This window comes from Prunus avium, chromosome 1 (assembly GCF_965620075.1).
Source record: "Prunus avium chromosome 1, drPruAviu1.hap1.1, whole genome shotgun sequence".
NCBI classification, from domain to species: Eukaryota; Viridiplantae; Streptophyta; class Magnoliopsida; order Rosales; family Rosaceae; genus Prunus; species Prunus avium.
Genome location: NC_142284.1, coordinates 39,362,555 through 39,487,057, shown reverse-complemented (window position 1 = coordinate 39,487,057; position 124,503 = coordinate 39,362,555). Strand labels below are relative to the sequence as shown.

The following is a 124,503-nucleotide window of genomic DNA, read 5'->3' as shown; positions in this document are numbered from 1 at the left end:
TTTTACTTTTTCTTTTTATCTGACTTTAATTTGTCAGCCAGGCTTTAACTCTTTCTTCGGTAAATTTAATCATGACTGCAACCAGATGCGACCAGCCCATATAAAGAATGCTATTGTCGTTTCGACACCCTTAAATGGCAATTTCAAGTTGGCACAGCTTCCATCACCGATTTTCTACCTAACTTTTTTAATTTTATGACCTACCTTTGTCATACAAGTTTGAAGGAGAGACAAACACTACACTGTAAATACTGTTTGTGCAAATTTCTCATCTTAAGGGCCCGCTAGGAATGCTTTTCAAAACGCTTTTTGACAACTAAAAACTCTTTTAACAGCATTTAACATAAAAGTTTAGAAGCACTTCTATTTTTTAACAAAATTTCAATGACTTTATAATAAAAGCATTTTTTGCTAGAAGCCCTTATATAAGTGCTTCCTAAAAAAAGCATTACCAAACGAGTTATTTTACAACCACTTCAAATTCCCTACCTAATCGCAGCCATGCATTAATGAATGATTGATCATGGTCCATATTTAATTTTTCTTTTTTGATGCACCCAAATTTTCAACCTATTTTGGGCATACGAAAACAGAAATGAAAACCAATTTAATCCTTCATTTTCAGGCCCATCAATGCTTTTTCCTGTTTTGTGTTTTGCAGCACATGGTTTAAGAAGAAATGGCCAGCATATATATATGTGGCAGTCAATTGTTTGGGCATGCATGGGTTTTGAAATCTGATTTCAGACCCTTTGTTAGAATAGCTTAGGACCAACTTTAATCCATTTTACATATTTGGATTTCTGGTGTGACTTGTACTCTCTCTCTATGTATATATATACACTTCTGCATAATTTAATATGACTTTTGTTTGCATACGTACCAGATGCTACATCTATGCCCCATTTCGTTTCCAATTATTTATGTTCCTGTTTTTTGTTGCTTTTCTTTTTGTAGACACCATTTCCTCTGCAGATTAATTACTTCATGATTTTATCTTATATATAATATATACATATATAAGTTCAAAGCTTGAAACCAACTAATATGATAAAATATTATTAACAGATAATATATATTATCTTCATTTGTTAATTATCTGTTAATTAGAGACACACATTCTCTCTCTCTCTCTCTCTCGATCTCTCTCTCATGCCTGGCTCCCTCTTATCTCGTTGTTCTGAATATAGCTAGTTTGAAAGTGAGAGAAAGGAGGAGCCTTTAATATTCTTGCATTCACATTGCCAAATAATAATCATATTATGAATATGACTTTTTTTTTTCTTTTGGAAAATGCTAGCTGAATGCTTTTGCATTGAATCACTGGTGGCCGCATTATTTTTCTCTGTCACTTCTGTAAACCATGTTTGGGAAAACAAGAGAAGTACAGTATTTCTGTAGCTGTGTTTTGATAAGTCCAAAGCCAGAGTGGCCGCAGAACCTAGAGGTCAGAAAAATACATAAAGATTGGGGCAGAAACATGTTCTGCTCAAATCCCAGAGCAGAAAATTATTATACATTTTTTAAAGCAAAATAATTACTTCTTCTTAATCTCCTACATTTATACTTGTTGTCTACTTTGATCTACAATGTCCTTTTTAAATTGAAGTGGTTGACCTCTGTTTCTGTTCAAGTGATGATAACTAATTATATATAAATTACTACGCAGGTTTTGGTCTCACCAATCTGCTCAAGTTGCTCTTGCTGCATAATATATAAACTGAGAAGGAAGAAGATATACATCTCTCTCACTCTATAAGAAGATGCTTAATGTTTATTTTGCCATGTTTTCTCGATTTGGATCTCAAATAAACTCAAAGTCTTAAACCTGATGTGATCATCATGTGCTCCCACATGGACAGTCATTTTCAGCAGAGAAAAAACACCAACTCATTGTAATGGGGTTTTTAAAGTCAAATTGGTAGTCATTTTTAGTAAGACTGTACCAACTACTTCAATACCTTTTCCCCACATACATAATCATCATATTGTTTTTTTTTAAGCAGAGTATCTCAGTAAGCAGCTGTTCTGCTTTTCTATTAAAAAAACTAAAGCTACATATTCAAAAAGACAATCACTTTCTTTTTCTTTTGTCTTTTTTTCTTCTTTGACTGTCAACAAAAAGCATCCTCGCAAATGTCAAGCTTAAGCAAGGCTTATGCATCCAATCCACTAACAGACTGATCGTCAAAGCAAAAATGTCAGAAAAGTCCACTCAGAAATATCCTCAAGCAATACATGCATGTGCTCAAATCATGCAAATCTCAGAATTTTATATGTAGGCATGTGGCATGGATCATGAATTTCCATAACTTGCATCAATTTGGAGTGAGCATGAAAAAAATAAAGGCATGTTTATGGAGTTTGCATGCATGGAGGATGGAGCCTTTATCTCTCTTGTTGATCTGATTCCACAAATGCAGTGATATCAGAAGCGGAGCCAACTTTTTCTCCTCATAAAGAAAACAAATTGACAGCTCTTTGTATGGAATGCTTACAAGCATAAGGAGAGAGAGAGGGTAGGCGAAATTTCACATCACAGTGCCCCAAAACTAAATCTGCATCATTAGAAAGAAAAAAAAATGACACAATAATGATGCAAAATATAGATAGATATATAATATAGCTTTTCCTTTGTGGGTGAACAAGCGAGCGTTATGAACCTTGTTTCTAACATGAATATGCAAATGGGGTAAGAAAGAAGTTTTTAGCAATTAAAATGAGACTTGTTTTTGCATGAACTTCGGGTTATGCTAAAGACCAGAACGACTTCTTCTGAGAGTGACTTTGTTTCTTTTTAACGTCTTCAACAACAATGATGATTTTAAGAAAGATCCATAAACGACAAAAGAGATCTCTGTGGGCTCAAAATGCCAAGTGGAGTGATCTTGATTCCGTCGAGAAATTAAAAGCCCACTTATATCCATGATTTTGATCTGAAGTATTTATATGAACATGGGCGCACTAGCCACCACCACATAACCAGTAGGAAGTGAATTTTATATATATTCGATCCAAAAGCACTCACAATAGGAATGCAAAATCCAATATAAAAAAATGCACTAGTTAGCACAACTCAAATTCTCAAGAAATACAATTTATTATCGGAAAAATAACAATCTTTTCATATAATATCTAATATGTTATATTGTCAGATTATAAGAAGAAAATGCACCCGTACACATAAACACATAACAAGACGATTTAATCAGAATCTATAGTGAGAATAGCAAAGAAATTAGACAACAAATGGACAGATCTTCTACACATCATCAGTATCAAACAGTTCTTGGATTGAAATTCAGTCCCATCTTTAGAACTCAAACATATTTGCATGTGACGTCAGTCAATCGTAATGCCATACACTCTCTAATTTATATTTATATTTGTTTTCCCTTTGGTGCTTTTGATTTTCATTTTAAAGGACACGTGAGTGGTCCTTTCACTAGTTTGAAGGGCACTAGAAAACGTATGTCCTATGGAGCCAAAGTTCCACTGAGCCAAAAGACAAAGATGGGTGTAGGTTACATGTGAGTAGGACATATATACTCCCAAGTTGGGCAACACATTTCCACTTATTTCTAATCCAAAATCCTGTTTGTGTATAACTAAACCACTGGCTCTGCAGGGGCAGGTACACCTGCGCAATTAGAATATGGATAAGCTATCTCTGGTTTCTTCCATTTGGAACTATTGCTTCATTTTGTCGTCCAATGGATGCATTAAGAACCTTTATAGCTCTTATTCTGAGAACCTTAAACAAACTTATGTTAAGCTAATGACAAGTTTAATGCATGATCCACCTGCTTCCGATTGCATAATCTTCGAGATAATATTTGTTTAGTTTAATGCTAAACATGTGCTGTTGGCCTCACTGGCGTCCCTCCCCAAACACAGAGTTCTAAGAGAGCAAGTGATTTTAAGTGCAGTTAATCTTCTGCATGATTCTTCCTGTAAATAGGTAGGGAAGAATTGTGGTTAGCAACCAACACTTTTATGGACATGGAACATGTTTTAAGCTCACTTTTATGGACATGGAACATGTTTTAAGCTATGTTTTCTCTCATTGTTGCAAGAAATATCAATTTGCCCATCACCACTTCCTTGATCTCTGTTCAACTTGTCCACAAAATACCGATGTCTTGAAGAACTTTCTCGAAAATACCAAAGCATTTCCAGATACAAATATTTAGACTTATCAGTTGACATCAAACGAAAATTAACATGGAAGAAATAACGTAGGAAACTCATACTGAGTTAGAAAAAGTATTAGACATATTTCATAACATGAATCCCATATGTACTTTCCAAAAACAAGTAGATAGTAAACTGAGAAAGCCAGTTCCCTCATCTTCATAAACTTACAGCCATCACCATCTATTTGGCAGTCCAACCAAAGCTCCATCAAGATTGGCTGCAAAGTTAAGAGAAGACTTAGGTAGTACTGGCTTCAAGATTTCTTCTTCATAAATGTGGAACTTTCAAGAACATTTTGGAGATTAGATGCCCCATATAACAACAGAACTTCTTCGATTTTGTTTTTATTTTTTTGGGTTCAGACAGGTAGGCAACTGAACTCTGTCCAGAAAAGTCACTCTTCAACATTGACAAGTTCATATTCAATGAGTGAGAGGTTGTTATCTTCTTTCACTGTAAAACTAGCAGGTTCAGCAACTTCAACACGGCCCCACCTGTCCACAGCAAGTCTCATCGATCCTTTGAACATGTCGATTTTGGCATTACGCAGGGTTAGGGTAGAGCCCTCTTTCACCAAATCCACTACACAACCATCATATCAAAACAATTAGTAAAAGGAAACTTACATAACAGACAATGCAGTGGTCTTCCAAAACAATGATGCAAACCGGTAAAAATAAAACGAAGTGTCAAAATATACAACCAAAATTAGGATATAGATTTTCAGACATAGGCTGAAAAAGAATTTAAAAAAAAAGGCCCAAACAGTTGGTGTGGATCCCCTTTTGCAGAAATACTGGTTAATATGGGTGCTAAAATCTGAAAAACTGAAATTATCAGTTGGTTGGCAGACTGAGAACCTTGAAAAAAAGTGGCACAAACGGATCCAGTCTCATTTAATTAAATGTTATTTAACACCCATGAACACTCATAGAGACTTCACTCCCAATTCATTAAGCTCACATATCTTTGGCATATCTGCAGTTCTTCCCTCCCTCTTATCTTAAGCATATAACTATCAGATGAGAGTCCATATTCCTGGGCTTGTTATGGCATTCAACAAATCTCTGATTTCAGCTACTGGACATCTAAAGTTTCACTAGATATCATCTTGTTTGACTAATTAATGTATTCTAGCATTGCCTCACCTGTCAATTTCAGCTACAGGACATCTAAATTTTTTTATGACATCATTAAAACATCAATTGCGAATGGAAATCAGACCCATGTAAGCAGTGGCTGGGAAATCTAATCACCAGGAACCGAGCTGAGACCTTAAAAACTAATGAATATCTAGACTCAAGGTTTAGAATCCCCAAAAAAAAAAATTAAAAACAGCATCGACCAGCTACCACCAAGGCCCTAGCAATATCTAATCAAGAGTAAGTACCAGAAAAGAATTGACCAGCATTGACCAGCTCCCACGAGGGAAAATTTGAATATTCATGTTTTAGACATATACGAGGCTCAACAATACATAAGTAATTATGTTTTACACAACCATGCACGCATACACATATCATTCAATGTCATGCTCTCCGACTCACCCATAACCACAAAAAATTCAAGCCTACCAACCATTAAATGAAAATCCAACCATTGAAATCATTCAGAAAAGAAGATTACTTTATCGAGATTTGATTATCAGTCACTGGATTTTGATCCAGCAATTGCTAAGCATAGATCGTGTTCACCAGTGAGAGTACGAAGTAAACTGAAATACACACCTTGATCATTTCTAGCTGTAAAGATAATCAATCCGGTTTCATCACCAACCAAGCATTCAGCAATTCGCATTTGGCGTACTTGAGGGGCATCAGCACGACCCTTCTGTAAGACCATCTTAGTATTAACAACCTTTACCGTGAGAGTGTGCCCTGAGGTGCTTGGGCGGAGCTGGGCAACCTTGGTGAATACAGGTTTCCTCAATCCAGGTTTTGATTCGGCCATTTCAGCTAAACCTTTGCGAAATTCACACCCACGAACAGTCAATCATTAAAACTACACATACTGAGTTCAACAAACATAGTTGTGCACATGCAATTATATTCTTTTCTCAACGTGGTCCATACGAATTGTAACATAGAGTCTTAAAGCTTTGGTTTTTTCTTCTTCATGATTTCAGAGAACTCGAACAAGACATTAACAAAACCTACTTCAATCGATTGGGAATTTCCTTAAATGGGTTGAGCAGAGCTTTTCCTTTGCCGAAAAATTAGAACAAAGATTCCAAATTTATGTTAATTATGGTGATAAAAAGACGAGCTTCGCTTAAATCCTAATTTTCTTCTATTTTCGCCAAGATGTAACAGAATGTAAGTAAAATTTTCCAACATAAACTAATCGTACATTGTAAACCGCTATATTGATCATAAATTTTCAACGTAACTTTCCGATTTACAAAGCATATCAGAGAGAAAATCGATGTTAAACAACGGATCGGAACCCTAATTACTCCACAATATATAAAAAGTCGACACTGATAAAATTTATTATAAAAAAAGAACAAATTTGCATCGAAATCTATCAAAAGAGAAACAAGGATCTTGTAAATTAGAGTGAGAAATCACCTTTGAGGAAGCGCAAAGACAATCTACGATTGAGAGAGGAAAGAGTGAAGATCTGACTAAGGAAGAAAACCGAGGTCGTCACAACTCTCAGTCGGCTCTACAAACACAATGTGAAAAGGGTTAAAGCTATCACTAATAACTTACCGACCGTCGATCTCCAATCCTGTCAGGAGTAATCCGCCCGTCCACGTGTCTACCATTTTCCTTAAAATCGCTTTTTCGAGTCGCGTTTTCCGTACTTTCTTGTTCTTACGTGTGAGGATACTATTGGTTGAAAAACAGTTAAAAAAAACAAGCGCCATATGAAGGAGCAGGGAAAGAGATAAGCTGTTTAAGGTTCAGTTGGGAACAATGCTAGCAACCACTTCCACTCTCAGCTCCACTGCTTCTCAACTCACACCCTTAAGCTCTCTATCCCCAAACCCATTTTCTGTCAAATTTTCCTTCGCTTTCCGAGAAAATAAGAACAGAATCGCAGTACCCACAAGCTTGAAATCCCAAAGATGCCAGCTTTCTGCTCCTCCTGCTCTGAGAGTGTCTGCTAGTTCCCAATCTGCCCCTACTTCCGTTGAGGCGTCAAAGGTCTCGGCTTTGCCTTCGGAGATGAAGGCGTGGGTATATGGGGAATATGGGGGTGTTGATGTTTTGAAATTTGATACCAAAGTTGCGGTGCCTGAGTTGCTGGAGGACCAGGTTTTGGTAAAGGTTGTGGCTGCTGCTCTTAACCCAGTTGATTTCAAGAGAAGGCAGGGCAAGTTCCAGAACACTGACTCTCCTCTTCCGGTAATTTCTCTTTATTCTTTTGGATTTTCGTTCATTTGGGTTTGTCTTGGCTGCTGAGAAAATGTAGAGAAAGAAGCTTAATTTGAGTTTGGATTTTAAGTTTGGAAAACAAGTGAACACGTTGAAAAAGAATTACAGTAGAGATTGTGATGTAGAGTTGTGAATTTTCGTTGTTATGTGTTCGGATATCTGGAGTTTGTGTTGGGATTAGAATCTGTGTTGTAATTATTGTAATTTTCTTGGATGAAATTGGCAAATTGAATGCTGAGAAAGAGTGACTAGAATTGTGGTTGTACTTTTGGATTGGGTATTATAATAATTATGTTTTAATTTCTAAAGGAATTGAGAATAAATTCATTGCTAGCAAAATTCTAGTTTTAATGTAAAATTGAAGTGGATAAAGAGGAAAATACAGTAAACTTTTCCCTTTCCTATATGATATTGGTCGTGCCTGCTTCATTTGAATGGCACTATTATTAACTCAAGGGTTCTTTCACTTTGTCTCCCTGTAGACTGTTCCGGGATATGATGTTGCCGGTGTGGTGGTAAAAGTTGGCAGTAAAGTTAAGGACTTTAAAGAGGGGGATGAAGTGTACGGAGACATAAATGAGAAAGCTTTGGAGGGGCCTAAACAATCTGGCTCTCTTGCTGAGTACACTGCAGTTGAAGAGAGGTTATTGGCATTGAAGCCTAAGAATCTGGATTTTGTTCAGGCTGCTGCGCTTCCTCTTGCAATCGAGACTGCTTACGAGGGTCTCGAAAGGACTGGGTTTTCTGCTGGTAAATCTTTGCTTGTTTTGAATGGTGCTGGTGGAGTTGGAAGCCTGGTGATTCAGGTACCTTAATTTCTAGAAATACGTTCTCTTCCCATGACTGCATATGTGTTCATACTCTGTTTTTTTCCTTGGTTGAAACAGCTAGCAAAACATGTATTTGGAGCTTCAAGAGTGGCGGCCACTTCGAGCACCGGAAAATTGGAGTTGTTGAAGAGCTTGGGAGCTGATCTAGCCATTGACTACACGAAAGAGAATTTTGAAGAATTGACAGAGAAATTTGATGTTGTATATGATGCAATTGGTAAGATTTTGTACAACTACAACTACAAGATGTTTTTCATTAGTATAAGGATAAAACTTAGCAATTGCAAGTCATAGTAGTTAGAATGGACCTGCAAATGCAAAGCCTAAAAGTAATGTTTCGCATGAACCACCATGATATAAATCTAGAGCAAACAGATAGCTGGGTGAAAGTATGTGGTTTTAAGTCAAGCTGAAAATCCTTGGTCTGCTGGATACTGCTGCATAATTAACAGCTTTTATGTCAAATGAACATGCTTTTTTTGAACATTTTCGTTTTCCATTTGTAATGGCAGGTCAATGTGATAAAGCAGTGAAAGTGGTGAAGGAAGGGGGCAGTGTAGTGGCCCTAACAGGCGCAGTAACACCTCCAGGCTTCAGATTTGTAGTGACTTCTAATGGAGCTGTTTTGAAGAAACTAAATCCATATTTAGAGAGTGGGAAGGTGAAGGCAGTGATAGATCCCAAAGGGCCCTTCCCTTTCTCTAAGCTTGTTGAGGCCTTCTCTTACCTTGAAACCAATCGGGCCACTGGAAAGGTCGTTATACATCCAATTCAATAAGAAGGAAAAAAAGAAAAAAGCTGGGCCAACTTTTGCTGTGTATATGATGTTGCTGCCCCCTTTGTAATATGAATGGTAGGCCACTTGAATGTATTGTGTTAACTCAATTGTGACATGTATAAATATTGGCAAATAAATAGATGCTCTTTCTTTTTGGGTGATGTTAAAGCTCTAAAATTAACTGAGTACATTATACTATCAAATTATTTATTTAATTACTAATTAATCTTAATATAAAATGTCCAAAAAAAATATAACAAATCCTACTCATCATATTCAACTCTAATCAAACATAAACGAGCAATGACAATGTATGGTTAGTATAATGCGAAGAGGTGTTGGAGGCATCGAAAGGAAAATGTGGTCCATAATTGATAACTAAGACGTACAAGTAACTACTTTGTGTTTGTATCTTGTCCATAATGTCCCATTTTATGATTTTCACATTGGAGATCAAAACTGCTGATCACCAAATACATGCTATGATTTTCAATTAACCGAATATTATTGAGAGGAATTGCAATGGGTGAATAGGGATCTGGGAATTCAACTACCCAATATATTGGAAGATGAAGCAGCTTCTTATCGCACTGCTTCACTATGATTTTCAGTCTCAGGACTCTTAATCATACATTATTGATACGAATGCAATGGGTGACATAAGTCCTTCTAACTAGCATCCTTGGATAAATGATTGAGGGATTCGACTTTCCGGGCATTGCAGAGTTCGTCAGTGTGGTCATTCCTTTTCTAAAACAACTGCAGTTAGCTTTCGAATGGGTTTGGTATTGTGCGATAGAGTGTATTAGGAAAAAAAAAGGTGGTGTGTATGTTCAGCAATTTAACGGGTCTGAACCCAAGCCATTAAACTTTTGGGCCCTAGATAGGTCTGGAACACAAGCCCAGTTCAAACGGCCTAAGTTTTTTTTTTTTTGAAACTCTGGGCCAGGTTAATTGGGTTGCTTATCCTATTACTGGCCCAGAGAAAGGGCAAAGAAGTTGATCATTGGCTTAAATTTTGTGATTTATGGAGGAGGGGAGAGTTCGAGACAATTTTAGTCAGGGATGGCAAGGTCTAAGATTTTTTAAGCTCTTGTGATAGGCTTTCATCTTACGATGTCAATGTCGGATAGAGCCTGGAATGTAAAACGGAATGTTCTCAATCATTTGAGCTTTACTCTTTTGTTTTCTCTTTAACATTAAGAAAGGGTAAAATTTATAAGCCAAACGAGTAAAATGATACGCGTTTTAGCCTTGAAGGCATGTTGTACCACGAGCATTCATTCAAGGGGATACAAAAATCAAACTAGATATTGAAAGCCTCTGAAACAGTTATAAATTATTCCACACACAGCTACACAGTAGTTTGGTTTGTAGTATAATATCCCTGAAAAGAAACCCTCAAAAACCAAAGCTGCTGTCCTCCCAATTTACCAGATTATAAATTTACTTTTCCTTTTTCAAAAGCCTCAGTCACTCACTGCATCATGCATGTTTTACAGCTATTCCATCTTGAGGACATCAGAGCGTAAATATTGTACAGTGAATATGAAGGGGGTAGGGTAGGGATATATTGCACCTACTTGTTATAGCAACATTTACTCTACGTGTACAACATTTAGGTATAATATTTAATTCCCTGACCATGACTTCACACACACTCTCCTCCTCCTACGTATCTCCAGTCGATTTCCAAGGAAAGAAACTTGGCTCTGATTGTTACCAAACGAGATGTGGTAAGCTAAATGTGTGCTGATTGAGCTATGACTCTGACATTTTTGGCCTAGCTAGGGCTCTCCTCTCTTTCCAGGTTGAGTTAATAAAGCTTAGCATGGATGGTAGACTGTTAAACACGTGAGTCTCGGAAGGAAAAAGATTGATTGATACCGATAATAATTTTGTAATTTGTCTTTAACAAAGATTGACAATATTTAATAATATCGACAATGAAAAGAAGGCAATGGAATGTATGAAAAATAATGCCGGGTGAAATATGTAATTGCCTTAGAAGATTGACAGGCAGGGGTTAGTACAATCATGGAATTGTCGTAAGAAGTGGAGAAGGAACTCAATAATTAAGCCTTTGTCCATGGAAAACATGCCACAGTAACCAAGAGATAAGAAGAAGCTATCAATCAGACATTATTGGTGGATCTTTTTACGGTGACCAGAAAAAGAAGATGTGCAATGCATGCATGGGAAATTATTATAGGTCAAAAGAGTCTCATCTCATCTGATTACCGTTGGGAGAAAGTAACAGGAGCTGCGCTCTGTGGGGAAATGGCATGTGGTGGGGACTTTTTACTAAAAATCTCTTATTGGGGCACAGATTTCACAATAACTCTATCTAGTACCATTTCACTATGAGTCTATGACTATGGGTAGCTACCTTCTTCCACTACTGTTGCATGCAAACTGTCCTGCCTGCTTCTTGTCCTAAGTGCCAGCTCCTTGTCCTAATTGCCACCTCCTTTTAATTAAGCTCCGAAGTAGATGGCGATTTGAGATGAAAGACTCGGTTGGGAGTGATTCAGAATAAGTCAATAATAAAATTCAAGGTTATATATATTTTTTTTTTTACTGGCTTAGAAAATCCAAGCAAATATGATTTCAATATCATTAAGGCCCCGTTTGGTTCATGAGAAAGGAAACTTGGGGATGAGAAATCGTTGCCTGGTACATGGGAAAGTAGGGGGGAAAGTGAAGCCATCCTCCATCCTTGGCTTTACTTTCCCTTCTCATGGGAAAGTAAGGTTAGCATTAAATACAACTTTTTTCTGACTAATTTGTCCTTACTAATAATTTATAATTACAGTTTTATCCAACAATTATTGGTATTCCTTTTTTATTTTTTAATTCATAACATATTTTTAATATGGGTAAAATTGGGAAACTAAACAAAATTAACTTTCCATTCCTACTCAAAACAAACATGGGAAAGGAAATAAAGTAATATTTCCAGGTTATTTTCCCGGCATTACCAAACATGGGAAAAAAATCACAATTTTCCATCCCTTGGGAAATGACATGGGAAATGATTTCCCATCAAATCCGTTCCGTGAATCAAACGGGGCCTAAAAGGTCAACAAGAACATGATGTGGTGCGGGTGAAGTTAGAAAATTGGAAGAAGAAGCAGCACCACATTGGTGTTTGTACATAAACCTTCTAACTGGGTCTTTATTGGTCCCTGGGATGTAACATAATTATAACATGCATGGGTCACTCACTGAGTCACCGCAAATAGGCTATATATTAATTAATTAAATAATAAAAAAATCCATGAAAATGAATGGTCTCTCCGGTTACGTTGCCGACAAACAAAATTAATTAAAGATATACAATACAAGTCCAAGCACAGCAAAGAAAGAGCTGCTCTTGAACTTTTCACACCCATATATACAGCTGAGCTACTGTATATATTATATTGACAAATATATATATACACCACAAGGTTTTCCCCTCTTAGCTATAAGCCGCCGTCGTCCTCCCTTTGTGTGTAGAGGGGGAGGCAAAAATGGAAGCAGAAAATGAGTACAAGAAAGGGCTGTGGACAAAGGAGGAGGATAGGGTTCTGCTAGACTACGTAACCGTACATGGAAGTGGCCGCTGGAATCGCATTCCTAAGCTCAGCGGTAAGACTTTATCTACATTATGCACTTGTCTGATTTGTTTCATCTTCATTATATATATATATGTAGGTTTAAAGAGGAATGGAAAGAGCTGCAGATTGAGGTGGCTCAACTATCTGAACCCAAATGTGAAACGCGGAGATTTTTCTGAGGAAGAAGAGGACCTCATCATCAGACTTCATAATCTCCTTGGCAACAGGTTTTCTGAAATTTATCTCCATCTTTCACTTTTCATATTTTTTTTCTTGTGGGGGGAGGGAGGATTAATTTCTTTGAGATGCTCATTTGGATGTTTTGGAGTGTTGTTAATTAAGACTTAATTTAAAAAAAATTGGGTAGATCCGTGATAGTAATGTGTGCAGGGTGACTTTGATCCCCATGTCTTACTATTTCTATTGGTACTTGGAAATGGAATCACATTATATTTATGTATATAAAAATAATCAACGTGTTTGTTAATGTATATGGATGCTGCTGATAATTAAATCGGATTATTAATCACTGATCAAAACTTAAGTAACTTTGTATGAACATGTACAGGTGGTCTCTGATTGCGGGGCGTGTACCAGGAAGAACTGACAACCAAGTCAAGAACTACTGGAACAGTCATTTGTGCAAGAAGCTTGGCTTCAAAAAGCAAACTCCAAAAGCTCTTTCTTCCTCCTCTGAAACTCCAAAAGCCCCGGACTCAAATTCTAAGCAATCTTGCAGCTGCGGCACCAGCAACAGTGTCAAAGACATGGAAGCTCTGCAAAATGACCAAAACCCATTGTTGGATGATATTGTTGCAGCTGAGAATTCAAATTCAAATGAAGAAATACAATGGATGACCGAGCATTGCGCAGACTCGCTTTCTTGTTCTAATGGTCATAATTTGATTAGCTGGGGCATGGTGGAATTTCTACAAGGGTACCCTCTTGACCTTTTGTATCAAAATTTTGAGTCGAGTTAATAAATTTTCGTTTATGGTCACTAATAATTGTTTATAAACTCATAAATTATATAATATATAATATATAGTTCAATTTTAGAGAGATATATCAGCGGTCCACTACTAGTAATACCGATATTATTCCAAACTTAATCACATATATAGCCCAATAAATATAAAATTTTATCATAAAAAATCTCGAAGATATTAATATCATAACCATTCTTTATAATATAGAAAAACACTAGTGGCGCTTAGTCTTGAAAACTCACTAACTGTCCTCAAAATCTGGTACTACTTCAAGAATAGAATATAGGATTTATATGTTATTTGGTGTGGATTTTGGTTTTTTGAACAGTGAGCCACTGACCCAAACGTAAAGGTCCTGCTTGGACTGGTTTTGCCAGCTCCTTCCTTCTAGGCGGTCCACACAACACACCCACATGTCATCATGTTTGCTTCCAACTTTTAATGTGCCTTCCTTGGCAGAGTTCAAAATTTTCATGTGCCCTACAAGTTTGAAAACGACATTGTCACCTTTGGACGACTTGTAGCTTGACCCGCATCTACTAGTTTTTTGGGCCTCTGGCCACCACAAAAATACGCAAAACAAACCCCAACATTGAATTGTAAAGCTGGGTTTCAGCTTGTATTGGTTTTGGGCTGTCTTTCCCAAATTGATTTTGTGGCTTTGATTCTTTGGGATAAAACCCGTCTCACAACTCCTCATTATAGCATTTCCGTTAGTTCTTTTCTGAAAGTGATTCTTAGAATCACCATTATTAAAAAGAAAAAGGTAGTAAGATGAAAATTTAAACCAGAATAAACCACTGCCTAAAAGTACAATCACTGTATAGAAAATTTTAACAATGTTTGAAGCCTAGAAAGGAGAATTTTTACATACGGCGACAAAAAGAGAGAAATGGACCAAACTACATGATTTCATTATGACACAAAGCCATAAAGGCTATTATTTTGCAAAAACTTGTTCCAAAGGAAATGCAGAACATAGGAAATGATACCAAGGCTTCTGGACAACGTTTGCTGCTCAGACAGACAAATGGGGTGTAATTTTGAATTCAAGATCCCAAAGCTGGAAGCTACCGTTGACGAAATCGTAGTATCCGCCGTTCAGGCTTAGTGTCTTGTTCACCACCCCTTCTCTCACAAATGGATATGTCAGTAGGTTTCCCAGTGACACATTCACAGCTTCCTGCATTAGGGTCACAAACAAGAAGATGGATAAAGCTCGCCAAATTCGGTAGCTCTGTTTCCAGTTTTGATTTTGATTTTCTCAAATGAAAAAAAATGAAAAATTACCTTCTCCAAGTTGGTGCACTGCTCTTTGAAAGTTAAACCACTGTATGCTGTTTTGATCTTGTTCTTAGCCGGCGAACAGATTTTCACCCAGTCCTCTATGAATTCACTGAAATTTCAAGGGATGTACAAATGGAAACACTGTTAATGCATAATTTACTGGATCAGAAAGTGCAGTAAAATTTGTGCCATATGTGCAGCAGCGGCGTATGCATGATGATTAAAGAAGGAATTAAAACAACACTAGTGAGATTTCGACTGCACGGACAGTACCACATTGATAGATTTCGGAACGGTGTTAAAAAGTACGCTTAAAGTCGGACCAAATCTCAAAGCAAAATTGAAAAACAAGAGAATCTGAGGCTGTCATGAGCATGACTCATAAGCACTTCGTCCTTCAACTTCTGCTTTATCCAACTTTATGGATGCCTCCAAAAAATTATGGTACCACTGCCAAAATAAAGTCCTTCATATTCTCCTCCCATTGAGTTGGACATGACACAAATCAATATTATAATACACTAATTATAGCAACTAGCAATAACACCACTTGGGAAGGAGAAAGAAAACAACCAATTGGGCCAACATTTTAAACTCTTTACTGCAAATAAGGTTCATTATTCTTCTTAATTCAAGCATATGTACTTAGATTTTTCAACTTTTGAACCAAATTAACAAAGATGCAAAGTGTTTTAAGGCTTTAAGCTACTTCTTCTTCTTCCTGTGTTCATAAATGAAATGAAGGCTGGTTTACCTAGCAGTGGTCCCATCATCAGGGATTGACATGAGCCCTTTGATCCCACCACAGCAGCTGTGTCCAATGACAATGATATTCTCCACCTGAAATTCATATTACCTTTTTTAATCATGGTTCCTAATCTTAAAATAAATAAATAAATTATCAGAGATCTCAAGTTTAAACCCTCATGTTCCGAATCTTAATTAACAATTAATATTTCTTCTCCTTTCTATATCTGCAACTTTTGACTTTTTCTTTCTGCCCCTTTTATTTCGGAGGGTGAGAGAAACCAAGGAAGCATGATTATTTGTTGTAAGGAAAGGCACAAAACCAATGACTAGGCGACCATTATTGAATTTGAAGAAGAACAAAACCAGAGGAAAAAAAGTTGAATATAGTGGTTCCAGTCAGATCAGTACAACTAAAAGTAGAGTTGAATATGGAAAATAAAAAAAAAGAGTGGCTCTTCCTATTATATTCACCTTCAGATGCAATACCGCATATTCAATGGCTGCCCCCACTCCCGCGTATTTTTTCTGCAGCAACCAATAGTCAACATACGCATATACAATTACAGACAACCAAACTTATAATTTATTATTCAATGTTTGTTAAATATATGTATTTATAAAAAAAAAATATATATATATATATATATATATATATATATATATATATATAAAAAGATGGACCCATTTTTTCATTTTATATAATCTTAAAGAAGATTCCATCATTTGGGTTGAGGCCATAAAAAATAATGCGCAATTTTCTTGGAGGGTTTGGAAACATTACTTGCATTTGAAAATGTATTATTAACATGTAATGAATTATGAATGTTCATGCTTTTCCAACAACCAGAACAAATACAAGAAGAAACAATCATCCAATGCAAGTGGAGACTAATTTAATCGGGTTTTGTTAGGCGAACCGGGTCAAATGGAGGGACCATGTTTGCGATGTTTCTGACCACAAAGGCCTCGCCTGGTTGAAAATTGAGGATATGCGAGGGGCAAACTCGGGAGTCTGAGCATGCAAAAACCATGAACTGCAAAGACAACAATCAAGTTACAGGTTAATAAATTAGCTTAACGATACTTAACTAATATAATATTATTTGTTCGTCACTGACCTTGGGGCTTTGGCCTGTGGCAAGTTTGCCGTATAAATCAGCATCTTTCCTAAAACCAGATGGGTAGTTTGGGTAAATCGATTTGGATCAGGGAAAAAGAGGGGAATTAAGCGAACAGCATATTCGAAGAACAGAATAATTATAATTTTTTTTGGGATAATTTTGGAACTTACTCAAATTTCTCTTTCTTGAAATGGAGGAAACCGGTTCTGATCTTCTCGACCGGGTCCAGCTCGTCCGACTCCAACTCGGCCGTTATCTGCTTGATCTTTGCGGCGGCGACGCCTTCGAGGTCAGCTTTCTCACTGCAGTTATCAAACCGAAGTTGTTAACAAAAGCCAAGTCAAAGGGGGCCCGCGGTGACAGACGGCTGATCCAATGCCATTCCGGAAGGGCCCCCACGTGGCAGCAACAGCAACAGCCTGATAGGCTTAAGGCGTCGTGATGGAAAAGGAAATGGGAAAAATGACAGAGAAAGGACAGCTATTTGTGGCTAATTACAGCAAAGGACGTAACAACAGATGGTGGTTTCGTTTTGTCAGGACGAGGAAAGAACGGAGAGAAGAAGACCGTTATTGTAATTTGAAAGTCGTTAAAGTACCTCAGGAGCTTCGAAAGTCCGGCAATGGCATCCTCGTACGAGTCCTTAGCCATGTCTTCCTTCTGCAAATTCCCAAAAATCAAACAATCCAAATTCAATACGAAAAAAGAAGAATTTTATATATATATATATATAAATCAATTTCACAATTCTACAGAATCAAACATGTGAATTACAAACGAATTATTTTCATATATCTGATCAGGATCGGTTGAGATCAACGTAAAGAAATAAGAGAAAGATCGAGAAGAAGAGTGTACGGACCTGTGAATCTGGGGTTTGGGAATTGGAGAGAATCGAATTTTGCAGGTGATGAGGATTTGAGGAGGGAGGGAGGGAGGGAGGGAGGGAGGAGGAAGAGGAGGGACAGTGACCACCAGTTGAGCACAACTCACGTAAACTGTGCTTTCGGTATTTATAATATTTTGCCTTTTGTTATAGTTATATCCAAAACATTTGACTTATATGGAAACCTCCATTATTTTTTGGATTAATTAACGTTACGCACAACATTAGGATCTTTTAGGAAATGCACATGAAACTAGAGAACGCATAGTCGTGTTTTTGTTTTTGTACATGGTAATTTCCTGATTGGTAAATAACAGATGAAATATTAAAGAGGAATGCTATCTTATACATATTTATGTGTAGTTAGAATACGTGTGGTATAAATTGAATAAGAAAAACAAGAAGGGAAATGTAAGAGGGAAGCTCTAACTTGAATGCAAAGAGACGGGCTCATTATTCTGGCCAACTGGTATAATCCACGTCTACTAACATTCCTCAATATTAATCACGCGTTTTAGGTAGGAAATGATGCCGTAGGTTTGGGTGTAGAATAGGTAGGGTGGGTAACTAATAGCGCGGTAAAAGGGTGACTTAAGAAAATCGGCGTGGTAAAAAGGTTAAACAACGGCACCCATGTAGGTAGCGGAGCGCGGGTGTATGGGCATGAGGAAGTCAACCAAAGGCCACGAGTGGGTAGGCGCCACGTGGTGGGTGGTGGGATAGGGTGACTGAAAAAATAAATAAGATAAGGGTGAGTGATTAAAAGCACTTCTATTTTTAATAAAACGGTGACGTCTACCTATGAACTGTACTTAGAAATGAAATTGTCAGCACGCGTAACGGAAATTAATTTGTTATATTTTTATTTTGTCTATTTTTAGATTAAATTCAATGAAGGATTATCTTCTTCTTCATCAACTTCCGAAAGAATACATTTTCGACCTCTAAAAAGTGGTCGCATGATGCACTCTTCGTGAAAGCAAAAAGGCATTTTGCAAGTTGATTTTATATAATTCTAGTCAAAATTCAAATTGAAATTGAAATCAAATGGACCGACTTGTTCACGGATAAATTCTATGGGACAAATGGACAATTCATTCGTCGCTTTCGAAACTTAGAAAAAGGTAAGCAGAGCCTCAATTAGCCCAAATTAATTAATTAATAAATAAATGAAGTTGAAATAAACTGATTAAAATAATAATAATAATGTTTGAAACAAACCAAAAGACAATTTATAAGGTTTCATTGGATGACGTCTCACATTTGAGTTTCGGATAGTTTTGCTATCCTCTATGCTAATTTATCGAAACATTAGCTCTAATAACAAAAAACAAGTTTGATCGGTGGGTTCCTTGTCAACACCGGCGTTGGATATAACCGGGCTAGAAGCAGAGGAACCCAAAATTAATATGGATTGAAGCTAGGTTTATGAAATTATATGGGGATTTGCAAATAATTAATTAAATAACTAATAATTAAGCAGACCAAGACACAAGTGAAAGGTAAAGCTTGTATCTTAATTTAGAGATCCATCTTTGTACTTGGTATTTGCAGGATCCAATCCATCTTCTTCACCCTAAGTCGTGCTATCAATTGCCAATCGTACTGCAAAAAGTTTAATTGGTCCATATATTCAATTATAGTTGACAACATTTTCTATAGTTGCGGCATGTCCCCGGGATGAGAATTAAAATATACATAGTTTGCATTGTTCGTGCCATAAATTAAGAAACAAACATTTTATATTTATCCGACTCTATTTCGTGTTATATTATGTGACCGAACCGTTTTATACACGAGTCTTAATATTTTTATATAAAAATAGAAAAGTTAAGTGACGTTGAGTAACAAAAAGTTTTTAGTTGGCTCATGAAAAAGTTGAGAGGCAACATACAATTAGCTAGCTCTGCAAAATGTCAATTGTTTGTTTCTTGACTTGAGCTTTAATATTAATATGATCTTCTTCAAGCAATAAAATAATAAAGCTTTAAAGTTGGAGGAGATCTTACCGTGACCCTTGCTTTTGTACAGCAGAACAAGCATCTTCGAAACGTTCCAGCCATGTCCCGTTTCTCTGCAAAACTGAGGTTGAGAAGAGCTGCTTTTTGGAAGTTAGACTAGCAGCAGCCACCAAAGTCGAGCCATGTTGCCTGTTGGAGCCAAAATCAGACTCTCTCTCTCTCTCTCTCTCTCTCTCTCTCTCTCTCTCTCTCTCTCTCTGTGTATATAAATACACACACACACACACAGAGAAAGGTAGAAGGTTAGGTGGTAGCTCTACATTCCCATCCCAGCCCTGCCCAGTGGATAAAGGAAGCAAAGCGTCTAGAGGTGAAGCAGGGACCTTCTATCTCTATGGAATGAGGATCTCATATTAGTTATGAGTCTCCAATAAGCCCGTCATCATCATCATCTTTAGATAGCCAATCCTGGTATATTGTATGGCATGGCATGGGGCTGCACCCATTGATTAGAAAGACATGTATTTTGTGTCCTCATCCCAATTGCCAAAACCAACCACAAAATCACGACAATTTTCCGGAATAATGTTACCGTTGTCCTACTCATCATACATACCTGTGCAATACAAACGACAAGTCGTACACCAAAAAGCCTAAAATAAATTGTATATTTCACATATTATTTACATATTTTCATAGGTCTTTTTCACGTATTATTTACAATAGTTTCAAACCAAATTGTAATTAACTTGAATTGGTTCAATTTAGCCGAGTTAAAAACTGCAAAAACCAAATCAAAACTGTCTATGTTTTTGTTATTTTTATACAAGTCATATTGGGAAAAGAGTTTTCTCACACATATTGTTATGGGGATTTAAACACGAGATTATTACTGATATGCAAAATGCCCTTTTTTATCGGGTTAGATTGTTGACCATGTTAATTTCATTATTTTTTGACACTAATATTTTCTTATAGGTCGTTCCTTTTCAGTATTATGTTTCATCCCACTGGTACTAGAAGTCTAATTTTAGCTCAAATCCGGTTGACTGCTTGATTGGTTTAGCTATAAGATGAGTATGAAACCAATGTGCACTGGACCGCACTCACCCACCCTTACGTGTGTGACGGTGCTGGCAGCTGGCGTGGTAGGTGTCAGTGTCACAAGCACCATTTTGGGGGTATATTTTTGCTCACCACTTTAATTCAGGGTGTACTCTCATTACCATTCTCAACACTTGACATGTGTCTCTTGTCATAGTCATTGTTAACTTTTTATTTTGTATTTATGTAATCATAGTTATGTCAATAAATATATGTCAAATGTTGAGAATGATGTTGATGGTACATCTTGGGTTAAAGTGGTTAGCGAAAATACTCTCTCACTTTGGGTGATCGTGTGTTGTTCATTTACACACAAAAAAAGTGTTGAAAATCAACTGCTACATTGCCAAAGGGATGCAAAGCTCAAATTCTGAAGACACAGCTCGTAAATTTCACCTCCAACTTCCAAGTTCATCTCCCAGCTATACACCATACTTGACAGGCACTGCAGGTAACCTTGCCCTTTATAATTAGTGGGCAATCAACAATTTCTGGTTTTGACAGTGATCTTCCCTACTAATTCAACCACCAATTTTCTTTGGGAATTTTGAGATAGGGCTTCACAATCACACCCTGGTTGTTTACTATTCTGGGTTGTGTTGTAGTTATTTTCCTCTTTTGTTTTCACTACTGTCAACATTCACTCACAGACGGCTATATATGTTTGTCTTTCCCCTGCTGGGAACTTTGGTTTTCTTCTTGGTTTCTAAACTCTAGTCAAGTAAAGTACAAGTTACTGAAAGTTGAGGAGGATACTCTCATGTTCAAACTGAAGAATTTTTATTAAAAAAATTAGTAATATTTTCTATAGGTGCATCAAATTAATGGTGACTGTTTTCTCTTTGTTTACCACAAATGGGAAGAGAAGGAGTTTCATAAATTTTGTAACTTGGATTAACAGACTGACTGATGTTATAACTCTCAGCAATGGAGTTACTTAGCGCTTTCAACAAAAGAAAAGATTTATCATAACAAGGTACAGAAACAGAATTGAGATTCCTCTCTTTTTATGTTCTCTCTCATATAAAGGTGTTTGGGAATTGAAATTTTATTTAGTTTGAACTGTGTGACATGAAATTTCCAAAACAATGTTTTCATTAAGAATAACAGCTTTCAATGATGTCTAAAACACTTTTTGTTTGGTTATTAGCGCTCTTAAAGCACCTTTGGAATGACAAAAACTGTTTCTTTATTTCCTATAATGATCTGTAAATTAAGGTGGAACACTGAGAATTAGTTTACAATGAGTTCAGGAAGTTTTGGGGAAAAAGTATTTCTTCTGTAATTTGGTTCGAGTCCTTATGACTTTAGTTCCTCTCATTCAGGTTGGAAGTTGTGCTATGGCAGAAAGAAGTTGTCTAAGGTACAGATATCAAGTAAAATATCCACTTCAGAGAACCCTTTTACAATTTGCATAACTACCATTCTTATGCAAATTCTTGTTAATTTGGTATAAATTCCTTTTTTGTTTACAGCTTCAGGAACATCAATGAGGAAAACGCTAGCATGTCATCTTTGTGTTCAGTGGCATCCGGCAGTAGTTTCTGCGCATGTAAATTTTGCGGTTCAAAATTTTTTAAGACAACTAGCCAATGTCAGATCATCACCGTTCATACTGTTACTCAGTTCACTCCTTCTCCTGTAATCTCCTGCACAGAAAGTGTGCCTCAAGGTGCTAATATTTCACAAATTACAGTCGATACAGAGCATGGACAATCACAGTCATCTAATCAATCAACATCATCGACGGTCCTGCGAGATGTACATATTGTAAGAACTTTTTGCATTTCCATGTGTATCATCCAAACTCGGGACTATTTTATGGGTATATTTCTGCATTGAGTATAGATATCTGATAATTAACTGGTATAATCCTTTTCAGTCAGCAAATTTAATGGAAGATTTCCTTGAGCTTGCTAAAGACAATACAGAGAAGGATCTAGAAACATGTGGGACTCTTGGCGCCTTTCTGGTAAGATTCATGTTCGCCTTAGATTCTAAAACCAATATGTTTCTTCCGTAAGATATGGTAAATATGTAAGGTTTACAAGTATAAGAATGCCCAGCAATTGGCCCAACTATATTATGGGAGTATGTTCTTTTGAAAAACACATGTTTTAAATCATTAGGCATTCGCCGTTTTGTGGCATATACTTTTATTTTTTACACATTCTCACTTCCATAGGTCTCCATTGCTATGTTCAAGCAGTTTCTTCTGTCTCCCAACCCTCTCTCACTTTCTCACGGTTTGCACATTCAAAATTGTTTCTGGATCTTTGCTATACAATTATTCTTGCCCTTTTTATCTGCATGTACACATTCTCAATGTTATAAAAGGAAAGCGGAAATAGATTAGAGTGTGATTATTTCCTTGAAGGTAATATATATTTGTTTCTTGTGTGTGCATAGAAAAATGGAACATTCTATGTGACAACTCTAATCATACCCAAACAGGAATGCACTTCCAACTCTGTAAGTATCTTTTGGCAGTTCACTCGTCTTGTATGTCTGTTTTTCATTCACAGAGTGTAATCTCACTAGTGTTTTCTGCTGACTGCAAAATATGAAAGTGCCAGGCAACAAATGACGAGGAAGTTTTCTCCATACAAAACGAACAATCACTTTTCCCTGTAGGATGGATCCATGTAGGCATTTTCTTATTATTTTAAAGTAATTAATAATATTCATTTTTCGTGAACTCTGACCTTTGTCAACTGTTTATTTTCAGACACATCCTTCTCAAAAATGTTTCATGTCATCAGTGGATTTGCACACTCATTATTCATGTCAGGTAATTGACTTAATCAGTGTGAAGGCAGTGTCATTATCAAGAATGTTTACGGGTTTGGTTCTTTTCTCATCATATCTAGTATAACCACATCAGAAGTATGACAGGAAAATTTCCAAAGTTATCCATTGTAATCACATCCACTTGTACTAACTTCCTTTGATATCGGCACATTTCATGTAGTTTCACGATCCATTTGGATGCAATTATTTAAGATTAAGAGTTCTGAATTGCCTTCTTTTGGGGGGTTTTTTCCACTTCAACAAAGAGGGCTCTGCTCATCAATCAGTTTATTTGCAAAGACTGCAAATGTTACATGTAATTATGTTAATATGGTTCCGGTTCCTGTTATCCTAAGTGAAGTCTAACATCTCCTTTTCCATCTTTTATCTTCAGGTTATGATACCTGAGGCATTTGCCGTTGTCATGGCTCCGACAGATACCTCAAGGTATGCAACTCTGATGGGCTTCATTCGTAATGCTTTGTGAATTCATTATTCTCTGCTCACCATTTTTCCTTGAAAATATGACCAGTAAGTTGAGCCTCCTCTATTTTTTTTTTGGGTCAAGACTGAAATTTCATTCCAAGGCTGGAAAATCGGCAAAAGAGCTTTCAAATAAGGAAGGAAAGCAAAATTGAAAGCCTTTCTACGGAATCCATACAACCCAGCAATGAAAAACTTTCAACCCAAAACAAAAAGAAACTTAAGGAGGACATGGGAGTCCATCCGAGACCAGAACTTGCACCAGAGACAATCGTGGTCATGAGACCCAGCTTTCCAGCTCCATAGCTCTAACTCCAATCATGGCTGCCTCATGAGCAGCCTGATTTAAATCTCTATGCACCCAGCTCCATCGAACCTCATGCATAGACCCATAGATTCTGTGAAGCTCCTCAAGGAGGGGCATAATGGACCACACTTTGTTTCTAAAGTCACCATTTATCCCATTGATAAGCAATTTTGAGTCAGTTTCCTCAATGACATCTCTAAAGCCAAGGTTAGCAGACAAAGCAAGCCCTTTAATTGCTGAATGAGCTTCCGCTGCTAGTGCTGAATCACAGCAAATAGGACCAGCTAAAACCCCAACAAACTGACCACCAGTATTTCTAATAATTACACCAAGGCCACCTTTCAGAGTGTGTTGAGCCTCTTCTATAGTAAAAGAATTCCAGTACAAAACTCCTTAAGTAGGCCGGTTGAATATGCAAGTAAATGTTTCAAAATGTAAGTAGGAGCACATGAAAATACATAAAACTAAGTATGCTCTACCTTCTAAGAACACAACATTAAGGGAAGCATTGCATATGCAAACAGAACCAACTTTTTTCAGTTCAACAGCTAATAACTATTAACATATTTTCACGTAGGGGTTAATTATTTTATTAGTCCCTGAACTTAGACCCGATTTGCATTTGAGTACCTTAATTTCCAAAATGGTTCTCGTGGTCCTTTAACTTCACTTTCGTTAGGACAAATGGTCATGCCGTCAATTTTGTTAACTTTTTCTGTTAAATACAGGGGCAAAATGGTATTTTTATATTAAAACCAAAAAAATGAACAAAAATCATATCTTTAAAATAACAATAAAAGAAAATCAAATAAAAAATTAAAAAAAAAAAAAAAATTAAGTTTGGGAGAGTAGAAATCGGAATAGAGGTGGAGAGAGAGAGAGAGAGAGTTTAATTATAATTGTTTAGTTTTTTAATTTTTTATTCATATTTTAATCAATTTTGATAAATTAAAAAAAATAATTTTGCCCTTGAATTTAATATAAAAGTTAACAAAATTAACGGCAGGACCATTTGTCTTAACGAAACTGAAGTTGAAGGACCACGGGAACTATTTTGGAAATTGAGGTACTCAAATGCAAATCGAATCTAAGTTTAGGGACTAATAAAACGATTAACCCTTTCACATAGCTATATTGAGAAACTTATTATTGGGATTTTTCCAGGAGCTATGGAATATTTCGTCTATCCGACCCTGGCGGGATGAGTGTCCTAAAAGAGTGCCAAGAGCAAGGGTTTCATCCTCACAAAGAAACCACAGATGGGAGCCCCATTTACGAGCACTGCTCTAATGTCTACACAAACTCAAATCTGAGGTTTGAAATCTTTGACTTGCGTTGACATTTCTGTTCAGAAATGCAAGACTGTCGACACATCAATTAGCAACAGAGCTTGGATAAGTTGTTGGTATTTAATAATGCAGATTGAAAAAAAAAATGTATATGCATAATTAACCAGTGTAAATAACGTTTTGAAAGTAATAAAAAGAACAAGCAAGAACAAATTGTGGGTCTCAGTGTGTTTCTCTTTTGCATGCAACTGGGTAATTACTGTCCTTAACTTCTACCTGCGCCTTTTTGACTTAGTTTTGCCCTTTTGATGCTCAATAAATATCATGTTCAAGTTTCAACCAACTTTTCTGGACCCGCTTTTTACTCTGCTGGGTTCAATAATGCTGCAATATCGGTGGCACTGGCACTGGTATTGGTCCACCCTTAATTATTGAGCCGTCCTTACTTATGGTTTCTCTTCTCCAGTCTTGAATTGTATTGGATAGTACTGGACAACTAGTACCATCCTTGTGTAATCTGGCTGGCAAAAGCATTTGTACTAAAACAAAGGCTTCTCCTTTTTTTAAAAAAAATTATTGTGAGAAGGGACTTGTTGTAGCTCAAGTAATTAAGAGAATTTAAACTTTGCATCGCATCCGAGATCTTAAGTTTCAATTTTTCTCTCCTCCAATATCGCTTGTATAAAAAACTATGGTGAGAATGTGTGAGGGAATTGGGAAGGAAATGGTTAACAAGTTGAGAGGCCACTTTGTTTAATCAAATATTGCTTGATTTATTTAGTTCCTAATCTACCTACCGCTCATGTTTAATTAAATTATTGGTATGAAAATGAAATGATCAAGTGGTAGGAATGGGAACCTTCTACCTTTTGCTTTGTCGGAATTGTATTTTTAACATTGTGCTACCTTTTGACAATAACCTTCATCTTATCTTTGGTTGTATTCGATTCTACGATAGGTACCATCTGTTTTTCAGAAAAGTGAATAAGAAATAAAGTAATGATTTCATCATTTTCCTTGTAAATTTAAGAAGAAGATATACATATTGCGTCGTTTCTAATAACGCGTCGTTCCTTTGAAAAGAAAATATACATATTGCGGTTCCTAATGGAAAATACCATTTCATCCGTCTCCAGTAATTTACATTAATTAATTAATTAATCAATGAAAAAACTCCAATGAGTAAACAAAAATAAATAAATAAATGGTTAATGACGGGTGAGCCCTCAGAAAGGATGAACGTTTCTGCTCAAGCCGTTCACATTGGTGAAGAACCCAACCAGATCCTGCCTATACGGCAAGTACGACCGCCGTTTATCCCCCTCCTTCTTCGCTCGGTTCATTACGTAATGCTTCTCGTGCGCCGACGAAACCGTTTCGGCTTTCTTAGCCTTCCCCTTAACCTTTTCCACCGTCTTCACAATCTTAGCGCCGCTCTTGTTATCGGCCGTTTCCTGGCTTGGCTTTGGGCTCCTCGTCGTCGAATTAGGGTTCAGGAACACGAACGCGTCTTTCCCGTCGCTGTTGCTCCGGAGCTTCAAGTCTCTGACTCTCCACAGCTTCGACGACCCCGTCGAATTGCTCTTGTTCTTGAGCTCCGGCGCAACCACCACGGGCTTCCTGGACCACTCGCAGTACGTTCCTTCGGGGACTCCTTCGAGCTCGTCCGACTCGGACGCCGAGGACGACGGCGTATCCCGCTCTTCGAAGAAGAGCTTCTTCAATGGGGGCCGCAGAGAGGAAGACGAAGCGGCAGCCCCTCTGGCTCTGGAAGAACCGCCGTCGTCGGCGTCGGCGAACAGGAGATCCCGGTTGAAAATCGGATACACCGGACGGATCTGGCCATTTTGGAATATATCGTCGGCGGAAATCGGCGATCCGTCGGGGTTGGTGCAGACGAAAGAGAAATCGTCTTCATCTTCGTGCTTCTCGCAATCACCACCGGCGTCGGCGTTCTGAACACCTTCGCTCTCTTCCATTTCCGGCTTCTCCTTCTCGTTATCTAAAGCTACGGGTTTAGTGTCATTGAATTCGAAATCGCTACCGGAACCAGCGATTTTGAGCTTGGAGCTGAAATTTGCAGAGAGCTGCGCGTATTCAAATTCGTTCTTCGAATCGTACGAATTGAAGCTGGGAGACAAAGACAGCACCGAAACCGCTTGCATTTTCGTTTTGTTCAATCGTAGACAGTTTGGGGTTTTTGAGGGTTTGATGCTTGAAAGTTTAAACTACACAGAGAGAGAGAGAGAGAGAGAGAGAGAGAGAGACGCTTGGGAGTTTTGGTTTTGAGTTGGTGGTGGGGAAAAAAGAAATGAAGTTGGAATATATAAGAGGCTGGGCAATATTGGCGGGTGGACCCACCAAATATGGGTAGGGGATGGGGGTACGTTTTAGAGGGTCGTTGGGAACTCGAGACTTGGGAAGCTCGGTTTCACACCGTACACGTGTTCATACCACGCGGTTGGTGTTGGAGCATCCATTTGTGATGAATTTGGTAGAATGTAGAAAAGAAGAGGCCAAATGCCAAATGCAGGGGTGTTAAAGTAAAATTAGAAAAAGACTGGTATTTTTGCTCAGCCCTGCTCACCCGCGCGCGGGATAGGCTGACTTTCGGTGGGGTGGGAAGATGCGTCTAAAAAGTCAAGGGGGTGTATTAAAATAGTTGGGTGGGGTTTGGGAGGAGAAGGCAGGGACACGTCATGGGTGAAGTAAATGAGTGCTTATGTGATTGGGGTTGTGACTTGCATGGCAATTAAAAGGAAATTACTTTATTCTTTACATCCGTCATCAGTCACCAACAAAATCCAAAAAAAAAAAAAAAAAGAGTATCGAAAAAAAATGCATGGGTCAGGATTCAGGAATTTGGGAAGAAAGTTTTCTTGGGAAGAATAGAAAACCAGAAAAGTCTAATTGCGGGCGGATGATAAACAAGGGACTAGAAGGAGGATGATATTAACAACCGTTTCAATGCATGCACTTGCATTCAACTTGTTGATACTACTTATCTACAAGAGATCTCGTATATATCTTTATTATAGGTAAAAAGTACATCTATGAATAATTTAATTGACAAACTTTTAATGGAGGAAGTTAATATCTTGTAATCTCAACAATACACTTTGGCTTTTGCTTTTTCCCACCGCCAATGAGAGTCACATCATGGCATAGTGGTCGCGAGATAAAATTGTAGCTCAATTGATTAAGAGCATTTATCGGTGCACCCGAAGTCATAGGTTCGATTTCTCTCTCCTTTAATATCAATTAAAAATCCCAAAATAGAATATAAATATTATTCTTATATGCGGATATTCTTGCGTACATTTAAGGGAATTAAATTTTAGATAGAACATCATTTTCATATTTGGATGAGATGAAGGATTGAAATAAAGCGTCATGATCTGCCTTGTCGATTCTGTCTACGTAGCCAAGTTATTCTGGAACTTCCCATTTTCAGCATTAACTATAAAAATGAGAATGAACAAGTTAACATCTGGACCACGTGACATGAAAAACTTGGTCGTGCTGTATTGCTATTTAATGGTAAGTTTGAATTTCCAATCATTCTAGATGTCTACTTGCTGCTAATGAATCAACTCTCTTATGGATTAAGTTAAGGATTATTAATTAAGGTCACGAGGGCAAGGCGTCATCATAAATTATTAAGGCACAAGTCAAACTTCCTTTTGCTGTCTGTCTGTCTTATTAGCTTTAGCTTTGCATGATGATCAACAACAATCGACGTTGAAACGAACAATGAACAGCTCACTTAGCCCTTAATTAATCGAAGTTAATTAAAAGATATATATAATTAAGGTTTGGAGCGACTGGGTCAATTCAATTCCTTAAGGCCGGATGGATGTCTTGCGAGGCAGGCAAAGTCCCCTCGACAAATCCGACATTCTGGACTTGTGGGAGGGGGTACAACGAGTAATTGACAAAGCAGCCCCGTTTTACTACTTCCTAGGTACCAAAGCAAAAGGGAGTAGCCCCCAAGTTTAGTTTGGCGCAGCCAAAGCACATGAAGAATCTTCCTGTGGTCAACATTCTGAGGATGAAAAAGAAGATTCCAATATCCAGCTAGCTGACTTTCACATGCAGTCATCATCCATCACACGCTTCCTACCAAAATACATCCCACTAAACACACAAACAACTGTTTATCTCCTATTGACAATTTGACATGGACGTGGAGAAAATATACCCCTCAACACTACAGAACAAGTTAAGAAATTAGAGGGGTATTATGGGAAAAGATAAAATAAACAAAATGTTTAAAAGGACAAAAAGAAAAAACTACCCCTACACACATGTCTCCTATTAATGCACAGGTTGAGATAGGTTGTAGTATTAGTAGTGAGTAATTAGTTCCATACCTAAATATGAGATTTCAATCTACCTCTTTCCTAATGATTTCTCATATATATATATATATATATATATATATGTAGAGTAGTGCAGATGTAGGTTAGGGATGGGCAGTGTGTCTGTTCACTTTCTTGCATTCGAGTTTAAATCTCCATTTAAAAAAAAAGAAGATTAATTTATAATATTACATCTAGAGGCGAACTCACGATTTCAAAATGGGGCTACAAATAAACTATTAGATTTTATGCTGAGCTAAACTTTGAAACACTATAAGAAAAGAAAACAACTCGACTGTGGCCCAGTTTAGACAAGTTGTATTGTAAAACAAAGATGAGCATCTGTGAAACATGATATGGTTTTACTTTATCAAAGGAATCCCATCAAACTCAAAAAGAAAAAAAGAAAGAAAAAAAAAGGGTTCATTGTTACAAACTTGGGGTGAGTTGGGTCCGTAGATGTTGGAACAAAAATGACAGAGGGGCCCAATCCAACTCCAAGATTTCAGGCCCAATGATGAAGAAGGCAGCGCTGGTACTTGGTTGGTGGAAAGAAGGAAAAGCCCGAAGAAAATAACGAAAAAAGCCCGCGCACTTCAAATCTCTTAGCGCAGCATTTTTCCATTTTTGTTGAGAATTGAGCAACCCTGAATTTTATTTTTTATTTTTTATTTTTTTATTTTTTTGGCTGCAAATAGCTAAATAGTGATTTTCTTTAGCACGAAGAGGCAACAAATAAGGAAGAAATTGGCAAAATAGACAATAATCTACACTCACAAAAATCCTTGAATTGAATATATTTGACTCTAAATTGAAAAAAAAAAAGATAAAAAAAATTTGAATTTAAAAAATCGCTGCAAAATAATATCTTTTGTTTCACCGAAGCGGTGAGTCACAGATAGAGAGAGAGTCGTCGTTTGAGGGAGCAAAAGAGACAAAGCCTCACAGACTCCAGTAGACCTCTTGGCGGATTCGCCGAAACACATCATTGGATTCATCTCTTATATTATAATCTTAATCTCCCCCATTTTTCTTCTTCTTTCACCTTCTGGCCTTCCTAGGGCTTCCTGCTATAAGTTTCAATTTCTCCCCTTGTTTCCTTCATCTCGTCTCCTTCAATATTTTCTCAACTCAATACAACATCAACCATGATTCGCTTTTATTGCTGTATTTAATTTAGCAAATGAATTTGGGTATTTTTTTCGTTCTTGTTTTGTGTGTGAGATTAATTTGTGGGGAGCAAAGAGAAGGGAGGGTGTTGAATGTTGATGACGTACTACTATAGCGAAAAAGACCATGGAATATTCACCCAAAAAGAACTTTCCAGTAGACCCCAAAGACTACACGTTGTACGAAGAAGTGGGTCAAGGTGTGAGCGCCACTGTCTACAGAGCTCTCTGCATCCCACTTAATATAATCGTCGCCATCAAAGTTCTGGACTTGGAGAAATGCAACAATGACTTGGTATTTTTCATTTTCTACTCCTTCATCAACTTCCCATTTCCCTTTTTGCTTGTACCCAGTTATGATTTTTGTGTCATTCGCAATTTCACCCAAACCCACCAGGATGTTATTCGTCGAGAAGTACAAACCATGATCTTGCTTGACCATCCAAATCTGCTCAAGGCACACTGCTCTTTCACTGCTTCCAGGAGCCTCTGGATTGTCACGCCTTACATGGCTGCTGGGTCATGTCTCCACATTATGAAATCTGCTCATCCTGATGGTTTCGAACAGCCCGTTATTGCTACATTGTTGCATGGGGTTCTCAAAGCCATTGCTTATCTACATGCCCATGGCCATATTCATAGAGATGTTAAGGTATGTCAGTCAGCCTGGTATTTGCATTTGAGTGCTTGTTTTACAAGTGTTGCACTTAGGGCTGGCCATTAGTAGCTGCATTGATACATTGTAGATTCTTTTTGGTGACAATACATTGTACATTTGATTAAACTTTAGTAAGTGCATTTATTTACACACCTATGTATGTTTGTATAGTTTCTCTATAAAGCCGAGTTTACCAAATTTATCCTATTAGTTTTGGGTGAAAAGCTGGTTTCCGCTAACTTTTCGAATTGGCTTGTGATCAGGGTTTAAACATGATATATAACCTTTTAACCCTATCATTTACAGGCTGGAAATATACTCGTTGATACAAAAGGTGCAGTTAAGTTAGCGGACTTTGGAGTTTCAGCGAGCTTGTTTGATACTGGCAATAGACAACATGCAAGAAAAACATTTGTTGGAACTCCTTGCTGGTGGTGGCCTGGACCTTCACTATCTTGATATTGTCTATTTGACTATAGGGAGTTCTTTCCAAAGCATATTATGTTCGAGTCTGCTGTCTAACCCCATTTTTCCACAGGATGGCTCCGGAAGTTATGCAGCAATTGCATGGCTATGACTTTAAGTGAGTGGTTAATTCATTTACAGTTGGTCCTCTGGTAATTAATATCTGTAAAGTATAGACTAATAAATCAATTACCAAAAAACCTAATCAACCACTTTTATTTAAATGTTTGACAGTTTATACCTGAATTCCCTGCTGAAAGTATAATAACACATTCTGTGTACTTCCTGTATCTACATTTCATAAAACTTAACATGGACGCATAACACACACACACACACACACACACACACTCTCTCTCTCTCTCTCTCTCTCTCTCTCTCTCTCTCTCTCTCTCTCTCTCTCTCTCTCTCTCTTCTATGTGTCTTTGTGCGTCTGTCATGTGTGTAAATAAGAAACCAGTAAATGAAAGCGTGAAAGTTTAAGCTCATTTGAGAAGGTGAGGTATATTAGCTCTAGACCGGTTGTTCATATTCTGATGCTATGAATGTATTTATTTCCAATCATGCAAGAATACTCATTGATGTGTATGTTTAATGACCTTGAATTTCATTATCACTGGGCTATCTCTACGTTTAACTTGGTGGCATTTTTAAGCATATCATCTAACTAAAATACCTTCATATTCAAACAGAGCAGACATCTGGTCATTTGGGATAACAGCACTAGAACTTGCTCATGGTCATGCCCCATTTTCAAAGTACCCACCAATGAAGGTAAATCTCATGACTCGTTGAAGTTAAATTGCATGGGACATGGAGCTATTAAATCTTGGACATGCTGTACAGTGAAGTTTCTTAAAATTATAAACAAAACTGACGAAAATTCTTGCTAAGACTCTGTTCGTATCATGCACATTTGTATTAAAAACATATATCTTCTTACTGTCCTTTTTTTATACTCTTTTTTAGTATGTCCTTGTCTGTTTGTATTATTTTTATCTATGGAAGGCATGTGCTTGCCATGTCCTGGAGTAATTCCATTGGTCATGGTTCCCCTTCATATTTAATTCATGTACTTAACTCAAAATTGTGCCTTTCTTTTCTTAGGGGAAATCATTGTTTTTATTAACTTTGGTTTGTGGTATGCCTATATTATTGCCATTGTAGGTTTTGTTAATGACCTTACAAAATGCTCCTCCTGGCCTTGACTATGAAAGGGACAAGAGATTTTCAAAGGTGCGACTCCAGTGATAATCTTTATAAAGTCACTGTTTTTACATTCTGCTCTAAACTTGATTTTCACTTGTAGTCATTTAAAGAGATAGTAGCTGCCTGCTTAGTTAAGGATCCGAAGAAGCGTCCTACTGCAGAAAAGCTTTTGAAGCACCGTTTCTTTAAACATGCACATAATAAGGAATTTATAGCTCGGACAATTCTCGACGGCCTTTCCCTCCTTGGGGATCGTTTTAGGATGTTGAAGGTTGGAATCTTCATTTCAGATTTTTACAGTTTTCATAAAAATTCTACTGTCCTGTAAGTTTGAAAGTGTTTTGATGTGCCTTCTCTTTATCAGCAAAAAGAGGCTGAGTTCTTCGCACAAAATGAGGCTATGTATGGTGACAAAGACCATTTATCACAGGTAATGAATAACCTTATTTTGTAATACTTCTTTTAAATTCAAAATGGTTCATAGTTTGTATTGCTTCTTTTAAATTCAAATGGTGTATACAGTTCATAACTTTTGTTTATTGCAGCAAGAGTATATGCGAGGGATCAGCGCATGGAATTTTGATCTAGAGGATTTGAAAAGACAGGCTGCTCTTGTGAGTAGGTCATTGTTCTTGATATGTATATTTGTCTTTCTTTTTCCTTTGTGGAATGATCTGCAAGACACTAAGAGTGGTTGATTGTAGAACTTAGTGCAGTTCACACTCTTATGAACACTATTCTCTGTGTTTAGATTGAAGATGATGATGGCATCACCATTGCAGAAAACCAAGACTGGAGCTGCAAACATAGGGGTGAATTTGGTAACTCAGCTGATGTAACAGACAGGTGATTGGGAGAAAGGTTAAATCACTTAGTTCTGCAAAATCTACACTATCTAAGGGGGTATTGATAATGTGCTAATTTGCATGCAGAGATCCCATTAATGCACGTGTAGATAGTTTCAATTTTAGTAGATCAGAATGGAAACATTCCAGCCCCGACGAAATTGAAGAAATTGTTGATTTATCACCATCAGTACAAGGGAAACAGAGTAGCTATTCTGGACTTGATAATTTGGAAAAAAGTCGCTATTTACTAAGAAATGTTAATTCTGAAGATCCAAAGTTCTTAAGCAGTTTACCTCCATTAAAAGTTGATCATTCCCCTTCTGTGAGTGCTGATGAGGGCAGGCAAGTTCAGAACTCTGGTGACTTATAAATATTTTCCTTGTTTTAAAGCAAATGTTCATCCATTTCATAATTTTTCCAGTTCTTGATATTTCCACTGGTTTATTCATAAGTACGGAGTATCAAATTTTGAATCGATTATGCATATGCAGTTTTTGCACTGTCTTGCATCAACTAATATATGTGGATGATTGTGGTGTAACTTCTAAGAAAGTGTATTAAACATAACTTTGCCAAGGATCTCCTTATCCACTGGTTAAGGGTTACTAGACACATATGTTGCGGTGCACAGGACAAAATTATTTTTCTATTACCTATTGGATTTGAAGTGACATTTTTGTTGTGTAATTCTCAATTCGTTTAGCTGATTTTTCTATAATTAAAAAGATCATTGCTGTATGCATAAGATCTTTATTTGTTAAATTTTTTAATGCAATCTCATGTGAATACAACTTCTTTCAAAAGCTTTTAGGAAATCTCACATCCCATAACTTTTTTTTCCCTTTACCTAGATGTGTGCTGTTTCCATCCTGTTTAGAAGTTTATTCATTTCTAATTTGATTTCTTCTTTTACTACCTAGAAAACTGATTTAGATATTAAAGGCTAGTGCAATATTCTGATTTTGTTAAGCGAGGGATTTCTCAAATATACTTATCCATCTTGTGCAGTGATCACTTGACACGTCATCAGAAGAGATATGATGGTAGTTCTTTACATGGTATGCATATTTTGCTATCTATATCATTAGTTCACATCCCTTCTTGTTTAACTTGAATGTTTCTATTTCGTAGCCTAAAATCTCTGTAACTTTCTATTCTTTTTTTGGTACCAGAGACTGCATATAAGGGGCGATTCAAAGTCACAGTGCCAGAGTCCAGTCCTAAGGTATGCTAGCATATATTGGTTCCTTAAGTTATCATGAAAGACAGACGATGTTGTTTTCCATTTATGGCGTATACGGGATCCGCAGATGATTGAGGGGAAATATTGAAGTTTCACCACACATCTAGAGAGCCTTTAATTAATTAATTAATTAATTTATTTCTATAAGCATTTCTCCAGTATAACCTGAACTCGTCTTCTTCTGCCCCCTTAAATCTTAATATTCAGTAAATGATGGTTTCGTTTTGGGATATTTATGTGATAGCGGTATTTTTGTGATCATTTCTAATATGTTTTTTTGTTCAGGTCGCTCCAAATGGCATTACTATCCCATATTTTGGAGAATCGGCAAATTCTATAGTTGGTACATCCGCCTCCATTCTTCCTTCACTGCATTGTATTTTGCAGCAAAATGCCATGCAAAGGGTGCGTATCAAATTACTTTACTTTCATCTACCTGAGAAATTGTGCTGTGGTGTTCTGATTATTTTCAATTCTGACAGGAAGAAACAATGAGATTGGTTGAAGTTGTAGATCAAATCACTGGTAGTGCTCGTTGCTTCCAGTAATATTTTTGGGAATTTTTAAACAATGATGTTCTTGTATTCTATATCTTAACATTGCCGTATTTGCTTGAATTTGCTCAATGGAAGGCAATCATACGGAGTTAGCGGAGTCAGTAACCAACAATAAGCACATGCAGGTATTAGTTATCTTGTTGGGCTTCTGAACCTGTACATTAAGTTAGGGAAGACGAGGTGTAGTTTGCAGTTAGTATACTCCAGAGTCCAGACATACTTATATTGATTATTTTGTCATACTGTTGCAGATGTCTCTGGCTTCTGCAAGAGAGAGAGTCTTAGAGTATCATGTCGTTGGTATTCAAAACAAGTATGTGAGATTCCATCTATGCATTTCCAATAAGCATATCCATTTCATAAATTATCTTGTTTGAAATCTTGTTTGCCACTCTTATCAGAATCGACAAACTAGTTGAAGAGTTGCAGATACAGAAGATGAAAAATGCCAAGGTTTGTACCCTATTACCGGACTTTTGCCTGATTATTTCCGCACACCATGTTAATATGTTTTCCATAATTAAAGCCGGCGTGGCATATGTGAATAATTTATTTGGAGTTTGATTGATTTTAGGTTGTTAGTTGTGGGAAAAAGGTTCACTAGTAACAGTGTGCAAAGAGGAGTTTTAATTGATTTTAGTTGTGTTCTTGTTACACAGCTGGAAGGGCAATTAAGTGCTGTGGTTGATACGGAGTAGAAGTTGTGAGGCCTTCTTTCCTTACACGGAAGACGATTTTATATTTGGTTCTTGTTAGGAAAAAGCTTCACTCTGTGTATTGGCAGTCAATTTTTCGTGTACACTGGTAAATGGTAAATTTTCGCTGTCATACGTTATTGTAAACAGTCGATATGTATAAAAACTCTTCTGTAAACTAATCTTTTGAGTTTATCTAAGAAACAAGTTGAGCATTCGGTTTTCCTCGTTGGCTAAAAATATAATTCATGAAACTCGTATCCAATGAGAGAATGGGTTTGCAGTAGCAACAACAGTCCAGGTCTACCTTTTTAGTTCAACCCTAAATTTTTTAAAATTTTATTTTATAGGCTTTTAGTATTTGTTGACATGCATCATTTAAAAAAAATTTAATTCAATATTTGGTTCACATTTTTTGTTTCATCTCCATTCTCGCTCTCAATTGCCAAAAACAAAACACTTGAATCTTTTTATTTTGTAATTAATAAAATATAAAAAAGTACACTTTCAATTATAATAATAAAAAATTAAAAGTACATATTTAATTATAATTAATTTTGTAAAAACGAGGTAGAAAGCTTGCTTAACAAGAAATTGAGTTATTCAGCCGGCTAAAGAGACGACACAAAAGTCAACATAAAGAAAGCGGCCACTTGCTTGCCAAGCCCTCTTGTTTTGTTTGGGCTTGTCCACTCATATTTATGCCATAAAAAAAGAAACTGGCCACTTGTGAACAGAACAGCATTCACACTGATGACAAAGCCCAATATGCAACTTCTTTGTATTGCTAATTCTCAAATGCAGTCATGGCTGACACCACCAACATACACAGAAAAGAACCAGAAACCAATTTGAATTTGTATTTTGGAGTTCATTACAGAGCAATCAACGGGAATTGATGCAATGAAGAAGTAGACTCTGAATCCAGTTTGAATTTTTACTAACATGACAAAAAAAGGAAAAACCTTTGGGTTGGGTGTTCAAAACCATATCTAATCTTTGTATCCAAAAGAAAGAAAACTAAAGGCTTCTTGCTGAACAAAGAACTACACCAGCGTTACACAGTTCTCTTGGCACTGGCCGGATGGAGGCTCTTGCTTCTGAAAGCTTTAATCACTTGGATCAACAAATTGTCACCAACTATCTGCCTCACTTTCTGTATCAGCTGTGGACGCGTAATCCTCTTTGCCTGCAATCAAGCAGATACACACATAAGCAAATAATGAATCAAATTGCCATGAAGATTGACATATAAGAAACAGAAATACCATAATACTTACTCTGAATTCGTTGTGAGATTTGACAATCAATAGCATTTTAGGAGGAGGCAAGAACTTTGCAAGCGTGAACATCAGAGCAGGGAAAGTCACCCATGGTGATGTGGGTTTTGAAGTATTTGCCTGCCTTGGTTGAATGCTTGGTTGAATGCCTGAAACAACTGAACATACCAAATCAAAGTTAAAACCCAAAATCTCCAATTGTTCATATAAACAGAGAAAGCTTTAACCAAATGATCAATTCAAAATTCAAAATAGAAGTACCAACCATTTGGGCTAGGAGCCTTGAAGCTGACCACATAAACAGGAAAAATGTGAGAGTTCATGAAAGCACTCCACACAACATATCTTCTAGGAAACTGAAGATTGTCCACGCCAGTGTCCATCTCCTTGGAACTGGGATGAGATTGCTTCGAACCTGGAGCCACCGTTTCCATCTTCCCCAATATCACACGGCACAGTAGCATGTGCCTTAGCCCTTTTTCATCAACAGCTGATGACAATGCACTGTAACAATGGTCAATGAATGCTTTAATAAAATTTCAAAATCTTTAAAGTTGTCTGCTTTCTCAAAGACCAACCAGAAACAAGAAGTGGGTGCTAATAAAAACTACAGAGAAAATTAAAAACCATATCAAACTTACCCATCATAAGCAAAGACAGGACTAATCAGATGAACGCCAACGCCATAAGATTGTTCATTTGGGGCAGGCTCTCTGCACCGACTGAATCCATGAACCAAAATCTCACAAAGTTCATCTTTTGATCCACCATACCAAGCATACTTAACGTTGGCATTCCCACCACATTTCTGAGCCACCGCCTGAGAGAAAATCTTGAACGACTCAAACCTCGCTTGTCTTGTAAAATCAGAGCTCACGTTCTTATGTATGGCCACAAGATTGGTGTCTCCTCCAGCGAAACCCATGCCCGAAAGAAAGCACGTCTTGATGATGTCATGCGCCGAATTCTCTTCCTCCAACCGGATCATCCCGTTCCGAGTGAAAACATCAAACCGATCCGAAACAGCGGAATTGGAATCCCCGCAATCGGACACATAACCCGAAATTTCGTCATCATCAACAGTCATTGAGACTTGGTCTTCAAAATCGCTTTGATTGGCCGACATCTCTGCTGCAAACTTAAAAACTAAGCTATTTGGATCAACGAGAATTGATATTACAATAACTCTGTACACCGAAACTACGAACAAACGAAGGTGCAGATTTCTGAAGCAAGAAAGGGTTCAAGATCAAGATCTCTGAGGATATTTGTCCAGTAGATATTTATAGAGAGAGAACTCTGCGATGCTTTTGGATTTCAAATTCCTTTGAGAGGCGGTTTTGATGATATAAGGAGGCAGAGTTGCCGTGCCGCAGTTTGTATTTATAGATCTCTGGCGGTGGAAACTTTTCGTGGCCTCGAGGAGATAGGATTGAGTTTCACAATTGCCCCTGTACAGATTACGAATCTCGCCCGACAAATGACCGTTATGCGAACCGTTTACAGGGGTATTATAGGTATTTCGTCGAAAGATGGGAGGGTGGTTTGGTAAATTTGAAAATTCAATGCGAGTCATGCGAGACGTGGGTTGTTTCTTTCGCTTACTTCCAAAGCAAGTTTTTCCTACTCGTAGTAGGATTTGGTTTCCTAAAGCCATTAGGAATCCGACCAAATAAATGAATAAAATAAATAAATAAATAAAAAAGTAAAATAAAAGTAGTTGGGTTGAACCCTAGCCATTCATTTTGTTTTTGTTTTTTTTTGTTTTTTTTTTGTCAAATACCACCCTGAACTATCATGCTTGTCGAAATCAAAATTCTCAATTATTTTTTCAGCCGATTTAGTCATCGGATGGAGAGGCAATGAGGAAGCCATGGGCGATGCTTGAGGCTAACAAGCCTTGCCCTCCCAAATTGAACCACGAGCGGGGTGCGGAAGGAGTGGATATGATCGGATCTATACAATTAGGGGTGTTGGCTGCTTGAGTGAGGGTTTTGGTTCTAATAGGCATGGTCGGTCCCATCAATTCGCAGACACTTCCTTGGCTGTGGCGGCCATAGTCTTCAACAACTCTTCGCTCTCTTAGAAAACGCAAAAGCCTCGTCGGTGACCATCACTCTCATTCCTCGAAGTTCCTCATCAAAGCCTATCTCCACCCGTATTCGCTCCTCGTCATCGTCGCTGTCGTTACCTTATCTGATGTCTCCATCATCTACTTCAATTGCCCATTCAAGACTAAGAAGAATGTCGATGCTAGAGTTAGAAAATTGAAGAAATGTGATAACAGTGGAAGAAGAATAGAAGAAAAGGCAGAGATGAAGAAGAAGAAGAAGAATCTATAAGAAGAATATCTGAGAGAATGTTTTTGATTTCATTTATGTTAATCTATATTGTTACAATGAATTGAATATCTTATAGCAGCTAACACACTGCTAACCGACTCAACAAAGAGCACGTGCCTTACACATGATTCATTAACTAACTAACTTAGTCTTTACATTTAACATTCCCCCTCAAACCTAACCTGATTCCTCTGACTTAGATGGGTTACCAAGCCTCAGATTTCGACAATGTTGCACAAAGATAAGATTGTGAAGTCCTTTAGTAAATATGTTTGCAAGCTGCTCTTCTGTAGGAATGTATTGAACAACTAAATCCGTCTTTTGCACCTTTTCATGAACAAAGTGAAAGTCTATATCAAGGTGTTTGATTCTGGAGTGATATAATGGATTCGAACTTAGTGCTAAGATTGACAAATTATCACAGTTGATGAGTGGAGGTTAGGGCAAGTATATCCTCAAATCCTGCAATACATGTCTAATCCAAGCCAACTTTGTTGAAGTATTTGCAAGAGCCCTATACTCAGCCTCTGTTGAGCTTCTAGATACAAAACTTTGTTTCTTAGATTGCCATGAAACTGGATTTCTTATTGATGTCTCTTGCCCAGTCTTCATCAATATAGGCAGTTAAATCCCAAGAACCAGTGGCGGATCCAGGAATTTTGTTTGCAGGGGTCAACGTCTAAAAGGTAAAAAAAAATTATACAAAATAGAACCAAAAAAAAAATTGAAACGATAATATTATAATTCTTAATTAATAGAAAAAAACCACAGTACAATTGTCCACGACGAGTTTTCATATTCTTAGGTTGACAAGGACCCTTTTGTAGATATGCTCTTCGAACTTCGTTTCGAATGTTAGGATCATAATCCAACATTTGAGGTCGAAGTCCAGGGTCTGCAGGAAGATTATTCATAAGATCTTGTAACTCACTTTCTTTCGAACTACCCACATCTCTTGAGTCTGAACTATCCACATTATCCGAACTAGAAGTAGTTGATGAGAACTTTCTCTTATAGAATCTTTCCTTAACTTTCTATTCAAAAAACATACAAACTAATTAATCATCCAAATTGCAAAGATTTATTCTAACTAACCAAAATAATCAACATATTAATCAATCTTATTAAAGCATAAAAAGATTAGGAAATAGGTAACATAATTTCAATTTGAGGGATAAAATCCATCATATTAAAACATACAAACTAATTAAATCATACAAAATAACATATAATTAATTAAAAACTCTAATTCATTCAAACTAATCAACATATTAATCAATCTCATTAAAGCATAAAAAGATTAGGAAATAGGTAACATAATTTCAATTTGAGGGACAAAATCCATCATATTAAAACATACAAACTAATTAAATCATACAAACTAACATATAATTAATTAAAAACTCTATTTCATTCAAACTAATCAACATATTAATCAATCTCATCAAAGCACAAAAAGATTAGGAAATAGGAGGATAACATATTTTCAATTTTGAGAGGAAATTTCAAACCAAATTGAATTTGGGGTTTGCTGCCGCCACTAGATGAGGAGGTCGCCGACGCCGGAGGGTTATTTTCAATTTCGGATTGAGTGAAGGATGAGTAGAATTAGGGGTTGGAGTTGGAGATTTAGGGTTTGAATGAGAGGAATGAGTGAAAAACTCATTCCCCAATCTTTTTTATCGAGCTGCATTTCTGTCTGTGCCTTTTTTTTTGTTTTTTTTACCTGAGCCAAAACGACGTCGTTTTGGCCAGGTTGTTTTATAAAAAAATCCACTTAAGTGGAACGACGTCGTTTTGACGTCAAGAAACAAAAAAAAAAATCTGAAGTGCTGGGCTCCTCGCGTGCGCGTTGGGCAGCAAGTGAGCTTGCTTGCTCTTGGCCATGGCTGCCCCTCTTTGGGGCATTTCATCAAACACCTTCTGGGCATTTGCAGGGGTCAAGTTCCTGGGTTCCAATGGAGGATTCCGAGCTTGCGGGGGTCAATTGACCCCCCTTGCCCCTACGTGGATCCGCCACTGCCAAGAACCACCAGTAAAACTGATTCCATAATCCAAAGTTCCTTGAACCATTTGAGTATTCTTTTGACTAGATGAAAATGAGCATAAGTTGGTGTAGTCATATACTGACAAACGAAATTCACTGCATATGATAAGTCTATATTGGTAAAAGTCAAATACTATAATACATCTACAATGCTTTTATACACAGTAGGATCAGATAAAGGTTCACCATTTGTCTTTGAAACCTGATTATGAGGCTTACAAGGAGTGGGACAAGCTCTGCAAGTGCTCATACCAGCTATGCTCAACAATTCTTTAGCATACTTGACTTGGTTTACAAAAATATCTCCTGTTCTGTTGTATTAGACCTGTAATCTTAAGAAGTAGGTTAGCCTACTTATGTCTTTCATTTCAAACACTGAACTCATATCATTAATCACATGTTGAACCATCTCATCATTGGATCCTGTGAGGATAATATCATCTACATATAACAAGAGCACGACAATATTTCTGCCATCATGTTTAACAAATAAACTTGGATATGAATGGGAGGATTGAAAGCCTATAGCTGGTAAGTAACCTGTGAATTTGGCTTGGAGCATGTTTCAAGCCATATAGAGATTTCTAAAGTTTGCATACACTCTCAGGGTGAACAGAATCTTTGAAACCTTGTGGTTGAGGCATGTAAACTTCCTCTTCTAGATCTCCATGTAAAAATGCATTTTTAACATCCAACTATCTTAACTTTCATTTATTCATGGCATCGATATTGAGAATAAGTCGCACAGTAGTCTATGTCACCACTAGACTAAAAGTATCTCCAAAATCGCATCCTGGCTCTTGACTAAAGCCTTGTGCTACTAGTCAAGCCTTGTGTCTAGCAATCGAGCCATCAGAATTCTTTTTGATCTTATAGATCCATTTGCTGCCTACTATGTTCTTGTGACCTGGATTTGGAACTAGAACCCAAGTTCCTTGCATATGCAAGGCATTTATTTCCTCTTGCATAGCCTTCTCCTAGTGAGAAGATGTAGTTGCAATCTTATAACTAGATGGTTCATCAATATCACCAATAACATTCAAGCAAGTATAATAGCCTTGATAATTAGGAAACTGTTTCTTCTTTATAATTCCATCCTTAGCTTTTGTGGTCATAGAATGGACATTTGTAGGCATGACGTGAACTGAATAAGTGGAAATAGAAGAACAAGAGGAATCAAAAGGTATAATAACCTAAAATTGCTCATTAGTTAAAACAGGTAGAGAATCTTGATGAAAGCTTGAAGCAAACACATGATTCAAAGAAGGTGTCCTGATTGCTGAGCCAAAAGACTGTGAACTATAAGCATCATTAAACTGTGGAACTGAGGATGAAGGTAAGGTCATAACAACTGAAACAATTAAAACACCAGAAGTAGAAGAATTACCCAGCTTGAAATTATCATGATCATGATTCTTCTTAAAAGGAAAAACTTGCTCATCATGGATAACATGTCAAGAGAGAAAACATTTGTCATGCAGATGATCATAACAGAAAACCCCTTTGTAGCCTGGTGCACAGCCTAAAAATACACACTGAATAGTATGAGGTTGTAGCTTGTGAATATTATAAGGCCGAGTATAAGGGAAAATTGCAATACCAAACACCCTTAAGGTGGAAATCTCAGGTTGTTTACCAAAAAAACTTAAAATAAGGAGAATAATTATTCAACTGAACACTAGACATCCTATTTATGAGATAAGCAGCATGCACAATAGAGTGAAACCAGAATCTACTGGGTAAAGATGTTGCAGTTAACAATGTAATTGATGTTTCGATTAAATGTTGATTCTTCCTCTCGGCCAAACCATTTTGCTGGAGTGTGTAGGGACAAGAAAATTGATGAACAATCCCTTTAGATTCAAGAAAGTCAATAAACACTTTGCTTCTATATTCTTCACCGCCATTAGATTGAAAACACTTGATATGAGCATTAAATTGATTCTAAAAAAATGCATAGAACTTAAGAAAACTTGGAGAAAACTTCTGATTTATTATAGAAAAGAGAAATCCACAAGTAACCAATACATTTATTGATAAAGGTAACAAAGTACCTATAGCCATCTATGGACTTAAAATGAGAGGGACCCCATACATTACTATGGACTTGATGAAAAGGTTTATGTGTCTTCACATGAGTTTGAGAAAATGGCAGCTTGTGCATCTTCTCTTGTTGACAAGAAGAGCATAGAAACAATTGAGAATCATCTTAGCACTTAATATCTGAAGCCTTGAGCATTAGTTGCACAACTTCATTAGTAGGATGGCCTAATCTATGATGCCACAAAAAGTCTTAACGTGTTGTCTGTTTGTACAATATCTGGCCAAGCACTCCCCAAGTACCCAAGGCTCCGAACAATCGGCTACCGATGGTATTGTCTCAAAGCAACAAAAGATCGCTACAGGCTCGTGCAGTCTGGAATCGGTATTCCCTACCGATTCTGCAGAACCAACCTCAAAACACCCGCCCGAAATATCTAAGGACTCGTGTCAACCTCATAGGGCCCTCCCACGAGTCCCACATCGAAAATGAGTACCAAGAGCATACAAAATGCCCTCTATAAATAGGCCCCTCCACTACAATACAGGGGTAAGACTCTTCAGCTTGACTTTTATACTTTTATATGGTCAACAGCAAGAGCTCTTAGAAACAAACTTACTTTGGCATCGGAGGGTCTTAGGCTAGTTCCACACCGGTTCCATAGACCTCACGAGTCTCAACTCTCTTCTATTCAGGATCTGCATCCAAGGACAAGAAGAATCTGCATCTATCATTCAATCGATCTGCTAGATCGTCCTCACCACTTGTAAGTTGCACTCATCTCTATCTGTTCAGTTTTAGTGCCAACATTGTCCAAGAAAAGCAATTGAAGAGGTTGAAACTAATGGAGATATTGGTGTAGAGGCTGGGTGAGAATTCTAGAATGAAGAGGAACCTTGTGAAGAAACATACAGAATGAGGTATAGACCGTTGTTATTCTTGCCCCGAAGTAGAACCTGATTGGTTAACTTTGTCATGTATACAAAAAACAGAAGCATCAAAGCTAATGAGGCAATTATTATTCTTGCACAACTGATGATCTGATAACAAGTTAGCTTTGAGCTGAGGAACATGAAAAATAGTAGGAAGTTTAAGGCAAGAAGAAATAGCAGCTTGGCCAATATGGTTAATTGCCAAACCTTCCCCATTACCAACTGTCACTTGCTCAACTGAATCACAATGAGTTGCATTACTGAGACGAGAAACATTAGACACCATGTGATGTGATACACCACTGTCAACAATTCATACTTGCTCTGGAGAGTAGGAGGTATGTGCAGTCAAAGCTGACAACTAAAAAGATGGTCCTTGCCCTTGATATGCATAATTGGATATGTGAAAACAGTCCAAAACACCATGCCCACGCTTGCCACAAATTTGGCACTTAACAACATAACCTGAAGGCTTAAAATTGCCATTAACATGCCTTTGATAGCAATTAGCATCAGTATGACCACGTTTGCCACAAATTTGACACTCTGGGACAAAAGATGACTTATGACTAGATGAAAAACCAGAATGACCTCCTGAAAGTGCTGACCATGAAACTTATTATGAGAAAATTTCCCTCTACCATAGGAAGCATTAGAGGCATTGCTACCACTAGAAAAAGATCAAGAACTAGAATAACCTTGACCATGAGAAAAACGATGATTTGATCCACTTGAGTTGCCAAGAAAGCCAACATGAGGAGTATGTAGTAATCCCATACCAGAAAAAGTGCTAGAAGACGAAGAATGAGAAGCCACCATTGCTGTATGAGACGAAATTCGTGCAGTTTGTTAAGCAACCAACAACTGCGCTCGGAAATCTTTCAAGGAAATTGATGAATCATGAGCAATAAGAACCATCTTAATCATGTCATATTCAGAAGAGAGACCATTAAGAGCAGCGATAATGAAGTCATCATCAGAGATCTTAATTGCAGCATAAGCTAATTGATCACAAATGTGTTTGAGTCTTAGGAGATAGCGTTCGATTGAATCAACTCCCTTTTGAGTGGTCTGCATCTCAGTTTTCAAGTGATTGATTCTCGCACGAGAACCAACGCATATCGATCGAAAAAATGAAGCCAAGCCTCACGAGCAGTCTTGCCTCCAATGACATACTCAAGAACTAGCTTCATCAGATAAAGAGGCGATCATCAAGCTAAGAAAAGCCTTGTCAGTGTGAAGCCAATCCTTGTAGGCGGCGGTAATTTCAAAGGTCACTCTTTCCTCATAAACAATTGCAAATTTAGGAGGAGGAACGATCGTACCATCAAAATGGCAAAAAAGATCGTAACCTTGAAGCACATATTCGAGTTGAAAACTTCATTTCAGGAAGTTATACTCACCAAGACGAATAGTAATGTACCCAAGAGACCTTCAACTGTGATTACAGAAGACGCCATTGAAAATATCAAACCCTAAATAGTAGATGAGAAAAGATGAATTGACACAATTGTTTCAGAGAAATTCACAAAACAGAGGAGAAGAGGCAAGAGGCAAGAGTCAAGAATCAGGAAACATAAATCCCCAATTTTAAAGAACCCTAACTTTCAAGATTGAGAAAAAACTTCTGAGAGTGAAAATAGAATCCGAATCCAGACACGAAGACAAAGAAGAAATCAAGCAGAAGTTCAGGCATGTGGCATTCACCTGATTTTTTAACAAACATTTAGATTTAATTTATTAAAAACTAACAGTGGGGGTAAATTGACGATAAAATTTAGTATATGGGCTAAATTGGCTGAAAAAATTGTTAAGTGTGGTAATTTCGACAAACGTGATAGTTAAGGGGGTATTCGGCAAAAAACCCTTCTTTTTTTTTTGGCCAAAGCCATTCATTTTGTATGAGATTCGGTCTATGGTCCACTAACACACATGTGGGCTAAAACTTTATAGAACTGCTTTGGCACGTGTGATATAACAAACAAAACTATGTTTCTCTTGTGTGCATATGACATGCCTTTTTCCTTCTCTTTCGTTTGCCCCAAGCAATAAGAAAGGTTATAAATGGTAAAACATTTTTCTTTAATGAAAAAAGAAATTTCAACGAGATACTCTACGAATCCTAAAATCATACAAATCAAACTCTAATTCAAACCACGTTGTAGGAGAAAATTTACAAAACCAAATACAAAGATGATTATACAAATGTCAAGACTTACTAAACATATGCAACCATAGTTGTTTTTCGAACGAGATACTCTACGAATCCTAAAATCATACAAATCAAACTCTAATGCAACCATAGTTGTTTTTCGAAAAGTATCTCAAACATAAAAATTTGAAATTTGACATAATATAAGACATATATTCTAAATGATAGACTGAATAATCCAAGGTACGTGAAGAAATTATTATCTGATGGACTCCAACTAGAATTGGATATTTGTTCGTGGAATATCTTCTCCCTTTTTCTTGTTTTTCAGAATTTAAATTTTTTCTGTCTATAAAGGAAAATCCATTTTTGGATTCCATAATTCATGGCTAGTTTCCATTTACAAGCACAATCTTTGTATCTGAAATTGTTGAACAGATAAGATTAATAAGGATAAACAACATTATCTTCTGCTAATATTTATACTTAAGAAAGAAACTGCCAGCTCATCCCGTTGGGCCCCATCTAGCCGAGAATCACGAGCAGTGCTGGCAACATTACCGCGACGCCGAATCGGATCTTTTCTGGACCCGACTGGGTGTGACAAGGCCATTACCCACCGTCCCGTTTAGGTTGCGCGGTAACCCGAAATTGAAGGAGGAGCAGTAACTTAAAAATTAAAGTAAAAAAGAAAAAGAGGGAGAGCGACAGTTGGGGTTTTAACTTTTTAACCGACCTGAAAAAACCGCGGTTTACAACCAATATTTAGAGATATCAAAACACATTGAAACAAAAACCTTAATAAGAAAAAACCAAAGCGAGAATTTGTCGGGATAGTTTTTTTTTCTTCTTTTTCCCGTCAATTTGTTTCTTATTTTTATTTTTGTCATTTTGGTGGATTGGTGGTGGTGTGGGTGGTCTTGAATGGTTTTCAGTTCTCACACAACCACCCCAAACCTCTGTTTCTCTCTGTCTCTCTGTTTCTGTTCTTCTCCTTGTAGATTTCTTTCATTAGAATTTGAGAGCTAGATTAATTCGCACGTGCGTGCATGGTTAGTTCGCGCCATTTGTACGGGAAGTTGCAGAACCCATGCAAACCTATCCAACGTAAAAGTTGCATTGCATGTGCAGGTTCTTGTTGCTTTTCATTTTTGGCGTTGTATGGAAGCTTTGCCTTATAGCCTTTTATATAGGGTTGGTTTTCGGTTAAGGTTATTTCATACTTTTGATGATTCTTCTTCTGCTTCTTTAATCTATTTTCTTTTCTGGTTCTCATTAATTTTGGTGGAATTACAGAGAAAATTGGAAAGGACGAAAAGTTGATAGAACGATAAAGAAGGAGGAGAGGTACTTATTGATAAAGGGAAGGAGAATTATGGCAGAAACTGATGATGAACCTCATCCTCCTGACCAAGAACACGCGAGCTCAACGCAGCATGACCAGACCAATGGATCGCCGCAGCCGCATGAGCAGAGTTCCGAGCAGAACGAAGCACCGCCAGCAGACACCCCGACCCCACCATCATCACCGCCGCCTGCGCAAGCCGCGCCGGCTCCAAAATCAGAGACTCCGCCTCCATCATCTCCGCCTCCTGCTCCGAAAGCTACTCCACCTCCTAAAGCTGCACCGCCTCCGTCATCTCCGCCACCATCATCTCCTCCGCCTGCATCACCGCCGCCGTCTTCTCCACCCCCAAATTCACCACCACCGTCTTCTCCACCACCAAAATCACCCACCCCTTCTCCTCCTCCCCACTCGCCACCACCGTCAACATCATCATCAGGAACACCACCTTCAGGAACACCACCTTCTGCTCCAGATCCTCCTCCTAGTACTACTCCTAATAAAGCTCCTGCACCATCCTCCGGTGGTTCGTCATCTCCATCACCGCCAACTGATTCGTCACAAGGAGGAGGCTCTCCTCAATCCCCACCCACTGACTCTCAGTCCCCTCCAGCATCCCCCCCACCTCCGGCGAACCCTGACGGCACAATCCCAACCACCAACCCCACCGCCCTATTTCCTCCCAACGTTCCTACCCCTCCAACAGTTTCAGGAACCACACCTCAGCCCCCTCTTCTGTCTTCTAATTCCACCCCCACACTATCCCCTCCCTCAAACTTAAATTCAAGTAAGTCTTCAGAGGACACGGGAGGAAGTAGCAGTAGGCATACGGGCACTGTTGTGGGGTTGACTGTAGCTGGAGTTTTCATCATTGCCTTGCTAGCTCTCATTTTTGCGTTCATAAGGAGGAGAAAGAAGCAGGCCCAAGTATATCCCCCCAATTACTTGCCTCCCACCCCTGGTCCTCCCGGCAGTAACTTATCGGGTACGCGAAAAGATTGTTGGCTAATCGATATACAAAATACATCAAGATCAATGTTGTGCCTAGACTATGTGGTTAAAGAGTCTTAACTTTTGTGGTGGTGCAGGTGGATATTATCTTGCGCAGCAACAGAGTCCTGCAACTTCTGGTCCCACAGAAAGCTTCTATTCAAGTGGGCCGCCGGGACGTTCTTCTTTTGATAATAGCTATCAAGCGCACAGTGGAGATTCTGGTCTCATAGCTGCTACTAAAGTCCATTTCACGTATGAAGAGTTAATGGAGATAACCAATGGATTTTCTCGTCAAAATGTTCTTGGTGAGGGTGGTTTTGGATGTGTTTACAAGGGTTGGTTGCCGGAAGGGAGAGTTGTGGCAGTGAAGCAGCTTAAGGCTGGTAGTGGGCAGGGAGAGAAGGAATTCAGGGCAGAAGTTGAGATTATTAGTCGCGTGCATCATCGTCACCTGGTCTCTTTGGTGGGATACTGCATCTCTGACAATCAAAGATTGCTTATATATGAATTTGTTCCCAATAAAACTCTTGAGCACCATTTGCATGGTATGTGATTGATACCAAAAACAAACAAAAAAAAGCTCTGCTTTTGATGAGATCTTTTACTTGTCATATATTTGGGTTCTTGTGTTCTCTTTGTCAAAATGTTGATTTGTGATGATTTCAGGTGCCGGAATGCCGGTGTTGGAATGGACCAGAAGAATGAAGATTGCTTTGGGGTCTGCAAAGGGTTTGGCGTATTTACATGAAGATTGTATGTACCTGTGCTGCTGCATTCTCTCCTCACTAGTTTATGCTATTAAAAACGGAATTGCTCTCTTTGTGACTTTGTGCGCAAGTAAACTGATACATTCAATACTGAATTTCTCTTCCAATCCATATTATCTGATTTTGTCTTGTTCTCCTTGCTTGATCTGTTTCTAGGCCATCCAAAAATTATTCACAGAGATATTAAATCGGCAAACATTCTGTTGGATGATGTTTTTGAGGCACAGGCATGTCTATCCAGTCCTGTTCTTTTGTTGAACTTAATTCTTCTGATGCTACCCCAAGATTTTAGTTAATTTGGTGACAGTGGCCAGTGGGGTTCTAGTTTCTGATTTTAGAATTTCTTCGAGCACAGGTTGCAGACTTCGGGCTTGCCAAACTTACAAACGATACTAATACTCACGTTTCCACTCGAGTCATGGGAACATTTGGGTAAGCAAGAGCTGGGTGGAAATATAATATTGTACTGCTTAAGACCGTTCCTTGGAATTTATGTTCAAGTTGGCTTTCAGGTACATGGCACCTGAGTATGCATCAAGTGGGAAATTGACAGACAGATCAGATGTGTTCTCATTTGGAGTTGTGCTTCTAGAGCTTGTAACCGGGCGTAAACCTGTTGACACGAGTCAGCCTCTGGGGGATGAGAGTTTGGTTGAATGGGTAAGGACATCTTTTACCTCTCTATAACATGTGACAAATTAGTTGTTCACAATTCAAGAACGTGCTGTCCAAAATTTGGCAGGCTCGTCCGATCCTCCTTAAAGCCCTTGAAACTGGGGACTTGAGTGAATTGGTAGATCCTCGGCTTGAGAAGCATTACGTGGAGGGTGAAATGATCAGAATGATTGAGGCAGCTGCGGCATGCGTGCGTCATTCTGCTCTTAAACGACCACGGATGGCTCAGGTGATACTAATAAGAAGCAGCACTAGTAGAAGTAGTTGATTTGCTTCTTTTTCAGGCTTGAGCCAGTCTAATTTCAAATTGTTTTTCAGGTGGTGAGAGCATTGGACTGCGAAGGTGAATTGTCTGATCTGTGCAATGGAGTGAAAGTTGGGCAGAGCACTGCATATGACTCTGGGCAGTACAATGAAGACATTGTGAGATTCAGGAGAACGGCATTAGGCAGCGAAGGCAGCTCAGAGTATGAAATGTCAAGCACAGAGTTCACCACCAGAGAAATATCTGGACCTCAAAGAGTATGGACTCGCCCTGATTCAAGCGAGGAATCAGAAACTCGAGCCTTTACAACCCGCGGTGGTGAGAAGGGATTTAGCGGCACTCCAGGCAGACACAACTTCTAATTTCTGAATGTTAATCTAATCCATGGTGCACACCAGAGAGAGAGAGAGAGAGAGTGCACTCAGTTTTTTTAAGATAAAAAAAGAAAAGAACAGAAAAAAAAAACCCTGTTTGACTTAATCTGACATATTAGTGTGTAAATTAAGGCTAAGCTGCTGCTTCTTTTTTCTTTTTCATTTTTCCTTGATGAAAGGCACTATATTCTCTAGTTCCCTCAAAGCATTAGCAGCGGGGAAGCTTGTAAAGTTTACTCAAGCTACTTTTTAGTCATTAATATAAAACAATCTGTATTTGATAGTAGAGCAATAAGATTTCAGTTTGCTCATATATATTAGCCTCCAGAACTTCCATACTTACGATCATCAAAAAGAAAAAGAACATGTCTAAAGCAGATATTCGTGCAACGAACATGTCTAAAGGAATTATCTAGGTGTCCTTAGTTGAAAATGAAATCTTCACTTTAAAAACGATGATAATCTGTCAATTTATGCCTTTGTGAACTGTCTGATTTGTCTCCCGTGTTAGCTGGATCAACTTGTCTCTCAATTTCTTTGCCTGAATGTCTCTGTTTGCCTATGGTACGGACAAACACATTGCAGTTAGAAAAGTGATCGAAGAAATTGTTCTTACTTGCTATTGACATGATTTCTTATGGAAATTTCAAATATAAGCAGAAGTTTCTTTCTCAGAATCTTACCTGAACCTTAAGGATGTTTAGGACATTTCCGTCAAATGTGGTAACATTGGCATCAACTACTTGAAGCCCTAAAGAATCCATATTCTCCATCAACCTTGCAAACCCGCCTCGGCTCTGCTCATAGAACAACTTAATCAAACAATCTCTTTTGCCAATCTGGTTCACTTCCACTTGCACCTAAGAGACAATGTGGCACTTAAATGAACAGAACATTTGATACATTATGCATAGTAGGGATCGTGGACTCTTTCACTAAATCAGCAGACATATACTGAATGTATAAGTTGGAACAAGAGTAACTGCTTAAGTGTGATGCTAAATTCATAAGTACTCGTACCGCTGTTGGACTCTTTTGAACAAAACTAGAGGAACCCTGTTTGTGCTCTGTAGAAATCAAGCAAATGCTGCCTTCTTTTCTAATGTCTGAGGCCAGAATTTTCACATCTGCTTTGTTCTTTGTCAAGTCCTCCTCCTCTTCGATTTCCCTGAGCTCATCTTGAAGTTCTTTCTCCTTCTTCTTTAACTCTTCAATATATTCAACCGCATCTCCTATAATAGCAGGTATATCCATCTACAAGAAGTCAATAAACGAATAATAAGACCAAATGTCAGTAAGAACAAAGAAAAAAAAGGTTGTCCCTGGAGTCTTTCACAGATAAGATGATCTTAACCTTGCTTATCTTCGGGACTAGAGCACGCAGAGCAAAGTGCCCATCTTTAATCCTGCTCCTCCTATTCCTCTCTGCGAAAAGATTCTTGGATTGGTACTGCCCGCTTCCTGTCTTCCTGGTCACCTTTGCCTTATGTTTCTCTACTACACTCCCACTGCCACAAGCCAAGCCTGCCTGTTGCTGCAACAAGTTGTCACCACGCTTGGACTTTCTAGAGCGCGAAGATAACAATGGATGTTCACTCGAAGGATTTGAACCGCTGGATGATCCCTCAAGGATAGGACAGGAGGAAGTTCGGGAAACTGATGAGGGGAAAACTTGTGGCCTGGGAATGAAGTTTGCCAAATTCAAAGAAGGTAGCAACTTTTCTGGGCACTCTTCTGGCAATGGATCAACATGGAATTCATTAAGGCTTGCACTGGCATTGAGGTTCACATTGGCATAGTCATGTGTAGGTGTAGCCATGGGTTCTTGTTTTAAAGAGTTATTGAATGGAGCCATAAACAACTCTAACATCTTTTGATTTTCAGGAATCTGAAAAGTGAACTTCATGTTATTCAAAGTTGGACGAGAAAATATAAAGCGCTGTCTTCTGATGATTAGAAAAGAGAAATAAAAACCTTACATTCTTTGTGGAAAAGAGCTCAATGAGGTCACTTAGCACAGGGATCAACACTCGGGTACCAACGAAGTCCTGTCAAAACAACATTAGTCCATGTTAAGCAGAATGTCTATGCTATTTAAGATCCATCTACTGCATATAATAAACAATTCATAGAGGCACTTTGAGGAGCCTTGGAGCTATATGGGTCTTCTCTGTTTTTAGGAAACTGGCTTTGGGATAGAGAGCACAGAGTGGGTGATTCTAAAATTTTCATTAAAAGCTCAAGCAGTGAAAACAATACAACTATTTCCACGGCCTCGTCTTAAAAGGTTGTCCTTTTCAATCTTTACAATGATGATTTGTTGATTGTGATATGACCAACCTCAAAAGCCCATATTAAGAAACCCAAAACTGTTTGGTTGCTGAGAAAAAGTCATCAGAAAAGAACGAAGTGAGATGCATTTTGGGTTACCCACGTGTGATTGTGAAGGATTTGAACCCGAGGCATTGACATGACCACTAAGCCACCTGGGTTGTGCTGATATGATCACCTCCGTATGAATCCTGAGTTCAATCTCACATATCAGAAACACAAAAAATCTCTTGGTCTGTTCACCCCAAAACTCAAACACATAAAATGCGAGCCAAAAATCAGAGACTCTACCCAGAGTAGAGAGGCATAGAAGAAGGAAGCTGAGCAAGAGCCTCACAAGCCTTTGTCCTAATTGGGTGCTTAAGGAAGCCATCCCTGCAAAGTTTAGCAGAGTGGGGCTCTCCTTCTTCCTCTTTGACATTAACACAGTCATACTCATACCCACCACCACAACAGCAACCCATCATTTCAATAAACCTACAAATTTCAGCAAACACACAAAAAGTTCAACAGATTAAAAAAGAGATGGAAACTTTTGATGTGGGTTACCTTTTTTTAATGTGGGTTTTATTGGAAACAGTTGATGATATTACCTAGAGGGGTCATCGCCAAGTTTCCACACAACACAATAGTCCCATTGCTTGGACTCAACAAGGGGTCTAAGCGACTCAGACACTCCCTCCAAATTTCTCATTGATTTGTCTCCTTTTGCAATACTTGCAGTGAGCGAGTCCAAGACTAAATGTGTAAGCTTTGCCTTGTGTAGCGAGTTTAGTGAGTGGCGAGTATATATATTAGTGTGGCATTGACCGACTTACCATGTTGCTTTTATACAACAGGTTCAACCCAAATAATTTAAAGGCACATGGTACACGACACGACAATGCTAACCAACTCCTCTGCTTTTGAATTGGGAGTGTATCGTTTTACTCAGAGGCAAATCTGTGACAGGGGGAATCTGATACCAGCAGGGAAGAGAGAGAGAGAGAGAGAGAGAGCAGAGACAGTTTTGACTGACAACCAAAATCATTTTACAAAACGACCATCGAATGGTTCAAAAGCTCCAATGGAATTGAAAGCTACCCATAACTGAAAATATTTCATTCCTTGGGGAAAAAGAATGTGGGTAATTGGGTTCATGACACGTTGCATTTATAATTTGGTTAATATACACATAATCTTTTAAGTGCTGAAGCAGTCTTTAAGCTTAATTATAGAGCTGGAATTGTAAGACAGAAAATGGTTTTCAATTTCAAATGCAATAGCAAACCGGTCATCTACTTAATTGTGCAAAGAAATCTGGTATTGAAATCCACATTTGTGTCAAAATCACCTTGTAAGGCTTGTATAGTTGAGGGTGGTGGTGGATAAAAATAAAATTGTGGGGCAAAGAATATTTGCACAGTATCCGTATATGTTGTCTGCCTTAGCAGGACGGTTACAGTTCTCTGATAATTCCTCAACAACCAGTACATCTGCTCGAGGCAGTTGTGTACGGAAAAGCTAGTCACAGAATAGGGGTCTTGATGGGTCTCAGGTCCAGCAGGCCCACCTATTTTATGACAGCCCACAAAGCCCAGTTGAAATGCTTAGATACCCTTGTGGGTTTTCGGCATTCAATACTTGACATTCTTCCTTTAATGAGATTAATTGCTTTTATCAGAGCCTTTGTTTTGTTACTGATGAGGGTTTAGTCTTTGCCTCAAGAACAAATCAATGGAAAATCACATGCAATGATTATGTACCTTTGTATCACAATACCTTATAACATCATTACGTATCAATACTTGAAGAAGTTGCAGAGTTTGGAAATTATAAATAAATGAAAAGGCAAAAAGAAAACAGAGAAAACGAGAGGACTAATTTAATTTTGACAGATATGCCAATCCAGCTACTACAAGTTACTGATGATCCCATCCTTACGTGTGACATCATCATGCAATTCATCCACTGGCTCGGGGCTCTCTAATCACAACATGATCACCAGGCTGCTTCATTTCACCTTTCATGTGAATATGATGATCACCATTTCCATGATGTGGTTTGCTGTGATTGTTCATGTATCCTCTGCTCTCTGATCTGCTGCCATTGCCATTTGGGATTTTCTTGTCGAACCCGAATTCGATGTCTGTGTCTTTGGGGGCACGAAAGCTGGGATTCTTATTATTCCCAAACTCCATGTGGTGATTATTCACCGCAGCTTCTTTTTTGCTGGGACGAAAGTTTTGCTCCGGTTGCTTGTTGGGTTTTGAGTTGTGGAGGCGGCGGTTGCAGAGCCGTCCAAGAAAGCAAGCAATGGCTGATATGACAACTATAACGGCCAGCACAATGAAAACCGTCCCAAATGAGCCATTTGAATGGTGGGAAGAAGACGGCTGTCCTCTCACGTTGTTTGGGTAAACAAGAGCAGGCTGTTGTTGCTGAGGCTGCAAGGAGGACATGGTGATGATGGTTTTTGATTTGCCACTTGGAGATTGGGATTGGGATAAAACAGAGAATATGGGATGGGATTTTGGGGGCTAATTAGTATTATTATGAAGGCTGTCTCTGTAGCTGTTGTTCTTTGAGTGCAGACAAAGGGAGACTTGGGTTTACTCAGGAGCCAAGCAAGAACATTAATATGAATATGGATTGCCTGTGAGATGAGGTTATGTTGTGTATAATATTAATATTAATATTAAGATTGGGTGTTCAAATGTTTGGGTTTTGAAATCAAGAAAGGAGCAAACTTTCTTTAATAAAGAGAAAAACTAAAGAGATTCCTTGCTGATCTCTCTTTAGTCTTTACTGCTGAAGAAGGAATTTAGAAGCTGCAAGAGATTGCTTTGTATGGAGAGAAAGCAAGATTTTGGTGGCTTTGGACAGCACATTGCTTCTTCTCAAAAGCCCCTTGGAAAAAAGTAGCATTTGTTTGATAGGCAGGCAGGCAGGATCTCATATAATTTGTACATATGATTGGGTGAATGGATGGCCATCATGGAAATCAGTACAAACAAACACTATTTTTGAGCACCTAGCTAGTGTTGATCTAACTGTCATTGGATTTCAATTGATTTAATATGTGCGTCCAAAAATTCTACAAACAAGTTGTGGGGTTCTCCAAAGCACCCTTATGAGCTTAATGGCCGGGGACATCTTTATTCCTTTTTCTTTTTTAGGCAAGGATTATGCTAGCTTGATTTTAGGTCTTTTTGATCATTAGAGCAAAGCAATATGCAAAGGGTAACGTTAGTCTGATCGCATTGTTATACTTCATTGTGTACTATTTTTCTAATAGAGGTGGGCACCGATATAATGTGGTAAGCCTAGTATTGTCCATATGCAAAAGTCTTGTTGGGTTAACTCATATGGGTTAGAGGTGAGTGAGGAGACATGTGCGGTTTGATTGTCCATATGGGTAAGAGTGAGTGTAGGTGAGAAAGGAATGTCGTTGCTTACTTCTCACACTTCCTAAATTCTGTTTTGATTGTCAAAGAGTAGGGATCAAATGTGTGAATTGAACTAATTATACGCGAGGCTCTCTGGTCAATCCCAATCCTATTCCTATGGGCGTTGTTGGCTGGTCAAAAAGTGTGTTTACCCAAACTGACACCAAGTCTGAAGTGGGACCACAATGCATAACACCTTTCAATTATTCAATTGAAGAAGAAGAAGAAGAAGAAGAAGAAGAAGAAGAAGAAGAAGAAGAAGAAGAAGAGAAATTATAATGACCAAACCTGTGGCAAAACGAAAGGGAATTACCCTCAAACCAAAGCATGCACAAACTACTGCAAAACCAAAACCAAAACCAAAACAACACATATATCTACTACTACTACTTGTAGGTAGCTGCCTCTTCACACATAATTAAAGTCATCCCAAATTTAAACTCAACTCCATCAAATAAGTACTCAACATCAAGCTTAATTGGGATCCCTAACGAATTAAAATGCCAAACGAATTTGATCATCATCATCATCAGCTCCTCCACCCCAAATTCTCACTCTTCCTTCTCTGTCTTCTCTCACCCCCAATAGGTAAATTCCAATGCATGGCATGCCATGACACATGCACTAACTAACTAAAGTTTCCATAACTAATTATACTTCAAGTTTAACCTAGGGTTTTAAATTCTTACTTTTGTAGGTTCAACAGCCGCAGTAGCGGCACCAATCGGAATCTGCTACGGTCGAGTAGCCAACAACCTCCCACCACCGGCCGCCATCCTCCAAATCCTTCAAACCAACAACATCTCATCCGTCCGTCTCTTCAACACCGACCCCGCCACCCTCCAATCCTTCTCATCCACCCCAACAATCCGCCTCACTATCGGCGTCCCCAATGAGCTCCTCCCCACCCTCGCCTCCGCCACCGTCCATGATGCCCTCGCCTGGCTCCAATCCAACATCCTCGCCCACATCCCCCCCAACCAAATCCACTACCTCGCCGTCGGCAACGAGGTCTTCCTCAAAGACCCTTACTACATCCCCCACGTCCTTCCCGCCATTCTCAACCTCCACCAAGCCCTCCAAACCCTAGGCCTCTCCCAAACAATCAAGCTCTCTTCCCCGCAAGCCGCCTCCGTACTCTCCGCCTCCTACCCTCCCTCCTCCGCCTCCTTCGACCCCTCCCTCCAACCCTCTCTCCTCCCCCTCCTCCACTTCCTCCGCGACACAAACTCTCCCTTCATGGTCAACTCCTACCCCTACTTCAGCTACTTAAGCAGCCATTCCTTCGTCTCCCTAGATTACGCACTCTTTCGAGCTTCCGGCGCCGCTGAGGTCGTTCTGGACGGTGGGTTGGCGTATACTAATCTCTTCGACGCGAGTGTGGATGCGTTTGTGAGTGCGATGGAGAGGGAGGGAATTGCCGGCGTGCCCGTGGTGGTTTCGGAGACGGGTTGGCCGACACTTGGAGGGGAAGCGGCGAGCGTTGAAAATGCACTGGCGTATAATGCTGAGGTGGTGAGGCGGGCGGTGGAAGGGGTTGGGACGCCGAGGAGGCCCGGGGTGGGCGTGGAGGTTTTCTTGTTTGACCTGTTTGACGAGAATGAGAAAGGAGGTGAGGAGTACGAGAAGCATTTTGGAATTTTTGGGCCTGATGGGCTTAGGGCTTACGGGCTTAGTTTTAACTGAACATGGGCCTTATGGGTTTGACGACGGGGCTCGCACGTCGATATCAATAATGGACCTCTGTCGGATTGTATGTTGAGTCATTTTGTCAGATGAATCAATACCAGAGTGACATGCCATTATTAATATTGTTGTTTATGGACACGTGTCAAGTATTGAGGATGGTGGTGAGGGTATAGCATAAACATTACTATTCCAATGTTCACAATAAATTATGTGAATTGCAAGGAATCAAAGACTTGATATCAATGTTTGTTTTTCAGATTACATTGAAATTTACTTACAAGCTTAAATGCTTTGGACGGATTTTATATTTATTTGGGAATTAAAAAACAAAAGGCAAGAATATAAAAAGAAAAAGAAAAAGAAAAGTTAATCTTTTGGTTTTAAAAAGGCTCATGTAATACATGCTATGCATCCAACGCAAGTCATACGCGGACACTAGACGCGAAGAGATGCTTTGATTCCTTTTCTTTTTCTTAATCTCCAAGAAAAATAATAACAGAGAGAGAGGCCAGAGAGGAAGGGAATATGAATTTTGTTTTTGTCTGTCATTATAAATAGAGCCCCTGAGTTCTCCACAAATCACAAGCTCTGCAACTTCTAAATTGTAACCAGTCCAATCCAATCCAATCCTGTTGAAGAAAACCCAGGAATAGCAAATATGTCCGATGATGAACAAAACGTCGTTGAGTTGGTCAACAGCGAACCCCACGACTTTCGCTCCCTGCTTTCTTCTTCTGGGAGGGACTTTCTTGTCCGCAACAATGGTGATCAGGTATATTTTCACCTCTCAATATATGATTGTTTTAGATTATCTTATGTTCATTTCTTTTTGGGGAAAATATGGGTATGAGGACAATTTTGTGATAATAGTGGAATTAGATTCAATTTTGGGTCTTTGAATTTGGTCTGTCATATCGTATCGTATCGCTGTACCCGTATCCATATCCATGCAACATAAATCATCACACTGGTAAATAGACGAATTTGCAAATAGAAAATAAATGGAGGTTGAGTTTGAGTGGTATAAGAAAAACCAAGTTACTATCTTCAATTGCTCTGTTTGCAAGGTTTTGTATTTGGTTAGGCAAGTTCATATTAGGCGTGGGTGATCTGTATTTCAGCATTTGTTTGTGTAATCTTCTCAGATATCTGTACATTGTATTAATTTGAATAGTGGTTTATTTTAAAAAAAGTGATTAGGAAAGTTCATAGAAATAGTGTAAAAGCAGATTGATTATTAAGATGTGGAGGGGTTTGGATGTATTTTGTATAGAATTTTTTTAAATTTTTACACGTTGACCCTCAGGAGGAAAATACCTAAATCCGCCACTGTATCTTTGAATCATGTGGGGATAATATAAGAGAGGAATCATTTGTTAAATTCTTGATTTACAGATTAAAATTGAAAGCTTGGAGGGGAAAAAGCTTGGGTTGTACTTTTCTGCATCATGGTGCGGTCCATGTCAACGGTTCACCCCGGCTTTAGTGGAGGCCTACAATGAACTTTCTCCAAAAGGTGATTTTGAGGTTGTATTTATCTCAGCTGATGAAGATGACGAGTCATTCAATGGGTACTTCTCAAAGATGCCATGGCTTGCAATTCCGTTTTCTGATTCAGAGGCACGTGATCGTGTGGATGAACTGTTCAAGGTCAGAGGGATACCCCATCTTGTGATCCTTGGTGAAGATGGCAAAGTTTTGAGTGACAGTGGAGTTGAGATTATTCAGGAGTATGGAGTAGATGGCTACCCTTTTACACCACAAAAGATAAAAGAACTAAAAGATCAAGAAGAAGCTGCCAGAAGGGATCAGTCCTTGAAAACAATCTTGGTCTCTCGCTTACGTGACTTTTTAATTTCAAATGACGGAAAGAATGTAAGTTTCAATGTCACTGCTTGTTTATGCTACTAACTACTAGTCTCATATTTTATACATGTATCATAAAATGTAATTCGGCCCCCAATCTGACTGTTGTTCTCAATGTGCGCATATATTAAGGTGCCTGTCTCAGAACTTGAAGGGAAGATAGTAGGTCTCTATTTTTCATTGTCTGCATACAGTCCATGCGTTGATTTTACTCCAAAACTTGTGGAGGTTTATGAGAAGCTAAAAGCAAATGGAGAGAGCTTTGAGGTTGTGGTAATACCACTTGATGATGATGAAGATTCATTCAAGCAAGATTTTAAGAACATGCCTTGGTTTTCTTTGCCCATCGGGGACAAAAATGTTGGGAAGTTGGCTCGATACTTTGAGCTTTCAACCTTACCCACTTTGGTTATTATTGGGGCAGATGGTAAAACTCTTAGTAAGAACGTTGCTGAGGCCATTGAAGAGCATGGGGTTCTGGCTTACCCCTTCACACCAGAGAAGTTTGAAGAGCTCATTGAGATAGAAAAGGCAAAGGAGAAAGCTCAAACCCTGGAGTCAATTTTGGTATCTGGGGATCGAAACTTTGTCATTGGAAAAGGTGGAACTGAGGTAAGATAATAGCTTTTAACCTCCTTTTATGGTTTCAAAAGTGATATTCCTGTGTACATTGTGGGGCAAAAATCTCACAGGTTCCTTTTGTCAGGGCAGGTGACCTCTGTGTGTGTGTGCTTTTGTGCTATTTGTGGTAATAAGTGAATAACAACTATTATTTGTGGATTTAGATTCCTGTGTCAGATCTGGTGGGGAAGAGCATCCTCCTTTATTTCTCAGCTCATTGGTGCCCTCCATGTCGTGCCTTTCTACCAAAACTTCTTGAAGCCTACCACAAGATAAAGGCAAAGGATGATGCATTTGAAGTTATTTTCATCTCTAGTGACAGAGACCAAGGCGCTTTTGATGAGTTTTTCTCTAGAATGCCATGGCTTGCTCTTCCCTTTGGTGACTCAAGAAAAGCATCATTAAGCCAGAAATTCAAGGTGCAAGGCATCCCCATGCTTATAGCCATTGGTCCTACTGGCCAAACAATCACAAAAGAAGCAAGAGACCTCGTTATGCAGCATGGGGCAAATGCTTATCCTTTCACTGAAGAGCGGCTGAAAGAGATAGAAGCAGAGTTTGAGGAGATGGCAAAAGGGTGGCCTGAGAAGTTGAAGAGTGCACAGCATGAGGACCACGAGCTCGCGCTTGCTCGCCGTAGAGGTTATGTATGTGATGGGTGTGATGAGCCAGGAGAAGAGGGGTGGTCATTCTACTGTGAGGAGTGTGACTTTGATCTCCACCCAAGGTGTGCATTGGAGGAAGATAAAGGAACCAAAAGTGATGCCAAGCAGGAACAGGATCCTCCTCAAGAAGGATGGGTGTGCGATGGTGATGTGTGTAAAAAAGCTTAAGAACAAGTATGTGTGTGATTTAGGGCTTAAAATCTCATATGTAGATTATTAGAGACTTGTCTATGTTGAATAGTTTCTTTCTGTTGTGTCCCAATGTATTGTCGTTTCAGATGGTGCAGTGTTATTCTATTATAAGATCTGGTGATGTTGTGCATTGATATCGAACTCAAACTTTCCTCGGCAATTCCCAATTATTTTTTATTTTACAATCTACCGCTTTTTGTAAATTACATGTCTTATATTTTAGTTGCATTCCATTTTTAGGGTCTATGATTTCATTTCAATGCATTGTCTAACAACTACACTCCGCGTTTGTAAGAATTTGTAACTCCTACACGTCGCATTAGTAAAAATTTATAACTCAAGTAGTTAAATATTTATTCATGAATCTAACGTCGTTTGATCCCGTGACCAACATTGCTTGCTTATATAAAAAGGTGCACATCACTTTAATATAATTGATGATTATTTGCACGCTGCCAACGTGTGTCTATAAATATGTTGGGCAAAGGCATGGGCCATGGCCTACACAGGAAGGTTCCTTTTCTTTTTGTCATAAACACAAAATAAAGGTCGGACCAAAAATAAAGGAGACTTGACCCAAAGTCGTCGCCAACTTCTATTTGAAATAATAAAACAATATTATATTATGTTAACAAAACCACGATATATATATATATTTTTGTCTAATGCATGCCTTAAGTTGTATATGTGGAATATGATCCAACATAAGCACATTCACAATCGTAATCCTTATTTTTTAGTTAAAATTTAGTTAAAAATACTAGAAAGTTATTTTAAGAGCTTTTTATAAAATTTCAACTCCAATCATGCTCTCTAGTTTAGGAATCATAAATGGTTTATTTCTTTTTTTAGTTTAGCATAAATTCTCCCTTTTCATATAAAATAATAATAAAATATAGTTAGTATTAAATAAATACTTAAAATAACATTAAAGTAAAGCATCATTTAATTATAAGGAGCCACTATGAGTTGGATATGGAGCATGGTTGGAGGTGAGTTTTCTCACATTCCCCTAAATTTTATATAATGAGGTAGTTTAGGGAGTCCATTGTGGATGCTCTTATGAGCTAAGAGCATCTACAATCATGTTCCGTATTTTTTAGTTAAAATTTAGCTAAAAACACACAAAAGTTATTTTAGGAGCTCTCTATAAAATTTGAACTCCAATCATACTCTCTAGTTAAGGGAGTCATAAATACTATAGTCATTTTTTAATTCAATAGGATTGGTCCATCTCTATAAGAAATCATATATAAAAATAGTTAGCATTAATTAAAAGTATAAACAATGCATAAAACAAAGTAGTATTAAATTATAGGAAGTCAGAAGGAGTCATTTCTCTCTCCTCAGATTTAGGAGCTCTTAGAGTTCTCCTTATTTTAGGAGGTGGATAGGGAGCATGGTTGGAATCCAGTTCCTCCCTAAAATTTGTTTAATGATGTGGTTTAGGGAGCCCATTATGGATGATTTTAATAGGGACATCTTTATTCCTTTTTCATTTTTAGGCAAGGATTCTGCTAGTTGGGAGGAGAAAGGTAGGGAGGAGTACGAGAGCATTTTGTGATTTTGGGGCATGATGGGGTTAAAGCTTACGAGCTTGGTTTTAATTGAGTTCCATAGAGAACATGGCCCGCATGAGCTTGACAACAGGCGCTTATGTCAATGTTAGTAGTGGGCCTTTTTTTTTTACAAAAAAAAAATAACGGAATACAACACAAGAACTTCACAGGAGGTCACCCACCCTAGTACTACTCTCACCCAAACTCCCTTTACTTCGGAGTTCTGATGGGATCTAGTGCATTTGAGTTGGAATGATCGCATCCGTCAGTAGTGAGCCTCTATCGGGAGTTTTCCGTTTTTCTTTATGGGCCCATGAGTCGTATATTTAGTCATTTTGTCAGATCAATCAATGCTAGAATTATATTATGCGTTATTGTCGTCTTCCTCAATCTATTTATTTCACTCGTTTTTTAGATTTCCTTTATCAATTAGAAGGGGAAGTCGAAATTGGGGTATTTTCAAAATTATAAAGAAAAAAACCAACCAAATTAGGAGCTAATTGGGAAAAAAGACAAGAAGTGGTGAAAAATGAAAGATTGAAAGAAATGTCTTGATAATAAGGGCTATTGAATAGTTTTGTGAGTGTTCACACCAAAACAAAAGAACAATAGTTTTGGCTCAAGTTTCAGTTGTTAATGTGTTTTGTGAAACTAATCAAGTACCATATAGTCTTGTTCGTTATACTTTATTTTTATCGGATTTATCTTCTTGGGACCTCCATATATCATTCAAGATGTTTTAATAGATGATATTATGTAATGGTGTTTTGCTTCAATCTATTTCATCGTTTTCTCTATATATAAAAAATAAACAACAGTTTTCTGGTCAATGTGAACACAAGTATTACTATTCCAATGTTCACACTTCTAATAAATTATGAATTGCAAGGAATTGAGGACCTAATATTAATGTTTGTATATTGTGTCACATCCCGGGATCGGCTCCGCCGTAGTAAGATATTGTCTGCTTTGGGCTCCCTTCTCTGCCCTCACGGTTTTGTTTCTGGGAACTCACGAGCAACTTCCCAGTGGGTCACCCATACTGGGATTGCTCTAGCCCCAACTCGCTTAACTTCGGTGTTCCCATGACTCCGAAGCCAGTGAGCTCCCAAAAGGCCTCGTGCTAGATGGAGGCAAGCATGTACTTAGAAGGCACATCACCCCGTCTCCGTTGATCGCTGTGCGATGTTTCATATTGAGCAGTCAAGCTACTAAATAGATTTTAAAAATGACTACATGCTCAAATGCTATGGATGTATTTTATATTTATTTGGTTTTGGGTAAATAGGAATTGCATTTAAAAAACAAAAGGCAACAATAGAACGATAACTTTATCACATTCATACCTTTAAACTAACCAAGTCACGGATATGTCTATTTGGTTTGGGAATATTCCTAAGACAATGAGGAGGAGGTGTAAAGGGACATCTACATTTTCCGTCAAAGATGGGAAAAAAGATGAGATGTATATCTCTCCAACTGGGGTCCACACAGGTAAAGGAAGAGAGAGAAGACCAAGTCGGTGCAGAAAAAAAGGATGAGAGGGAGTAAATGGAGGCCCCAGCTAATGCAGATAAATTTGTATTAAATGGAGATATAAGACCAAGTCAGTGCAGAAAAATGGGATGAGAGGGAGTAAATGCAGGACCCAGCTAATGCAGAAAAATTTGTCACGAATATGTCTATTTGGTTTGGGAATATTCCTAAGACAGTGAGGAGGAGGTGTAAAGGGACATCTACATTTTCCGTCGGAGATGGGAAAAAAGATGAGATGTATATCTCTCCAACTGGGGTCCACATAGGTAAAGGAAGAGAGAGAAGACCAAGTCGATGCAGAAAAAAAGGATGAGAGGGAGTAAATGCAAGCCCCAGCTAATGTAGAAAAATTTGTATTAAATGGAGATAGAAGACCAAGTCAGTGCAGAAAAATGGGATGAGAGGGAGTAAATGCAAGCCCTAGCTAATGCAGAAAAATTTGTATTAAATGGAGATAGAAGGCCAAGTCAGTGTAGAAAAATGGGATGAGAGGGAGTAAATGCAGGCCCCAGCTAATGCAGAAAAATTTGTCACGAATATGTCTATTTGGTTTGGGAATATTCCTAAGACAGTGAGGAGGAGGTGTAAGTGGACATCTACATTTTCCGTCGGAGATGGGAAAAAAGATGGGATGTATATCTCTCCAACTGGGGTCCACACATGTAAAGGAAGAGAGAGAAGACCAAGTCAGTGCAGAAAAAAGGGATGAGAAGGAGTAAATGCAGGCCCCATCTAATGCAAAAAAATTTGTATTAAATGGAGATAATACTGTTTTGCTATTCTAACCAATCACAAACTGCCAATTAAAAAAGTTATCACATATGGCATGTTGTGATTGGCATGAAATAGCAAAATAGTGATATTCTCGTTTCACACAAATGTTTATCCAGCTAATGGGTGTTGCTTGCTGATGCAAGCGCACTACCTCTCTTCCCCCAACAGACAACTGCGATCTTCTTTAGTTTGAAATTCAACGACTGTTACAAGAAGAGAAAAAATAACCTTTAAAAAAAAAAAAAAAAAGACCTAAACATTTCGGGAAATTTTTTTTCTCTATGTATGCCCAACTAAAATAAATCAACAAAACTTGTTTAATCCTATGTTATTGCAATTTAAATTTTGTTTCCTCCATTTATTTGGAAAAATAAAATAAAACAAAAAATAATAATTTAAAAGGTTAACACAAAATATAAATTAAAAGATATGAATTAATACAAGAAAATCAACTTTACATCTTCGGATTTACATTTTCACCATAAGACAAAACATGATTTACATCAGCTGTAGATGTAAAAGTGACTTTATACCCTTAAATTTACACCTCTCACCGTGGATGTTCTTATGGGTATACTAGTGATTTGCCCCCTGAACTTGTACCTAACTTTCAATTAACCCCTTATCCTTTTTTTTTAGAAAATTAAGGATATGAACTTTTTATTTTCTCCAATTCCCCCCCCCCAATTGTCTAAATCCTCAACATTTCATCTAATTTTCAGTTAAATTATTTTTAAAAATTGAAGAAAAAGAAGAAAATTGACCAAAAAAGAAAAGAAAAAGACATTGAACTAGCAACCATATCGCCCCCCTCCCTTAGCTCTATCTCCTCCAACACATCAACCCCATCACAACACAGCCAACTTCTTCAAGGTATGGCTCCCAGTCTATCTTTGTCTATGTTACTGCTTTGACACTGCCAAGTTAGTCCCCAAAGGTTGCACAAGACTCCTTTGTTTGCTTCCAATTGTGTGTCTCTTTCTCTATCTTCCTCTCTTTCTCTCCTCCATGTGGGCGTTACATCGTTTTTCATTTCTTGGCTTGCCAACTTCAAGCTGTTCCTCTTGGCTTTTGGTAAAGGACCTTTGTCTTCTGAGCCACCAATCTCTCTTGGTTGCTTTGTTGCTGTTGCTTGCCTTCCCATCAAGATCCAACAAAACAACCCACCCCCAAATTCATTAGGCAAACACAAAAACACCCAAAATGATTCAATCCCATCTTTACCAAATCAAAATAACAAATTCAAAGAAAACTCCTCTCCAGCAAAATCACACCATGAAAATAGCCAACAACAACACAAAGAAAACCCACCTGCAAATCACCAAAATGGTCCCCAAAATCACATATTGATGGCCAATTCAAACAAAACCCACATCCATCTCCACCAAAATCACATATGAATGGCCAAATCCATCCAAAGGCCATGTTGCTTCTCTATTCTTTACACATATACTTGCTCCTCGAACTCATCTTAGTCGTCGCTGCAACCCTGGCTCGAGCCCTCCTAGCCATCAGGTTGAAGCCACAGTTCAACGAGCCCTACCTCTCCACCACATTCCAAGACTTCTGGGGTAGACGATGGAACCTCATGGTCACCAGCATCCTACGACCCACCGTACAAGCTCACCCTTGACATCTCCTGACGCGTCGTTGATTGCAAGTGGGCACCGCTGCCTGCAGTGCTCGCACTAGTATACCCTTAATTTTATTTTTCATTTTTTATTTATTTTTAATGTACAAAATGACCATTTTGCACTCATTTTTAACGGTAAATTGGATGAAATGTTGTGGATTTAGACGGAGGGAGGAAATTGGCAACAAAAAAAAAAGTTCATATCCTTAATTTTCTATAAAAAAAAATGATAGGGAGTCAATTGAAAGTTAAGTACAATTGAAAGTTAAGTACAAGTTCAAGAGGCAAATCACTAGTATACCATGTTCTTATTTAGGTTGTATTTTGATTTGTATAGGTTAAAGATCCTTGATATATGTATATTTTAAGTTTAAAAAATAAATATTTTAGATTTGTATTGAGTTTTAACAGGCTGACGTGCCAATGGGGTCTAGCCTAATGGAAAATAGTATGGACTTACAGACCAGAGGTCTTAGTCCGAACCTCCATTGTATGATAGTTGTGTGTGAGAGAAATTCCTCTCCCCTCTAGTTGAACTATCGGTTGTACTAAAAAAATAAATAAAAAAGGCTGATGCATCCAACCCAACTCCCGAAGAGATGCTCTTGCTTTTTCCTAGTCTCCAAAAAAATAATAATAGAGGTCAGCAAAAGAAATGAATTTTGTTTGTCCTCAATCATTATAAACAGAGCCCCTTAGTTCTACGCCTAAGAGCAACTCCACCCATTTGCCCCTTGCCATGGCAAGGGGGGCTAGGGCAGCTACTATTCACGTGAATAGTGGTTGCCCTTTCAAATAGTATTGTGTGTTTCCACCCGTTGCCATGGCAAAGGGCAATTACTATTCATTTTTTTGTTTTTTTCACAAATTTTTTTACCTCAATAATTAATTTGGATAGTATTTTCGGATAAGATTTTCGGGTTCCTACGTGCACTGGCGGACCCAGAAATTTTTTAGTGGAGCTGCAATATTGACTAAGTATGAAAAATGATTTCTCGGAATAATCATTTTCTCAAGATAATTTTTGGCAGCTTTTGTTCCTTACACATCAAATTAGAAAACTTGATTTGCCTAAGCCTCCATGTTTCATTTAAGAATTAGGGTTTTGATGTTGTAGAGACGGATCGGAACCCGCTTTGATACCAACTCAAAATAATTAGGGTTTAAACTGATATGTTTATTCTTCTTTCAAGGAGGAATATATATACTACATATAGAGTGGGTATAAATAGGAAATATGTACAAAATCTCCTAATTCTACTCAAATTAGATAATTACAATAAAATATAAATTCTATTCCTAATAGGAACAAATTCTATTCCTAATAGGAACGTTGACTCACGCCAACATGAAGCCCCCAAGTCACTTGGGTCAGCAATTGGTTGTGCAGTTTGCTCAGTGGCGTGAATATTGGATTTGCCTAAGCCTCCATGTTTCATTTAAGAAGGTATATCTAGCACCAAACTGCTTGGAAGGAATGGTGGTTCATCTATAAATTGTAAGTCTGCTTGGTAGATGTTCAGACAGGGCTGCAAACCACAATTTTCTTAGCATGAAGCCCCCAAGTCACTTGGGTCAGCAATTGGTTGTGCAGTTTGCTCAGTGGCGTGAATACTGGATTTGCCTAAGCCTCCATGTTTCGTTTGAGAAGGTATATCTTGACAATGAGAAGTCGAAATTGGGGTGTTTTCAAAATTATAAAGAAAAAAACCAACCAAATTAGGAGCTAATTGGGAAAAAAGACAAGAAGTGGTGAAAAATGAAAGATTGAAAGAAATGTCTTGACAATGAGGGCTATTGAATAGTTTTGTGAATGTTCACACCAAAACAAAACAATAGTTTTGGCTCAAGTTTTAGTTGTTAATGTGTTTTGTGAAATTAATCAAGTACCATATAGTCTTGTTCGTTATACTTTATTTTTATCGGATTTATCTTCTTGGGCCTCCACATATCATGAAAAAGTCACTTTTGGTCCCTGTGGTTTATCACTTTTACCACTAAGGTCCCTGTGGTTTCAATTTGAACATTTTCGTTCCTGTGATTTCAATTTCAAACAATTCAAGGAAAACTCTAAATTTTTGTTAAATTTTTTTAACTTCCATTACTTATGAAGGGGCAATTCGGTCAAATTATTTAAAAATTCATTCCTTTTTAAAATAACAAATACAAAATGAAAAAATTAATAATAAATAACAAAAATTCATTTCTTTTTAACTCTCGTGCCCTCCCCCTCTCTCTCCCGTGCCCTCCCCCTCCCACCATAACCACCATCTAACAAGCCACTGCCCAATATCACCCACCCAGCAACCAACCCTTACCACCCTCCCACCACAAAACTTCTCAAGACACCCCACCTATCTCTCTGTCTCTCTCTGTCTCAAGTCTAGCCCAAAAAATTCAATGCAAGCAAAAGACCACATTGCTCATAATTTATTACAATATGGCCAATAGATTTGCAAAAAAAAAAAAAAAAGGGGGTCCAACCCAGCCCACCCACCAAGAACTACTCCTATTTCAATTTTATTTTCACTTATTATGGCTTATTTGATGGTGTTTTTGAGTAACATAACTTGAAATTGGGATGGGTAAAATCTATAGCTATCTCCAAGTTATTAAAAATCGATTGATGAACAAAGCTGTATATTGGAGAATATCTAGTTTTAGGTTATGGTGGTGGAAGGGATGATTAGCGGGTTGTGGTGGGGTAAGGTGGAGGGCCAAATGAGAGAGAGAGAGAGAGAGAGAGAGAGAGAGAGAGAGAGAGAGATGAAGGGGGTATGTGTGCTGGTGTTGGGCTGTCGATAAGGATGGGGTTGGGGGTGGGTCACGGCTAGGGGTAGAGGTGGGGCTGGGGATAGGGTGCTATCATGTGGTGGAGAAATGAAGAGGGAGAGATACAGCAGAGAATGACGAAGGCTTAGGCCTAGTTTGGGATTGCTGTCACTTTAAAAAAAAAAAAAAAAAGTTGTTTTTGCTGTGCTTTAAAAATAATTAGCTATAAAGTAAAGCAGCTTCATGTTTGGTAAACAATATTTTTAAAGTGCTCTTAATACAAAAAGCAGTGTCAAAACTGTTTGGTAAATTTTAATATAAAATTGTTGTAACTGTGAATAATGACTAAAATAGACATGATATTGAAAGTGTTATGAGCTAATCATGTGATGGTAATGGCGGTGGTGGGGTGAAGGTGGTGGTGAAAGAGATTAAGGTGAAGGTGGTGGTGGTGTTGAAGGTGGAGTTGGTGGTTGTGGTAGTGGTGGTAGTGGGGATGGTGGTTGTGGATGTGGTGATTGCAGCGTGGTAGTGGTGGTGGTGGAGGAGGTGGAGTTGGATGTGAAAGTGGAGGTGGTGTCATTTTTTAAAATGAATGATGGTATTTTGGGAATTAAAAAAATTCATTAAAGGCTCATCCATGCTTCTTTTGAAAGCGGCTTTGAAAAGCAACCCAAAGCATACTTTTAAAAGCTGCTGTCAATAGGCCACTGTTTTTAAAATAATAGAGATATTTTATTTTTACCAAACACCTTAAACTGTTTAACTTTAAAGTGAAGCAGGTTTTTGACGAAAAAAAGCAATCCCAAACGGGGCCTTAGTTTGGTATTGATGTGCTTTAAAAAAAAACTGTTTTTGCTGTGCTGTGAAAATAAATAGCTGTGAAGTGAAGCAACAAAGTGTTTGGTAATCTATATTTGTAAAAATGCTGTGAGTATAAAAAGCAGTACCATAGTGTTTGGTAAACTTTTTTATAGAAGTACTGGGAGAGTGTATAATAACAATAAAAGAGACCATGATGAATTTTTTTTAAAAGGATAAAATTATCATAAAATATGAAAAATGTATAGTTTTTTCTCCCTTTTCTTCCTCCCTTCTTCCTTTCCAGGCCCCATTTCTGTTTCTTTTTCTCTCCCTCTCCTCTCCTTTCTCCTTTCTTCTTCCTTTCCAAGCCCCATTTCTTTTTCTTTTTCTCTCCCTCTCCTCTCCTTTCTCTTTTCTTCTTCCTTTCCAGGCCCCATTTCTTTTTTCTTTTTCTCTCCCTTTCTCCTTTCTTCTTCCTTCCCAGCCCCACCCCTTTTTTTTTTCCCTTTCTTCATCTTCCTCACTCCACTATCTATAAGAATTAAGAAATACAAATTGTAAAAAGCAAACGATGAAATTAAATTAAGACTTTATTCATGGAAGACTTTATTACATTAGAATACTTTATTCATATATAAAATTCAACTAGACAATGAAAAAAGAGCCAACAAGACCTCAAAATGGATGAGGCCACAAGTGGGTTGTGTGAGAGTGTGATGAGCTATAGGTTTAATTCCTTTTTTTTTTAAAGCTACCTGGGCTACTGTTAGGTTTAATTCATTTTTTTTAAGGGTCATGACCAACTTGGGATACCAACTTGTGTACCAACTCTCTAATAGAGGTGGAGCCCACTAATACAATGGGTCCCACGCTCTATTAGAGAGTTGGTACACAAGTTGGTATCCCAAGTTGGTCTCCCTAGCATTTTCCTTTTTTTAAAGCTACCTGGGCTACAGTTATACGTTTAATTCCTCTATTTTTAAAAGCTACCTGGGCTATTGTTAGGTTTAATTCATTATTTTTTTTTTAAAGCTACCTGGGGCTACAGGCTGTAACCCTGTAGGTAGTTTCGCCGTTGCTCATCCAAAATCTTCAAGACAAAATTTGTTTTTGTTGTGATTTCATACAAATTCTTATTATAAAGACACCTGAAGTTTCCAATCAAAACCAATTCCAACACAATCAGCCCTTATCCAAAAAATGCCCAAACGCAAAAGTTTCATACAAATTTGTGTTTGTGGAAGTATATCTATATATACGCCATGAAGTCGAGCACCTGCAATTTCAGCGTCGAACACCTGCAATTTCGATTTTGCTTTCTCTCTCTAGTTCTCTATCCTTGTCTCTCTCTCTCTCTCTCTCTCTCTCTCTCTCTCTCTCTCTCTCTCTCTCTCTCTCTCTCTCTCTCTCTCTCTCTATTTTCCCCCATCAAAGTCGCATATCTTCATTCCCCTCAAAGTCGCAGATCTTCTAGGTTTGTAAAATAGGGAGCTGAGTTGGTGGGGTTTTGGTTGAGATGGTAGCTTTGAGGGATTGAGGAAGGCAAACAAGTTGCAGAGAGAGGATGAGGTGAGCAAGTTGTAGAGAGAAAACAAAACAACTCCAGAAAATCCAAGAGGAACGACTCTTGGGAGGCTCGAACCAGGGATAACGAGGATAAAGCGTGTAATTGTTTGAAACAAATAAGGGCAATATGGGTAATATGAAAATTTCATTAAACCCTCCGCATGCTTCTCCGCGCAGCAATTTTTAAAGGGTGCATTTTCGCTCACCACCTTAGTTAAAGGTGTATGCTCACCACCACCTTTAAAGGGTGACACCTGTCCTCTGGTTAACCTTAGTTAACTTAAATGTGAGAATAAAAATTAAAATTAAAAAGGACCCACATCTCGTTTCTCTCTCGGTTTTTCCTCCTTTCCCCTTCCTTTTCTTTTTCTTTTTATTTTATTTCTTTCCTTCTCCTCCCCCGCCCCTTCTCTCTCAAAGATACTAAACCCAGATTCACAGTATCCTCCTATAAAAAGCTAATAATAATAACATAAAACAATAACAATATTGCTAGAGAGCGAGAGAGAGAAGACCAATGAAAAGATGTCATCTTTTTGCCCAAGCTGGTGACTTTAATGGTCCAAACCGAACTCTCACACTACAATCTTGATTTCATTCAACATATGTATATATATAGATTAGTTGTTGTTGATGGGTTTTGTTGGAAATTGATTGGAATTAGGGTTGGTGGTTGTGGTGGTGGTGGTGGTGGTGATGATCTAGTGGAGAAGTGTGTGATTGAAAGTTTTGCGCTTTGAGGTTTTTGGGGATTTTCTCTTTTTAATTTTGGAGGTGGTTGTTTGGTGGGAAGCCAACGCCACTGAAGAAGGCTCTGTGGTTTGATTTTTCAAGTTCCCAATTCTCAGTAGGAGACAGGTTCCCAATCTGGGTTTAGTATCTTTGAGAGAGAACGGGCGGGGGAGGAGAAGGAAAGAAATAAAATAAAAAGAAAAAGAAAAAGAAAAGGAAGGGGAAAGGAGGAAAAACCGAGAGAGAAACGAGATGTGGGTCCTTTTTATTTTTATTTTTATTCTCACATTTAAGTTAACTAAGGTTAACCAGAGGACAGGTGTCATCCTTTAAGGGTGGTGGTGAGCATACACCTTTAGTTAAGGTGGTGAGCAAAAATGCACCCATTTTTAAAAGCACCCTCCCACCTTCTTTTAAAAACTACTATGGGTCACCTGGAATTTTGAAAAAAAGCTGCTTTTCCATATTTTACCAAACACCAAAAGTTCCAAAACTTTAAAAAGAAGCACAGCAATCCCAAACTAAGCCGAAGGCTTCTAAGGAGGGGAGAGAAGAAGATATATTTTTTATTTATTCATTTTTCCATTTTGTATTGTTTATTTTTTAAAATAATTAATTTTTTAATAATTTGTTGACTAAATTACTCCTCCACAAGTAACAGAAGTTAAAAGAATTTGACAGAAATTGAGGATTGTCCTTAAATTGCTTCAAATTGAAACCAAAGGATGAAAATGTTCAAATTGAAACTACATGAAGCTTAGTGGTAAAAGTGATAAACCACAGGGACACAAAATAACTTTTTCCATGATATTATGTAACGGTGTTTTGCTTCAATCTATTTCATCCTTTTCTCTATATATAAAAAATGGACAATAGTTTACTAGTCAATGTGAACACAAGCATTCACACCTTGAAACTAATCAAGTCTCTGAAAAAAGATGGGATGCATATCTCTCCAACTAGGTCCACACAAGTAAAGGAAGAGAGAGAAGACCAAGCGGGTGCAGAAAAAAGGGATAAGAGGGAATAAATGCGGGTCCCAGCTAATGCAGAAAAACTTGTATGAAATGGAGTTAGTACTGTTTTGCTATCCCAACGAATCACAAACTGTCACGTGAAAGAGTTATCATGTGTGGCATGTCGTGATTGGCCGGGAATAGCAAATAAGTGCTATCCTCGTTTCATACAAGTGTTTCTCCAGTTAATGGGTGTTGCTTGCGGATGTAAGCGCACCATCGCTCTTCTTCCAACGGACGACTGTGATCTTCTTAGTTTGAAATTCAACGACTGTTACAAGAAAGAAAAAAAAAAAAAAAAAAAAGACCTAAACATTTTGTTAAAAAAATTCTCTATATACAACAAAACTTGTTTAATCCTATGTTATTGCAATTTAAATTTTTTTTGCTCCATTTATTTGGAAAAATAAAATAAAACTAAAAATAATAATTTAAAAAGTTAACACAAAAAAAAATTAATACAAGAAAATCAAATTTACATCTTCGAATTTACATTTTCACCATCAAAATTTACATCAGCAAAAAATGTAAAAGTGACTTTACACCTCCCCATCGTGGATGTTCTTATTTAGGTTGTATTTTCATTTGTATAGGTTAAAGATCCTTGATATATGTAAATTTTAAGTTTAAAAAATATATATTTTAGATTTGCATTGAGTTTTAATAGGCTGACCCCCCAATGGAAAATAGCATTGACTTGCAAACCAGAAGCCTCAAGTTCGAACCCCCATTATATGACAGTTGTGTGTGTATGAGAAATCTCCCTTCCTCCCCTCCATTTGGTCTATCGGTTGTACTAAAAAAACAAAAACAAAAACAAAAACAAAAAAGCTGACGCATGCAAGATGATGCATTCAACGCAAGTCCCGAAGAGATGCTCTTGCTTTTTCCCACTCTCCAAGAACATAATAATAGAGGCCAGCAAAAGAAATGAATAATGTTTTTGTCCTCGGTCATTATAAATAGATAGAGCCCCTGAGTTCCCCGCTCAAACCCAAACCCCTCATTTTCACAACACATCACAAGCTCGGCAACTTCTAATTTTAAGTTTTAAACAATCTAATCCAATCCTGTTGAAGAAAACCCAGGAAAAACCAATATGTCCGATAGTGAACAAAACGTGGCTGAGCTGGTCAACAGCGAACCCCACGATTTTCGCTCTCTGCTTTCTTGTTCCGAGAGGGATTTTCTTGTCCGCAACAATGGTGATCAGGTATATTTTCTAACTAAGGGTGTAGAAAAACATGATTTAAAAATCCATATAAATATTTATATTATTTTAACTTAACCAAAATATGTTTTCTGAGAAAAAAAATAAAAAAGAACACACTTTCTTTCTTCTTTGTTCTGTGTCAAACATGCTTGTAGCCGCTACCCACAGCCTCCTCCATCCAAAATTGTGACCAACCCAAACATGCTTATTTTAACTTAAGAGTATTGAAGCGGATATTCAATGATGGGTTGGTCACACTTTTCGGGATCGGTGACGCTAGGCTGTGTATGGAGAATCGGAGGAGGAGGCAGCGGCTACAAACTTCTTGAGCGACAGAACAGAGAAGAAACAACGTGTTTTTCGCTGCTTTTTTTTTTTCTCTCTTTCAGAAAACGTATTTTGGGTAAGTTAAAATAATATAAATCTTTATATGGATTTAAATATCAGTTTTTTTCTACAGATTTATATGGAAAATACGGGTCATGGGAAAATTTGTGATAGTCGTGGAATTAGAGTCAATTTGGGGTCGTTGAATTGGGTATGTCATCACACTGGTAGGTAGACCGTAGATGTATTTGCAAATAGAATATAGGGTAATTTTCACTTTAATACAGACCGAGTTTTAGAGTTTGATGCATTAAGGTTTTTTGGTAGGGTTGCATACACAAAATTGATTTTTCTACCACTTTTATACCTATCTTTACTCTTCAAGTTTATAAGTCTGTAATATATATATATATATATATATTTACAAAAATAAAAAATAAAAAAAGGATAAATCTTTGCCTGCACGACCTCCTCCCCTCCCACCCAATTTCACAACCACCACAGCCCGACCCACCCTACAGCCCCACCGCCCCACCAACACCACACCCCAACTTCTCCCTTCTCCCTCATCCCTGTCAGATGCTCTAACCTTCAATTTCATCACCTTCCGCCCTGAAGTAGCCATAGGAGATTATGGGGAGTGTGGCTAAACCAACAAACTCCTCAATCGCCACCCCTTATCTCTGTTTTGTGGTCACAAACCCACAAGCTACTCAATGCAAACTCCACTACAAAAATCAAGCTAACACAAACAATACCCACAAACACAATTAGAGTCATGTGGGGTCTTTGAATTGGGTCTGTCATCATAGTGGTAGATAGATATATTCGCAACTAGAAAATAAATGGAGGTTGAGTTTGAGTGTCATAAGAAAAACCAAGTTACTATCTTCAATTCCTCTGTTTGCAAGGTTTTGGATTGGGTTAGGCTAAGTTCATATCAGGGATGGGTGAACTGTATTCAGCATTTGTTTGTGTATATATGCTCAATAGTTATATAGTTTTTACACATATATGAATTTGAATTCTAATCTGTTCGGATATGTGTACAATGTATTAATTCGAATAGTGGTTTATTTAAATGGAGTGATTATAAAAGTTCACTGAAATAGTGGAAAAGCATATTGATTTTTAAGATATAGAGTGGTTTGGATCGAGCATAGGCATTGGTTGTCATATTTTAGGATCCTGTGGGGATAATATGAGAGAGGAATCATTTGTTAAATTCTTGATTTGCAGATTAAAGTTGAAAGCTTGAAGGGGAAAAGGCTTGGGTTGTACTTTTCTGCATCATGGTGCGGTCCATGTCGACGGTTCACCCCGTCTTTAGTGGAGGCCTACAATGAACTTTCTCCCAAAGGTGATTTTGAGGTTGTATTTATCTCAGCTGATAAAGATGATGAGTCATTCAATGGGTACTTCTCCAAGATGCCATGGCTTGCAATTCCGTTTTCTGATAAAGAGGCGCGTGATCGTGTGGATAAACTGTTCAAGGTCAGAGGGATACCCCATCTTGTGATCCTTGGTGAAGATGGCAAAGTTTTGAGTGACAGTGGAGTTGAGATTATTCAGGAGCATGGAGTAGACGGCTACCCTTTTACACCAGAAAAGATAAAAGAACTAAATGATCAAGAAGAAGCAGCCAGAAGGGATCAGTCCTTGAAAACAATCTTGGTCTCTAGCTTACGTGACTTTGTAATTTCAAATGACGGAAAGAATGTAAGTTTCAATGTCACTGCTTGTTTATGCTAGTAACTACTAGTCTCATATTTTATACATATTATCATAAAATGTAATTCGGCCTCCAATCTGACTTTTGTTCTCAATGTGCGCATATATTAAGGTGCCTGTCTCTGAACTTGAAGGGAAGATAGTGGGTCTCTATTTCTCATTGTCTACATACAGTCCATGCGTAGACTTTACTCCAAAACTTGTGGAGGTTTATGAGAAGCTAAAAGCAAATGGAGAGAGCTTTGAGGTTGTGGTGATACCACTTGATGGTGATGAAGAATCATTCAAGCAAGATTTTAAGAACATGCCTTGGTTTTCTTTACCCATCGGGGACAAAAAAGTTGGGAAGTTGGCTCGGTACTTTGAGCTTTCAACCTTACCCACTTTGGTTATTATTGGGGCAGATGGTAAGACTCTTAATAAGAACGTTGCTGAGGCCATTGAAGAGCATGGGGTTCTGGCTTACCCCTTCACCCCAGAGAAGTTTGCAGAGCTCATTGAGATAGAAAAGGCAAAGGAGAAAGCTCAAACCCTGGAGTCAATTTTGGTATCTGGGGATCGAAACTTTGTCATTGGAAAAGGTGGAACTGAGGTAAGATAATAGCTTTTAACCTCCTTTTATGGTTTCAAAAGTGATATTCTTTTGTGCATTGTGGGGAAAAAATCCCACAGGCTCCTTTTGTCAGGGCAGATGACCTCTATGTGTGTGTGTGCTTTTGTCTGTTTGTGGTAATAAGTTAATAACAACTATTATTTGTGGATTCAGATTCCTGTATCAGATCTAGTGGGGAAGAACATCCTCCTTTATTTCTCAGCTCATTGGTGCCCTCCATGCCGTGCCTTTCTACCAAAACTTGTTGAAGCTTACCACAAGATTAAGGCAAAGGATGATGCATTTGAAGTTATTTTCATCTCTAGTGACAGAGACCAAGGCGCTTTTGATGAGTTTTTCTCTGGAATGCCATGGCTTGCTCTTCCCTTTGGTGACTCGAGAAAAGCATCCTTGAGCCGCAGATTCAAGGTGCAAGGCATCCCCATGCTTGTAGCCATTGGTCCTACTGGCCAAACAGTCACAAAAGAAGCAAGAAACCTCGTTATGCAGCATGGGGCTAATGCTTATCCTTTCACTGAAGAGCGGCTGAAAGAGATAGAAACAGAGTTTGAGGAGATGGCAAAGGGGTGGCCTGAGAAGTTGAAGAGTGTACAGCATGAGGAGCACGAGCTCGCGCTTGCTCGCCGTAAAAATTATGTATGCGACGGGTGTGGTGAACCAGGAGGGGCGTGGTCATTCTACTGTGAGGAGTGTGACTTTGATCTCCACCCAAAGTGTGCATTAGAGGAAGATAAAGGAACCAAAAGTGATGCCAAGCAGGAACAGGATCCTCCTCAAGAAGGATTTAAGTGCGATGGTGATGTGTGTAAAAAAGCTTAAGAAGAAGTATGTGTGTGATTTAAGGCTTAAAATCGCATATGGAGATTATTATAGACTTGTTTATGTCGTTTCAGATGCTGCAGTGTTATGTTATTATAAGATCTAGTGAGGTTGTGCATTTACATAAATTTGTGATTTCATTTCATTGTCTTTGTTTCATTCCATTGCTAGGATCTGTGATTTCATTTCATTCCATTGTCTTTGTTTCATTCCATTATCGTTTTATTAAGAATTTGTAGCTCAAGTGGTTAAATGTTTTATTCTAGTATTTAATGTCTAGTAATGTCATGTATTTGATTCTCCTATATCAATATTGCTTAAATAAAAAGGTACACATCACTTTAATATAATTATAAGGATACTCCTTGCCTCCTTACCGATAAGGAGATATTCCTTCCTGCGAATTACAATTTGACACGTATGCAAAAATAATATATCAAAAACACAAAAAGTAAAACTTCTGCATTTATGTCATATTGATATTGACATAAATGTAGTAGCTCATATTGCCTCTCCAATTGATGATTATTTGCACGTTGCCAACATGTGTATATAATATGTTGGGCAGGCAAAACAGGCATGGCCCATGGCCTACACAGGAAAGGTTCCTTTTCTTTTTCTCATAAACACGAAATAAAGGAGCCTGGATCCAAAGTCGTGGCCAACTTTTTTTATTTAATAAAATAATATTATATTCTGTTAACAAAACCACGATCTTGTTTTTTATCTTCTGTTTTTTTGTTGGAAGGTTTTTTTTTCTTCTTATAAATCCTTTTGTTAATTATTGTTTTGGAGGACTAATCCCAGTTTCATACAAGTTGCTGTTTACGTGACAAGACTTGGTCTAAGGGGATTTTATGCTCCATGATTTATATTTATTTATTGTTGTTCAACAACAAGCATTATCTTATTAAAAAAGAACAAGCATTATTCTTTAATTAAAAAACAAAGAGTCTGAAAATCTCTATGGAGATTGGAGGAGAGAGATAATATTTTAATAATACAGAAAAAGCATCAAACTCAATCACTTAGCCAGCCAGCTCCTATTTGCGTGTTTGCGCGTTATTATATTCAGTGATTAGTGGTCTCAACGAACCTCAAAAAGTCACAAAAGTTACCCGGCGAAGTTAATTACCAAAAATACAGCACAAGAGACTCAGCAGGCATGGCCAACGGCGACGAAGACGGCGTTGTTCACGACCTGTTTTCGCTGCTTTCCTCCGAGGACAGGAACTTCCTCGTCCGCAACAACGCCGACCAGGTAAAACATACTCAGAAATTGATTATTTCTGATAAAGTTTTCATCTTTATGTTCATGGAGATTGGAGAAGAAAAAAGCAGACCGAAGTGTTCGCATTTTGTTTGGGAATATTAGAATGCTCATCTAAATGTGTTATAGAAGAAACCCAGTTGATTAAATGATTTGCAATTGCTTTTTATCCCAATTTCATCTCAAAGTTTTGACTTTGACATTTGATTATATGAAAAACAGATTGAGATGACTCTGTTTGATTTTCTGGGTCATGGTGATCTTTGATGAATATGTAGGTTGAGATCAGTAGTTTGAGCGGAAAGATTGTGGGGTTGTATTTTTCTGGCTCATGGTGCGGTCCATGTCGCCGTTTCACCCCAAGCTTGGTGGAGGTTTACCAGGACTTGGCATCCAAAGGCGATTTTGAAGTTGTGTTTATCTCTTCTGATAGAGATGATAAGTCATTCAGTGGCTACTTCTCTGAAATGCCCTGGCTTGCCATTCCATTTTCGGATTTGGAGGCCCGAAAACGCTTAAAGGAGTTGTTCAAGGTTAGGGGGATTCCTAATCTTGTCATTATTGATGCCAATGGGAAGGTTTCTACTGATCAAGGGACTAAAGTTGTGATGGAACATGGTGTTGATGGTTATCCATTCACCGCGGAAAAGATCAATTTCTTGAAAGAGCAAGAAGCAGCTGCTAAGGAGAATCAGTCCTTGAGTTCTCTCTTGGTTTCTAGGTCTCGGGATTATTTGATTTCGAAAGATGGGAGTAAGGTACAACTTTTTGTCCCATGCCAACTTTGCTAGAACTTCTGTGATATTGGGTTGTCCTTTTTCTTTTCTTTTCTTTTCTTTTTTACATGAATGGGATAGTTGATGATAATGAGTACATGTATTTGCAGGTTCCTGTATCTGAGCTTGAAGGAAAGATGGTTGGCCTGTACTTCTCACTTAATACTCACAAGCCATGCAAAGATTTTACTCAGACACTTCTGAAGTTCCATGAGAAACTCAAGGAGAAAGGAGAGAACTTTGAGATTGTGTTGATATCTCTAGACTATGAAGAGGAACACTTCAAAGAAGGGTTTCAAGCGCCATGGTTGGCATTGCCATTTAAGGCCAAGAGCTGTGAAAAACTCGCTCGCTACTTTGAGCTTGAAAATGTACCTACACTGGTTATAATCGGGCAAGATGGGAAGACCTTACGCCCAAATGCGGTTGAACTCATTGAAGAGTATGGCATTGAAGCCTACCCGTTTACAGCAGAGAAGATTGCTGAGCTTGCTGAGATTTCAAAGGCAAAACTCGAAGAACAGACTCTGGAGTCACTGTTGGTTGCTGGGGACAGAAACTTTGTGATTGAAAAGACCGGTTCCAAGGTACAATTTTCTTGTTGGTTCAAAATCTCCAATCTTTTCTAATCTTTCATGCCATTGAATTTCAAAGGTTTCTTTATGGTCATTAATTAGAGGTTTTCTAGTTGTGTTTTTCAAGTTTCTGTTCTATCTTTGATTATAGGTACCAGTGTCTGAGCTTGCTGGGAAGCATATTATGCTCTATTTCTCAGCTCATTGGTGTCCCCCATGTCGCGCATTCATGCCTAAGCTTATAAAAGCATACAATCAGATTAAGGCAAAGGATAGTGCATTTGAAATTATCTTCATTTCAAGTGATCGTGATCATTCCTCCTTCAAGGAGTTCTTTTTGACCATGCCTTGGTTAGCCCTTCCGCTAGGTGATCCAAGGAAGGCATTAGTGCAGCGCAAATTCAAAATCCAAGGCATTCCTGCATTGGTAGCCATTAGCCCCAATGGCCAGACACTCAGCACGCAAGCACGGCAGCTCATACAAGCATATGGAGCTGATGCATATCCATTCACAGAAGAGCATTTGAATCATTTGGAAGAAAAGTTAGAGGAAGAAGCAAGGGGGTGGCCTGAGAAAGTGAAGAGTGAACTCCATGCTGAACATGAGCTCACCCGGGTCCTTCACCACGAATATGTTTGCTGGTGTAGGGAGCCGGGAAGTGGTTGGTCGTTTTACTGCAAAGAATGTGACTTTCATCTCCACCCAAGATGCGCTTTGAGCAACAAGGAAGGAACAAAAGCTGATGCTCCAAATGCAATGGAGGGATACATTTGTGATGGTGATGTGTGCCGGAAAGTTTGAGAATTTATCCGAGTTACAGTATCTTTCTGGTTTTTGTAACTGTGCTGTCTGTTTACTCTTTATACAAAGGTGTTTGTGTGCTATGCTAATTACATAAGTCAAGAGGCTTAAGCTTATGGGATGATGTAAAATTGTGATCCGAAAGAGTGGAGATGTTGTGTTATGAACTTATGAATGTTGAGGGTGGATATCTTTCTGCTATCTCATATTCTCATGATGATTAATGACAATACTTTGTCTGCCCAAGATTGTTTCATAAATAAATTGTGACAAGAGACTTTATTTTATATATAATGGATGTGAATTCAAATAACTTGAAGGAGTTATAGGGCTTATATGGGATCCACAATCTTGGACCAAATCATCCACCAAATGTGAAAGGCCCATATTTAGGCATCTACCAAACTATTGTTTTCACACTTGGCCTTAGCTCATGGGGTCCACAGCCCAAAGTGTAGGCACCGCCACCATTAGATTATTACTTGAGTGATGAAGTTCAGTGCTGGCTGCGCATTACATGTGCATCACGTGCTTGCTCTTCTCCAAAATCTGTAGAAAGTTTGAACAAAAGTAATCAAAAAATGAACAGCGAATTAAAAACAGCAGATTCTTGGATCAGCTTCATAAATTGGAGACTGGAATGAATATTCTTCTGATTGGATTTTCTCTGTAACTGTAAGTGAACCATTCGTTTCATTTTATCTCCCTGCTCAATATCTAGTCCAGTTGTGGCTCGTTTATTCTTCTTGAGCTATCATTACTGGGTTCTTTTAATTTCCAGTGCTATGGGGTTTTCTTTCTCCAGTTTATGTGCGTCTCGGTGCTCTGTTTTTTTGTTTGCCTCTCTAGAATTTGAGATGGGTCATTTTTTTTCTTGATTTTGCCTTACTAAAGGTCTTGACTTTGCTGCAGATGTTAATGGGTAATGCAGATGGCGAATTGTTTTTATCAAATTCAATTTGGTCACAAATATGTATTCAGTGTTTGGGTTTACCAGCTTGGGATATAGAATGGCCACTGAATTTTGTTATTATTTGATTGATTGTTGGCTTGAGGCACTAATTTTTAAATGAAGAAGAAGAAAAAATGGATTTTAAAACATCTTAGCCTGTCTTTAACTACTTTCTAATTTTCGTTAAACAGTAGGCAACCATTATAAGCTAACATAACCAAGTCAATGTTTACTTTCCCATGTGCAAGTTATGAAATTAATGAAAATGTTCATTGAACTGGTGTTTTCAAACAGTTCCAGCTTTAATGGGCGAGACAGAGGTGACCACGACAAGCGTAAACGTCACCAAGAATGAGAGAAATGGGCACCTCAAGGCATTTGATCTGGTGTTTTCTAAAACTCTTCTGCAGGTTCCTCACAAGCTGCAGAATTGTCTAAAGGTCAGTCATTTTCACAAAAAGCTTGTGATTTTCTTATGGATTTTGATTTGATATGTGGATTTAATACCCTTTTAATGTAATAGTCACAGCTCAAGAGACTGGCAAAAGATGATGGAGTGAAAACAGTTAGCTCTGTCTCTAAAAAGGCTACATCTTTGGAGGTTGATTTGGAGAAGCAGTTGCAGGCATGGAGAGAAAATCCTTCATGGGCTGATCAACCACCACATATAAAGGTGAGAGATGTGCTTCCCTCTACCGAATTAGTTTCCATTGGTGTGGGACTAAATTGGCTTTGTCCTGTTGTAAGCTTGTTGTATGCCAAATGTGATTGGTAATGGACGTCAAAGAAAGTTAACTCAATTTTTTAAGCAATATTTGTCATGTCCTTTGGAAAGAAATATTTCATATCAATCAGGTTCTGACATGTATAATCTTGATTTTTGACTCACTGCACCATGTGTATACTAATGTTAGTGTGTAAGCAAGCAAACCATGCTTCTGTTCCTTTAACATGGATACTTTTATGTAGGATATGCTGGTTAAGAGAAATAATTTAGACCAGAAACAAGAATGTTTTAGTGATTGCAAATATCATGCCACCATTCTTTTGGAAGGAGCATCTCAAGAGTTTATGACTTCTCTGTGTATCTACTAACCTTAAGCCACAACATATTCTTACTCTTTGCAGGTCAGTGTACCAAAAGGTTCGCTTTGCAACCTCAGTGTGAGTGTCAATGTTGGGTTGCCCCCAGATGCAGTATATAACATTGTAACTGACCCTGACAATAAGAGGGTTTTCAAGAATATTAAGGCAAGTGATACTATTTAATTGACTTTCTTTTTATTCGATCTATGTGGGTGTTTTTATATTTTTTTTCCCTACTCCCCTGTCATGATGCATACTTTTTTATATGAAAGTGTATTCGCCAATTTGACAAGCTAGGTATCTGTCCCAGGAAGTGATATCCAGAAAAGTTTTGGTTGATGAAGGTTCTAGGCAGGTGGTTGAACTTGAGCAAGCAGCTTTATGGAGATTCCTTTGGTGGTCAGGGACCATTGCAGTTCATGTTTTAGTAGATCAAAACAGAGAAGACCATTCAGTAAGGACTTCATCATCTTCTTGTTGCTGTGACTTAAGAACTGCTTCTTTGTTGCTATTCCACATTCTCTCTCTTCTGTCATACATGTGCATACCATAAGCCTCAACATCTATTTAGGCCTGGTGGGTGACAGAAACAGTGTCTATGGATCAAGTACATATTTTATAATTGTTGTTGCTATATTTACTTGATATTTTGAAGCAGTTTTCAACCAATTTGCTGAAGCTTCAATTTTCCCCATCTGTGGATCAGAGCTAAATTATCTAGTTTTCTGATAGTTTACTCTCCTTATTTCACCCAAAAAAAGGAATTTCACACTTTCAGTGGCATTGCATGAAGTGGATATCAGGTTTGTGATGTTGACCCATCAGATTCAGGATCTCCACTATACTTTATTTGTCTGCATTACATATATTAGTTAGAATTGCAGGCCCACGGTTTGCTCCCATGTGGTCTGAGGTTCGAAACCCCCAAAGGTACCTACCTAGCTATTTGCTAGTGTTTCCTGCCTCCCAAGGGGAAAGGGGGGAAGGGGGGGTTGTTGGTTAATTTCTGGGTATTAAAAAAAATGTGTAGAAAATAATGTTCTGAAACAGACCAGTCAGTAATTCATTACTCCACCCAATTTGCTCTTATATCCAACGTAGGACGTGACTGGGTTAAGGATAAATGATCTCTTTAATGCCATGGGAAAATCAGTTCTCTAATATCTAAGAATGACATTTGCCAGATGAAGTTCAAGCAAGTCAAAACAGGGTTTATGAAGAGATTTGAAGGCTGCTGGAGAGTGGAACCTCTTTTTGTCGATGAAAGGACCTGCTTTCCCTTCAAACCCAAGACATGGACAGATTATCATTCATGCACTGGAGGCAAAGGGAGGATTGGATCAAAGGTCAGCTTGGAGCAACTGATCCAGCCAGCTATTGTTCCACCCCCTCCCATTTCTTGGTATCTAAGGGGTATCACCAGCAAGACCACCGAGATGCTGATAAATGATCTGCTTGCTGAAGCTGCCAGAATACGAGGAGAATTAAACCCTGAGAAGTCTAATAAAGAGCTTGAAATGTCTCAGGATCAGGAAATACTTAGTCAGGTTGATAATGTATCTAACATAAAAGAAAGATGGGCCCTGCGCAGGAGAAATGCAAAGCAATATCATCGGAGGCTACCGACTGCCAAATGATCCAACCTGTGTTTAGTTAGTAACTAATGCAAGCTCCTTATCTGTATTCCCTATTTATGGAAGTTGAAAGGTCCATCAATATTTCTTTTATCTGTCAAGTGTAATGGCCTTTTGGCCCGGTGGAGACTCCTCTCCCTTTAGATGAGGGTGGAGGATGAGATCAAGGATTCAATCCTCATGTATGTTGTATAGTGTTCTTGTTGTATCCACCTATCTGCTAAATCAACGTTCCTTTGAAAGATGATGTTATAAATTGCAGCAAACATCAAATTAGATGGTTTGTATATGTGTTTGTCCTCATCTCTCTCTCTAGAATTTATACATGTAACGGGTGCAATGGGCAAGGACGGTGCCTGCGACTATGACTGAATTACAGCTTTCGTTCTTTTACTATTTATATCCGAAAACCCTAATAAGTGGAACAAATCTTGATTCTGGAAAAATAAAAACAAAAGGAAAATTGCTGCACACTGGCACAGTTAGCGGAAGAAGAAAAAAGTTTAAAAGCTAAAATTAAATAAAAGCCTGCAATGAGAGTCAGGAATTCATTTTATTGAATAATGAAGCGCAGTTACAATATTTTGGAAAAGAAATACAAATTACAAAATCTAGACAGATGTTTACGATACATAAGTTACAGTGTACAATATATGAGTTCTCTCTCTTTCTTCATCTGAATTTTTCTTCACTTTTGCATACATGTCCCTAGTAATTTTATAGACAATGTTACATATGCTACGCAAGTTTCGAGTCATTGAGTTTCACAGACTGCAGACAGGCAACCAAGAGTTGCCTCTCAGTTCTCGTATCCAAACTCCAGGAGGAGAAAATCTAACGCAATTTTTATGACAGGCAGATACTGCAATCTATACTTCGATTTTCATTCAATTCCCCGTTTGGTGGATCATGAATCTTATCTCCTCCATGGTATGCATCCACTGGAGATTGTTGCACCAACTGGTGGACCTTCAAGTTAAGAAAGCCATGCTTTTCATAGCTCATGAATGAACCCAAAGCTCCAAGAAATCCTTCATGTTTTAAGAACATTGCTTTTGCTTCACCTTTAGACCTGCAAAGAAGGATCAAATGAATGACATTTTAACCCAAAACCATGAGAAAAAAATGGAAGAGTAAAAACAAAGCCAAATCAGGCAGAGTATGACGGCCTTCCTGGTGATTTGACGCCAGAATGGGAAGAGCAAATCTGCTCACAACCCAGAAAGGACCATTTTTGTGGCATCAACAAGGCATTGTATGCATGGGATCAAATTTCTATTTTGAAGATTCTTTTTAGATAATTTATACTTAAATTCTGAACATGAATCAGTTCTGATGCTTGCAAAAGAAAAAGAAAAAGAAAATCCATCATGATTACCAGAAATGAACGGCAACAGCAATCGTGTCCATGGTGTAAGCATGACCCCGAATGAAAAATCCAGCAAAAAATATCCGCTTGAGCCCGAATCTCAGTGCATTCAAGTATGAGATCTGGAGACAAGATACATAAAGAAACAATATGATAGGCATGCTGACAAAAACAGTCATTAACTCTTATGGTAAAGGTTGACATAATTAAATAGTTAAAGAAATTTGATTCATTGCAAGGAAGTCATTTGTTTTTCACCATGCCATACCTGTCCAATATTATTTGAAATCATTCTTAAGAGGGATCGAGAGATATCTTCAGGTTTGTAATCTTCCAGCTCCTTGTTATCAGAAATTGCCTTGCCAAAGCTAGAAGCAATGGTTGTTGATGAAAGACCAATCTGCGATCATCAGAAAAGTAATGGTTGCAGTTAATAAACGTGAGATGAAAGTTAATGGAAACTAGGAGCCCCTCAGTATCTTTTAAATTTAGGAACCCTTTAACTTGACATACAGAAATACCAAAACCAGAAATAATTCATTATACTAAATCGACAGAGGGACCCGTCTATCAAGAATATGCATATACCTTTGTATAGTCCATTCCACCATAGATGTCCCCAACAAGCATGTCTATCACCCTATTATTTCCCCGATGACTTAATTCCAGCAACTCGTCAAAACTGAGACACAATTACAGCTTTGGTTCTTAAGAAAATCATATAACAAGAATATCAATAATTATAAAGATGAGCAAGAGAAAGCGTATACCTCTTGCACTTTGTTAAAAGCCTCCCCAAACCCCAAAAGGTGCCGCCACCAACATTGGTTCCACTTACTCGCTCAAACTTACCAGGTCCATCTACCTATATAAGCACAACATAGACAACACTGTCAAGCCTTTAAAAGTTAAATATATGAAGCTAATTCAGTAACTAAAGTATCTGATTTTTACTACGAGAATACCTTGATCATACTGACACCAGAACCAATATTAACAAGCATATAGGGATATAGATCATCATGGTCAATCTGCACAAATTCCTTCTGACCATCCATGTATGTGAATGCTTCGGTGTGAACTGCCTACTTAAATAACAATCAAAATGTGAATGTTATTGTCAGGCAAGGAACTCATAATGCAAAAAAGAATGTCAAGAATATTGTCGCCAGTTCTGTAACTGAAACAGCGCAAAGGGAATTTTTTTATACTCTTTTAATGGATCTATATTGCACATAAGCACGTTATTTCTTCATCCATATATTTCAGTATCCTAAAGAATCATAAATATCTCTACAGAAGTAGCTGAATTTTGCAAGTTTCACATTTTATGACTCATCCACATTTCTTTTCCTTCTGAAACAAAAAAAAGTTACTTCCTCTCATCTTGCGCACGCTATTGCCAATCCCAACCCACACATCCTATGCAACACATGACAGGACTTAAGAAAGGCACCAACTTGTCCATACCAATCTATGTATGTGGTATTAGGATCCCACCTTAAGCAGAAAATTTGATCCAGCCACAAGACAGTCCATTTCATCTTCCTTGTCAAGACAAATCCCAAGCTTTTCCTTAAAGAGATCCGCGTACTTGTATGCCCCACCACCTGTGGCCTTCACACCATTGTCACAAGTTAATACATTCGCATACTCCAAAAGCACATTCCACAGTCATATAGGTACGGCCAAGGTAAACAATCGTTTTTACCTTAATAGTGCACTTCTCGCCAGCTGGAGCCCCATGTTTCTGGCAGTCTGAAATAATCTACAACCATAAGCACATAACCCAGAAGTAGCAGAAATAATAACAACAATTACAGTGTATCTGAAAGAAGCTGAGTGTGAGAGAATGAACAGTCATATTCAGGGAAAATATCATCTTCTTTCATATTTCGTTTTTGGAAGCTGAAATCTTTCAAGACTAAGGAAATTTCAACTGGGTTGATTTCCTCAATAAAAAATAAGGGTACTTTTGTTGAAGTTGCAATGCTCCAACGTTTACTTACAGGGGTGGAGGGCATTTTCACAATGAATGTCAGCTGCTGTTAAGCAAATCAGAAGAGCAGTATGGCTTACACTTCTTCAGAAGCTCGTGAACCAATAAAAAATGCTAGTTTCAATCCAAGATTCCAACATCATTACTTGGTTGAACAAAACAAGCTCAAATAGTCACAAGCAGTGAAAAATGAATCCCCGGAGCAAACATTCCCAAATTTGATAAAAATGAAAGAAACATACCACTAAGGCGAAGTTGCTTGGACCGAATGAAGTCTATGCAATCATTTATCTTGGCGGTTTCAAACTTCGCAAAATGGAGCTTCCCTTGAAGAACAGTACGTCCTTCATTGCCACTAGAAACTGCTACACTGTCCTTCGAAGAAGAAGAAGAAGAATCACTGTTTGTTGAGAAATAAACCAACTTTATCAGAGAGCCTGGCAACAAACAAAAGAAAAAAACAGAAAATCAGGAGAGATGAGTAAATGGAATTCAAGAAATCAGAAATCTAACAGAGGCCAGAAGATTATGAAAATTCAGAGTGAATTGCCTCCAATATCCAAAGCAAGATGGGAAATTTGAGCTTCCGATTTGATGGGTTCTGAAATCTGTTTGCTTTCAACGTTCCCAATATCCATTTTGGCTCGGCCTGTCTCTCCTTTAGCTTTTCCTGCACCTCGAATCAAATTGTGTACTTGTTGGTCTGCAGTCTGCTGCATCTCTGCCTTGGAGCCATTTTATAAAGTTTTTGCTTTTTTGGTGGCTGCTGCTGCTGGTGGTCCTTTCAAACCGAATTTCAATAATATACCATGCGTTGGATTTTCTCGATCACTCTGTTGATGTTAAATTTCTAGCCTTTTGACTTTCTAAGGGGGGGAAGGGTTCGTTGGCCTCGGTACCTACCTACCCTTGCCCTGAAGCCTGCCTATTGGGTATTGGTCGAGGGTAGTTGTGTCATTTCAATGGGAGATCAATTTGTCCTCTCTACTCCACCCATATGAGAGATGCTATTTATTGACCGGAAGGCTTTAATTAGGTTTTGGCAGTATCAGAAGTTCAGAACCATCTTCATTTTAAAGCCCTTCTTTTATTTGGAAATATATATATTTTTTTTTCCTACTTATTATTCTAACAGTATTCATGTGTAATCACTTCAGATCAATTCAATTTGTTATTGAGTTCTGTCATTAACGAATATTTGTCCATATTTGGCATCATAATTACTTTTTATACTTGTATCTTTTCATCAATAGTTACTATCGGTTATTCTCAAAAACATTTATGCAATTGCATCTTTAACAAATCCACATAAGAATAGCCCGTTTGATTGCAAAAATTTGTGATGCTTCTTCTTCTTTTTATTATTAAAACATTGAAGCTTCACGTAACATTGTAACATCTCGATTGGAGATGTTCTTGCTTACCAAATCATAAATCATGTAATCTTCTTGACCTTTGTCAATGGAAAAAAAAAAAAAAAGAAAGATACATCATCCATGTTTTTATTATGTATAGAACTTGTGATAAGATGCTAGTCAATAATTGGTTAGTTGCTTGATTCCCACCAACACCTAGAGATGTGTATTAATAGTAGTGCTTATATTTATATTCCAATCCCATTGTTTTCCAGCTATTTCTTTGTCTCTCTCTCTACACAACATTTATCATAAAACAAGAGTATTTTTACTCATCACTTTAATTCAATGTGTCTATGACTATAACCATAATTAACTCTATGACTATAACCATAATTAATTCTTAAAAACCTGACACATGTCTATGACTATAACCATAATTAACTCTTTATTTTCTAATTTTTTAAAGTATTTGAAAACAAAAAACAAAGTCAAATAATAATAAAATAACATTTTTTAAAAACTCTCTCTTTCTCTCTACCCCATTGTTGAACCACCCCCACCCTTGAGGCTTTATTCTCTACAGCCACCGCCCTTAGCAACCCTAGACACCATTCCCATGCCGCAACTCTAGACACCATTCCCTCCCTCAACTCCACAATTCCCTTCTTTACACGCATTGGATTGCAAATTAAATTAAATAAAAAATACCAACTTCAGCAGAGAGACTGAATCAATTTAGGACCAGCCTCATTTGATAGTTCATCTTTCAATTTCTTATTATCTCATGAGTCATCACCATCCCCTCTTTCCATTCATTTCCCTCTCTCTCCCTCTCTCTCTAGACTATTCTCTCGCTATAGCAAAAGAAGCAGCAGCCTCTCAATACACAAACCCCAAATCCAAGAAAATAGCTTGCTTTCTCTTTGTTTGTATATTTCTTTGTGGTGTCGTGGGGGTGGCTAGGGTTTTGGGGTTTCGGTGTGGGTGGTGGTTGTGGTGGAGGGTGAACAAGGTGAAGGAGTGAATGGTGGCTGGGGTGGCTGTAGAGAATAGAGCCTCAGGGGTAGAGTGGGTCGGCAAGGGAGAAAAGAGAGAGAGAGTTTTTTCTTTAAATATATTATTTTATTATTATTTGACTTTATTTTTGAGTTTAAATACTTTTAAAATTTTAAAAATAAAGAGTTAACTATAGTTATATTCATATACATGTGTTAAGTTTTTTAAAGGCTGATGAATATACACATTGAATTAAAGTGATGAGCAAAAATACTCCCATCATAAGAGCATCTCCAGCGCAGCAACAGAACCGGGCAAAAGGCCCCCCTCGCAAGCCCAAGGCAGCTCCAGTGCTGCAGCTTGTAGCCTGGTTTGGCGTGGGTCCCACTAGCCCGGGCAAGCCCAAGGGCAAGTTTTGCCTGGGCTTCAGCCCGAGGGCTGTGATGTCAGCGCTGATGTCACGATGACATCAGCGAGCAAAAAAATATTTAAAAAATCCAAAAAAATTTCAATTTTTTTTTTTAAATACCAAAAAATTATAGATGCTTTTCCTATAAATACATAACAATTTTATTTACTTTCTAAATTGTTTATATTTTGTTGCATAATATTTTTTTCCTTTCTTGCCTTAGACTTGCCCTAGACTTAGCCCTCATGGGTGGAACCACAAATGGCAAGGCTGATACTATTCACATGAATAGTGGCAGCCCTTGCTTGCCCTTGCCCTAGACTTAGCCCTTATGGGTGGACATGCTCTAACACCATGAGCTTTTCATTATTTTGGATTTCCACTACACCCAAATTCGAAATTCCAATTAAAATGCAAATTGTAATATTATATTTTCCTATTGCTCATTATTAATTAATTATTTATATTAACTGAAGCTATTAAAACGTGCCATTTACTGATCAAAACTTAAGATTGTCAACCCTCTTGAAAATCTGGGGTTGTTGACTTCGGTCAATTTGTTCTATATGGTTTTGTTGACTTCAATCAATTTGACCTAGTTTTTTTTATAGGTAAGTCCAGAGTCCAGCACCCGTTAGTTGACTCCCACTTTCACTGCTGGCTTCAATCTCAATACATCCACGGTCTAAAGCTTTCTGGATCAAATCGGACGGTACAAATAAATCATAATATATTAGGAACGAGATCCAAGAATAGGCCCAAGAATGCGTATAATTGCAATCAGCCCACGTCCGTGTCTTATTCACGTGGGCTCAAACGCAGGCCCATTAATATTAAACTGGGCCCATATCCAAGCCCACAATTCAAAACATGCTTCTTTAGATAGAACAGCGAGTGAGGATATATATATGCTACATTCTCGCACGGGACGGCGGGAGTTTCATTTTCGATTTCTCTCCCAAAATCCAAAAACACAAATATGATTATTGCTTCAGTTCGAGACCTCTGCCTGCAAGTGAGTTTCAAGCTCAACCTAATCTCCATAGCATTTCGATCGATTCGATTGTAATTTTAGTAATTTTTCTTTCTTTTATATAAAAACTTATATACATGCAATTACAGTTGATTTCTTCTGCATTTCAACGATGCCATGCGTCGGAGGACCTTTGCAGGCTCTCCGTCATTCTCAAGCGCTCTCCACAGTCCGATCCCCACTCTGTTCTAATTTCAGGTATCTCTGTGCGCTTCTCATTCTGAATTCGGATTTTTATATTAGAAATGAAACGGTGTAGTCTAAAGAAATGTGGCGAACAATGTGAGTGATTAGTAAAATGACGAAGTTGTCCTTGGTTTCCGTACGAGCAGTTTCCGATACGGGTGTGGGAAGCTGCTTGGAGGAGTTTGGAGGTGTAAAGCTTCGTAAGGAGGCTTTTGGCGCGCAGATTTGGGGTAAGTAGAAGACTCGAGTGAATTGACCAAACTGCCTGGCTAGCGGTTTTGTATATCAGTTTTAATTTACATAGCAGCTTCTTGATGCAGATGGATTGCTTTTTGTTACAGCCACCAGTGAGTCATCATCAGTTACATTACCACCATGCTTTGTTTTGATTAAAACGATGAGTTTTGAACTTTTGGTTTTGACAGGCTGCTAAAAGAATGAACTTGCGAAAATTGCAGGTATTGATTATGATGAAATATATCACTACCAGTTCAATCTAAAAGAAAATGTGTCTGCCAGGAGGTTGACGAGGCTACCTTCAAATCCTAAGAATGGACTCAAATTCAGGCATGCAAATCACTTCAACTTTTGTGCTGCTGAATATTTTCTTTTATTTATTTATCTTTTAAAATTATGGTCTAAATTTCTTCGTGTTTTTTTCTTTTGGGTTTCCAGTGGGACAGAAGTATGTCTATCAATTATCGAAAGCATTGATGTTTTGGTGGCAGAGTTTAGTCGCTTCTTTCAAAAGATCCTCATTCTAAAGATCCCTGTAAGATGAGATCTACTTAGAAATTAATGCTCTATGTGTCAAAAGCTTTTCAAGTTAGCAATCATATTGTATTTCACTGAAACATTGTTACAATGTGCCGCTGAAGTATCGGTTAATACTTGGAACTACTTTGCAGCAATCTTGCATGTTTTACTTGGAACCTTGCACGTTTTATCTACTTGATATAATATGTGGACAGTAGTGTGCCTAACTGCAATGGTGACTGCAGCACTAGTTAATCGATCAGCTGAAATTGTTTCTTTTTTTCCCCAGAATGTTGCAATTGAATTGGTGGTTGAACATGGGGATGATCCTGGATCCAGATACGTAAATGTTTTTCTAGCGAATGAATGGAATCCTTTGCCTATTTCAGCCTCAAATCTTGAACGTTTAAAGTCGGGGCTTGAAGATTATGTTTTTAAACATGGGAATACATTAAGCACAAAATGTGAGTTGTGCTTCTCAAGTTGGTAAGTTACTATGAAGTTCATGCCTTCTTCTTCTCTATTAGGTTCGACTTGCCATTGACTGAAACGTTAGTAGAATACATCAGACTGCAACTGTTTTATAACTGGTTAGAGATTCCATGGGACAGAAATTGAAAGTTCCTTTTCTGAGTCTTAACTGCTACTTAAACTCTTGTAAGGGAGCATCTCAAGGTTGGTAGTGGAGTAGCATGTTGCACAGAAAGCCACAAGTATTCTGGATCAGTAATGGAAGCAGTGATTGTAATAAGTGAAATATCAGAGGTAGCCAGTACTTGCCTGAGGACACATGGTTTGAAAACAGAGGTTTGTTTGATCACTTTTATTCTGCTGTTTATCAATTTCTTTTACTTTATTTTAACCGTAAAATGTGTAGCAGTCACTTGTGAGCCTGCAGATGCATGCTTAAAAATCCTTGTGATTGGCAGCAGTTACATAACTGTTTGCCCCTCCCAATCTTTTGTTGGAATTTTGGTTTGGTTCAATCCAACATGTGTTTATTTATGCATGGAATTTTTATAAGGCAATTGGTGAACTGTTTTCTCAACTTGTTTGCCTCTATAGAACTTTCAACTTTGGATTGGGTGTGATCTCTATTGTCTTGAGGTATGATGTTATCTGGTACGCATACGTCATAGTCAAAACCATGTGCAAATGACTTTAAGCATAGGACTGACCTTGTTGATGTTGAAACTAATGATGATAGCAAGGAACCTAAAATAAAGTAATGGTCATCAGATAAAGCTATAAGTAAGGTCTAAGAACATTACTGATAATTTAAACTTTTATTTAAGAAGTATGCTTTCTTTAGTTCTCATCTGGAAAGGATAATAATATTACAGAAGTGACAAATGCATTGTTTTGCTTTTTGTTTTTTGGTGGGGAAATGTATTTTTTTTGTTTTTGTTAATGCTCGTATTCATATTTTCTTTTCTGAAGTTTATGCTTAACTTGAATGAAAATATTCATTTTCAGGTTTTGTATTTTAAAGATTTCTCACCTTGCCCAATCCCTCAATCCTCTTTGAAGGCATTAACTAGCATTGACTGGAAAAGTTATGGCTTGAGCTTTGGGAGTGTTGTGGTTCAGGGTGGCTTTGCATTAGTGGAATGGGAGAACTTGCCCCCGTATGTTCAAATTGATATTGTCCTGCACCACTACCATGAACAATATCCAAATTTGGATTCGATTCTTAATTTTCTTTGATATGGTTAGCTTCCCCGTTGCATGCTTTTCATTCTGGTTCCTTCCAAATATGCCATATGTTCTATGAATATGCCTGTTCCTTGACATACTGCCAAGATTACAATACCATCAGGAAGGCTAAAGACACGACGTGATCAGAATCTTATTAAAAAAGCAATTAGACTGGCATTGGATGATTTGAAGGACAATTTTGCTGGAGTTCTTCTGAGTGCCCAAGCCCTGAAGGTAAATTTCTCACTCTCACGGCTTTCTGTCAAGTTTGAAATTTCTAGCATAGTGGTTCTTCTATGAGATAAATGACTAGAAAATTGCACTATAACTAGGTAATGCCGTCAGTGGTTACTCTCTTACACGCAATTATCCTATATTGGGTTTTACTTTTCGTCTTTATTGCTGGAATTGTCTTACACGCAAACATGTTATAAAAATTTAGTTTATGCAGCAAAATGTCTGCTGAATATTCAATTTCCGAAGGTAAACTATTCATTCTGGAGTGCTAGAATTCTTATGATTAAAATGCTTGAAATGAAGTTGAATTCCCTAATTATTTAATATTTCCACCAAAATTTAGTTTTATGTCTTTGTTGTATGTGATCATACCTTGTGTGGTTGGTTGTTACTACTCTGTCAAACTCCATATGGTAGATATATTCTACTTTTAAATGACAGATGATGCAATGGTGTGGAAACACCTGAAACCTGAATTTTCCTCTTTACGGTACATCCGTAAACTTTGATAGGCTCTCATTTATTTTAACAATAAATTCATTTTATGTTATTATAAGCCCAACTGTTTTCTTATATAACATTATCCTATTTAAAGGGTTGAAATAGTAAGATCAATTTTATATGTTTTCTGGTATTTCAAAATCAACAAGTGTTTTTTTTCTAACTTCTGTTGAGTTTTCAAAAGCTTCCAGAACATCCCATGCAGCAATATGTCTGTATTATTAATGTAAAAATGGTTAAGCATCTTTATTTAATCATTTGCTGCATTGGCTTAGCAACGCTATGGCCCCCTTTTAGTAGTTGACTTTTACTGATTGCCTTGGTTTTACAGATTGGCAGTTATGCCCCCGATCTTGCAAAAACAATTTCTAGCTTAATCTTGTCTTCCAACGACTCGGAATTCCGAAAAGAATGCTTTTCTTTTCTTGGCTTGCCATCTCAAGGAATTGGAGGTGAAGTTGTTGAAGATTGTATAAAGGAAAGGCTCATTACAGTTGTAGAAATGAATGATAGAGATCCCCAGAGAAGCAAAGAAATCCCAACTTTTCTTTTTGAAGATGATCACATGCAAGACTCGGGATCTCAAGATGAGGAATTTGAAGTAGAGGGTGCTTTTAGCTCTATGGATATATGTTAAAACGCAACACGGTATGATTTACCAGTTGAGGTGATTTGTTCATATGATTATGCTAAATCATGTGCCATTGTCGTTTTACACAAATGACCATAAGTAACAATCGTTTAATGCATTGATCACACGATTTGGTCGCGTGATTAATTGTCCTTAAGGCCATCTTAATTTCATCAGTTGTGGTGTTGTTTTTTTGTGACCTGTCACCTGTGGCTGTACTTGATTTTGAAGTCTCTGCAAGGCTAGGCTATGGGCCGTTTTTGACGTAAACATGAGGATGATGTGAGAGCTTGCACTACAGTGATTCTTCTGTGCGGCTGTCATATATGGCATCACACTCACGAGGATGGGACCAAAATACACGGTCCAGTCTTCGTGAGAGTGATCGCACAACTATGGAGTCTGAAAAACCATTTAGAAAATCTACAGCTGAGCAAAAATCCAATGTATGTCGATTTATCTGATGGCCTTGGCACCTCGGTCCAGACCCGTCATAAGACTGCCACGTGTGTGGGAGGAGGGTTTTCAGCCATACAGAATGGTTGGAAGCCACTGCCAATTGGATGAATTGGGCTGGGATTATTAATCGAGTCCGAGTTTCAGTCTGAGTTTTGAACCGTGTTGAATTTCAGTTTTATGTCAAATGGCGTTGGGTGTTTGGTAGAGAAGAGTTAGAATTCAAGTTTTATTGTAAGCCCACAAAAAAAAAAAAAAGAAGAAGAAGTTATATATAATATCAAATACACTAAAATATACGTATTGTATATAATACATGTAATTAAGTCATACAAAATACATATTCTCATGTCATATAATATTTTTCTCTATGTATGTGATTTCTGTAAACTGTCACGACCAAGAAAATAAGGCCAAGCAAACCAAGCATCCTAATTAATAAAGAGTATATATTATAGATGTATGAGCCAAAAAGAGGACAAAGAAGAAAGAAAGGATCACTGATGATCACACCATTAACTTCTGAACAATAATTAATTAGTCTCTCATATATATATATCAAGCAGCAGAGGGAGCAGGAATGTAGGAGATGGCAGGCTCAGGCATGGAAGCCATGATCGATGACCTCACGAAAGCTTCTTCCTCTGCAGCAGCTGGGTTTTCAGCCTTGAAGTCCAGGGTCTCATCATTGTAAACTTCCCACCATTTTGCCACTAACATCTTGATGTCCTCTCTGTCCATGTTAGCTTCCTTCCCAGTATACCTCCACGGTTTTGATCCCTATAATTAGTCGTAGAGATTAACACGATTCCGTTAATTAATGAGGGACTAATTATGTGTCATGGTTTGCTTAATCAATCTGTTAAAAGAGTACTTACAGCAGCACAGTAGTGAACCACGTTTACTTTATCAAGCTCCACGTTCTCGGGGTGGCGCCAAAGCATGGCTAGAACTAGATTGTATACAAGTGGGATTGGTTTGTATGTCTTTTGGAAGAACATGTTCAAGAAGTCCTGTAAAAAATGAGAAACAAAAAAAAATCATTAATTACAAAAACAAGATTCATATTTGTCACACATATATAGGCTTAATTGGTGATTTGCTCCCTGAATTTGTACCTAAGTTTTGTTTTAGCCCTTGTCCTTTTTTTTTAGAAAATTAAGGACCTGAACTAATTTTTTTTTCGCCAATTTGCCGCTCGACGTCAAAATCTGCCATTTCCCATCCCTTATGCTGTCAAGTTGGTGTTTTGGTAGAGACACGAAATGACAAAAGTAACCTCCAACTTGACAGCATGAAGGATGGGAAGCGGTAGATTTTGACGTTCGGGGGCAAATTAGCGAAAAAATATTCATTCTTGTCCATAATTTTCTTTAAAAAAGTAATAAGGAATAAATCGAAACTTAAGCACAAGTTCAAGGGGGTAAATCACCAGTTAACTCCCACATATATATGTACTTGATTTAATATAACTTACTTGCTCCGCAAAAGGGGTGGGTGGGACGATTTGGAGAGTCTGGAGAAGGCTGTCGTAGGTCAACCGGCTAGGCTCGAACACGAACATCCCAGCGTTGAAGTAGAGAGGAGGAGGGGAGCCCAACTCAGCAGGCCATGAAACCTTATCAGGGCACTGCTGGCAATACCCAACTTTGTATTGTGGTGAGTGGCTCCATGTTTTCTCACAGAAGCAGTCCATCACAGCATAGAAGTAGCCATCAGGCGTGTCAAACAGATGATCTATGTTCTCATACACTTGGATATCCGCATCCAAATATATCATTTTGCTGTACTCCTCAAACTGCACATATAATATTGTAATCATAAGATTTATAGGATCGATAGTCTAATAACATAACATATCAGATATCGCTACGTGAAAAACATAGACACGAAGTAGCGGTAATCTTGTATGTACTTACATTCCAAATACGGAGCTTAGAGTAGTTGATGACATAGTAGGCCATTGCAAACTTGATTTGGTTCTCCGGAGGATAAATTGGTTCGATCTCACGGACAATACAACCCTGAGACCTTAAGATCTCACGGTGCTCCTCAGGAACGTCAGGCAATATGGCAACCACAAGAGGGTAAGCACTCTTAATTTTGCGCAGACCCTTAGCCAATCCCACAACCCCTTTGACATAATCGCCATTGCCGGCTAAAAATGTCACAAAGGCCCTCTTAGAATAGGCTGCAGAACTTAGCGTTGAGACCTTGCTTGTGGCCTGGAACGCATCTACTGGAACTTCTGGGGGGGCCATTGCCTAGATTTTGTGTCTGCTTATAAGATTTTGGGGTGCTTGGAAAAGTTGTGGTTTGATGGAAAACAAGATTTGGTGTGTTGAGGAGTGTGGAGAAAGTAAATTAGCTATGCTGAGGAAGCCACCCTACAAACCTTTTGTTCCTGAGTGGTGCATTCCACCCTTTGGCTGTCTTAAATAGATATCAAATGAGGACTAAATGCATGTAATATGAACCCCAAATGAAACTCAAATGCAAAGCATGGTCCTATTTTGTTTTTTTAATTAATGCTTTATTGGAGTTTTAGGATGGTATTGGAGAAATAAATAAATAAATAAACAAGAAAAGAAATGAACGAACAATGTTTGGTGTTCAACCCACCATTCATCTATATAGCCTTATCATCGAGAATCAAGATGGATCGCTGAGATACAATGGGAGTTATTTAGTGTCATGGTCAATAGAAATATGGAAGCTTTCGTACACACACACACCAAGTGTTTTCACTATATTTTTTTGTCGACTGATTTGTTATTCTATCGTTTATTCAAATTTGACTCTATTCTAACTTCATTTATTTTTAACGAGTAAGATTTTGACGCGTACACAAGCACATCATTTGATGAATTGTTATTGAGAAAAATGTATAGGTATAATGATCAAGTGGGAGTCATTTTCCTTGGTGGAAAAGATATGTTTAAGAAAGTTAGCATCAATGGGGTGGAGCAGTCGGTTGACGTGGGACCTTCGATATAGAAGTGAATTTTGAGGTCGACCAGATTTAGGGAGGTTTTTCAGTCAGCGGCTTCTTTTAACATCCACTAATTTGAAACATGAGATGCAAATCTAGCAGAGAGTCATGGTCAATGGGCAAAGCTTATTCAATAACCCAAACTATTCCAGATTTTTCTTTTGTTTAAGGTGAAACATTTAAGACATGATTAGTACATCATGCTTTCTTTTGGTGGAACACAAACATCATAGAATTTCAGTAACTTAGAATGCCAATAAAACATGTTGATGAATGTTTGATTAACAAGATTAACAAAGATTGATTAACTTAATCATTGGGAAGAGTTGTGTTAATTGACCTAAGTATATTCTTCTATGTACCAATCGGCAAACGACATTATTTATAACAAAAACAAAAAACAAAAAATGAAGAGAAAAAGAAAATAACAAGATTGCTTAGGACAAGAATATAACAAGATTCCTAGTTTTTTTTTTTAAGGCGATCGGTTCACTAAAACCCAAATATCTCTGGAGCCAAATATATTTTGTCCATAAATTTAACCAAATTTTAAATTAGCTTTATCAATTTGATGAACTTCTTTAATTGTTAGCTTTATCATTTTGATGAACTTCTTTAAGTTTCTCCTTTTTCTTTTGGCCTTTTACTGCAGACACCACCACTCAGCAAAATTTTGTTTGCCATGGCATTTCTCACATACATATGTTTCTTGAAAGGAAAGTAATACTTCAATCTAAAAGAATGTTTAACGATAACATTTCAACAGATGTAAGTGTGGTCAAAAGAACCAAAGAGTAAAATGGATTTTAAAATAAGAATAAAATGGTTGGCTTAAGCTAATATTTGAAAAAAAAAAAAAAAAGGTCTCCAATATATAAAATATGAATAACGTTTTAAGAGCATCTCCAACCGATATGTCAAATTGCCACGTGGACAAGAAATGGAAAAAATTAAAGATTAAAGTTGCTCCAACCAAGGCCGGAAAAGATATGTCAAAATTAACATATCAAAAAGCTTGATGTCAAATATTATTTTAATAATTTTTTAATCATGAATCCCACTATCAGTTACTCTTTTTAACAATTTATGCATCATATGGGCCCCATTTATTTTTAAAAATATAATAAAATAATATGATATTTGGTATTTCGAGTGGAGTTAAATTTTTTCCAAAATATCAAACTGCCACATAAGCCATCAAATTCAAATTTAACATTTTGCATTTGACATCTCCCTTAGAGATGCTCTTAGAAAGCAACATGTGAACATAAGAAAAAAAGAAAAATTATTGCAATTAATAATAATGTAATGTTTTCAATGTTGATATTTTTTTTTTTTTTTTTTTTGGAGATATATAGTCATATTCACATTCTTAGCACTAAAATTATAAATAAACCATACACCATTTAATTTCTATAAACAAACCCAAAAAATGACAGCTGGTTGGCCCTATTAAATTACTTTGATACCCTATTAAGTGTTTTGGGTTTTTTTTTATGATGTTTTGGGATTGGGTTTGTTTTAAGAGATCAATGGTAGTTTTGTAATTTAAAAGAAGTTAAAAGTTTTTTTGTTATATTGTAAATGAGCTTTGGGTGTGTTTCTAAAGTTCATTTCATATATGATTGTTTTTTTTAATTTGGGCTCCTATATTGGGTATAATAATAAATCTTCCTTCTTTTTTTTTGATGTCAAAGTTAAGGAGGGAAGAGGGGGGAACTAACATACACAGGTGTCATGGAGCTTTGAACTCAGGACAACTTAGGAGTACACCAAAGACATAAGCCAATTAAACTAACACCCCGCTGGTTTTTTTTTTTCAATGTTGAATGAAATACAATAGAAAGGTGAACTAGTCCCTTAAGATGAATGTAAAAGAAAAGATCAATTAAGTCGGTAGTACTATAATTTATTTAATTAACATTATCTAATAGAAATATCTGTCCCTTTGATTACATTACAATATATCATCTGAATCTGAAAATATCTATGGATAACCATGCACAAAGAAAGAAAAAAGAAACATAAACTAATATATTCGCTGCCTGCAATCATATGATTCAAAAGTAGATATTAAAACTTGGTCCAAAATTAGATATTAAAACTTGGTAATATATTCATATTTATCACTTGATATTACTTTTTTTATTATAAGCTTAATATGTACACACCAGTCCTGAAACACCAAAGTGGAATCATGTCTCCATGAATTAAGCAGAATAGGCAATTGGGCCTACCATGACTGGGAGGACAAATTTTTATTTTATTTTATTTTTTTTGGGACGAAGACTGGAAGGACAAACAGAGAAAGAGAAAGAAAAAGAAAAAGAAAAAGAAAAAGAAAAAGGAAAATGCTTGGATCTTACGTACTTGCTCAACAATCTTGATCAATCTTCAAATACACATGCAATGCAAGTTAATTGGCATGGCAGAGCAAGAGTAGAGGGCTCTTTTTCATTTTTTTGATGAACTAAAGTTTCCAGGGAGATTGGTTACTCTCACAATTAGCGTCAGGACAGACCTACAGCTAGAAGGACGTATGCGCGGTATCCAACTACCAACTATCACGGGTATGAATTTATATAGGAAATTATAAATCGCACACCAACAAGTATTGCTGGCAGCGTGACTCGAACACTGGTGGGGCTACACACAGTGCAATGACCTTACCAACTGAACCAACCATCGTTGGTAGAGGCTTCTCTTTATTATGAGTTAATTTGGCCTACAAGTTGAGCTTCAATTTGGCCTACATTGTTTTATTATCTCCGGCCAATCACAACATGTTATGCGTAATAACTTTTCCACTTGAGAGGTATAGCAAAAGAGTGTTATCTCCGTTTCACAGGTCTGGATATGGTCCGATTAAGCTTGATTCTCACTAAATCATAACCGAAATCAACTGTTCATTCGGTCTGATCCAACTAGGATTTTGACTAAAATACCTGAGAGAATTGGGCCAACCCAAACCAGTTTGGGTTCGGTCCGGTTCACTTTTTAAGGTTTGGGCCAACTCTTGACACAAATTTTTCTCATGTAATAGGAGAAGTCTCCAAATATAAAGTTCCACGGACAAGCATAGAATGCGCCTTCCAACTTTTTTGACTGCCCAAAAATGAGTGAAGGAAAACTGCCCTGCCCACCCAATTCTTAATTCTGCTGCAGCTTCTCTCAAGTCATCTAGGCTTTACGCCATAACCTGGATCCACTAATTAACAACAACAAAAACACATTGTAGTTATGTGGGGATATTTGTGTACAACCTTCACCTATCTATCATTTCCAAGTGGAACACAAATGGGATTTTTATCGAGTGTGAGGTCTCCCTTCTCCTCTGGAGGGTCCCAAACCCAAACCAAAGGAACCAAATAATGGGACCTCAATTAATACGCAACTCCTTTAATTCAAGTGTTGTCTTGCATTACTCGGAAATATGTATACATTTGAAACATGTATCCAAAATCCAACCAAAACCAATTACAACTCAGAGCAGTTTTGAAAAAAATAAAAATAAAAAAAGGGAGGCATCTATTGAAATCCAATTACAACTCCGAACTGTATCCAAAATCCAACCAAAAGCTCAAATGTATACATTTGACCAACCATTCTTTCTATCACAATATAACCATTAAAACGTCCTAAATGAAAAAGGCCACTCCCAGAAGAAGGAAGAAATAGATGATTTAACAACAATTCGATCGTCTTGTCTCAAAGAAAAAAAAGAACTAGATAATATTCACCCCTGCATCCAGAATTTCCAGTCCACAAAATGACTCCCCAAGAGGATCACGCCTGCAATTAAAAGGAATATAAGAATCAGAAGGTGAAGTCGTATCTCACAAAGTTCCAAACAATAATTAACTACTTATTTGAATTTCCACAAAAAGAACTGTTATGTGCAACTTTCAAACTTAGTATTTGACCGTCATCCAAGTCAGACAACAACATCAAAGGCCGCCATGATGCTCAAAATTTTTAAAAACAGTGAAATAGAAAATAGTTTACCTTGTTAGCAATGTTGTTGGAGAGCCAATCCAGCCCCTCATATAGACCCTCTCCAGAGGTTGCACAAGTGCTCTGGATGTACCTGGAAAACCACACAATCCATATTAGACTTATAAAGGTTAAAAAAATGAATCACAAAAGTGAAATGAAGCTCATAAAGATTACCAGTGACGCTGTCTGAGAGAGTGGAGGCCAAGCTTATCAGTAATTTCAGCAGCATTCATTGCATTGGGAAGATCTTGTTTGTTAGCAAATACAAGCAACACAGCATCTCGCAGCTCATCCTGAAACCGGATTATTCAAATTAAGCTAAAATATGGAACAGAATATAAATTATCCCAATGTCTACAACATCAATCAGATAAATCCTGGAAAGTGAAATGGGGGCAGGTAACAGGAACAAAAGATTCAGCCTTCAAATTCATAAGAATTAAATTGCTCAATTCAAAGCCAACACAGCATAGAAGATTAGCCATGTCTATAGAATAAGCAGTTAATTTCCTCACTAATAAGTTCATTTTGAAAGAAAATTCAATGACTAATTTGCAGAGATCCAACACATCAATAGCACACCACCAAATTGCAAAGCATGCTGCCACTTAAGCCACTGGCTGATCAGTTCCAACAACAGAAATATAGGTGGATCTTTATCATCACTATTTTGTAGAAGACCTAACATTGTATGTATTCTTATAATCTACAAGTTTTCAAGTCCATTCATAATCCTAAATTTCATATACTGAAGCTAGGAAAGGATGAGATTTCAAAATAAGTTGGCACAAATTACAAAATCCTGGAATGCGCAAATAAAGGGAGATAAAACATACCTCATTCAACATCCTATGCAATTCATCTCTTGCCTCAACAACACGGTCTCTATCATTGCTATCCACAACAAAGATAAGACCCTGTGTGTTCTGGAAGTAATGCCTCCACAAAGGTCGGATCTGAAAGTAAAGAAAGGGTATTCATCCACAATGGTCAAATCTTTCGAGGTCGTATAGATTAAAAAAAAAGTATAGCAAACTCTGAAATCATCACTTTAAACTTCTTTTAATAACTGTACATCACTCGAAACAAGAACTAAACTTCATACCTTGTCCTGACCCCCGACATCCCAGACTGTGAAGCTGATGTTCTTGTACTCCACGGTCTCCACATTAAACCCTGTCAATCAAGTATTGTTTTCTTAATCCTAAAATTGCATATTTAACGAACTTTATAAAGGAACAGGAGAATCTTCAAACTGAAAGCAAACAGAGGATAGGGAAGAAAAATTATGTGGCCCCTTAGGTTTTGACCAAAACATTTATATTTGCATTCATTCTTGCCAAAAAAGAGAGGGGAAAACTTCAATAACAGTTAAGTTGTGGAGGATAATCTTAGTTGCAAACTCATTGAACTTCAAGATGATTTAGGGTATAATAAACAGGCACGATAATCATCACCATTGCTATTAAATCATGTAAGAAACAACAATCTCCTTTCAGATCTCAAGCTACATTTAACATTAAATTGATAACATAATTAGAATATACATGTCAGTATTTTGCAATTTCGCCTGACAATTTCATTTCCATCACATCATAGTTAAGCCATATCAATTTCATTTCCATCAGATCTTCATATGCAGAATTCTATGAAGTATAACAAGAATGAGCACAGAATTGCCTTGGTCGAGGAAGAAAGAACTCACCAATAGTGGGAATTGTTGTGACGATCTCACCGAGCTTGAGCTTGTAGAGGATGGTGGTCTTACCAGCAGCATCAAGACCAACCATCAGAATTCGCATCTCTTTCTTGGCAAAAAGCCGGCTGAAAAGCTTCGTGAATGTAAGCCCCATTCTGGCTGTGGATCCCTACACATTGAGAGGCACCAATTCATTTGCATCAACAGATCAAACACTGATAAAGACAAAGGTATAACGCTCTGAAGCCAAACGATTGCAGTTGATATCATCTAACCAAATCTAACTTAAAACTAGGCAATAGGAGCACTCAAACTAGCAATTATGCGCATGCAGCAACAGATCGAGCAGATCTGGAGACAAAGTCTAAGCTAACACCATAGAGATGCAGAAAATCCATGAGAGCTCCTCATGCATTGTAATTGAACCAGCAAAAGTAGCATTAACAAATTCGAGCATAATCATAGAGATCCAAATGATTAAAACACATGATCTTCGGATCAGAGCATATACGAAATGAACATTAAATTGGACCAGAATCGAAAAAAGTAGCGCGAAATTCAAAACAAAAATCGCACGAAAATGTTGTGAAATCGAACCGAGAATGAATCAAATGTGAGAAAATTCAGAGAATTGTTGATGCGCAAGAGAAGAGAGGTCGAGATCTGAGACTTGGATTTTACCTTCGATGAGCTTTCGCAGAGGGATCTTAGTTAAAGATGGAGATCGAGGGAGGGAGAGAGCGGAGGGGTGAGAAGCTTTAAATCAACGCGTGAATGTGGGGGTGAGGATCGTCAACTAGGGGTTTATAAACTCCGGACTATTTTCTGTGCTTGGAGTAAACTACGAAAAAGCCCCTGATATACAGCGTAAACTTTAAGCCTGCGGGTGATATTGCCTGCCCAATCAGCAACCGCCAAGTCATGAATATTATTTTATTGCATGATTTGAACGACGGCAGATCCGGACTCATCACCCCCTAAATGTTAACAATGTTCCGTAGGATTTTAATTTTAATTTTTTTTTTTAATGTTCCGTAGGATTTAATGCAAATCAGTCACCACCACCAAACAAAACGGGTTTAATTGTTCCGACAAATATTTAAATTTTGATAAATAAAATCAAAAGCGTCGCTGGTGGTTCAAATTCAAAATCAATTTTCAATTTTGAAAGGCACAGAATTGAATGTGAAGCTGAAAATAAATAAACTAGGCGCATCAAACGACATGCAGTTCACGTTCTTTTTTTTCAAAAAAAAATTATTTACCTTTTCATCTAAATTTATATTTGATATTTGTATTTCTATAATATTTTTCACTTATTAACATAATTTTTCTCCTTTGTGTTAATATTTGCAAACATATTAACCGTGTTACAAATTGATCCTGCTTGGTAACTAATACGGGCATAAAAGGAAATCAATTAATTTATATACAGGTATTCAATTAAGTTGTTTTTTTTTTTGGGGTATAAAGTCAGTCGTTTAAGTTACATGCTGCATCTTGAGTCTTTCTTTGACCAAACCTACACCAGAAGGTGAAAGAAAAATACAATTTATATACAGCTATGGACAATATTGCTTCCTTTGTTTCAAGCATATCCCTTTCATCTTGATGGAGCTCTCAGATCTGGACCTGTAAAAAAATGAAATGACTTACGTAAGTTCATTTTATTGTGTTCGGATTTATGCATCTAGAGTAAGAGATCTGAATTTGAATAATGTTATATTATTTAACGAAAACTTGTTCGTATGAATTTCTTATGTTAATGACGTCCACACCATGAAAGAGGGTTTCCATCGAGTCCATTTAAAAAAGTAGCTCCACATCAGAAAAATTCAAATACAGACATACATGCAGAACGAGCGCCACACAGAGTAAAATCAGCCACACACAAAAAAAACCCATTCCAGCATCAGGGAGAGGGACAGCAAGGTTCAAAATAAGCTGAACTCTTTTGCAGAGAATGAAACAACTGAAAACAGAAAGAACAGAAATAGAAATTACCGATAGATTTCAAAGATGTAGATGACACCCAACTTATTTTGAGGATCAGCGCCAGTATTGAGCCCACCGATGAATGGTCTCAACCATTTGAGGAAACAATGCACTAACACTCTCATTGATTAAATCCTGGAAAAAATGTATGCAGGCTTCGTCGTCCAAATCCAACCGGAACTTCTCCTGGAGCTACATTATATCAAAAGAGTCACAGTCCAAACAAAAGGGCAGATTTTTTTAGACTGAAAACAAAAATAAGATTACAGTCATAAAAGAACCTTGAGGATGCCTTTTTCAGGATCAGAAGCTATGTCAGGAATGTTGGAACCCGCCATTAGATGAAACAGGTTCAAGATTAGGTTACTAGATTTGCGAATAATGTTGTATGCTTCACAACAGTAGGATTTGAACCTGGTATAGTACTGGCTGCAGAAGGAATAAATGTAATCAACCTTTGCATTCTTGTATGCTAATGTTGCACCCCGTATGATATGGATTTCATATCATAAATTCAACTCCATCTAGCAAACACAATTAAAAATAAAAGCATCGAAGAGAGGAAGTTAATCGTGAAGTACCTTTCAGCTCCACCCATAGCCTCAACCATTTCTTTGCATAGCTTCATTGGTGGTGGAAATGGCTTTGGATCACGACCAAGAATGAAGCCAAAATCAACATGGAAAAGACGTCCATCATCCCTAAGGAGAAGGTTGTCAAGATGCCTACAGAAAAGACTAATGTTAAAATATGCTGAATGCACAATCAACAGCCGTGGTGCAGATATAGTACTTCAGGCCAACAAAGAAACAAAAAGATACACAGCACAAATATTTGGTACAATTAACTGATTCAGAATGGTTAACTATACGTATGGCAGAAATATAGAACTTGAACAAAGAAAATGATCCTATGTTCAAAACTTGTATAATGCTCATAACTCTTTACCCCTTGTTTTCTTTTTCTCTTCTTTTAGGTGTGGTGGTTTTCCTATAATATTGTAACATCACAAAATTTCCTTCCAAGAGTACAAGAATATTTTGAACACATGGACTAGAAAAGTAAACGAGGGATCTAGATAGTTTCAATGCACATGATAATCTTTGAATCTTCACCTGTCTCCAATGCCCAGTATATACGTGATAACAGAGTAGCCAGCGCAGCTCTTTATAAATGTTTCCAGACAGGTGGCAGTAATGCCAAACGGTCCATGCTCATCTGGATGAAATTTCTGCAGGTAGCTTGTGATGCTTCTATGCTCTGAGAGAATCTGGAAAGGAGAATATTTTACCAATTATAACAATTTTACAGGCTATGATCAAGATAATATTTCATTTGGAAAACAAAACTGAAAGAAAATACACAGCATGTTTAACATTCTTGTGGTCAAAAGTAGTAATCAAGTCAAGATACAACAAAACAAGGACATCAATTACTGTAAGCAGTGAGAAGACATCTCCATCCAAGAGGCATCTTTAAAGGACTTAATACCTGTGCTAATGAACGGGATGGTATGAATTCCAGCATTCCTTCATCTTGCCCAGTCGCAAGAACCCTATATGGAGTTAAGTGCAAATCAAGATTTTCCAATTTCAGCAATCGGTCCATGAGATATACCATTTGAACAACCTACAGGAACCACAGATCCATTTAATCAGGGTTTCACGTCTGTGCATGTGCACACGCACAAGCGTGCTTGTGTGAAGGAGAATACTTACCAATTGATCTTGGCGAATATCATCCCCTTTCTTAAAGATGATTTTGCAATTTCCTCCATTTGCTGCTCGGAAAGTCAAACGTAAAGGATGCAATGCACTTTTGAATATTGATGACTCAGATGGCACAATCCCAGTGATGAGGACTCCTGGAGCCAGTGGTGATCTTATCGGCTAGAAAAGTCATAGACCAACACAGTCAACATAGGAAATGATACAATTGGAGAGGCTATATGGAACTCATAGTTTAATAGATAAACAAGATCAGTAGACAAGTAACATTAACCAAAGTAGTACCTCTTCGAAATACGTAAGTTCACTAAGAAGACCAGAAAGCAGCTGTCTAAGCTTTTCAATCTTCTTCTGGGTATTGCCACGTACATTTCTTACATCTCTCATAATTGAGCACAACTGTGCAGTCAATTCTGTCTGGCGCACCAAACTTTGCCATAATTTAAATCCATCTTCATCTCCATGCATACCAGCTGCCAACTGTTATAAAATGGATATGGTTATCAAACAGCAGAGACAAATATTCAAACGAAAATTTTCACCAGCATGAAGCCATTATTTTATGACCAAGTTTAATATGACATTGCTTTGCTTCATCCATAAACAACCAAGAATCATATAAGTCAATCAACACCAACCTTTACTCTGACATGAAAATTTAAATAAATAAATAACACAAAAATCATTTCACTCCTATCTTTATTGTCTTTTAGGAGATAGTGTCTATAAATATAAAATATGGAAAAGATAGGAATGGGATAATTTTATATATTTTTAAAATTCTTGAGTCAGTGTAAAGGTTGGTATAGATTGACCCATATCCTATATATGCATAGGTATAGGAACGCAATTAGAATCTGTAAGAAGAGAAGTCTAGCAATATTCCTGTTCCTTTCTTGCGGCTTGTCAATGCACAGAACCATGTGGGGTTTCTTTCCATTACTGGCTTCAGGCATTAAGAATCTAAAATAGGCATCATCATATCCGCCCAATAAATGTGCAATCCCCAAAACTCCCTTTCATGGTTGGAGAATCCACAGTAATGCTTATGTTATTTTAAGGTGTCAAAGTTGCACCAATTTTTGTTGCTCTTTCTTCAAGAATTGGATCCAGATTAATACTCTAAGAAAAACAGACACAACAAGTGACCCCATGACAGAAGTTTATAAACTCTCACCTTCATCATATTCTCTTCCAGTAGTTCGTAGGTACAGTAAAAACGCTTGGCGTATGCTGGATCATGAAGTTCTACAGCAACATACCAGCGTAGAAAGCTAGCCAACTCAATGTTTCGTAATGCTGTCAGAGTCAAAGATACAATCAGGATGCCATGAACAATTAAACTTCTGATACTGTGAAGTACCGAAGTGTGTAGCTCTTGAACATGCATGCACACTCCAAAGAAAAACATTATAAGTAGCATGAAGGTATGTGCATGTGCGTATATACATGAAGATAGTATCTGTCCACATACCACGTTGCACAAGGAAATGAGAAAGGCGAGATTTATCAGAGCGCTCAAACCGAAGAGCCTGAACCAGTTGAAGTAAGTAACATTGAAGCTCTTCATCGTCAGCTCTTTCAAGAACACTGACAGCATATGCACGAACCTGGTAGCAGGTATTAAAGTTAGGCGTTACTCGGTCCCAGATCAACAGAATTATTCTTATCTAAGACATCAAATCCTATTGCTCAGCATGACAATGAAAGCTTGGACTTTATAGTTTGTGCCTATACTACATATGCAAGATGCAACTCCCTCCTTTCTTTACGATCCCATATTTGGCCTAATCAATAATCAGATATATATATATATGGCTTTGGACTGAGCTCAGTAGCAGACCAATAGATGTGGTTAACTTCAAGTCCTAGTGACTAGGATTTGAAACTTGATTTTAACAAGAGTAGGAAGTAAAAAGAAAGTCCTCCATGCAACAGTTTTATGTGACAGAGGACATGTAACAGCAGCTCAGATGTTACACACACACCTACCTCTTCACTTTCAAAAACAGGAGATAGCAGCTCCAATGCATCACAGACATCAATCATTTCCCATTTTCCCATCAGTTCTAATGCTTGTTTTGCTTCCTGCAAACAAATGAAAATGGACATCTTGAAATCTGGTATTCATCAATAAAAGATAGCATGGCAAATACTAAATCTGGTATTCATCAACTATAGATATCATCAACAAAAGATCCACATAGAAACTAATTTCTTATGTAAAAAAGAATTGAATGATTAATATTTCAGTGCAACACTATGCACATTGCCAAAGTTACAATAATCCTAATCGGGGAAGCTGGCCTGCAGCCTACTGGTGATGAAACAGAGTTAAACCAAAGGTCAAATCTCAAGCTCCTTGTCATATATAAGCAAAAGAATAAGCTGGAAATAATAAATACAAATATACTATTATAAAAATTAAATAAAACTGTGATGCACTAGTAATATGGCACATAAACTAATGGTTAAGAAAGGAGGATGCTGAGGAGGAGGGAGAAGATAGAAATGCAGACCTGAACATCACTCCATTCAACACATCTGAGGAACTTCGTGAGGGCCCTCTTCTCAGACATCAATGAGAAACGAAATTTCCACAGGAGCTGCCTCTCATCGCCACTCAAAGTCCTTGTTGGTGGGTATTTTAAAATCCTTTGTATTGACCTTACAGGAAAAGGCAGGCAAAAAATGATATAACTCCAACTTATTAGAAAATAAATCAATCAAAAGAACATATAGCAGTGATGTTGAAAGAAAAAAATATGGCTATTAAGAAGACTGGTCCATCAATAAGATGACAACAAAATTGGACACAAAATGAAATGAGAAATAATTCAGCCATTAAACTACAAAAACAAAAACAAAATTACCAAATGAGACACATCTGCATATTTACAGTGGATACCATAAAAGTAGAACACAACTCCAGTCCATTAATCAGCAGTACATGAGCATTTTGAAAGTAATTGTGACAATAAAGATTATGAAAAAACTTTTAGCCAACATATGAATCTTCAGAGTAAATTTCGAGCTTACTTTCTCTCGTTGGAGCTTGGTTTAAGATCCCTGTCAATGATACCACGGGTTAAACTCCTTGCAAGTTTTAGTTGCTTGTGCTCTGATGGATTTATCTTTCCCACTTCTGGGTCCCAGACAGTAACAATTTCATTTGTTGAAGCAATAGGGGAAGGTAATAAGAAATTTGCCCCTGATTCCTACATTCCAATAAATGAAGGTTACTGCTATGGAAATTAACAATCAATAAGGAACCTAAGCAAGTAGAAAAATACCACCAACGTAATAACAAGCACGTTAATGTCAATACCAAAGGCGCTCTTAATGAGAAAACATATTACTGGTAAGATAATCTTAGACTTATGAAAAAAAACTAACGAAATGGATCTAGTTAAATATCAGCCGATAGGTAACTTTGATAACTTAAGACTTGTTGCAGATTGAGTTACCTGGAAAACAACACGATGCTCAAAACTACAGAAATCAACAACCAGGTATAAATGCAAACTTCCATTTCTAGAGCTTTCACGTTCCTTTATTCTCTCCATTGCTTTAAAAGCTAGGCGGTCCAGCCAATCAACACACTGGATCTGCCCCCTCTCATACCTATTCACAAGCTTCTCCAAACGTTCCAACTCCCCACGCTCAAGCCTGGGAACCTACAGGAAGATAAAACGTAAACCATTTTAGAAACCATCAAAGCAAAAAGCTAAGTTCCATTTCAATAACTTCTGCAAAGGAAGTAATCAGAAACCTTTCCAGGAGTAGAAGTAGGAAATGACCCATCCGCTACTTTTCCTTGCCAAAGTCTCAGCTTCTGCTTCCCTGTTTTGAGTTGCTTTTTACTATTAAACAGAAGAATCGTGGCACCACCAACCAACCCTTCATCCTTCCCACATGAAACATCCCAAACCTATATTTCCAATAAGTAAAGTAAGTAGAGAAACCAAAGGGGGAAAAAACTTAATTATTAATTAATATGCCAGAGGTTATAGAAAATAGATAATTGGCCTTGAGCCCTGGCCCAATTGTTTAAAATGTGAAGTGAAACAGCTAACATACTGTTAAAGCAAGTTGTGAATGACCAGTTAAGTCTCGATACTTGGTACTCAGAGTGATGAGCTCGTTCCAACAATATAATGGTGCTGAAGATTCCAACCTAACAGAGGAAATAAAATTCAAAATCCCTAATAACAGCATTGATATAATTGAAGTAGAAGAAACAAGTTTAGTGGAAAAACCTGGTCCTAGTCGGAAGGCCAAACGGAGCACCATCAATATACAATGCGCACTCCACATACAGCTCTGCTCTTCTCTCCTCTGTTGTGGAAGTGGGATCAACATCTGCAGTGCAGAAAGAAAACTGAATTGAAGAGTAATGATTGAATGATACAGTTTCTCGGGAACCAACCGGAAAATTGAGATAGAAAGTACCAGAGCTATGGGACTTGGGCGGACGCAAGGTTCCTTCTAACCTCTCGATCCGAAAGGTTACTGGGAGATTGATATCGCAGGACAAAAAGAAACGGAACTCATTCCCGCCCATTTCTTCTAGGGTTTAGGATCTTTGCTTTCTCATAATTAGGGTTTCCGGATTCGAATTGGCGAGAAAAACGAGTTAGAGTTCGGTCAATAACGTAATTTAGAAGTTTCTGAATCGAGGTCGCGTAGAGCAATGCAAACTGGAAGGAGTTGCTTTGCGGGAGCAGAGGACTGAAGGACGATTGGAGAAAGCAGGCCACCACGTCAGCTTGAAGCGGGTGGGAGTTTTGGGTCTTTAACGTACTGGACCGGGCTTCATTTTTAAGCTGGCAGGCAAAAGCCCAATATGATTCACTCAATAATTCCGAAGTTCATGAACTTTTCTTTTTTTTTTTTTCTTTTTCTTTCTATGTATTTATATGATTCACTCTCCCCACGAAACAACAAATATATTTTTATCTTTTTTTTTTGGTGTTATATATGTTTTTTTTTTCAACTAAGAAACTTAGTGCAAAAATTGAATCTTATTGTATTTTAATACGAGCGATATTTCGGGAGATTTAATCCAGGATCTCATGTGCACAAGTAACTACTCTTAATCATTTTTGCTTGAAGTCGTTTGAGAGTTGAAGAAACTCAAACTATCAAAGAGTTATTGTTTCCCCTTTTATTATACGACAAAATAACTTACAATTGAAATCAGCCATAAATCATAAAGAAGAGGGGAAGTGGGGTTGGGGGTAGGGTTGGGGGTGGGAGAGGGCATTGATTTCAATTCTCCTCTCACACAGCTAACCATTCATCCAAAAAGGGTCAAATGAGCAAGCAATCCAAAGTTATGAAAAAACCATGACAAGGAAAGTGCTCAATATTACGGTCTCCTGGGAAACTTTGAGAAATCTGGACGTCTACGTTGCATATATGCTGTCTTCCCCTCATCACCTTCCTCAGTGCCATAGAATAAGAGCGTGGCATCTCCAGCAAGTTGCTAAATTGGAAATATTGGCCAAGCAGAAGCAGTTAAACGCATGCATATATAAACTACATGATGCATGATAGATAAGATAATAGAAGGTACCTGCAGTCCAGCATGACCATCGTCAACTGCATTAAGAGCTGATTTCAGCACTCGAATTGCAGTCGGGCTGTTTCTTAGGATTTCTCTACACCATTTAACCGTTTCTTGCTCTAAACTCCCCAGCTGGATAGTAGCATAAAACAGTGAAAATGCTATCTTGTACAGAGTTACAAACTTTGATTGAAAATGAACATGATATTTGCTTTATCTCTTATGAAAGAAGGCTAACTTTCCGGGAAGATGCCATGTACATTCAAATTCATAGTACAAAAGACATACACTATCAACAATCAGGTTCCGTCACTTTGAGAGTGAACTTACCGGTACAACAGTGTTAACAAGTCCCATTTTCTCAGCTTCAGCAGCTGTGTAAAACCTTGTCAGAAACCACATTTCCCGTGCTTTTTTAGGCCCAACCTGATTGACCAAAACCATTCATTAAAGAAACTCCGCCGCATATCAAGTTAGAGTAATTTGACACAAGTACAAGTTCAGAACAAAAGTCAACTTCAATGCTTACCAAACGGGACATGATGGAACTCCCATAACCAGCGTCAAAGCTTCCAACCTGCCAAATGTACAAGTTGGGGAGGTTTTATATGCTGTTAGCATGCTGCTCTCACCCATTCTCTAGATTGAAGATGAAAGGAAGATGAAAGATTGATGGTGATCAAAAAGCAAGTATGCCAAGTTCAATCAGTTCTTGTAGCACCCTGATCAAAACTTCACTTGTGAAAAACCAGATTTAAGGGACATGATGATAGGAGTACCTTAGGACCAGTTTGGCCAAAAATAGCATTGTCTGCTGCAATGGTAAGATCACAGACCATGTGCAATATATGCCCTCCCCCAACAGCATAACCAGCCACCTGATAACCCATTTAATTCAAACAAGGGTTAATGATGTAGTTCAGTAATTTGGGGTGCTGGAAAAGTTTTCGACAACCAGTAATATTTTTGCTTCACAGCTCCCCAACTGTCCAACAACAACAAAGGCCTAAACTTGCAATGTGGGTTCAAAAGGGCATACCATGGCTATTACTGGTTTCGGAAGACGACGAATCTGGACCTGAACATAGCAAATTGAGATGATTTATATAGCAGAAGAACAAATGCTAGTTCACTGCCTAAACTTAAAAGGTCCAAAATATTTCTTTTACCTGCAAATCTAGAACATTAAGACGACCAAAATCTTCATAATCAGCATAACCATCTTTGCCTCTCAAAGCCTGATCACCCCCACTACAGAATGCCTTGGTTCCCTAAATATATCAAAATTACCAACAAAACAAAGTGTAAAATTGACATATGTGCATCAAATTATTAGCTACATACAGCATAATCAAACCCCCAAAAAAATTATCTCCTTTTACATCCATAATGCATTTCTTACTTTAGTTTTGACGTGAAGGAGGTACCTTCCCAGTAAGAATGATGACGCCTATGGAACCATCGTCCCTGGCATCGTTAAACGCGCGAATGAGCTCCTTAACTGTCTGAGGCCGGAACGCATTTCTTCTCTCCGGCCTATTAATCGTAATCTACAAACAAAAAACGCAAGATTTAGTGACATATCAAATCTCATAATCTCCATCTCAAACTAATCAGTAATTAGTATTAATTAATCAAAACCAACCTGAGGAGCCTGACCTTTGCTATGGCTTCGCCGACGGCCTTCTCGTAGACGATGTCGGTGAAGGCCTCGCCGGAATCGTCACGAACATTTTCCCAAACAACTTGGTGGGTGGAGACTTCGCCGTGAGTCCGGTGGTAGCTGTCGTTCATGGAAGCATTAGATAGAGAAATTGAGATGCAGTTGGGAGGTGAATGGACCGGTCTGAGATGGTTAGCGATGGAGGCCACTCTCCTAGTCATGGTGGTCATGAGGTCCTTCTCTGAACTTTCAGCCATTGATGGAAAACTGGAAAAAGATCACACTTTGGAATTGGAGCTGTTGTAGAGTAAAGTTCAGGACTTGGAGACTAGGGAGAGGCTGAAGATGAGCCTTTTGGATTGGATAAAGAAGATAAGGCGCGAACAGCAGGACGGTGCGTTTTGGATGTTTTCCACTAAACCTGGTAGAGAATGCGGCGTCGTTTTGGTGCGCCACGACCTAAAATTGGAACCAATTGCAATTTGCAAGCAGGGTGTGTGCATTCAGATTTCAGAAATCAGAATCCCGGGTAAAGACGAAAACGGTACGTTTTCAAACTTCATGTGAAAATTTTGTTCGGATCATGCGGTGAAACAAATTGTAAACTTGCATTGATGGGTTTCTGATGCTTCCCTTGTGCTAATTATAAAATGAAATGAATCATTAACCTTGTTGCTTTCTTAATTGCTGCTTTAGATTAGATTTCAGTCCCTAATTTGTTAAAGCTTAAATCTTTAGAATGAATTTTTTTCTGGGTTTCTTCTTTCTTAGTTTACAACTATGTATGTTATGGTGTGATGGTGCTTATTGAATTTGCTTGCTTTTTGAGCTGTAGGCAACTCATGCATGTTCTGTATTTTTTATTTTTTTGATGAAAATGTCATACATGATTTATATAGAAATTGTTCCAGAACACGCCTTCCTCCTCGTATGTTCTCTTGTAATCACAATGGGAAATAAATGTAAGCCTCTTATAAAGAAGATTTCCTGTAAACTAGGACTGCCAAATTATACACACTATAGAGCAAATAAACTGATGGTGTGAAAGGGGTCAGGAAATCATGCCGACCACACAAAGCGAATGCACCATCATCATCTTATATAAATATATATATATATATACTTAGTACTAAAGTGATCTCAACATACATCATGATCTGAATTCACTCGGTTGCTTGATGGCTTGCCAATCTGTAAGCAAGCAATGGGTGGGACAGTTGGGGTTCTCAACTCTCCGAACGTCTGCCAGCAGAAGGGTTCATACATGTGATACTGCTCTTGCACTGGCTTCAGCTGTATGCCATTTAGTGTTACGTCTACACAGGGTAGGCTGTCACTACAGGCAAAGTGTACAGGTTTTACGGTGTATGTCCCTCTTATTCTCTCATAGGTGATCCCCGATAGAGCCACAGCGGAAGTTTGGTTTTTGCATTGTCTTTTGTCACAATAGAATTGGTCAATCACAATAGGAAGTTGAACTTCAGAAACTTGAATGTTTGAGAACAGCACTCCCTGAACAGAGCCTGATCCACCCTGCAGATTTAGAATTGAATCAGATATATGTAAAATAAAAAGATAAATTGTCAAGCATTACTAACTAATTTGAGGTGTTGGAAGAACCAATATTTAGCTCATGAAGAACACAATTCTTTAAGAGTCGACTGACTCATTTTTAGCATTGGGATCTAGCTCTCCGTGTATGGATTACTGAGATTGTATTCCAAGTTCAACATTTGATTATTTTATTCTTGGTAGAAATCAAACAGTATCTCCGTTTTCGTCTTTCTCTTAAGACTATTTTGAATTCTGAAAACCTTTATGTAAAAGAGAGTTCTATGTTTGAAATGTGAAAGTCTAAAATGGCTCATAATCAGGAGGTTTTAAAACCCCTTTAAATTTTTATTGACTTGTATGTTTAGTTCCTGAATGAGCCATTCAACAAGCCATGAAGGGTTTAAATCTTGGCTCTGCTTAAAAATAGAAGTGTTGTACTTGGCTATGGATGCTATTTTGTCATGGCTCATTTACCATATTCTGGACCAGTCTTATTTCATTACTTGGTAAGTTCCAAAATCATATAGGAATTGCCGATGGTATCCATACCTGCCATGTCTTGACTCTGACACCATTCATCGTGTTGTGCATGATGATGTCTCGAACGGTGATGTTTGAGACACAAGCTTTGGTGTTATCCCTTCCTAAACCTCCGATGCTGATTCCATGCCCAGGTCCACAATTCACATTGTGTACGTACACATCTGAGCACCCCGTTTGTATGGAAATACAGTCATCTCCTGCACAAATAATTTAGAATGAAAGAGCCTTTAGCTTAGTTATACTTGACGAGTAAATCTGTCTTATGATCATCATTTTTATCCATGTTATACTAATTGACTTTGCCTTCAGTTTGGTGCCTATTTCATGCATTGTCTGCAACGTTTATGTGCAAATTTCAGTTTATAGTTAGGTTTATACGAACAATCAATATTACTGCTCAAAAGTGTGATGTGAAGTGCTATACTTGAAACATGTGAATTTCTTATCTCTTCTGTGGTCCATTATTTAAGCTGAACTCGACAGAAGGGCAGGGGAATTTGGTAGTAGTTATAACATCTGATGAAGACAAAATATTGATTTGAGGTTCGGGGTTACTACAGAACAAGAGTTGTTGTCAGTGGGGTTTGAAATCTAATCCTAAGTTGGATAGCGCGCCGATGTTTTAAGGGTGTGAAATGCATCATCATATAATAGGTTGGGTATAATTCTTGGAATGTAGTAGATTGCATGTTGCCATGTGTCAAACTCCTAGTGGTAATGGACTGTTGATAGATGCTAACAACCTATGCATAAGGCTGCAGGCAGGATAAGACTGAACATGAAATTTCTCAAATCATCTACTAGCTAACACCATAATTCTGCAGGTTTTACTTTTGTATTTAACGTATCAAGATCTAGTTAAGCCCTACCCGGCACACTACATCAGACTCTTATAATAACAAAGTATTTATAAGAGTCCGATACATTGCACTGCCGAGACTATATATTATAGAGTAAGGATTGTAGTTACCACAAGCAAGATTGGTGCTGTGGATGAGCACTTGTTTGGAGTTTTGCAGGTGAATTCCATCTGTGTTGGGGCTGTCGCCGGGGGATGAGACGCTCATGTCATGGACCAACACTCCCGCACAGTTGTCAAACTTGAGGTGGCATTGGGGGCTATTCTGAATTGTTATCCCCGTGACTGTCACATTAAAACTTCCATAAAACCTCAGTGCCTGTGAAAAATCCACAAAAAAATACAACAATCATGTTACTGAAGATGCTGCATGGTCAAGACTCGAAGATCATATCAGCTTCAAGTTTCTGACACCCAAGTGGTCCTTACCGTAGGTTTAATGCTTGGCATTTTCCCACTCAGCTCGCTTCTTATCTGCCACCGAATTTCAGCCACAGAATGATGATCAGTTTTAAGCTGGATGACCAAAGAGATTTAATGCGTAAATTAGAATGGACAATCTTAAGTTTAGTTTTAGTACCGGCATTGGCGGGTGTTGTTGGGCTGTGCTGTTTAGTGGCACAATGAGCTTGAAATCATCATCTATAGGGTCTCCATAGGGATTGTCCTGCCACCAAGATGAGCCTCTTCCATCAATTAAACCCTTCCCCTGAACTGTAATTCCTCGCAGCTTTGTAAATTCAAGCCATTGCAGCAGACCTTTACCCCAGGATTTGGAGTCTGTTGGAGCTATGATTGTGCCATCCAACTGAGAAATTAATAATTTGTCTCATCAGTCTTAACGGGAATAATAATTAGGTAAATGCTAAGAACAGTCGTCCACACGCGGTGTCATTAATCGATTTTTACCTGGAATAGGATGTTTGGTTGGCAGTATGGGCCAGAGAATGAGATGGGCCCCACAAGGAACTTGTATGCGGCTGGAACAATGATCTGTGATGCCTCAACTTTACAAGCAGCAGCCCATGCAGCTTGGAAAGCCTGTGCTTTCCACCATAGCAAAAATATCTTCGTTATACTATGTAACAATAACTAACTTTAAAAACATAGAAAATACGCTCAATAACAAAGATATTATTATCAAGAGAGGCGATAGTATATTAAATTCGCGCTCAAATCCATGACTTTTTCTAAAAAGCAATTGCTTCAAATTACTATACTAACACCAAACTGTATACAATTATTTTTGGAATCATCTTTCGTGAGCCCCAACTGCCGTAACGAGAATATAAATATATTCAGTGGGCCCAAGGGCCCCACCCAGTTTGGGCTGCTCTGTTGTCTCTGCTCTTTAACCTCTTCTGGTATTATAATTTCTGCTCACTCACCTATAAGTTTTGTACACCTTACATTTTCTCCTATCACTACTAAAGTTAAAAACAAAATTATTCGGTTGTTCAAGAAATGCTCACCCATTAATTTATGAAACCAATAAAAATTAATTAAATTGACCACAATGCTTCTTAACGATAATTTGGGCAAAATGACCATCTAACCCGACGCATGTCGTCTATAGTTATCAACCCAAAACAATCACGTGCAACTGATCCGAAAGGCATAAAGTTTGCCAAAATAACTATTTGTTTCCCTCAATGATTAATCGACTGCTTTTTCCCTTTCTACCTGTCAATTACCTCACTCACAGAGTCACAGATAGATATGTTGGAATTTCATGTCGTTTTCATGGACATCAATTAACCCTTGATGATGATTAATTAGTTCTTAATTAAGAAGCAGATAAAAAATTATGATGAGAGACAGAGCACATATGAATTAACAAACCTTTGTGTCGTCGGTGCTTCCATCTCCCTTAGCACCAAAATTCAGCACATTGAAAGAGGAGGAGCCTTCCTGTGGTGTGCTTGGTGGAGTGTCATCTCTTGGCTTAGGGAGCTGAGGTGGAGATGGTGCCTTGTTATGAGGTGGAGATGGTGCCTTCTTGTTATGAGATGGAGATGGTGCCTTCTTGTTATGAGATGGAGATGGGGACTTGGGTTTTGATCCACTGCTACCACCACTATTGTGGTGACTGCTGCTGCCGCCCCCATGACTGCTTTTTCCTTTTTTCTTTGAAAGAGAAGAAGCAGAGGCAGCTCTGCTCTGCCTCCAATGCCTGCCTCTTCTGGCCATGCAACCTTCAAAATTAGATGACCAAACCAGAAAGGCAATTAAAAGCATGAATGTGAGGCTTCTGAAGCTAAACTCACTCATTTTAGCGTAATGTGGATAGAAATGAGTGAGTGAGTGAGAGAGAGAGAGAGAGAGAGAGATAGAGAAAGGCAGAGGTGTGTGTTTGTGTGTGTGAGGGCTTGCTTAAGTTTTAGATAGCTAAAAGATGTGGTGGCTGTGTTTATATAGAACTTGAGCAGTATGAGATTACTGTTATGCAGACAGAAAAGACAAACTTAAGCTAGCTAGGGAAAACGCATAATTTTGATAATGCTAGGAATTTATTCATTTCATTCTCATTTCATCCTCTGCTTCTCTTTTATTAATTTCCATGTTTTCTTTTTTGTGAATTATAGTTGGTATGAAATTATAGTTGGAATTTGTTTTGCCTGGCAACCAGGGCCCATCTCATGCCACATGCCAATATTGCAGCTGTTTGTTGCAACTCTCTCATTCAATTGCTTATGCGAACACTTTGTGCTGTGCTAATCTTATTTAATTAGTCCTAAAAACCAACTATACGGCAAGCTAAACATACCAATCTCAAATGGATGTTATTTTGTGGAGATTTTCTTTGTAAGGCCTCCAATATGGTTATCTGCAATGTTTTCTTTTTTTACGAAGCGATATTCAAAACTATTTTAATGTCTAGAGAGGAGAATCGAATTCGAGTATAAAGGAGCGATAAGACTTCCTTAGCCAACTGACCTAATAAGACTTCCTTAGCCAACTGACCTAATCAGAACAACTGCACTGTCTGCAATGTTTTTAATTTCAAGCTTTTAGCTGCTTAATCAGTAATAAATTATTTTAACCTAGCAGGCCGTAAAAGACAAAGGACACACGTGAGTGGGTCTAGGTGGCAAGGCCCGGCACTGATTATAACAGCAC

General features: G+C 37.9%; 23 protein-coding genes and 2 pseudogenes across 35 annotated transcripts; 12 read left to right on the top strand and 13 right to left on the bottom strand.

The window, feature by feature from the left end:
• Positions 1-4,234: 4,234 nt before the first annotated feature.
• On the bottom strand, positions 4,235-6,926 carry LOC110753198 (Nucleic acid-binding, OB-fold-like protein). Of its 2 annotated transcripts, none has more exons than XM_021954034.2 (3): positions 6,768-6,926; positions 5,925-6,158; positions 4,235-4,779 (listed from the first exon to the last, which is right to left on the bottom strand). In XM_021954034.2, the coding sequence occupies exons 2-3, from the start codon at positions 6,145-6,147 to the stop codon at positions 4,592-4,594; spliced, it is 411 nt and encodes a 136-aa protein (XP_021809726.1). In that variant the 5' UTR covers positions 6,148-6,158; positions 6,768-6,926; the 3' UTR covers positions 4,235-4,591. The 2 variants fall into 2 exon arrangements, with proteins under 2 accessions (XP_021809726.1, XP_021809727.1); XM_021954035.2 differs by having other exon boundaries at positions 5,925-6,152; positions 6,768-6,906.
• Positions 6,927-7,066: 140 nt separating this feature from the next.
• On the top strand, positions 7,067-9,349 carry LOC110753197 (2-methylene-furan-3-one reductase). Its single transcript, XM_021954033.2, has 4 exons — positions 7,067-7,550; positions 8,063-8,386; positions 8,468-8,627; positions 8,923-9,349. The coding sequence occupies exons 1-4, from the start codon at positions 7,119-7,121 to the stop codon at positions 9,186-9,188; spliced, it is 1,182 nt and encodes a 393-aa protein (XP_021809725.1). The 5' UTR covers positions 7,067-7,118; the 3' UTR covers positions 9,189-9,349.
• A 3,230-nt stretch (positions 9,350-12,579) lies between these two features.
• LOC110753204 (transcription factor WER-like) lies at positions 12,580-15,493 on the top strand. Its single transcript, XM_021954047.2, has 3 exons — positions 12,580-12,821; positions 12,888-13,017; positions 13,359-15,493. The coding sequence occupies exons 1-3, from the start codon at positions 12,704-12,706 to the stop codon at positions 13,768-13,770; spliced, it is 660 nt and encodes a 219-aa protein (XP_021809739.2). The 5' UTR covers positions 12,580-12,703; the 3' UTR covers positions 13,771-15,493.
• Positions 14,573-20,152, bottom strand: LOC110753203 (carbonic anhydrase 2). 2 transcript variants are annotated; one of them, XM_021954045.2, is made up of 9 exons: positions 19,833-20,152; positions 17,536-17,597; positions 17,108-17,239; positions 16,935-16,983; positions 16,734-16,850; positions 16,288-16,341; positions 15,821-15,906; positions 15,070-15,175; positions 14,573-14,962 (listed from the first exon to the last, which is right to left on the bottom strand). In XM_021954045.2, exons 1-9 carry the CDS (start codon positions 19,884-19,886, stop codon positions 14,798-14,800), a joined length of 825 nt encoding a protein of 274 aa, XP_021809737.2. In that variant the 5' UTR covers positions 19,887-20,152; the 3' UTR covers positions 14,573-14,797. The 2 variants fall into 2 exon arrangements, with proteins under 2 accessions (XP_021809737.2, XP_021809738.1); XM_021954046.2 differs by lacking the exon at positions 19,833-20,152 and adding an exon at positions 17,800-17,959.
• A 1,008-nt stretch (positions 20,153-21,160) lies between these two features.
• On the top strand, positions 21,161-25,982 carry AMSH2 (associated molecule with the SH3 domain of STAM 2). Of its 7 annotated transcripts, none has more exons than XM_021954040.2 (10): positions 21,164-21,339; positions 21,814-21,864; positions 22,214-22,251; positions 22,364-22,658; positions 22,771-22,860; positions 23,298-23,360; positions 23,459-23,533; positions 23,617-23,679; positions 24,073-24,125; positions 25,633-25,982. In XM_021954040.2, the coding sequence occupies exons 3-10, from the start codon at positions 22,229-22,231 to the stop codon at positions 25,805-25,807; spliced, it is 837 nt and encodes a 278-aa protein (XP_021809732.2). In that variant the 5' UTR covers positions 21,164-21,339; positions 21,814-21,864; positions 22,214-22,228; the 3' UTR covers positions 25,808-25,982. The 7 variants fall into 7 exon arrangements, with proteins under 7 accessions (XP_088101263.1, XP_021809732.2, XP_088101272.1 ...); XM_088245146.1 differs by having other exon boundaries at positions 22,214-22,264; XM_021954039.2 differs by having other exon boundaries at positions 21,790-21,864.
• A 767-nt stretch (positions 25,983-26,749) lies between these two features.
• On the bottom strand, positions 26,750-28,070 carry LOC110753174 (uncharacterized). The gene has a single exon (XM_021954000.2). The coding sequence runs from the start codon at positions 27,920-27,922 to the stop codon at positions 26,984-26,986; it is 939 nt and encodes a 312-aa protein (XP_021809692.2). The 5' UTR covers positions 27,923-28,070; the 3' UTR covers positions 26,750-26,983.
• A 2,917-nt stretch (positions 28,071-30,987) lies between these two features.
• On the top strand, positions 30,988-37,177 carry LOC110753251 (uncharacterized). The gene is made up of 19 exons (XM_021954116.2): positions 30,988-31,582; positions 31,685-31,939; positions 32,252-32,376; positions 32,484-32,528; positions 33,103-33,184; positions 33,578-33,646; positions 33,720-33,890; positions 33,984-34,049; positions 34,165-34,233; positions 34,371-34,465; positions 34,552-34,809; positions 35,476-35,525; positions 35,640-35,692; positions 35,996-36,115; positions 36,193-36,235; positions 36,343-36,392; positions 36,519-36,580; positions 36,669-36,720; positions 36,927-37,177. The coding sequence occupies exons 1-19, from the start codon at positions 31,415-31,417 to the stop codon at positions 36,963-36,965; spliced, it is 1,872 nt and encodes a 623-aa protein (XP_021809808.1). The 5' UTR covers positions 30,988-31,414; the 3' UTR covers positions 36,966-37,177.
• A 621-nt stretch (positions 37,178-37,798) lies between these two features.
• On the bottom strand, positions 37,799-39,613 carry LOC110753175 (putative inactive poly [ADP-ribose] polymerase SRO2). The gene is made up of 4 exons (XM_021954001.2): positions 38,884-39,613; positions 38,508-38,746; positions 38,243-38,400; positions 37,799-38,151 (listed from the first exon to the last, which is right to left on the bottom strand). The coding sequence occupies exons 1-4, from the start codon at positions 39,366-39,368 to the stop codon at positions 38,020-38,022; spliced, it is 1,014 nt and encodes a 337-aa protein (XP_021809693.1). The 5' UTR covers positions 39,369-39,613; the 3' UTR covers positions 37,799-38,019.
• Positions 39,614-48,546: 8,933 nt separating this feature from the next.
• Positions 48,547-52,380, top strand: LOC110753240 (proline-rich receptor-like protein kinase PERK12). 3 transcript variants are annotated; one of them, XM_021954099.2, is made up of 9 exons: positions 48,547-48,950; positions 49,053-50,086; positions 50,190-50,639; positions 50,761-50,847; positions 51,018-51,088; positions 51,217-51,293; positions 51,374-51,521; positions 51,604-51,765; positions 51,855-52,380. In XM_021954099.2, the coding sequence occupies exons 1-9, from the start codon at positions 48,880-48,882 to the stop codon at positions 52,161-52,163; spliced, it is 2,409 nt and encodes an 802-aa protein (XP_021809791.1). In that variant the 5' UTR covers positions 48,547-48,879; the 3' UTR covers positions 52,164-52,380. The 3 variants fall into 3 exon arrangements, with proteins under 3 accessions (XP_021809791.1, XP_021809793.1, XP_021809792.1); XM_021954101.2 differs by having other exon boundaries at positions 48,547-48,887; positions 51,855-52,379; XM_021954100.2 differs by having other exon boundaries at positions 48,547-48,967; positions 51,855-52,379.
• A 92-nt stretch (positions 52,381-52,472) lies between these two features.
• Positions 52,473-55,821, bottom strand: LOC110753241 (basic helix-loop-helix (bHLH) DNA-binding superfamily protein). Of its 2 annotated transcripts, none has more exons than XM_021954103.2 (8): positions 55,100-55,821; positions 54,798-54,983; positions 54,610-54,697; positions 54,155-54,223; positions 53,530-54,063; positions 53,196-53,429; positions 52,859-52,972; positions 52,473-52,734 (listed from the first exon to the last, which is right to left on the bottom strand). In XM_021954103.2, exons 1-8 carry the CDS (start codon positions 55,198-55,200, stop codon positions 52,642-52,644), a joined length of 1,419 nt encoding a protein of 472 aa, XP_021809795.1. In that variant the 5' UTR covers positions 55,201-55,821; the 3' UTR covers positions 52,473-52,641. The 2 variants fall into 2 exon arrangements, with proteins under 2 accessions (XP_021809795.1, XP_021809794.1); XM_021954102.2 differs by having other exon boundaries at positions 52,478-52,734; positions 52,859-53,035; positions 55,100-55,807.
• A 422-nt stretch (positions 55,822-56,243) lies between these two features.
• Positions 56,244-57,180, bottom strand: LOC110753243 (uncharacterized). The gene has a single exon (XM_021954105.2). It carries the CDS (start codon positions 56,945-56,947, stop codon positions 56,450-56,452), a length of 498 nt encoding a protein of 165 aa, XP_021809797.1. The 5' UTR covers positions 56,948-57,180; the 3' UTR covers positions 56,244-56,449.
• Positions 57,181-58,220: 1,040 nt separating this feature from the next.
• On the top strand, positions 58,221-59,815 carry LOC110753242 (glucan endo-1,3-beta-glucosidase-like). The gene is made up of 2 exons (XM_021954104.2): positions 58,221-58,522; positions 58,632-59,815. Exons 1-2 carry the CDS (start codon positions 58,435-58,437, stop codon positions 59,618-59,620), a joined length of 1,077 nt encoding a protein of 358 aa, XP_021809796.1. The 5' UTR covers positions 58,221-58,434; the 3' UTR covers positions 59,621-59,815.
• A 228-nt stretch (positions 59,816-60,043) lies between these two features.
• Positions 60,044-63,099, top strand: LOC110753226 (putative nucleoredoxin 1). Its single transcript, XM_021954082.2, has 4 exons — positions 60,044-60,395; positions 61,019-61,498; positions 61,622-62,101; positions 62,275-63,099. The coding sequence occupies exons 1-4, from the start codon at positions 60,282-60,284 to the stop codon at positions 62,941-62,943; spliced, it is 1,743 nt and encodes a 580-aa protein (XP_021809774.1). The 5' UTR covers positions 60,044-60,281; the 3' UTR covers positions 62,944-63,099.
• Positions 63,100-64,592: 1,493 nt separating this feature from the next.
• On the top strand, positions 64,593-68,870 carry LOC110753214 (acyl-CoA--sterol O-acyltransferase 1-like; annotated as a pseudogene).
• LOC148297806 (5S ribosomal RNA) lies at positions 64,672-64,790 on the bottom strand (annotated as a pseudogene).
• Positions 68,871-76,309: 7,439 nt separating the features above from the next.
• On the top strand, positions 76,310-80,207 carry LOC110753192 (putative nucleoredoxin 1). The gene is made up of 4 exons (XM_021954028.2): positions 76,310-76,572; positions 78,139-78,618; positions 78,743-79,222; positions 79,397-80,207. The coding sequence occupies exons 1-4, from the start codon at positions 76,459-76,461 to the stop codon at positions 80,060-80,062; spliced, it is 1,740 nt and encodes a 579-aa protein (XP_021809720.1). The 5' UTR covers positions 76,310-76,458; the 3' UTR covers positions 80,063-80,207.
• A 741-nt stretch (positions 80,208-80,948) lies between these two features.
• Positions 80,949-83,731, top strand: LOC110753221 (putative nucleoredoxin 1). The gene is made up of 4 exons (XM_021954071.2): positions 80,949-81,323; positions 81,611-82,090; positions 82,219-82,695; positions 82,835-83,731. The coding sequence occupies exons 1-4, from the start codon at positions 81,228-81,230 to the stop codon at positions 83,483-83,485; spliced, it is 1,704 nt and encodes a 567-aa protein (XP_021809763.2). The 5' UTR covers positions 80,949-81,227; the 3' UTR covers positions 83,486-83,731.
• A 251-nt stretch (positions 83,732-83,982) lies between these two features.
• On the top strand, positions 83,983-87,446 carry LOC110753244 (uncharacterized). 2 transcript variants are annotated; one of them, XM_088247208.1, is made up of 6 exons: positions 83,983-84,160; positions 84,732-84,877; positions 84,961-85,110; positions 85,566-85,692; positions 85,838-85,977; positions 86,708-87,446. In XM_088247208.1, exons 2-6 carry the CDS (start codon positions 84,743-84,745, stop codon positions 87,158-87,160), a joined length of 1,005 nt encoding a protein of 334 aa, XP_088103334.1. In that variant the 5' UTR covers positions 83,983-84,160; positions 84,732-84,742; the 3' UTR covers positions 87,161-87,446. The 2 variants fall into 2 exon arrangements, with proteins under 2 accessions (XP_088103334.1, XP_021809800.1); XM_021954108.2 differs by having other exon boundaries at positions 83,985-84,160; positions 85,566-85,688; positions 85,834-85,977.
• A 245-nt stretch (positions 87,447-87,691) lies between these two features.
• Positions 87,692-91,415, bottom strand: PANK1 (pantothenate kinase 1). Its single transcript, XM_021954110.2, has 10 exons — positions 91,076-91,415; positions 90,768-90,962; positions 90,238-90,284; positions 90,027-90,143; positions 89,492-89,611; positions 89,297-89,391; positions 89,115-89,208; positions 88,795-88,926; positions 88,536-88,648; positions 87,692-88,229 (listed from the first exon to the last, which is right to left on the bottom strand). The coding sequence occupies exons 1-10, from the start codon at positions 91,242-91,244 to the stop codon at positions 88,004-88,006; spliced, it is 1,308 nt and encodes a 435-aa protein (XP_021809802.1). The 5' UTR covers positions 91,245-91,415; the 3' UTR covers positions 87,692-88,003.
• Positions 91,416-94,205: 2,790 nt separating this feature from the next.
• On the top strand, positions 94,206-98,506 carry LOC110753190 (type 2 DNA topoisomerase 6 subunit B-like). The gene is made up of 11 exons (XM_021954024.2): positions 94,206-94,303; positions 94,411-94,519; positions 94,654-94,737; positions 94,828-94,854; positions 94,966-95,074; positions 95,183-95,279; positions 95,553-95,749; positions 95,926-96,070; positions 96,740-96,933; positions 97,066-97,195; positions 98,031-98,506. Exons 1-11 carry the CDS (start codon positions 94,268-94,270, stop codon positions 98,334-98,336), a joined length of 1,434 nt encoding a protein of 477 aa, XP_021809716.1. The 5' UTR covers positions 94,206-94,267; the 3' UTR covers positions 98,337-98,506.
• Positions 98,507-99,218: 712 nt separating this feature from the next.
• GOLS4 (galactinol synthase 4) lies at positions 99,219-101,213 on the bottom strand. Its single transcript, XM_021954021.2, has 4 exons — positions 100,706-101,213; positions 100,264-100,584; positions 99,665-99,799; positions 99,219-99,566 (listed from the first exon to the last, which is right to left on the bottom strand). The coding sequence occupies exons 1-4, from the start codon at positions 101,045-101,047 to the stop codon at positions 99,345-99,347; spliced, it is 1,020 nt and encodes a 339-aa protein (XP_021809713.1). The 5' UTR covers positions 101,048-101,213; the 3' UTR covers positions 99,219-99,344.
• Positions 101,214-105,176: 3,963 nt separating this feature from the next.
• On the bottom strand, positions 105,177-108,315 carry LOC110753205 (ADP-ribosylation factor 1). The gene is made up of 7 exons (XM_021954048.2): positions 108,155-108,315; positions 107,480-107,642; positions 106,880-106,950; positions 106,611-106,730; positions 105,949-106,067; positions 105,784-105,865; positions 105,177-105,570 (listed from the first exon to the last, which is right to left on the bottom strand). The coding sequence occupies exons 2-7, from the start codon at positions 107,625-107,627 to the stop codon at positions 105,565-105,567; spliced, it is 546 nt and encodes a 181-aa protein (XP_021809740.1). The 5' UTR covers positions 107,628-107,642; positions 108,155-108,315; the 3' UTR covers positions 105,177-105,564.
• A 564-nt stretch (positions 108,316-108,879) lies between these two features.
• On the bottom strand, positions 108,880-115,952 carry VPS34 (vacuolar protein sorting 34). The gene is made up of 18 exons (XM_021954117.2): positions 115,648-115,952; positions 115,455-115,557; positions 115,276-115,372; positions 114,968-115,126; positions 114,663-114,872; positions 114,235-114,413; positions 113,715-113,862; positions 113,188-113,283; positions 112,670-112,805; positions 112,373-112,494; positions 111,481-111,675; positions 111,187-111,357; positions 110,960-111,097; positions 110,584-110,738; positions 110,050-110,193; positions 109,750-109,897; positions 109,478-109,660; positions 108,880-109,105 (listed from the first exon to the last, which is right to left on the bottom strand). The coding sequence occupies exons 1-17, from the start codon at positions 115,757-115,759 to the stop codon at positions 109,523-109,525; spliced, it is 2,451 nt and encodes an 816-aa protein (XP_021809809.1). The 5' UTR covers positions 115,760-115,952; the 3' UTR covers positions 108,880-109,105; positions 109,478-109,522.
• Positions 115,953-116,313: 361 nt separating this feature from the next.
• ECHID (enoyl-CoA hydratase/isomerase D) lies at positions 116,314-118,795 on the bottom strand. The gene is made up of 9 exons (XM_021954119.2): positions 118,424-118,795; positions 118,192-118,314; positions 117,934-118,035; positions 117,804-117,842; positions 117,544-117,642; positions 117,294-117,341; positions 117,095-117,190; positions 116,774-116,896; positions 116,314-116,683 (listed from the first exon to the last, which is right to left on the bottom strand). The coding sequence occupies exons 1-9, from the start codon at positions 118,682-118,684 to the stop codon at positions 116,567-116,569; spliced, it is 1,008 nt and encodes a 335-aa protein (XP_021809811.1). The 5' UTR covers positions 118,685-118,795; the 3' UTR covers positions 116,314-116,566.
• Positions 118,796-119,377: 582 nt separating this feature from the next.
• Positions 119,378-123,861, bottom strand: LOC110753253 (Pectin lyase-like superfamily protein). The gene is made up of 7 exons (XM_021954118.2): positions 123,226-123,861; positions 122,293-122,424; positions 121,964-122,191; positions 121,813-121,857; positions 121,495-121,702; positions 120,531-120,721; positions 119,378-119,960 (listed from the first exon to the last, which is right to left on the bottom strand). Exons 1-7 carry the CDS (start codon positions 123,652-123,654, stop codon positions 119,568-119,570), a joined length of 1,626 nt encoding a protein of 541 aa, XP_021809810.1. The 5' UTR covers positions 123,655-123,861; the 3' UTR covers positions 119,378-119,567.
• Between the last annotated feature and the right edge of the window lie 642 nt (positions 123,862-124,503).

Coding starts and splice junctions, on each gene's coding strand:
- LOC110753198 (XM_021954034.2), bottom strand. CDS start 6,147: ATGGCCGAATCAAAACCTGGATTGAGGAAACCTGTATTCACCAAGGTT. Junction 4,780..5,924: donor TACAGCTAGAAATGATCAAG/GTGTGTATTTCA, acceptor ATGGTTGTGTAG/TGGATTTGGTGAAAGAGGGC.
- LOC110753197 (XM_021954033.2), top strand. CDS start 7,119: ATGCTAGCAACCACTTCCACTCTCAGCTCCACTGCTTCTCAACTCACA. Junction 7,551..8,062: donor ACACTGACTCTCCTCTTCCG/GTAATTTCTCTT, acceptor GTCTCCCTGTAG/ACTGTTCCGGGATATGATGT. Junction 8,628..8,922: donor TGTTGTATATGATGCAATTG/GTAAGATTTTGT, acceptor TTGTAATGGCAG/GTCAATGTGATAAAGCAGTG.
- LOC110753204 (XM_021954047.2), top strand. CDS start 12,704: ATGGAAGCAGAAAATGAGTACAAGAAAGGGCTGTGGACAAAGGAGGAG. Junction 12,822..12,887: donor TCGCATTCCTAAGCTCAGCG/GTAAGACTTTAT, acceptor ATATATATGTAG/GTTTAAAGAGGAATGGAAAG. Junction 13,018..13,358: donor CATAATCTCCTTGGCAACAG/GTTTTCTGAAAT, acceptor GAACATGTACAG/GTGGTCTCTGATTGCGGGGC.
- LOC110753203 (XM_021954045.2), bottom strand. CDS start 19,886: ATGGCTGGAACGTTTCGAAGATGCTTGTTCTGCTGTACAAAAGCAAGG. Junction 16,851..16,934: donor CCACAGGCCAAAGCCCCAAG/GTCAGTGACGAA, acceptor TTGTCTTTGCAG/TTCATGGTTTTTGCATGCTC. Junction 14,963..15,069: donor AGTGCACCAACTTGGAGAAG/GTAATTTTTCAT, acceptor ACCCTAATGCAG/GAAGCTGTGAATGTGTCACT.
- AMSH2 (XM_088245129.1), top strand. CDS start 22,190: ATGACTTTAGTTCCTCTCATTCAGGTTGGAAGTTGTGCTATGGCAGAA. Junction 23,534..23,616: donor TCCCTGTAGGATGGATCCAT/GTAGGCATTTTC, acceptor GTTTATTTTCAG/ACACATCCTTCTCAAAAATG. Junction 24,126..25,632: donor GCTCCGACAGATACCTCAAG/GTATGCAACTCT, acceptor GGATTTTTCCAG/GAGCTATGGAATATTTCGTC.
- LOC110753174 (XM_021954000.2), bottom strand. CDS start 27,922: ATGCAAGCGGTTTCGGTGCTGTCTTTGTCTCCCAGCTTCAATTCGTAC.
- LOC110753251 (XM_021954116.2), top strand. CDS start 31,415: ATGGAATATTCACCCAAAAAGAACTTTCCAGTAGACCCCAAAGACTAC. Junction 31,940..32,251: donor ATATTCATAGAGATGTTAAG/GTATGTCAGTCA, acceptor TATCATTTACAG/GCTGGAAATATACTCGTTGA. Junction 36,236..36,342: donor AGTTGTAGATCAAATCACTG/GTAGTGCTCGTT, acceptor GCTCAATGGAAG/GCAATCATACGGAGTTAGCG.
- LOC110753175 (XM_021954001.2), bottom strand. CDS start 39,368: ATGTCGGCCAATCAAAGCGATTTTGAAGACCAAGTCTCAATGACTGTT. Junction 38,747..38,883: donor CCTGTCTTTGCTTATGATGG/GTAAGTTTGATA, acceptor CCATTGTTACAG/TGCATTGTCATCAGCTGTTG. Junction 38,401..38,507: donor CAAGGCTCCTAGCCCAAATG/GTTGGTACTTCT, acceptor TGGTATGTTCAG/TTGTTTCAGGCATTCAACCA.
- LOC110753240 (XM_021954099.2), top strand. CDS start 48,880: ATGTGCAGGTTCTTGTTGCTTTTCATTTTTGGCGTTGTATGGAAGCTT. Junction 50,640..50,760: donor TCTTGAGCACCATTTGCATG/GTATGTGATTGA, acceptor TGATGATTTCAG/GTGCCGGAATGCCGGTGTTG. Junction 51,522..51,603: donor ATGAGAGTTTGGTTGAATGG/GTAAGGACATCT, acceptor AAAATTTGGCAG/GCTCGTCCGATCCTCCTTAA.
- LOC110753241 (XM_021954102.2), bottom strand. CDS start 55,200: ATGAGAAATTTGGAGGGAGTGTCTGAGTCGCTTAGACCCCTTGTTGAG. Junction 54,698..54,797: donor TCTATGCCTCTCTACTCTGG/GTAGAGTCTCTG, acceptor GATTGAACTCAG/GATTCATACGGAGGTGATCA. Junction 52,735..52,858: donor TAAACATCCTTAAGGTTCAG/GTAAGATTCTGA, acceptor TCCGTACCATAG/GCAAACAGAGACATTCAGGC.
- LOC110753243 (XM_021954105.2), bottom strand. CDS start 56,947: ATGTCCTCCTTGCAGCCTCAGCAACAACAGCCTGCTCTTGTTTACCCA.
- LOC110753242 (XM_021954104.2), top strand. CDS start 58,435: ATGCCAAACGAATTTGATCATCATCATCATCAGCTCCTCCACCCCAAA. Junction 58,523..58,631: donor TCTTCTCTCACCCCCAATAG/GTAAATTCCAAT, acceptor TTACTTTTGTAG/GTTCAACAGCCGCAGTAGCG.
- LOC110753226 (XM_021954082.2), top strand. CDS start 60,282: ATGTCCGATGATGAACAAAACGTCGTTGAGTTGGTCAACAGCGAACCC. Junction 60,396..61,018: donor TCCGCAACAATGGTGATCAG/GTATATTTTCAC, acceptor CTTGATTTACAG/ATTAAAATTGAAAGCTTGGA. Junction 61,499..61,621: donor TTTCAAATGACGGAAAGAAT/GTAAGTTTCAAT, acceptor GCATATATTAAG/GTGCCTGTCTCAGAACTTGA.
- LOC110753192 (XM_021954028.2), top strand. CDS start 76,459: ATGTCCGATAGTGAACAAAACGTGGCTGAGCTGGTCAACAGCGAACCC. Junction 76,573..78,138: donor TCCGCAACAATGGTGATCAG/GTATATTTTCTA, acceptor CTTGATTTGCAG/ATTAAAGTTGAAAGCTTGAA. Junction 78,619..78,742: donor TTTCAAATGACGGAAAGAAT/GTAAGTTTCAAT, acceptor GCATATATTAAG/GTGCCTGTCTCTGAACTTGA.
- LOC110753221 (XM_021954071.2), top strand. CDS start 81,228: ATGGCCAACGGCGACGAAGACGGCGTTGTTCACGACCTGTTTTCGCTG. Junction 81,324..81,610: donor TCCGCAACAACGCCGACCAG/GTAAAACATACT, acceptor ATGAATATGTAG/GTTGAGATCAGTAGTTTGAG. Junction 82,091..82,218: donor TTTCGAAAGATGGGAGTAAG/GTACAACTTTTT, acceptor ATGTATTTGCAG/GTTCCTGTATCTGAGCTTGA.
- LOC110753244 (XM_088247208.1), top strand. CDS start 84,743: ATGGGCGAGACAGAGGTGACCACGACAAGCGTAAACGTCACCAAGAAT. Junction 84,878..84,960: donor AGCTGCAGAATTGTCTAAAG/GTCAGTCATTTT, acceptor TTAATGTAATAG/TCACAGCTCAAGAGACTGGC. Junction 85,111..85,565: donor ATCAACCACCACATATAAAG/GTGAGAGATGTG, acceptor TACTCTTTGCAG/GTCAGTGTACCAAAAGGTTC.
- PANK1 (XM_021954110.2), bottom strand. CDS start 91,244: ATGCAGCAGACTGCAGACCAACAAGTACACAATTTGATTCGAGGTGCA. Junction 89,612..90,026: donor GATCAAATTTTCTGCTTAAG/GTGGGATCCTAA, acceptor TTATTTAAGTAG/GCAGTTCACACCGAAGCATT. Junction 89,209..89,296: donor CTTTTAACAAAGTGCAAGAG/GTATACGCTTTC, acceptor ATTGTGTCTCAG/TTTTGACGAGTTGCTGGAAT.
- LOC110753190 (XM_021954024.2), top strand. CDS start 94,268: ATGATTATTGCTTCAGTTCGAGACCTCTGCCTGCAA. Junction 94,520..94,653: donor CCACTCTGTTCTAATTTCAG/GTATCTCTGTGC, acceptor CCGTACGAGCAG/TTTCCGATACGGGTGTGGGA. Junction 94,738..94,827: donor TTTTGGCGCGCAGATTTGGG/GTAAGTAGAAGA, acceptor TTCTTGATGCAG/ATGGATTGCTTTTTGTTACA.
- GOLS4 (XM_021954021.2), bottom strand. CDS start 101,047: ATGGCCCCCCCAGAAGTTCCAGTAGATGCGTTCCAGGCCACAAGCAAG. Junction 100,585..100,705: donor CTAAGCTCCGTATTTGGAAT/GTAAGTACATAC, acceptor TTATATGTGCAG/TTTGAGGAGTACAGCAAAAT. Junction 99,800..100,263: donor CCACCCCTTTTGCGGAGCAA/GTAAGTTATATT, acceptor CATTTTTTACAG/GACTTCTTGAACATGTTCTT.
- LOC110753205 (XM_021954048.2), bottom strand. CDS start 107,627: ATGGGGCTTACATTCACGAAGCTTTTCAGCCGGCTTTTTGCCAAGAAA. Junction 106,731..106,879: donor ATGTCGGGGGTCAGGACAAG/GTATGAAGTTTA, acceptor CTTTACTTTCAG/ATCCGACCTTTGTGGAGGCA. Junction 106,068..106,610: donor TGCATAGGATGTTGAATGAG/GTATGTTTTATC, acceptor ATCCGGTTTCAG/GATGAGCTGCGAGATGCTGT.
- VPS34 (XM_021954117.2), bottom strand. CDS start 115,759: ATGGGCGGGAATGAGTTCCGTTTCTTTTTGTCCTGCGATATCAATCTC. Junction 113,284..113,714: donor TTGAATGGAGTGATGTTCAG/GTCTGCATTTCT, acceptor ATTTGTTTGCAG/GAAGCAAAACAAGCATTAGA. Junction 112,495..112,669: donor TCATTTCCTTGTGCAACGTG/GTATGTGGACAG, acceptor TGACTCTGACAG/CATTACGAAACATTGAGTTG.
- ECHID (XM_021954119.2), bottom strand. CDS start 118,684: ATGGCTGAAAGTTCAGAGAAGGACCTCATGACCACCATGACTAGGAGA. Junction 117,843..117,933: donor TTAATGTTCTAGATTTGCAG/GTAAAAGAAATA, acceptor TGCTATGTTCAG/GTCCAGATTCGTCGTCTTCC. Junction 116,897..117,094: donor TTGTTAACACTGTTGTACCG/GTAAGTTCACTC, acceptor GCTACTATCCAG/CTGGGGAGTTTAGAGCAAGA.
- LOC110753253 (XM_021954118.2), bottom strand. CDS start 123,654: ATGAGTGAGTTTAGCTTCAGAAGCCTCACATTCATGCTTTTAATTGCC. Junction 122,192..122,292: donor AACCAAACATCCTATTCCAG/GTAAAAATCGAT, acceptor TTAATTTCTCAG/TTGGATGGCACAATCATAGC. Junction 119,961..120,530: donor TCAGAGTCAAGACATGGCAG/GTATGGATACCA, acceptor CTAAATCTGCAG/GGTGGATCAGGCTCTGTTCA.